Raw genomic sequence first — 121,896 nt, 5'->3', positions numbered from 1 at the left:
GCCCCCTTTTCTTCAGCATTTCCTACTGGCTAATTTAGGCAGCTCTCTGCTCAGTTTGCTGGCTTTTGTGAATCCCATGTTTAGGCACCTAACTCTCTCCCCATGCATTGAATAGGGAGCTTAGGTGCCTACAATTTAGGGCTGTGAATTTCACTAGGTGCCAGGGCACCTAAAAATTAAGTGTAGCAACACTGATAATTGCAGTGCCTAAATCCCCCTTGTGAATCCCACCCCATAAGTATGGCATTTCCTAATTCTTGAGTGCTTCACTCTGCAATCATGTTTTTTGTAGTGTGTGTGTGTGTGTGTGTAATACACCACACATACAGTGCATGTTAAAAGGAGCTTTCCATTATATTCTTGTTTCTCTAAATGAGCGTTCATTCTTCCACCAGCAACTAGTCACCTAGTGGCTAGGAGCCCTAATCTGAGACGGGATCCCCAGTGCTATTATCTCTATTTACCCTGGATAAGTTTTTCCCGCCATTGCTACCCGGGGGGGAGAGCCTATGTAGATGGCCAAGCAGGCGGGAGGAGCGGCCGCCAGCGGGTACCTCAGCGCGCCCAGCCACAGGGCGAGGCAGTGAGCGGCTCTGCAGCGGCAAGCGCAGCCGCGGGGAGGCGGGGCGATGGGAGCAGGGAGGCTCGCACAGGCGGCCCGGAGCTGCTTTACGGCGGGGTTGGGTACGCGTCCTCCCCTCCTCTTCCTGTTGTGAAGCCGGGTCCCATGGCCGCTGCCCGGCCTGCTCCCCGCTGGCTCCCGGCAGTAGCCGCCCTGCTCTGGGCGTGCTGCGGGTCGGCAGCTACTGATGGGATCCAGGTAGGGGAGCTCGGGGGAGCGCGTTGGGCTGCCCAGCACCGCCCCCGGCCCCATTGGGGTGACTCGAGCGCCAGGCCCCTGGGCTGTGTCGATGGCCCTGCCCCTGCATTGACTCCACGCACGGGGGCGGCTGCTGTGCTGGGGAGGGATAAGCCTCTGCAGCCCCCACTGCAGCGTTGGGGGAGAGGCCATAACGCTGCCCACCCCTTCCTCTCCTCCGTGTGTGTAAAGTTCTGCCGAGCCCCATCAGATCTGCTTTCTGTGAGGCTGGAGCTTCTGATTTATTTGAGATTCCCTATTTCTTGCTCTAAAATTCCTCTTAAACCTTGAGTTGCCCTCAACCCCTTCTAGCCCAAACACTGAAGGATAATCCCTGGTTGTCCTTTTTCTCAGTATTTGCTTTCTTCTCCTATACCTGAGCCTGGAAGTCCTCCTGGTTGACCAACTCTCACAGTATGAATACACAGATCATTTATGTAAATGTACACTTTAAGCTTATAAAAGATGGAAATGATAATTGATTCTAAAGAACTAGGAACACCAAATGAAATTAATAGGTTTAAAACAAACAAAAGGAAGTATTTCTTCACACAACGCACAGTCAGCGTGTGGAACTCTGCCAGAGGATGCGGTGAAGGCCAAATCCTATAACAGGGCTCAGAAAGGAACTAGATAAATTCATGGCAGATAGGTCCATCAATGGCTATTAGCCTGAATGGGCAGGGATGGTGTCCTAGCCTCTGCCAGAAGCTGGGAATGAGTGAGAGGGAGTGGATCACTTGATTACCTGTTCTGCTCATTCCTTCTGGGGTAGCCTGGCATTGGCCATTGTCTGAAGAAAGGATACTGGGCTAGATGGACCTTTGGTCTGACCCAGTATGGCTGTTCTTATATGCACCATGTCTTGTTTAAACTGTGTAATAATTATAAACAACTAATTCAGCTGCATCAAAATTAATTTTCAGATTTGTTCGCGTGCACCAGTTCTCTTTGAATAGGGAATATAATATAGGGAGGTGGTGGTATTTTTTTTTTATCCTTTTGAGTCATTTGCCAGTTGGGGTTCTCAGTTTCCAGTAAACTGTTCTTGTTTGGTTAAACAAACAGGAATAATATTGTTCACTTTTGTGATCAATCCAGATATATTATGGTCAATTTGTGTATTTATTGCATGTGAATTTTTCAGACCTTCATGTTTTTATAAACTGAAGGAATTAATCAAATATTTTCCCTTGATCAGGAATCATTACAATTTTGCCTTTTTCATGTTTCAGTAATTATACCTTTTTACATATTGCTCACTGTAAATCCAGATATGATGTTTATAGTCTAATATGAAGGACTCGATGACCTTTCAAGGTCCCTTCCAGTTATAGGAGATAGGATATCTCCATTAATTTATTTATTTATAATTTATTTATTTTGATAAAGCAGAAAACTTCACTGTCAAATGATTTCTATAATGCACAGTTAACAAGATTAATAAAATGTGACAAAATAGTTAATGGAAATAAGATCAAGAATTTTAAATACACAAATTTTAGAACCTAATTAAGTTACCATTCAGAGCTTCAAAGAAGAGCTCTGTGTAGCTCAAAAGTTTCTCATTCAGCTACAGAAGTTCGTTCACCCACCTTGTCACTCTAATATTTTGGGACCAACACAGCTACAACAACACTGCATAAAGCTATTTTCATTGTTTATTAATCATTGTACTTGTGCTTCTACGTTAGAAGGTCCAACATAATCTGATCTTTACTTTAAAGCTTATTTAAATGTGTGGGGTCTTTTATTTTCCTATCTGGTATTCTTTAAGGGAGTGGGGACAGTGAAAGGAAAAACTTATCCAAGGCTGTTCACTTTAAGGAAGGATTGAGGGCTGAAATGCTTTAAGGAAGCATTTCATTTGTTCCTAGGGAGTGTTCTAAAACAGAACAATATGTTTGTGGGGGTATTTTAGAAATTAAATTAATAGAGCTACCACTCTATTCTTCCATTCACTTTAGCACAGGATCGATTTTGAATGCTTAAACCACCTTCCATATTTTTTTTTTAGCCTGGATTCAGATGATTTGTGGAGTCATTGTTTAACACCTGATTAGAGGCTTGTAAATGGAAAGATTCTGGGATTTTAATCTTTCCCAGATATTGCCCTCTTAGACAGAGTGCAATGTTTCTTTTTCATTCCATTTCTCCCTATCCTAGTTTGCTGCCTCTCTCTTTCCATCACCACCACCACTCTGAAGTTCACTGGTTTTGTTTTCATTGCCAGCCAAGTGTTTCCTGATGTGATACCAAGCTTTCACACGGACTTTGTGAGAGAACCAGATTACTTGTCTGATTTTTAAAAAGAAAAGACAGAATAGCCCAAACAGAATATAGAATGCATCCTTTTCTCAGGCATCAGGAGGGGTATTATAAACCAGAAGAAGTCATGTTTTCTATTTAGCTGGTTTAAGGTTTTAATTCCATATGACATTAACATTTTATATTTTGTAGAACCAACCAAAAAAAAGAAAAAAAAAAGAAAAAGTGCTGTATTGTAGGTTTTTTTCCACACAAGTGTTCCAATATTTTTTGTCTCTTGCAGGACCAAGCAGAACAGTTTTTTAGAAGTGGGCATACAAATAACTGGGCAGTTTTGGTAAGCATTTTTATTTGATCTTCTTAAATAAAACAGTGATCCTGCAGTTGTTGCATGCTGGTGCCATGGCAGTCTGCCCATATGCAGCAAGTTGCAAGATCAAGACCTGGAAGTAAGTAGCATGACTTTGAGTTATCCCTGCCAGTTTGCTATACTACATTACCATTATCTCTTCTGCATAACTTAATTACAAGCATCCAGAACATTAATGCACATTTGAAGTATTTATAAAATTAAAGTTCCAATTAGAATGAAAACAAATGATTATGCTGTATATTATTACAGTCATGTTGTTGTTGTTGTTTTTTAAACATTTGCTTGGTTAGAAAGGTACAACATCTTCCTAATTTTTTTGTTTGTTATGAAACTTGCTAACTTCTGACAACAAACTTTCTTCTTCTTTTTTTATTCTAATCTCCTAAAATAATACTTAGGATAAGAACTACTAGTCTTAATTTTTTATCTGGGTAACTTCCGATTGTATTACTCCATCAGTTTTTAATCAGGCTTTCTGAGCATAATGACTAATGATCAGTTCTAAAATATTATGTGAGCAGTCAGACATGACACAGTGTTTTTTCTAAGTTTTAAAATTTAGCAAAATGAAAGAATTCAAGAAAAGACAAATAGATCATTAATTGAAATAATAGTAATCATTCTCTTATTCCCTAATGCACAAATTTAAAATTATTAACATTAAATACCTGTTTCTATTTCAATGTTAAAAGCAAGCAGAGAGTTAAAATACAATTTTATTTGGTCAGAGCAATACAGATACAAACTGGTAATAATAAGGGAAGTAGAAAGTTCTTGGTGCTGAAGGTAAAAAGAGACCTGCTTTCTATCCTGGTCTTTGCCACCAGGGCCGGCTCTAGGATTTTTGCTGCCCAAAGCAAAAACAATTTTGGCCCCCCCTGTTTTTTAATTACCCCCACCCCTGGCCCCGCCTCAACTCCGCCCCTTCCCCAAATCCCCAGCCCTGCCTCCTCCCCCCAGGCTCTCAGGCCTGGGAGGGAGGGGGAGCAGCGGTGCGCGAGCGGCAGTGGAGGTGAGCTAGGGCAGCCGGGGCACATTTTTAGGGGCGGCATTCTGGCGCCGGCCATGCCGCCCCTAAAAATGTGCCGCCCCAAGCACCAGCTTGTTTTGCTGGTGCCTAGAGCCGGCCCTGTTTGCCACTGATTTCCTGTGTGACCCTGAGGAAGTTACTTGTGGCCAGACTGTATTCCTTGCTCTCCCAAATTGCCCAGAAATTTAGGCTCTGGCCTCATGCCATCTATGCCTCATTTTCTCCATTTATAAAATAGGGGTGATAATGCCACTTGTGAGGTATAAAATAAATGAATTAAAGTACTTGGAGGTTCACAAAAGAAAAATGCCATAGAAGTCGAGACTATTATTACTATTTTGTTATTATCTAAGTCTTTGTACTGTGCTTGTCACTGATAGCTATATAAACAAAACTCAAGAGCTTGATATTCAAAAGCCTATTTAACAGTCTGCTCTCGCTCTCTCTATTTTGCCTAAGTAGAAAAGCAACTTAAAATCATCTCTTCAAAAGCTGCTCCTTTAATTGATCATCTCCTATCTCAAGTACTTCTTTTTAAAGATTTTTTTAAGCTAAACATCTTGCCTCCTGGCTAGTGTATTTTGTTAATCTGTACTTATTGCAGAATCTTATTCAATTGAGGCTGGGCAGTTTTTTCTATCTGATCATAGAATATTTTGAATATTAGGGTTGGAAGAGACCTCAGGAGGTCATCTAGTCCAATCCCCTTCTCAAAGCAGGACCAACACCAACTAAATCATTCCAGCCAAGGCTTTCTGAGAGCTGTTCTAGTAGCTTTAACCTAACAAATGTCTCTTGTGTTGGTCAGCCTTCCAAGGACACTTACTGCTGTGCTAAATAGCAGCTACTCTTGAGCCTGGTTAGAAGCTACAGCCTTAGTTCATAGTTCAGAAAGGGCCTGGGGTCATAATTCAACAAAGCAGCTAAATGTGCTTAACTTTAAGTACGTTTGGTAAAATGTTGCATGACCTGGTCCTCTCTTGTGGGTTGGCACAAGCAGGCAAAGTCCTGAAACGGTGACACAGGCATGAGCTAGGTAGATAACAGAACATGTGTTTTATTACTGGAACAGGTTACAGAAGCAGCTCTCCTTCTGCTGGTGATGGTGCTGATACCCAAAACCCTGCGCCTTTCCTCAGGCAGGAAGGTCACCTTCCCCTCCCCTTCTTCTCAGTATTATGTCCTGAGGTTCTCCTCTGGGAGGAGCCACACCCTTTTGGGGCTGTTGTCGGATGTGTAATGCACACAGACCCAGCCAGCATAGTAACTCTATTATAACACTAAAAGCTTTTAAGTGACTTAGGAGCCTAACTCGCAGTCAAGGGAAGTTGTCTGCCTAACTCTATTAGGCCCCTTTAAAAAGCCTCGCTTTAAAAACCAGGTAGGCAGGACAGGAATCTCCGAGGAAGCTGAGGAAGGCAAGAGGTAGGGGTCTTATGATTCTCACTGAAAATTAAGTTGTTTAATTTTTCATGAGCCAGGTTCAGAGTAAAAAGGATACAAAGCAAAACTTTTAAACTGGTGTCTACATCTAGTCAACTTTTAAAAACGAATCGTAGGTACTATACCTGCCCCCAGATCCTCCCTGCTCCTTCTGTGTGGCTGTACAGTCCTGTTTTCTTCTATTTTAAAATGTCTTATCTTTCCTCTCCTGATCAAAAGAGCCAACAAAAAACAAAACAAACCTGGCTATAAAGGCAACGAGGAGTCTGGTGGCATGGCTCCATGCATCTGAAGAAGTGGGTTTTTACCCACGAAAGCTTATGCTCAAATAAATCTGTTAGTCTTTAAGGTGCCACCAGACTCCTTGTTGTTTTTGTGGATACAGATTAACATGGCTATCCCTCTGATACTTGGCTATAAAGGGAAAACTGCTAGTGACTGTACAGAAAATGCTATGTGATGCACAGAGGAAGTATAGATTTTTTTTTTCTAATCTGAGTTGTGTTAAATTTAGGTGTAAATTGTAAAAATGGTAAGTGAAATATCTTCTGACAGAAATGATTTTTTTAAAGTTTTAAGTCTGTGATTTATGATTTTTGTTTTAGTTCTCATGCCTCATACAGAGGATTGCAGGAAACATGTTTGATTTACTAAGCTCACTTACAGGTTTTAATATTGCTCCATACATCTGAAAGATTCTTTCCATTTATCATAGTATCTAGGCCTCGAGTATTCATATTTAGTCATTGTCTGTTTGAAGGCTCTGTAATGTATAATACAATTATTGCTTCTTAATCAGTTTCTGAAAATTATTTCTGACACTCTTCTTGTAGTTACTTGCTTACTTCTATTTAAACAAACGGACACATTGGTTGGAAATGGGCCCCCGTACTGTAATCTGAACATTCCTACATTGTTTGAGAGCTTGTAGTCAAACTCTATGGGTGGGGCCCAACTCTAATGTTGTTATAGTTGACTCCCTAAAAACCAGACATCCCCAGCAAAAGTTCCCTTCTCTCTACATGTGGACCTTGTATTCATTTGCTTACACTTTATCGCATCAGGGCAATCATAGAAATTTGAAATGGATAAAACATTAAATAATCTAGCTAATCCACTTGTCAGTGCTGGATTATTCCCTACAGTACTTTTTTTTTAGTACTTTATCCAGTTTTAAATGAAAGTTTTGTCCATGGCTCAATACGGTAACATTTATTTTCAAAGTATGAAAAAGCTTTCTCTGCAGAGAAGGTGTGTATTACTTATGGCATTGATTTCTTGCAGTTGCTATGCACTGATTGCTGGGTGACAAGTTTTTTGGCATCTCAGCAATCAATATCCATTGATGCATATACTAATTCAGAATGCATTTCTTACATCTTCTAATATTCATTTATTTCTTTTTAACTCTTAAAGGTGTGTACATCTCGCTTCTGGTTTAACTACCGTCATGTGGCAAATACGCTTTCAGTTTACAGAAGCGTCAAGAGACTAGGCATTCCTGATAGGTAAGAGAATCTTGAAGAGCACAATTGTTTAAACTTGGATATTAAAGTAAAAGTTCAGTCTCATCTTCTGAAACAGGACTAAAATGCTGGTCTCTTCCTTTCATAAGCAAGTAAAAGGGAGAGAGCACAGACTTAATTACATTAATTTACTGAAAATTGGAATGATATTATTGGAAAGGAAAATGAAAAAAATATGTACCATGATGCTTCCAAACAGAAATGGATATTTAGATGAAATGATGTGACACTCACCAATCACTAAATTGCACCGCTAATTAGTTTGGTGAATGCACAATGTGAGAAAATTGGTAAAATGTATTCAGAATTGATAGTGCAACTCTTGAACATGTACCTGTTACTGTATTGCAACTTCATGTCTAACATAACTAATGTCTTAACATGCCTTTTGATCAGAGAACACTTCATTTAATGAGCAAGACTAAATACAGTACGAGTACAGTGCTTCAGCTAAATCAAGGGCGCACAATTAGAATAAGGACCTCTAAATAACTGGTGTCTAACAAAGAAGCTCCTGCATGTCACAAGCTATATTAAAAAAAAGACATTTTGACTGGGAGTTTCAAAGGAGCCAGGAGCCTTTTCTGCATGCACAAATTGTGCTGCTTTAATTACACCAGGATAGTGAAAAATGGCACAAACTGCATGGTGTGGATGCAATTATATCAGTATGAAGGTGTCGTATGGGAAGGGGAATAAATAATAAGGCATCTTTATTCTGTTATAACTGTATCCACACCAAGCTTGTACTGGTATAACTGTTTTGGTAAATAGTTACCTTTGTACAAAAACTGTGCAGACCCATCCTAAGAGTGAGGTGCCCAAATACCGTTGGATGTCAGTAGGAACTAGGTACCTAACTCCTTTGGCAATTCCAGTCTCATTTTTATGTTATGTCAGAATGAAAAAACTAGGAGGATCTTTACCATGGCAGATGCTGAAAAGGAAGCAGTTGTTTCATCATGAAAAAGCCAATATCACATTAAGTTAATATCTCCCTATCTCATTAAAGTAATACCATGGTGAGACTATAATGCTGAGATCTATATTCCCTTTATAACGCCGACAACTGTAGTGTTCTCTAAGAGCTCAGCCCTGGGTATCACGGGAATTGCTAATATGTGAGGTGTGGAGGGATGTCTTCAGTGGGTATTCAATAATGCCTTCTCATGCTTTTCGGCCTTGTTTTTGTTTTGAATTTTAACCTGCTGATTGCTCTGTGATCTGTGGGCTACTGTTAAAATGCTGAAAGCTTAATCTTTCATTTGTGAGCATTCTTTTTTCACTCGACTTTCCAAATAGCAGCTCTCTGTTTAAAAATTGTGTTATGTTTTTATTTGCGTTGTCTTCTGTCCAAACTGTGTTTGTGTTAATAAGCTCAAATTAGCCAAGGCCCACAGCATTGATGAGATCTATTGGGGACTTGACAATACACACTTCTTTGAGGTAGATAGGGAGCATTGAAAGACTGAGCAAAGCAGTCTTTCCTGTTTTGATTGGATTTACATGCAAGGGTCTTAGATTGTTTTGTTTTAAAAAGCTCTTACTTTATATTGGCTCCTACCAGAACTTTTGTTCCCAAAGGACAGTGAGGACCAGATCCCCAACTGGTGTAAGGTGCTGTAGCTCCAGATTTGACCCTATCTTATTAAACTACACAATCTGGATAAAATAACATGCATGCAATAACTGTGCTGGATGTGGTAGAATCAGGGCACTGACAAAAAAAATTGTGTTAGAAATGACAAGATAACTAACAGGCATTAGCTGTCCTGCTGTAAAAACTTAATGAAAACAGAACACTGTATTTTCACGGGGGGGTTGAGGTGGTGGGGTATAGCGCGGACCTTGCCTGGCAACCTCATGGTAAAAATGGCTTGTCTTGTCTTTGCTTAGGATTTTACAGTGATATAACTATTGCGTGTTAGTAATCTCACTTTAAAAACAGCTTTGTGTCAGTAAAGACACAGCCTAAGTTTGGAGTTTTATTTGTGGTGTTGGGAAGAAGGTGCTATTGAACTGGGACCTTGCTCGAGTGGTGATATGTTGTCATTTGCCTCAAGTGTCCGTAATAAAAAGTCTGCTCAAGCTCTGTCCTGTCCCTGCGTGACTGTGCACAGTATGGGTTGGTGTGTAAATTAGGGGTAAATCCATGCTCTTTATGCACTATTTCCAGGACTCAATCTTTCATGCCCTGCCTATTCACTATGTGTAATTTTCCCCAGCTTATGGGTAGGATCCTGCTGTCACTTGAGTCAGTGACAAAATGCTCATTGACTTCTGTGGGTACAGGACTGATCACTAGACACACAACCTCATTGAAAGGAAAATAAGTTTCTGCTTGTCAAAACTATGGCAAGGGAGCTTGGGATTAATTGCTTTGCTGTTTCTGTTTGGCAAGATGAAGGTCAAGACTACACTACAGACATCTGCCAGCACAGCTGACGTCAGGGGTGTGAAGAGGTCTGATCCTTAATCAACATAGCTGTAACATCAGAAGACTCTAGCATAGATGCAGCTAGACCAACAGAGCTCAGCATTTTTAACAGCATAGCTTGTTTTGCTCCCTGGAGTATTTTAACTGCATTGATATAGCTGAGTTGACACTAGGAACACACTGGTGTATAGTACACTGGTATTCCTATACTGGTAAAGTGCTCTTAGTGTAGCCATAGACAAGAGCTAACCTGGCTTGAGTGAACAAGTATTTTCAGTATATCAGAGGAAGCCAACATTCTTAGTCATAGTTGAAAGTCACAGTTGGGAAAGGAAGAAAGAATCCCAGGTGTGTGACTGCCCACAGCCTGACTGTTTGAGAAACTTTTTTATACAGGCTGTCTGTTTGAGTATGTCTGATGCTGGATAGAGCTGTCTAGGTGCCCTTAACTTCTTGCCATGTGCATGTCTGGTATTCAGTCTCACCTGTGCCTGTTTTAGTTTAAGTGCTGCATAGAACCTGACAGTGTTCTGACACTTGGAGTCAGGACCGGCTCCAGGCACCAGCCTAGCAAGCAGGTGCCTGGGGCGGCCAATGAAGAGGGGGGCGGCACGTCCGGCGGTTCGGCGGCGGGGCTGTCACTCCCTCTCGGAGCGAAGGACTGCTGCCAAATTTGCTGCCGTAGAATGAAGCGGCGGTAGAGCTGCCGCCGCTTGAGATTGCAGCTTTTTTTTTTTCTGCTTGGGGCGGCAAAAACGCTAGAGCCGGCCCTGCTTGGAGTCAGTGCTCTAAGCTTGCAATGTTTATATATTTGGTTCCCAACAGAATGATGGATAAGGTATTCTCCTTTTTGAGTGAGTGCTGAGGGGTGTTTAAGCTGCTGACTGAACTGACCTTGGAGGCATGGATTTCTCTCTCCTTGTGTTCCTTACTTCTCTTGTTTAATTTTTTTGTTTTTTGTTCGTTTTTTAATGTAGGTTTCTGTTTTCCCTTCAGGCTGCAACAGACCAGTGGACTGTTTAGTTTAAAAAAATTATTCCTTTTTTTAGTTTCAAATAATATTCAGAGAATTCCATACTTCATTTTGTGTAGGAGTGCGGATGTGTGTTCTCCTTGTGGAACATCTGAGGCCCTAAGTGAATTTCAGACATTATTATTGGTACAGACCGTGAGTGAATTTGCAATCCTGCATTGTGCTTTTCTACAATGTCATTGCACCCACAGCCTCCATTAAAACTCCGGTCTGTGGAAAGCAGCAGATCTCTTCCCTTTTTATTGTCTCACTTTGCAAAAGCTTTGTGATGGGAGAATAATTCTTGTTTTACTGTTGCCTTGTCCTCTCGTCTTCCTGTTGTTTCACCCAGTTGTCTTCTCATAAACCTAAAATGTCAGCTGTCTAGGTCAGGTTCTCTGTAGTTCTTGTTTGCCCAATGCCTACTACAATGGAGACCATGGTTGATCCCAGACACTACTGTAATACATATAACACGGCAAAGGAGTACTGATTTGTTAAGCCCCTCTGAGAAGTAGAGGGGAAGAAACTGAAGTGAAATGGGATGAAAAAGCCCCAAAGGCAACAAGGGGCAAAGTGTGGAACCAAGCAGCTTTATGCAGAATGCTCTTCTTAGAAGCAGGAGAAAACACCATAAGTAAAAACAATGGAAACAATGCTCCTTTTAGCATTAACTCCTACTGCATGTTTTCCCTTCCCAACAGAGGTACAGGTGGGAATGGTTGTTGGGAAGCTGTTCAGTCAGGTGAAAGGATGGCTCCCGAGATGAGCATGGAGGTTCAGTCTCTGCGGGACTGGAGCTTGTCTTTCCCATGAACACTGTAGGGTTTGGAAGCTGCCGCGTCAGCAGCCCCTCAGATCTCTCCTTTCTCTGTGCCCATAGGAAGTTTCCTAGGCCTGCTGTCCCACTTGTGTAGACTTTGCTGTAGGACGACATGTTAAGCCCCAGACTGTTTTATTTGGGTAGAATAGCTTTGTTTTATCCTGAGTTGAGTTGTATTACTATTTAATCAAGTCTAATAATAATAAGGGAAAATGTTCACCAGGGCAATATTAGTGCTAGTAGGAGGAAAGCTTCTTTATGGAGTAATACTACCTCCTGGAAGACTTGTCCTCATTTTTCATTATTCTTCAGATTCTGAGGAGAAATTGCTGTGGCCAAGGGATTGTGCATGAAGAGAGAGAGAGAAAAAAAAAGTCATCTGCTGCTGCTCAGAACAATCCTTAGATGTTAATAACAGTGAGTGTATTAACAGCCTCATAGGGCTTAACAGTTGGGTCTTGAGTACTTGGAAATAGACACTGAGGACTGCCCCCACGCCCCAAGAGCTTTCCAGTTGATAGGGCACTGAGCTGGGAGTCAGGAGACCTGGGCTCTGTTTTTGAGCTCTGCTGGGTGACCTCACACAAGTTACTTTGCTTCCTTGGTCTTCAGTTTCCCCATCTCTAAAATGGGGATAATGTGATTTCCTTTCAGATAGCTCTCATATAGCTTTTCATCTATCTAAGTGTTATTAGTACACTCTCTCTTTCACAAATGTTCAACATGAGCGAATTTCATTCCTGCCAATGTATAGCTGAAGCAATTGGGATTTGTGTGGGGAACTAAGTAGTGGTTTTACGGTCCACTCTCTCAACCTGTAGCATGCCATAGGAGATACACTGCTGTGCCTCTGCAGCTATTGCACCCTTTTACTGGAATAGTGTTTGATTCTCCTCCCTGCCTCTGGGGAAGTTCCTGGCCAATGTTCTCACTCTGGTTGCAATGAGTCTGTCACTTAGGAGCTTCCTCTCTGTTTTATGTCACCTACTCCATGTTCTATAGCAGGTGCCACAGAAATTGTATTCAAAATGTATCAAAACGCAGGGTTTTAAGAATTATTTTTAGAAATAGAGTGACGAACAGCAATGCTGTATCTTAAAATCAAATTTATTAGGATCCTCCCTTGGTTTTTAAAAAATGATTATTGCCATCTGAAACCCAGCTGTGAATAATTTCAGTCTAGGGGGTTTAAATAGCCAGATTTGTCATCCAACAATAGAAGATGTTAAGAAAATCCTGTTTGACTTCCTAGATCTTTAGATACTCCTGTTTCTTGACATGTAGCACAGCACTCCTATTTGTAGAAAGAAAATTTTTACAAAACATAAGAGCGGCTGTACTGGGTCAGACCAAAGATCCATCTAGCCCAGTATCCTGTATTCTGACAGTGGCCAGTGCCAGGTGCCCCAGAGGGAATGAACAGAACAGGTAATCATCAAGTGATCCATCCAGAATAAAACGAAGATTGCCTAAAAGATTGATTCTAATGATTGTTCTAATCCAGGGGTCGGCAACCTTTCAGAAGTGGTGTGCTGAGTCTTCATTTATTCATTCTAATTTAAGGTTTCGCGTGCCAGTAATACATTTTAACGTTTTCAGAAGGCATCTTTCTATAAGTGTATAATATATAACTAAACTATTGTTGTATGTAAAGTAAATAAGGTTTTTAAAATGTTTAAAAAGCTTCATTTAAAATTAAATTAAAATGCAGAGCCCCCCGGACCAGTGGCCAGAACCCAGGTAGTGTGAGTGCCACTGAAAATCAGCTCGTGTGCCATAAGTTGCCTACCCCGTCTAATCAGTTTAGTGGCTGCACTATGAAAAAGTTATTGTGATGGCAATAATCTAATTGGTTAAGTCATTTTCTGTTTACCAATTAAATTCCCAAACACTCTAAAATTACCACAGTGAGTGCACAGATGCCAACATGGATACTAACGGATGACAGTGGTAGCAATTCCACTAACATTAATATGTAGTGGCACATTGTTTTTGTGTGTGTACGTGTTTCACATGTATTTTAAAATCACACACAGTGCATTAAATGTGCATGGTAACTTGATGTGCTTGTATATTTGAAATTGGTTTAATTTCTCTGGGGTGCTGCCCCCTGGCAGTACGCCCCCCAGTCTTGGGGTCTCCCCACCCAGGGGAACCCCCACCCCCTATACCCACCTTGCCTCAGTGTAAGGCTACCGCCAGTCACCAACTAGCCCCTGTTCCCTGGGGCAGACTGCAGTGTATGCCACTCATCACTGGCAAGGGGGGTTTGGACCTGCTGCCTTCCTCTACCATCCAGTACCTTTTTAGGCCTTAAACCAGGGCTTGCAGCCTGGGGAGTTGCCAGCCAGGAGCTCCCCTGCTCCTCTGGCTTTCCCCAGCCCTGCTTCACTCCTAGTACCCTTTCTGCTAGGCAGCCAGGCCCTGCTCCCTCTCAGACCAGAGAGAGCCTCTGAACTCCTGGCTGCCCTGACCTTTATAGGGCCAGCTGGGTCTGTTTGGGGCGTGGCCACAGCTGAGGCTGTTTCCCCAATCAGCCCAGCTTTTCTCCTCCCACAGCCCTCCTCCAGGGCTGTTTTAAACCCCTCAGGGCAGGAGCGGGTGTCCACCCTGCTACAGTATGTAATTATTCATTTTTGTCTGTCTTGGTGATGGAGCATCATGCTGTCTTCAAGAACATTGCACAACGTGGTGGAGCTAACGGGTTCATAACAGCCTCAACTCAGAATTCCCTTGCTCTTGAGGCTGAGGCCTTGTGTACTTGCAGTTTTGTGCACTGATTTGTAACTAAATCTGTCATGTGCAAGGCCCACACTCTCTTTATACCAGTTCTGTTTAAAACCCAATTCTTCAAGGCCTGCGCGAATGGGGGATGGAATGGGGATGGAAAAAACACCAGTGAGCCATCTTCATCTTTTTTCCAATGTGACCCACCTTCTGTTTGACTTTGAGTTTTTAAGCTCTTTGAGGCAGCAGCCATCCATTTTTGTGAAGTACTGTATAACGTTGAGCATGTTGTTAGTGCTAAAGAAATAATACCGTTACTGTAACAAACAAAAAGCTTTATGTGGTAGTGTTGTGATGGTGACAGTTCCCTGGGGAAATAAGGTATTACCAAAGTAACTCTTACTTATACTCCAGGAAATTTTCTAAATGCTACAGACTCTTGTTTTAATAATGAGTAGAGCGCTGCGTGGATACAAAATTTGTATCTTCAGCCGATCTGCGATCAGCAAGCATAGTCCGCGGATATAAAGCGGATATCTGCAGATTTGCAGGGCTCTCATAATGGGTCATGTTTGTTGGCTCCATTATTTGCAACTTTCCTTTTGTTTATTGTATTAAAATAGAATACATGAAATTGTGTTATTTTGTTTTTCCCAGTCACATTGTCCTGATGCTGGCAGATGATATGGCATGTAATCCCAGGAATCCCAAGCCAGCAACTGTGTTTAGTCACAAAAACATGGAGTTAAATGTTTACGGAGATGATGTGGAAGTGGACTATAGAAGCTATGAGGTAACAATGCTTTGTTTATCTAACCAGATTTTCCTGTAGTGTCGTTTTAAAGCCTGATCCAAAGTCCATTGAAGTCAGTGGTAGCCTTTCCGTACTCTTCACTGGATTATGGATCAGGCCCTTATTCTCAATTGATATATATAATAAAAAGAACATTCTTACTGAATTTCAGAACTTGTTACAACTTTATACGTCTTTCTAACTAATTAGAATTTATTATTATACATTGTTATTGGCTATTGTAAAGAAAACATTCATTCCCATGACTGTTGTTGCTGCTGCTGTTATTATGAGTTGTGGTTAGGAGATTGTGAGGATCTCCGACTATATTAACAATATAAAAATGTTACTGGGTTTTCCATTTTGTTGAAGTAGTATAGATTGTATGATTGGTTAAACTGCTAACACTTTCATAAGCTTTGACGTTAAGCAGGTGTGTGTTTGCACATTGCAGGTTCAACATCTTTTCTTAAATATTTGTTTTTATTTTTTCCAAATAAAACATGTCTTTTCTGTAAGTAACCCATTTCTAACCACTTTATAACAGCTAGTAAAAGGAAATATCTGCAGCACTTTACCACGTTCTTGTTTTCAGAAAACACTTCTTGATGCAAATTCTAAGTCTTTACTGGACTGACTTTAATTAGACTTCAATTACAGAATTTTAATTAGTACCACATAGTAAAATGATTTATAAAGCAAATACGTATATTTTACAGGAACAAATTAAACCCTGTACTGTATTAGAGTATACAGAAAATGTCATGCTCTCTGATTTTTAATGTCCTGAGGACATAAAGTGCATGTTGAAAGATTATAGTAACAAAAAAAACCCTAGCTGTCATGAGTCTGAATTTTGTTGGTAACAGTTTTGAGTGTTGTAAATCTGCATTCAGAACAAGTAGTTCTAATGTTTAATCAAATCTTTTATGGTTGCTGTCCAGATGGACTACATCTGATCTTTTAGATGTTCGTGCCACAGGAATCTTTTCCTTGCCTGAGTTGCACAGAGAATTTAAGCCTTAGAGTATTTATTAACATTTTTCCATGGTAACACATACTAATGTTGCAGCATTTTGTGAATGCATAAGTAGCATTAACGGAGTAAAGATATACACTACAGTGTGACAGGTGTTCAAATCAATGAAGACGTATTAAAAGACTATAATGGTCATAGACGTGTGTTTGATGAAATAGTTTTCAAATATAGTAAAGCAACAGGTTGATTTTAATGGGGCGATAAAAAACTGTGATTGTTGAGCAGTAGCACAGTAAAACCTTGAATAGAAGAAATCTGGTAATGCAATTTATACCATCTATTGGTGGACCTATTTATATATAGTGCATAGTTTGTGTCGTCATTTTGTGGAACCCCGTCTAGTAGTGGTCAATAGATATCCCTTATGATAGTTAGAAATTACTTCGTTTCCATGTTTGTAGGTTACTGTGGAGAATTTCTTGCGTGTATTAACAGGAAGAATCCCACCAAGCACACCTCGATCCAAGCGCCTACTTTCTGACGACAGAAGCAATATTCTAATATATATGACAGGTAATTACAGGAATTTATTGGTTTTGTTGCACAGTAGCAGAGTGAAATCTCATGAGGATGCCAAATAACACTAAAAATTAGTAAAACAAATACACAGTAATCATGGATTCACTTTAGTTTGAGCAAAACATCCATTATTATTAGCATTAAAAACAATCCATGCAAAAAATTCTGATAACTAAGATTGCTACACCACTTAAAAATCTGAAGCATCTTTAAAGCAGTGTCTATTAATTTATGAATGAATAGATGTATTCCAGGTTAAACCATACACGTATACACTTACGCAAGGCGTTCCGGAATGCTTGCATAAGTTGGGGAGCGTCTGTACTGTCCTCGTTACCCTGATATCGTGTCTTGTCGTCCCACACCAAAGAGGGGGAGAGATTGCATTTAAGCTGTTTCTGTTGGTTTTTTGGCAACCATATTTTGTATATATTGTACTTCTATCTTTAACGTACATGCTTATTTACCTTGTGAATTTTTCTACAAGGTCATGGTGGAAATGGTTTCTTGAAGTTTCAGGATTCTGAAGAAATCACTAATGTAGAACTTGCTGATGCCTTTGAACAAATGTGGCAGAAAAGAAGGTAAAAAATTATTACTTAGCTATTAAATACAGTATGTCGCCAACAAGTGTAAAACTTGGATTGTAGCCTTTCATTCCTCCATTTAATTCTTGTCAAAACAGCACACTCTTCTAGTGAAGGGTGGCGAAATTAATTATTTTTATTCTGAATGTGGTTTAAAAATGGAAAAAATTACCGTTACCGCAGCAGTGATATTAAATAGCTGTTGTCCTTGAGGTTGCGTGAAGCTCTCCTTTCCGGAGGAGAAGGAAATCTGTTATAATCTTCAGCCATTCAAATGAGTTACCTTGGCTCAACAGCTGTATGTGCTTCTTATTAATTACAAGGTGTGTGAAATATTCAGCCAGTTGGAGCTCTATTAAATATCTTGGTAACTATGCAGTGAAATGAATGAATGAAGACATAGTCTACAGAATGTGAAAGCTGTTTTATTTCTTTCAGATACAACGAATTGCTGTTTATTATTGATACCTGTCAAGGAGCATCCATGTATGAACGATTTTATTCTCCAAATATAATGGCCTTGGCTAGTAGCCAAGTAGGAGAAGATTCACTTTCAGTAAGTATGAGTTTGGTTGGGTACTTGGAGTTAAGGTTAGGGTTCCTATGGGGAGGGTATTTGGAGGTAGGGTTTGGATTCCTATGGATAGAGCTCTCCACCTTTGAGTCAGGGTTTCTATGGGTAGGGTACTTGGAGCTAGGGTTAGGATTCCTATGGGTAGGGCTCCCTGCCCTAAGGGTTAGGGTTTTCTATAGGTACAGCTCCCCACCATAGGCTTAGGGTTCCTATGGGTAGGGTAGTTGGAGGTAGGGCAAAGGGGGTATTTTCAAAAGTGCCCAAAGGATTTGGATCGCAAGTCCCATTAACTTTCAGTGGCACTTGTGCTGCTACATTTTTTTGGTACTTCTGAAAATCTCCCCCTTAACTGCTTAACAACATAAAGGGTGTTTAGCCTCTAAAGCAGGGCGGGCAAACTTTTTGGCCTGAGGGTCACATCGGGTTTCCGAAATTGTATGGAGGGCCGGTTAGGGGAGGCTGTGCCTCCCCAAGCAGCCAGGCGTGGCTCGGCCCCCGCCTCCTATTCGACCACCCCCACTTCTCGCCCCCTGACGGCCCCTCCCCTGGGACTCCTGCCCCATCCACCACCCCCGCTCCCTGTCCCCTGACCGCCCCCAGAACCCCCACCCCTGACTGCCCCCCGCCACCCCATCCAACCCCTCCTCTCATTCCTGACTGCCCCTCCGGGACCCCTGCCCCCATTCAACCACCCTGTTCCCGCCCTCTGACTGCCCCGACCCCTATCCACAACCCCACCCCCTGACCACCATCCTCAACTCCCCTGCCCTCTATCCAACCTCCCCTGTTCCCTGCCCCCTTACCGTGCTGCCTGGAGCACTGGTGGCTGGCGGCGCTACAGCCGCACCGCTCAGAGCACCAGGACAGGCAGCCCAGCCGCCCGGCTGGAGCCAGCCATGCCACCGCACAGCGCAGAGCACCGGGTCAGGCTGCGGCTCTGCAGCCCCGCCGCCCAGAGCATTGCACCGGCGGCGCAGTGAGCTGAAGCTGTGGGGGAGGGGGAACAGCAGGGGAGGGGCTTGGGGGCTAGCCCCCCAGGCCAGGAGCTCAGGGGCCGGGCAGGAGGGTCCTGCGGACCAGATGTGGCCTGTGAGCCGTAGTTTGTCCACCTCTGCTCTAAAGCATCACTCATATAATGTTTGATGTACTTTTCACATTGTTCTGTCGTGCTGTCCGAAAGTGTGGGGATGTCAATTGCCCACTAGGCTAATGTACACCCCTAATTTGATTTTCAGTAAGTCTTACAATTCAAACATAAAATAATGAATTAAAAAAATGTAATGATAAATACCTTTTTTCTGCAATGTAGCAATAGAGATAGAAAATGTGATTTATAGTACAATGGGTAGCACACTTGAAGAGGGGGACATTAGTCATCTTCTCCCTACGCCTGCAAGTGGCTTAAGCTTCATCTTTCTGACTTTAGGCTATGGCCTCATATGACAGCCATGGTTTGTGAAACCATCCTATTCTGTAGTTGTTTGATTTTTAAAGGTAGTGAGCACCATAGCCCCAGTAGGTGTTCAACATCTCTGAAAATCAGGCTCTACTCATGTGCTTACTGAAACTGGTCATGACCTCCTGGAGCCACACAGGACTATCTCCCCCCACGCTCCTTCTCGTGCTCAAGAGGCCATAGTGGGAGGATCCTACCGGAGTTCTGCACAGGTGTATAATGGAGAAAGAGGCTCCCTGCAACCAGGCAAAGACAGGGCTAGTCAGAAATTAGTCTAAAAAGATGAAGATGATAACATGCAATATACAGATTCATTTACACAGTCTATTGGTGTTTTTGATGGTTAGTAATCTTTTTTTGCATACTTCTGATAATTTGACTAATAGTAAAAATAATTCATAGGTTTGACACTTGCATGGTCCTATTTTGCTCTGTTCCCATCAGGTTTTTGCTATGGAACACTCTAAGTATGTATATTTTGTTTTTAAGCATCAGCCTGATCTTGGGATTGGAGTTCACCTTATGGATAGATACACATTTTATGTCTTGGAGTTCTTGGAAGAAATTCACCCAGCCAGCCAGACCAATATGAATGACCTAGTAAGTAGTATACTGTATTCATTAGTTTGCTAACTACTCCTGTATTCTCACAACTGGTCCATTTTGGCAGTGGGAACCTCACAACATTTTTTGTTCTCCTGCATATCAAGAGGATATTTTTAAAAATGTTTTTGTTGTTCTTATTTAGTAAAATCATTATATATTGACATTTTGGAGACTTGAGTCCACAGTTTAAAATTGTTTCTTTGCTTGATTAGGAAAAAATTAAATTAAAACAACCTGGTTGTTTTACAGAAAAATGTCACTTATGTGTGTTATCTCTGCATCCCGTGGAACTGATCCACTTGCATGGTACCTAGAATCATGGACTGCAGTCACTTTGCACATATGGAAAGGCAGTCATCAGCATTTGCTTTGCAAAGGAAATTTGTATGTTGGAATCCTGATCCTGCACTCAGAAACACATGAGCAGAGCCCCATTGACTGCAGTGCTTCGCCACATAGGTGCAGGGGTCAGCCTGTGTAAATCCAGTTACAAGTCTGGGGCTTTATTTGTTCTCGGGCAAATATTATAATTGCCACATATGATCCAACAAAAAATGTCTTGGTGAAGTTTAATGACACTGGCTTTTGAACATATGTTCCATCTTGGATACCATAAATTGAAAAAGCAACTACATTTCAGTAGCATTCTTAGCCCATTGGCCTTGAACAGGTCAAACGTTCCTTTTTTTAATCGCAATGCATTATGCTTTTGTGGCTTGTTGCCATAAATTCTGTCATGCTGTTGTCAGAGACTTAAGAGCCACCATTGACCACACACATTAAATCTCCATTTCAATAAAAGGAGCAGCTGTTCAAACATTTTATGTCAATGTCTGTGGAGGCTGGTGTCAGTCTTGCTGCTAGCTGAGGTGTAGTAGATTTCACACAAAGCAGCCCACACTGACAGATTTTGTGTTGACATAGAATTGATTCAGTGACTAATATGCCGACATTTTACTACCAAGAGTATGAAAATCCATTTCATTACATCATATTCTAATTTATGATGGGATGTGGAGAATTTTAGAACAAAACTTATGTCACAAGGATTAAGTAGCTTTTCTATTGATTATGTACATATTTTAAAAAAACATTATTTGAGTGAATTTGGCTGAAACACTCAATCTGTAATCAAGGGAATTAATTGTTTTATAAAAAGAAACAGTACCAGAAATTCAGCAGCAGTTTAAAGTGTATAAATAGCCATCTGGAAAATGGTGTGAACTGGTTCAGTTAGTTAGAAATGTTAATGCAGATCTTGTTGATGACATAGCAAATCTGTAAATCCTTTCTATCGCTTTAATGACTTGTAAAAATGTTGACAACCACAAAATAACAGAAAAGTCCTGTGTATTCTTTATTTTTAATTATAATTGTATTGGTCTTTCAGTGGCCAAATTCAAAGTATTCAGCAATACATTGAAGTAGTACAGCAAACCCTGTAGTAGCATACTATACCCAGATACTATTTGAGGGATAAGGAGACTTGCATCACTGTCAAAAAATAAAAATAAAAATTGGGAAAACACAAATGTATGTCACGATTTGCAATCGGAATACACTGTATTATCTTGAGACATAATGTGAATGAACTTCAGGGAATGAACTTCCAGTTGCAGAAGTCAAATTCCACCATGCCTTCATCCTGAGGGATCCCTAAGAGCCATAACTCTAAACCCTGATAAAATAATCAGCTCGTGTCTTGTGAGAAATTAAAGGGAATACTTTGGTCAGTGACTGAATTGCACTGCTGGGTACCTGCTTAAAGAAGAACAAATTCCTTGTCCAGGCCTGATTTTAAGAATTGGCACTATATAAATTCAGTGTAGCACATATTAAATAGATTAAAAACTGGTTAACAGACAGATCTCTGTAAGTCAAAAGTAATTGTAGATGGGGAATCATCAGCCAAATGGTGTGGTGTTAGTGAGGTCCCCAGGAATCTATTCTTGGCCCAATGTAATTCAGTATTTTTGTCTAATCTGGAAGAAAACATAAAATCATTGCTAGTAAAGTTTAGATGATGATCAAATTGCTGGAGTGACAAATGACGACAGGTTCATTTTACCAGATCAGTATGTATCTAAGTGATTTGTGTTTAAATATGTGTTTTTAATATAAGGTCATACACCTAGAAACAAGACATTTAGGTCACTTACAGGATGGGGGACTGTATCCTGGAAAGTTGGTGACTCTGCAAAAGGCTTGGGGTCATGATGGTTAATCAACTGAATGTGAGCGCCCAATGCAATGCTGTGATTAAGAGGGCTAATATGATTTTTGGCTATATAATCAAGAAACTATCCAGTAGAAATAGTGAGGCAGCATAGGTGAGACAATTACTAGAATAATGTGTCTAGGTCTGGTCTCACACTTCTAAAAGGATGCTGAAAAATTGAAAAGGGTCAGAAAAGAGCTTTACAAGGATGATAATGTGAGGTCTGGAAAACTTGCTTGCAGTGGCTCAATCTGTTTATCTTATTAGGTTCAGAGGTGACTTGATCACAGTCCATAAGTACCTAAGTGGTGAGAAGATTTCTGATGGTAAAGGACTTTAATCTATATAGGAGCAGACCGTGGCAGCATATAACCAGGGCTTGCCTCCCAGAGATGGTTTCAGTCTGTAACCTTACTCTTAAGCCTCAAGTCCACCCCCACAACATCAGTGTGGGCCTGCTTCACCTTCTGGGCCATATGGCTTAATGCACATATGGAGCTCTGCATGCCAGACTTCACCTTTGCTCTCTGCAGGTCTGGCTCCAATAGGTATATTGTCCTCCCAGGCACCTTCTGGACAGACATACGGATTTGTGTAGCTGCATAAGTGCTTTGGTCTCTTGATTGGCAGTTGGATCCCAACAACGTGTGCAAAGGAGTTCTGTTTTTATCCCCAGAACTGATTGACTCTGGTAACAGATGCATCTATTAAAGTTTGGTCAACTCCAGAGGCAAGCTCTTTAGTCATCTCAGGAAATTTCATTCCAGATAAATGTGTTTGTGCTCCAGACTATTCTTTGAGCCTGTGAGATATTTGTCCACCATCAAGAATCAAGTGATAGCAATTCTTACAGACAAAGCCACTGCCATGTTATATCTGAACAAGCACTTCATCAGCCTTTCTGAGCAATGTTCCAGTAGCTGGTATCTGTAAGGCAGCAACATGGTCATCTGCATATACTCTGTCCTCTTATTATGCCATTACTGAAGTCTCTTGTAATGATGCCGACTTTTGCAAGCTGGAGTTATAGCCTCTATTCAGTTTATCTGAAGTCCCTCTGCTTGTAAGGGAACTGCTGATGAGTTACTTGGAGTGGAATATATACATGCACAGTCACTCGAAGGAGAAAAAACGGTTACTTACCTGTAGAATACCTATTGTTCTTTGAGATGTGTTGTGGACATACACATTCCACAACTCTCCCAACTTCCCTGCTACTTTAGAAATTATATACAGCAGTGTTAAGGAACAGAGGGGAAGATGGTGGCACAAGGCGAGTGAGGCGCATGTGCTGCCTAGTGGTACTGGTAACAAAAGTCTCTGACTCGAGTACATTGTGTGCACAGGTACCTGCAGCAGAATGTATATGTGGACAGCACATCTCAGAGAACAATGGTTATACTACAAGTAAGTAATCTTTTTCCCCCCTCCCTTCAAGTCCTCTGGTTTCAGTAACCTCCTAGGCAGACCATCAAAATGAACTCCTTGCCTTGACAGGGTGGATGTGCTCCAACCTCAAAGTGCAAAAGGCAATGGTCGTCATTTTATGCTTTATGTAGCAAGTAGTTTAAATGGGATCAAGTGTATCCAAGTTTTCCTTTTAGTTTCTATTACCTTTATAAAGATAATCATTGGAGAGGTGTATACAGTACTTAATTTTATGATAGGACAAATATGCGTTACATACGATAGGTGAGCATATTAGTAGTTTGTCAAATAGAGGTTCCTGTCTCCTCCAATAAGATATTTTTTTTAAATTAGCTATACAAACAATCTACATAGAAGAGAAAGCTAAAAGCTCTCCATTTTAAAGTATCGGATATTCTGGTGTGTATCATTGCTTAATAGTGTAATTGTTTTCTTTCTGAAATTGAATATTCTAGGTTTTAAAGGATTTTTATCATGCTTCCTCTCAGAAGGATTAAATCCTATTAGTTTTTGTTCTGAAAAAGGCCAAAATTGCTTGCTGAAAGCCATATACTATACATAATGGATCTGAACTGTCAAACAGATACTTGGCTTCTATTAACAAATCCAAGGAATCTGATATATGTACAATCCATCATAAGTAGTAACTCACTTCTACAGCATCTGCAGATAGTTGCTCCTTAATCATTTTCCTCGTAGTAATAAATGTTGCTGTTGTGATAGTAAAGGTCTTTTTAAAACCTTTAACTGATGATAACATCTTTCTCTACAAAGGCTGAATATAAAATGGGAAAGAGGAAAAACTAGGTCATATGTCTGTATTTAATTTCACTCTTAGTCTCTGAAGTCTTCTTATTTAGAAGAAAAAAAATCCAAATTAAATGGCATTTATTCAAGAGCATTTATGTTGGTTACAATTTTTAAGGAATATGTGACTCTATCAGTTTGAACTCAGGAGGAAAACACAGTGGCAGCAATCTGTTGGAAAAGCTTTCTGCTTGTACCAGAAGAACTTCAGGTTATAAGTACTTTGTTTATAGCATAGTTCTGTGTGTTTATGGAAAATCTAAAATTTATTAGGCAGGATCATTTCAAAATAGTGACTAAACAAACAGTCTCCTGGTTTTGGGTATGGGTATGGGTATTTGGATGGAGATATTCTTGCCTTGGGAAGACTCCAGTTTTGATTGTCAGATTAATTGCTGTTGTGTTGGCCTGTCTGATCTGAGCTGGTAGACTGTTGGTGGCTCTGACTTCCATGTGCTGTTTTTCAAAGGAATTGTATCCTGTTATTCCTAATGTGTAATCTTTTAGGAAGCAGCATAGCAACTTCAAGGTGTTCCTATACCCTATGATATTCAGAGCAACCATTTTTCTTAAAACACCTCCCCCTCAGACCCACCTGAGCTCTTGGCACCATAATGTTGCAGAGAATAAGGTCTTCCTGCTTGCTGTGCTCTACTCCACCCATTTCCCAACCCTCCTGCCCACCCGCGTGGCTTGGGGATGTAGTGGCTCTGCAGATTCTGTCCTCTGACACTGCTACCCATGCTGCATGTTACTGGAGCAGAAAAGGGAACCTTGTGGCCTTTTATGTCCCAGTGCCACTCTGTAGCCCAGGCAACAGTTCAGTCCGTAATCTACTCTTGGGGGTATTTCAGTTTACACTATTTATGGTATAGTTATGCTTATTCTTCCTTTTCTTTTTTCTTTCTTAACTATTTGTTTATTTAGGAAGTTTTAACAGGATTACAAATCCTTACCATGTAAATATCAGAGACAAAACAATAATCATTATAGCAGTGAGATTTGGTTAGAGAAACATACAGTAATATAGTCATTGTATCTCTCTCTACTTAACAGGATGTTACCATATTACAGAGTGAAGCATCTTTACTCTGTCCATGATATGCTGCTTCTGGTGATTTTTATTAAATTGAGTGAAATCTCAGGTTACGCATGTCTATCAAATGTTACCACATTTTTCTCTTGCAAATTTTTAAAAGTAATTTTATCTTCTATTACTTTGCTTATTTATCTCCCTAGTGCTATCTCCTGTCAATTTCAAATAATTTTTTGATTAGGAAAATTTTTTGATTTGCCCCTACTGCCATCCATACTCTGTATTAAACTGTAAATAATTTATTCTCCCTGACCCCCTTTTTTTAGTGTTTAGTAAAGTTCATGTATTAATAGATACTGTAAAAACAATTGTACTCTTGAGAGAGATTTTTTTTAACTAAGTAATTGTTATTGGCATACTCTGATGTTTTAAATTCTTAAATACTTAGTATCTAGTCTTAATTATTATTCTTAGCCAAGAAGCACGTATTTGCTTATAGCGTGACTTTATTTTGTGCAAAAGTGGCTGTTTGCAGTCTTGGAGAATGTAAAGACTTATGAATATAAACTAATTCTGGGCTGCATTTGGCTGTGTTGCCTCTTAAGTGCCTACAGCAGGAGCACTTTATGGAATGACTGACATACCACAAGGTGCCAGATGACTGAGGAGCATCTCCCCAGGTAGTGTTCAATCCATACAGCCTAGAGCTGCAATAGACAGCATTTATTGTGGGTAAAGATTAAGCCCATTGCTAACCCACAAAAGGGAGTGGGACATTTTTCTGGTTTTAATCTCTGACCTAGTTGAGTAAATTTTATAAACTAAACTCATCTCCTCTAGGTTAGAGGAAAAATCTGCATCCATTTCTGTACCTTGTCATCCAAAAGAAAATCTGCTGGGTAGAAGTGTGTCCAGGGGAAAGCCCTGGGAAGGCAGTGCTCAGTTTAAGGAGCATAGAACTCCTCAGGGGTCGAGAGTAGGGATGAAGAGAAAAGTCCAAAAGCGACGGAAGACTCATTTGTGTGGATGTTTCAGTTGGACTTTTGTTATCCCGACTGAACTGAAAGGTGACCTGGCCGGAGGGCTAGGTCATGGAAGGTATAGACAGAAACAAGCCATCACATAGCCAAAAAAGAGGTCAACAGAGGATGCTAGAGATGAAGACCTTCTGCAATGCCACATTGTTACATCAGGGAGTGCTGCAGGGTGAGTTGTACCATTGGAAAGGAAGAACCTGGGGCTGAAGCTGAGCAAGAGTCAGTCTAGCTGCCTCCATTAGGGGTTGCTGCAAAAGACAGAGGGCGGAATTGGGAGCACTTGAATTTTTTTGGCATCTGGCTTGTGTTTTGCCTTTCTTCTCTAGATTAAAGAGTGCCTGACATTTTCTTCACATGAATGTACTTATATGCTGCAATCATTTCATCTCTTGATCTAATTTTTGATAAACAAAACAGATTGAGCTCCTGAAGTCTCTCACTGTAACACATTTTTTTTCTAGCCCTCTAATCTTTTTTTGTGCCTCTTCTTTGCAACATGTCCAGTTTTTCAACATCCTATTTAAAATGTGGACTCCGGAGCTTAATACAGTATTGGTGAGACCAATACTGTGTACAGTGGTAAAATAACCTCCTTACTTCTACTTACCACTCCTTCTTTGTACATCCAAAGATCACATAAGTCCCTTTTGCCACCCCCACCCCTGGTTAGCTGAACTAATTAATAAGATCACTTTGAAATGTAATTTAAAGTTGATGGCATGATTTTTAGCATGATGAAGTATAACAGGATTAGGCTGAAGTGAAATACTTCAGAGTTCTGACTTTCTGAATACTCCCAACATTCATTTTTAATAGTTATTTACATGTATGAGCTTTTGCCTGGCAGCTAATGAGTATGGCAAAGCGAGCTATTCATACACCTAACACTTTATTATTATTATTATTATTTGTATTTTGCAACCAGATTATTTCTTTTAGCACTCCTGACACTTCCAACTTGATATTCGACTGATATCAAGCCTAAAAAGGCAGAGTGGTTTTGCTATCTATGCGTAGCAGAGCAAAACTCTTCTCATGGATTCAAAACTGAACTTTATTGTAGCAGATAGAGGTGAATGTTGGTACAATGGATTGAAATAAAATCTGTACTTCTGGAAGCAAAATATGCTCTTCAGATGAGCAGATCAATGAAATAATTGAATTAGTAATTACTTATCCTCTGCAGTTACCTTAACTTTCCAGGGCAAACTGGTTATTTTCTGTTAGATGATGTATAGTTCTCATGGTTTTATTTTTATTGGTGCCTCAGGTAGTTTAGCATGATGGAGGAAGGTACACTGAGCTAGGCAGAGAAGGGATGCGCTCAGAGTTGCAGACTGCTTCCTGAGAAATTCCTGGGGCAGCACAGCTAACACAACTCCCTTTCTTCTAGGCTTGTGATAAAAGCACAATTGACCCCAAAGGAGTATGGTCTTGGATTTTTAAAGATGTGTTTTTAAATCCCTTTCATATACAGTTTATCACAGATTTCTTTCACTCTTAGAATGTACCTGTTGAAAGAGAGGGAGGATTTTTTAAATTGGCAGTTTTATAGGAATAAAATGGAAGAATTTGTCACGACTATTTCACCAATAAGAGAGCAGATCAATGGGCTTTCAGATAAAAGAACTGTTGTCGTCGTGTGCCTTCACTAGTTAACATAAAGAAGAATTAGTAAGCAGCTTTTGCTCTGAGGTCTTTGAAGCTATTTGCAACAGAGTCAACTTCAATCAAAAACCTTTGGTGCTAGGTTTGAAATTCTGTTGGGAACTGATAGATAAAAGTTATGGGTGATGTGCTTTGAAAAGTCATTCATAGTTTGTTGAATCATTTATACACCTCCATTCATGGTGGTGTTGACATTACAGAAATATAAAATTGTTACGGTTACTCAATGTTTTATAACATTCCTAGCCAGTGCAGTGGCTTGATGGCATAGCTGCAGTGTAGAAGACTTATGTCTTCAGTAATTTGTGAATTAAAAATACAAATATTATGGATATTCATGGGCTTTAAAGATTTAGATTTTTAAGGTTGTGCTCTTTGAGGAGCTAAGAGCGAAGGGAAATGACTGATCTTTCTCTTTAAGAAGTTGTGATTTGCAAGATGGCCAGAGAGGAAGTCTCTTGTCTACTCACTTATCTGAAGACGTACAGCCAAACTCATCCATGTGCCCAGCTCTTGGGCCAGTGTGTGTCTCTCCCATTCCAGAGCTGCTAATGCTGGTTAAGAACAACCATAGAAAACTAGACTTCTCTCTTGCTTCTGATCACTTTCCTGTGCCAGTATACAATGAAGTTGGAACAGTAAACTAAGGGGTTGCCTGCAAGAGAAGGCAAAATGCTTTGAAGAATGGGTAGGGCATGGGTGGGATCCAGAGCTAACAAAGAGCTGGAGAGCTAACAAAGAGCTGGAGAGTAGCACAGTTCAATGTAAGTGCCATGACTAAGAACACAGATGTAATCCTCCAAGATGACACTAGCTGTGCAACGAGTGTGCACCCCAAGTGTAAATGGGATGGAACAAACATGGGTATGGGCAGCTATGTGGAAGTGAAGGTTCTGTTTTCTCTGATATCTTTCATGAATAGGTCTCATCAAATGGACCACTCTGATTTTATTGCTACCTAAGACTATTTTTTATACTACAACATCATGCTGTATAAGCTGTGTTTCGGTGAGCCCCAGGAGATCTGGCTGGTGACATAGTTGTCTGGTTTCTTGCATATTTTCTACCAGGTACATAGGAAATACTATTGAGATGTTCCTCCTATTTTTTTTTTAAAAGCAGATATTTGGCAACACATTTTGGTTCAAACACTCAGTTTTTTTCAATGGTAATAAAAGCACCTGATAATAGCTAGCACCATCTACACCTCTACCTCGATATAACGCTGTCCTCGGGAGCCAAAAAATCTTACCGCGTTATAGGTGAAACCGCGTTATATCGAACTTGCTTTGATCCGGAGTATGCAGCCCCGCCCCCCCGGAGCACTGCTTTACCGTGTTATATCAGAATTCGTGTTATATCGGGTCGCGTTATATCGGGGTAGAGGTGTAGTTACTAGTCTAGTACATCATGTGTTCCAATGGGAAGAGAAAATACTAGTCTAGCTGCCTGGTAGTTTCTTGCCATCCTTAAACGAGGGCCAGTAGTTGGAGGAATCTTTGCTCTTTCTCTTAGACTCATAGACTTTAAGGTCAGAAGGGACCATTATGATCATCTAGTCTGACCTCCCGCATGATGCAGGCCACAAAAGCTGACCCACCCACTCCTGGAATAATTCTCTCCCTTGACTCAGCTGTTGAAGTCCCCAAATCATGATTTAAAGACTTCAAGTCGCAGAGAATCCTCCAGCCAGCGACCCCTGCCCCATGCTGCGGAGGAAGGCGAAAAACCTCCAGGGCCTCTGCCAATCTACCCTGGAGGAAAATTCCTTCCCGACCCCAAATATGGCGATCAGCTGAACCCCGAGCATGCGGGCAAGATTCTCCAGCCAGACCCTCCGGAAAATGTTCTCTGTAGTAACTTTTAATATCCCATCATTGACCATTGTTACTAATTACCAGCGATGGCACGTTATTGACCTATTGACTAAAATCACGTTATCCCATCAAACCATCCCCTCCATAAACTTATCAAGCTTAATCTTAAAGCCAGAGAGGTCTTTCGCCCCCACTGTTTCCCTCAGAAGGCTGTTCCAAAACTTCACCCCTTTGATGGTTAGAAACCTTCGTCTAATTTCAAGCCTAAACTTCCCGACGGCCAGTTTATATCCATTTATTCTCGTGTCTACACTAGTACTGAGCTGAAATAATTCCTCTCCCTCCCTGGTATTTATCCCTCTGATATATTTAAAGAGAGCAATCATATCCCCCCCTCAGCCTTCTTTTGGTTAGGGTAAACAAACCGAGCTCCTCGAGTCTCCTTTCATACGACAGGTTTTCCATTCCTCAGATCATCCTAGTGGCCCTTCTCTGTACCTGTTCCAGTTTGAGTTCATCCTTTTTAAACATGGGAGACCAGAACTGCACACAGTACTTCAAATGAGGTCTCACCAGTGCCTTGTATAACGGAACCAGCACCTCCTTATTCCTACTAGAAATACCTCGCCTAATGCATCCCAAGACCGCATTAGCTTTTTTCACGGCCACGTCACATTGCCGACTCATAGTCATCCTGTGATCAACCAGGACTCCGAGGTCCTTCTCCTCTTCCGTTACTTCCAACCGATGCGTCCCCAGTTTATAACTAAAATTCTTGTTAGTCATCCCTAAATGGATAACCTTACACTTCTCACTATTAAATTTCATCCTATTACTATTACTCCAGTTTACAAGGTCATCCAAATCTCCCTGCAGGATATCCCGCTCCTTCTCCGAATTGGCAATACCTCCCAACTTTGTGTCATCCGCAAACTTTATCAGCCCACTCCTACATTTGGTTCCGAGGTCAGTAATAAATAGATTAAATAAAATCGGACCCAAAACCGAACCTTGAGGAACTCCTCTGGTAACCTCCCTCCAACCTGACAGTTCACTAAAGAACTATTCCCACATTCCAATCCTCCATTTGGTTTTGTATTTCCTATATCCTATCAGAGGCAGCAATATCTACCAGGGAGCTGAAGACTGAGAATCAGGAGACTGGGGTCATATTCACAAATCTGCTACTGACTCGCTGTGTGGTCATGAACAAATAATTTCTCTTTTCTCAGTGTTTTCATTTTATAGTTGGGAGAATAATGATACTTAATCTTGAGGTCCTTGGATAGAAGGTGCTATATAAATCAAAGTCTTATTCCAAAACTGCTCCACGCTATATCCAGGGGTTGGAGTCCACAGTGGTTGTAAACTTGCTGTAAAGACTACTAGTGTTCATTTTAGATTGTAGATGTGTGCTTTCCCTAAGCGATGGCAGGGAAATGATCTTGGATTGCTTTTGTTGGGTTTTGGAGGATTGTACTTTGGATACCTGGTCCTAGCAGTAAGAATTATAGCCAGAGTCCTCCCCAGCCTTAATAATGTTGTCTGTTTAATTTATGGTCAAGTGGCTTCTCATGGACTGGCAGTAACCCACCATCCCTTGCCAGTAGAGGTTAGAAAGATGGGGTGTTCCCAAATACTTAAGTGAGATTTGGAAATACCCTAGTGCAATATTTTGAATGGGAATACAGACCTGGTTAGACCATGGGTTTAGGAGGGTTTGTTATGGTTTTGGAAAGAAGGTACATGTCTAGATCTGAAAAGCCATGTTTACAGAATTACAGAAATGGGAGGGTTGGGGGGAGAGGAGGATGGACAGCAATGATGCATAGAGCAATGATGCTATCATCCCCTTTTGTGCTCCTGATTTCAGAAGTTGCTAGAACTATATGTCTTGTTGTATTACTTATTTAATAAACTTTTACTGCCACTTGAAATACTAAGTTGAGTTTGTCTCCACTGATGCCTACATAGTCTCAGTAAAGTCTTTGCTATCTCGAATTTCTTGGGATCTAAGGAAAACCTGGATAAGTTTGTTACTGCCTCCTTCTCTTGATGGCTGTGCCTTTACAGGAGTGTCAGTGCTGCATTTTGGAATTCAGCATAGCAGTGGAACTGATTTGTAGATAATATGCCGCGTGAGCTGCAGACATATCTACACTAACTTAAAATAAGTCTAAATTATTTTTAATATATGATGATTCTAATTCATAGTTAATTTACAGGCTGTAGAAGGGTAACAACTATTGGGATTTTGACTCCTCTGGACCTATGTCAAGAATCCAAATTCTTGCTTCATTTTTGCAACCTTTTTAAGCTACTGAGTAGACTTTCCAAGGCTGTGTGAGCACTTATCCAGCCTCACTTGCCTCCCTTTGATCAACCTATAGGATTCCCACCTAGTTTAATTTTTCAGAAGTTGCCACATGTACATTGAAAAACAGCTTGTTCTGATGAACGGCTTGTTTTCTCCCAGAAGAGTTGCATATAACTCCTCTTTAATATTAATTTGCTATTAGAGTTAATAGGAGTTACGTGCATATCAGGAGCGAAAGAGGTTTCTAAATGCATAATCATGACAAAAGAGCACTTCTTAGTTCTTTAGTTAAATCGCCTTTTCTAAGTGTGGAAAACCATTGCATGTGTTATTGATACCAGTGAAATCAATGCTGATTTTGTTTAGTGGTTGTCTCTCGTTTCCCAACAATATTCTGACAGACACCAACAGAGACTAATTTAAAGAGTAAATGTGAGAGGGAAAATGTAACTATCCTTTTTATGTTCAGTTTCAGGTGTGCCCTAGAAGTTTGTGTGTTTCTACACCTGGACACCGGACTGATCTTTTTCATAGAGATCCTCAGAATGTTCTGATAACGGACTTTTTTGGCAGTGTACGAAAGGTGGAAATTACAACACAGACCGTTGATCTGGATCCTAACTTAGTTGGCTTGGAAACCAGGTATATATATATTTTTTCAGTTTTGGTTCATCTACTTTCATGTAGTATAAATAGAGAACATATACTGTAGCTGTACCCACCTGTTTTATACTCGATATGAAGTCTGTGAACATGCAGTATATTTTAATGAGTAAGGCTTTGATTCTCCACTCCATCTGACATGGGGGGCTGCAGCGCCCTGATTCAGGGCAGCCCAGCTCCAGCGCAAGTTCGGGGTGTATAGGAGCACTTCTAACTTGCATCATTGGAGGGTAATGCAGGGTGAAGCTCTGCTCTGCCATATTCCCCTTCCTGTACCACTCCAACACATCCTCCTCCTTCCCCTTATGCAATGGGGAGGGCAGCACTGGGTCCAGTAGGCAGCTGAGCTTCATTCTTCCATCCAGCCACTGGTGGAGAGAACACCTGGGCAAGAGGAATTCTCCCCATGGCTGGCTGAGTGGTTTAGGGCTACATAGCACAAAGTGGTTTTAGACTATAGAATCCAGCCATAAGGAATTTTATAGCTGATATAATGCTGCTGCATTTTGGCATCCAACAGCAGCTGTTCAGTGTGCAAGCCCCGTCTGCACCGTCCATGTTTATTTTTAGAAAATTGTGGTGGATTTAGGATTCTCATGAAAGGTGCAAAATCCTCTCCATACCAGCCTGCACCAAAAATATCTCAGCCCCTCCTCTGGGGGAATGGGATTGTCCCTTTTATTTTTAGATTAATTTTCCATTGAAAATCCAGAGGATTGCCTTCTGTGTCTTCTAATATGATATTTTATTTGAAAATAAAGCTTTTAATCTTGAGAAGTAGCCAGAGAGAAATGTTCCTCAGAGAAGCAACTCTGCAATAATGCTTGGGATTTTGAGCTCCATGTAGTATGTAGCCATGATGTTATTCAAGATTGAGTGAGGGGATACAGGGAGTGTCAGCCAATTGACGAAGTGAATTCTCTCTTTAGTACTGTACGATAAAAACAGGACTTCTAGTTTTCAGTTTAAATTGATACTTTGAGATAAATATTTCTAAAATCTAAGGCTCTAGAGAATTCTTACAGTTGTGTCTAAACTCAATCACTGTACTTTCAGACATCACTTTGGCCTAATTCCTAGCCAGTTTCACACAGCAAAATGATGTATGGCTGATAATTCTGTCTGAAGTAAGCTGAAAAGTGCCTAGAAAATGGGAATTTGGGGGCTAAATACTTATTCGTTGAAAAATTCTCCCTTCTCTAAACTATGTTGCAAAAATATAGTCAAAGATCAAGATATGGCCACCAACAAAAGCTTTTTTAACAAACCAGTTTTTACTTTCCTTATTAGAAGCTCTTGTTAAGTAGGCCACAAAGATTTCTTTACTTCATATCACTGCTAGTAAACTATATACATCTTCATCTTTCCTCTGAGATGGTCCATCAGGTAGCTTGCTATACACACACAAAAAAACTCTGCCAGGTTTCTTAATAGATGCTTTGATCCTGCATAAACACTTGTGCCCTTGGGTAGATTAGTTGGGATACTTGTGGGAATAGTTCCATGGGCTTAAGTGAGGCTACTCATGTGAGTGAAGTTAGTTAGGCATAAGCATTTGTTTGATTGGGCCCACTGATAACCATTTGATGGCTTCTTGTTTCAATAATAGTTAAGCAAGGCCTTAGGTTCATTGTATTTCTAGTACTCTGTTGCCATCTATTGGGAGCATGTACAAGATGACTGATTTGTATTATTGAGCTTCTTTCATGTTGTATTTGCCTTTCTGTTACAGCCCTTTGTAAAATGACCTGAGAAAATTGTGTTGCCATCTGCCAGGAAGAAATATGAATCCAGTTATACACTGTTTTTATGTATATGGATAGATATAGATATGGATATACATATTTTGTGATTCATCATTTTTCTTAGAACACTGTACAGAATTGCTCGTGGTGTGAAAGGGATAATGGATAGCCGTTTTTGAGAGTTTGAGGGAAAGTTAGTGCAACATTGGTGTATTTTTTGGGGGAGAGGGGAAATGAAATCTTACTTAGTTCAAACCTTAGTGTAATTTGTATTAATATAGTTGCATTTTGTTTTCATGCTGCATTTGGCCTCCACATTTTGCATTGAAATACAGATCAAAGCCTAAACTAATCCTGAAACTTCCTTAGTGCCTCTTCTAACTCATATTCTTAAGGTAAAGGTAGTTTTTACCTTTTATGAATGGAAGCAACATTAGGAAATTAATAGAAGTTTTGGAGCTTGATAGGATGTAAAACAACTGCGTGGGTTACCAATTTCTGCATAATGGTAGAGGCAGGTTCTGCGACCTCTTTGCCAGTCAGGTACAGTAAATCTTTAATTTTTAGTCCTGAAGTAGTACTGGCATGTGTATGGAACTATTATGATGCCAGGCACACATGCTTGTACTGGCTTGGTGTGTGTGACTAGACACTTCTTAATATTATTACTTACACACGCAAAGGAAGGATACCTGGATGAAATTATGTGGCCTGTATTACAGAGGAGGTTAGATTAGATGACTACAGTGTTTCCTTCTGGCCTGAAAAATCTGATTTTTGGTGTTGGCTTGTAGGTAAGTTAAGGGACAAACTACTAGTAGTAACAGGGAGGTGAGTTCTTTAGCATAAGTGGGAGACACCTGCTTCTAGTCTAGTATGTTAGATTTATAGCATAATTATCTGGTGTATGCAGCATATGGATCTACTGTGTGCTGGTCTTTTGTAAAATAATATTAGGTGTTCTACAATATTCAAATGTTTTTTTCAAGCAACAATGTATTTTATAGTGCTTCAGGTCTCAGTTTTCAGTAGCTCTGTTGGTATGGTTTAAAACAACTTTTTTTTTTTTTTTTTTTTTTTAAATAGAAAAAGCCTTTTGGAGCAGTGTAGAAAGTTCTGTGGCTTTCTGGAATTACCTTCAAAGACAGCTGTGCAGAATGTTTAATAAATTCCTCAAACGAATTAGCTCTCAGTATGGCAGAGTCTTCAAAGCTATGTTTCGCTACAGTGAACAGCGAGGAAATGTAACTTTAAGTGCAGAAAAACTTAGGAATATGTTTATCTGCCAGTTACCATTTCCCAGTATTGTCCTCTTTAAATGTCTGGCAGATCATCCTCCTTCTCAACACACCCTTGTCACAACCCTCAGCAGCTGGCTTGGATGGGGACTGAGATGTGAGGCAAAGATGAGGAGGTGCTAGACACGTAAAAGGACAATAGCATGAAATGGTAATTAGTAGAGATTAGAGTTTGTCAAACGGTAGACTACTGTGCTACACAGATCACTTGGTGGTTGGCCCGGGATAGGTTAGCTGGTCTTATACTGGCTCTTCTTTCCAGTTTCTATATCACATTAAACTATGACTGAAATTCAGTAAGTGCCATCCTAACCATACTTTTGGATGTAAGTGATTGTTGTAGTTGCAATTGAACATTAGGCAGTAAGACCAGAAAAAAAGGTGGGGAAGGCAGTTCATGTGGTATACAGTGGGACGGGTGGCTGTCTGCACCTTTTGTATTCATGAGTGGGCTGTACTGTAATTGAGTTGGAGAGGTTTTTTTTAAAAAGCAATGCTGTACCGAAATACAACTTTGCAGGGCCTGCTATACTAAAAAAGCTTAGTATGTGGGATTTTGTCTGAGGAATCTATTAAACTTTCTGTACAGCTGTTCATGAAGGTGATGTTAGAAAGCCACAGCGCTTTTCTAGGACATTAACTTGTAATGGGACACTTTGAACATTTACACTCCAGATTAACTATTTAATTTTCCCTAGCGGAACATGAACATAATTTCTGAATTTAAAAATATGGGTCAATGATCTTCCCAGTGCTAATCCTACAAACTTTCTGCATATTGAAAATGGGACTTAAGATACTAAATCACTTAAGTACTCATGAATATTTGACCACTGTTTAATCTATTAAAATTAATGTGATTGCTGTGCCTGGATAATAAACACATACCTTCAATAAACTTCATTAAGTAATATAGCTATAGTATGACAGAGTATCACCCTTTCCCATGATTGCACCAATATACAGGAGACACTTCTGAAAAATTGGTGTGATGGAAACTTTTGAAATCTTTTAATGTAAGGATTTTAGGTATTCCAAGGTCTCTAGAATTGGAAGAGCTGTTTCGTAGATAATTCCTCTGTCTTGAATTACCTTTCTGAGTTGGGGCCCTCACTTTATATTCTGAAGATAATGTGCATATTTTTAAAATCTCCTATTTAATATTTGTCTCCTTATCTCTATCCTCTAGACTGGCTGCAGTAGATTTGGCTGTGCTGTTTTATAGGGATTGTATCATGGGCAAACTTTGAGCCTAAAGGGTATTTCTAAATAAGAATATTTTTCCTGGTATGTGGATATGAGATTTTGAGAAGAAAATCATTGGCATATACCCTTTATATATGTCTTCCAACTTTCAGCCCTCTGTGTTTACTTTCAGTGAAACTGACAGTAAAGTCTAAAAAATACACATTTTTTTTCAAATATGATGCCAAAGTCATCTTACTAACACCATTTAGGCAGAAAGGAAGCTTATTTAAAGTACATTTGGCCCTTCATGAGGTTATTTTGGCTAATGCTGTGGTTATTCAGTGGTCAAAAAAAAAATTGTTTTAATGGTAAATTAAGTTGTTGAACTCATTACTTTATATACCACAACATTCACTCTGAGCCTTTCAAATGTTTACTTGGGCTGCTAAGGGTTCTCTCTTGATATTTTTCCCTATTGCTTCTGTCGTGTGTTAATAGCTTTTTAGGAATAGGATTTGTTTTAGTATCTTAAAAATTCTGTAATGAAAAGATTTTCATTTTCCTTTAATTGTGTAACAAATAAAGTTATTCAAAAGTTTTTTTTAAAAAGAACTGAAGAAGGACTGAAATTTTATTAAGCAAGCATAATATTTTCCTCAATATTAAAGAGGAAAAAGCTTTGCAAAGAAAATATAAGAAAGTAACTCAGTATTGAGTTAGTGCTCCCTGTAGTGTTTATATATAGATGTTTATAAATGTGTAATACATATTTTTATATAACTATAAAATATTTTAATCTGTACACATTTATACATTTGATTACTGGGTATAATACATATTTTAAAATCTTAACTGAAAATTAAAGATTGAGTCAAGTTGCAAATTTGCTCACATCTCCTTAATGGATATTTAGATCTAGATATTTTGTTTCAGGCCCATAGTCACTAAAACTCACATTTTCATCCTATACTACTTTCCCTCTCTCTCTCTCTTTTTTTTTTTTTTTTTTTTATAAAGGTGGCCTAAAAAATGTTTTTTAATCGGGTTTATGCCTTTTTTTGGTTTTGCTTTTCCTTTTTCAAAATCACTCCCTCTTGTTTCAGGTGGGGTTTGTTTTGCTAGTTCTCTGGTCACCACGGAGATTTCTGCCTAGGTCAAATCTGAATTTTTAATATGAAATACAAAATAAATAAAAATTAAAAATTGTAGGATGAGGAGAGAAGGGGACACATCTTTAGGCACCATACAATAACATAATTAAAAAATAATAATGAAGCAAAAAAGGAACTCAAGGCCCCTTCTGTGGTTTCTCTCATTTCTGGGTCACTATAATGGTGTCAGTACATGCCTCTCACAAGCACTCCTCTCTGGCCAATACGTGTCTGCGATCTCTCTACTTTGGAATGTGGCGGCACTCACCTCTCACAAGCGTTCCCTTCTAGTCAGGTGTGAGCCTGCTTTTCTTTCAGTTCTGAATGGGGTAGCACCCATCTTTTGCAGGCACTCTCCCTGGCTGATGATTCTTTCGGCAAGTCTTCAGTGACTCAGCCCTCTGGCCGAGTCTCTCACACTGTCCCCCCTTCTGGGTATACAGTCTCTAGTTTTTGCTCACAGCCCTGGTATGGGGCTGTAGCACCAAGGCTCCCTCCTGGAGACACTGTCTTCTTTACCAGCCCAACAGGGGCCCATTTTGGTACCCTCAGTTGGTGTCCTTTTGGCAGCCCTCCCTAGGCTCAGTCTTCAACCAGACCATCAGGGCCCATCACGGGACCCTCGCCCATTCTGCTAGGTTCTGGGCTCAATCCCCTGGGCTCAGCCTGCCTGCACTGAGCTGTCCATGGTCCTGCTGCGGTTCCAGCCAGCCAGGCACCCAGTCTTTGGCAGCCTTTCCTGGGCTCAGTGTTGTCTGCAGTGAGCTGTCTGCGGTCCTGTTCCTCTTCTAGCCAGCCAGGTACCCAGGGTGCCTTCCTTGAGTTCCGGGCAGCAACTAACTGCTCTGCCTCTGCTGCTTCCTTTTATATGGCCCTTCTGACCCCTGATTGGTCACTCCTGCAGCACCTCTGATTGGCTGCTCCCCTGCAGCCACTCTAGACTGCTTGGAGTACTTCTCCTCTGTTCTTTTCTGGGGCGGAGTGAGGCAGGGCCCTGAGGCCTCTAGCATGGGGCCTCCGGACCTAGTCACCTTTAACTTTCAGCAGCATTATTTAACTCTGTAAACATTTTCTGGCTTACAGTGTTTTGCTCTACCAAAGAGAGAGAGAGAAAAAATTGTGGGAAAACCTGTCTCCTCTTCTGTGCATATGGGGGGAAGACATTAGAGGACTAATAGCACTCATGTGATTTAGCCTGTCTCCTCACTACAAAGTTGGAGGGTTATGAGTCCAAATAAAAACAGAACCCATGCTCTAACCCACACCCTCAGTTGTGCCAGCTAGCCTGGGTTGAAAGCACCACTTAACTCAGATGGGAGGTATGTACTGGAGGGGGGTTGGGATGACACTTGAGTGAGAGCCTGGGCTAACTCTGCAGCAAAGATATACTCATAGGTTATGTCATTTCATTCAAAGTTAGCATGATGTTATCAGAATCCCTGATGCAATGTGTCTCCCCTTCTGGCTCACAGATGTCCATAGGTAGTGAAAATCCCACTTATATAGAATCACATTTCTGGCATACCTGCTGAGCACTGGACAAACGAAAAAGTCTACTGGATTCTCCATCCCTTACTCAACTTAGCTTCTACCTCTGCAATTAATATTGGACTAAAGTTACCCCAGATAGCATAGAGGGGTCAAACTGTGCAGGTGGAAGCAGTTATCACCCTAGTGGGTTTCATCCTCAGGAGTACAAGCTGTGTTTATGATGCTGCCTTCCCAAGGGGTTCTGCCAGGCAAGGGCAGCTTTAATTTGTAGCTGGGATGCCATAGGAATCAGCACACCCTCACCACCTAGGCCAGAAGCTGTCTGTAGGCCCCTCTTGTGCATTTGCCCAAGCTGTCTGTTTATCCTACTGGCGGTGTCTTCCTCCAAAGCTCGTTCCATTTTCTCAGCCTTTAGCATTGTTCAGGAAATGGAGGCCCTTGAGGAAGATGTGACTCCAATTCAGTCTTTAAAAAGGGCTCTTGCTTGCATTTAAACTTGCTAGAGTCTAATGCACATAATTAATTCAAACAGATAAGGACTGTTTTTTTTAAATGCTGGTTACTCCTGACAGGTAATAAATAATAAAAATGCAGCCCTGTATTACAAGGAAATTCAATTTTTGGATCATACAGATGGCAAACCACTCAAGGTTCCTTCTCTCTCTCTGCTTTGACTTTGCCAGAACTCTTCAATGAAACTTTGTCCTTGTTTTACATGATTGCTTAGCTGTTACTCTTATTACACAGTCACACAACAGCTCGTTAACTATAGCTGTGCTACTAGATTACAGCTGGCAATTTCACCTTGAGCATCAGCTGTGATGTCTGTTGTGTATAACCTTTGAAGTTTCACTTGGTTTGGGTTGAGACTTCTGTGAGTGAAACCAGCAATTACCCCCCAAAAAAAAGCTTTCTTTCTACCCGCATCCAAGTAGAGAAATATTTGTGAGTAGAATAAAAGTTTCATTAAAAAAAATACTAGTTTCTTTCTTCAGAGCACTTTCAATCTGAGCTATTGTAACTTCACAGGCTTCACTTTACAAACACCTCAGCACTGACTGAACCTAGAGCTGCTAGTTTCAGCACAGAAATGGAAGGTCTTGGGATCCTGAGTTCTCAGTTGCTTTTTTTTAAATCCCTTTTTAAGCGAACTAAAATGATCTAATGGAAACAGTAAGGGATGGAAGAAATCCTGTATTTTAGAGAAGTGAGATTTGCAGAGTTTAAGATGTTTACCAAGTTTTGAGCCTTCAGTCTGTCAGACTCAGGTAGGAGCTCTCACTAGCCAGGTTGATCACTTCCTCCTTTTCAGCTCTTGTCATGAGGAGGAGATCCCTAACCATGGAGTTGACAGTACAGATTAGGGATGTCCTTTTCACATGCGAGTGATAGTGTAAAGTGAATTCAAGATAAAGTAAGGTCATTTTTAGCTTTGTTATCCTTGATAATTAAGCTTCATTGTTTAATACTTTCCTAAAACAAATGGTGGAAGTTCATATTGATAATTGGGCTAAATCCCTGGAAGTTAAGGTTCAGACACATCTAATGGAATGGGCAATATCTGTAAAAGATATTCCTTAGCTGGAAATAACCCTTTCTACTTTTCACACAATAAGTGTAGGCTTGGTGTTTTTATTTATATTTTTATGATTTTGATGGATAATATGTTTATTTTTAAGCATTTTTTTTAGCATTTTTCACCTGTTTACATATTCATAGTTTCAGGAAATTGTGTGTGTGTGTTGAACAGTGTAATTATTTAATGACAGACAATGAGAGTCAAAGAGTTAAAGCTTTATAACTGTTAAAACACAAATTGGCAGCGCATCCCATGTCAAAATATACAAAGTAAATATTCTTAAATCAAACTCTAAGTTCTCTGGCAGAATTTTCCTTCCTTTGCCTATCTAAAAATATTTTTTGTCTTGTATGTGTATGGTGAAGTCGAACCTTACCAATAAAAATCTAATCCTTCCAATCCTAAATAAAGAGAACTCATTTAGGTAACTGAAGGTCCATTCTTACTATATGTCAGTGGCTAATATTCCTCTTACTCTTTTCAGTGTTTCCTTGCCTATCCTTTCTTTTTCTTCTTCTTTCTACATATCCAACTTTATACAGTATACTGAATAGGCAGAGGTGCCATTGTGTAATCCTTCCTCTAAAGCGATCATGCTTTGGTGGGTAGTTAAACTGACCGGTGACTGGCAGAGATGTACCTTTCTAAAAATAAGAGAACATGATTAGCTGGTTTGAAGATCACCAGGGTGGTCTGTGCCCAGAAGTTGGAGGGTTTATATTTATTCAAAACTTTTTTTTATCCTTACTTCTGTAGTTCTGCATGTAGTTCTCAGTAGAAATGCCCAATTATTTTTTGAACTCTATGATGCTCTTAGCATCAGTAATTGCTTTATCATTGCCACAAGATACATCAGTATTTGTAGTATTCTCTGGCTTCCTTTATACTAGGGCAATTAAAAGCTTTTAAGAAATCCTCTGTCATTTGCCTATCATTTGGTAGCATTGCCTGTGCTCCATTTAGACTAACTACCTCAAATATTTTCTTATTGTATAATGTATTCCACAGACTTCTTAGACCAAATTTTTTTTACAGTAGAAACCAATAACACTTAAAATATTGAAAGTTTATTTTTGTAGGGGAAATCCGATTTGGGGTATTCTGTCTCTCCAGTAGGATAAATTGAAATGGTTTATGTAACTTTATTAGCTCCAGTAGTAATAGTGTGTTAGAACTGGGTGGTATTTTGAACCAGAAGATGGCAGTACTGTTAAGCATGAAACTGTGTCATCACTGTTTTATTTCGAAAACTAGCTTAGAAACAATGCAGGTTATTAGGTAGTGCCCTGAGGTAATATGCAGGATTAACTCAATGCTACTGAATGTGGAAACAGCTTTTGTATTATCCATTTGTGATTTCTTTAGGTCAGGAGAAGGAAAGGAGGACTTGGGTTTTTATTACATCTGTCGATTAATCGCAGTTCACTCACACAATGAACTCAAAAAAATTAACTGCATTTAAAACAATTAATCACGATTAATCGCACTGTTAAACATAGAATACCAATTGAAATTTATTAAATATTTTTGGATGTTTTTCTACATTTTCAAATATATTGATTTCTATTCCAACACAGAATACAAAGTGTACAGTGCTCACTTTATATTATTATTTTTTATTACAAATATTTGTACTGTAAAAATGATAATAAAAAGAAATAGTATTTTTCAATTCACCTCATACAAGTACTGTAGTGCAATCTCTTTATCGTGAAAGTGTAACTTACGAATGTAGATTTTTGTTGTTGTTGTTACATAACAGCACTCAAAAACAAAACAATGTAAAACTTTAGAGCCTGCAAGTCTACTCAGTCCTACTTCTTGTTCAGCCAATTGCTAAGACAAACAAGTTTGTTTACATTTACAGGAGATTCTGCTGACTGCTTCTTACTTACAATGTCACCTGAAAGTGAGAGCAGGTGTTCTCATGGCACTTTTGTAGCCGGCGTTACAAAGTATTTACATGCCAGATATGCTAAACATTCATATGCTCCTTCATGCTTCGACCACCATTCCAGAAGATGCTCGTTAAAAAAATAATGCGTTAATTAAACTTGTGACTGAACTCCTTGGGGGAGAATTGTATGTCTCCTGTTCTGTTTTACCACATTCTGCCATATATTATTTCATGTTATAGCAGTCTCGGATGATGACCCAGCACATGTTCATTTTAAGAACACTTTCACGGCAGATTTGACAAAACTCAAAGACGGTACCAATGTGAAATTCTAAGGATAGATACAGCACTGGACCCAAGGTTTAAGAATCTGAAGTGCCGTCCAAAATCTGAAAGGGACAAGGTTTGGAGAATGCTTTCAGATGTCTTAAAAGAGCAACACTCCGATGCGGAAACTACAGAACCCGAACCACCAAAAAAGAAAATCAACCTTCTGCTGGTGGCATCTGACTCAGATGATGAAAATGAACATGCGTTGGTCCGCTCTGCTTTGGATTGTTATCGAGCAGAACCCGTCATCAGTATGGACGCATGTATTCTGGAATGGTGGTTGAAGCATGAAGGGACATATGAATCTTGAGCGCATCTGGCACATAAATATCTTGTGATGCTGGCTACAACAGTGCCATGCGAACGCCTGTTCTCACTTTCAGGTGACATTGTAAACAAGACGCGGGCAGCATTATTTCCTGCAAATTGTAACCAAACTTGTTTGTCTGAGCGATTGGCTGAAGTAGGAGTGAGTGGACTTGTAGGTTCTAAAGTTTTACATTGTTTTTTTTTTTGAATGCAGTTATTTTTTGTACATAATTCTACATTTGTAAATTCAACTATCATGATAAAGAGATTGCACTACAGTACTTATATTAGGTAAATTTAAATATACTATTTCTTTTGTTTTTTACAGTGCAAATACTTGTAATCAAAAATAAATATAAAGTGAGCACTGTACACTTTGTATTCTGTGTTGTAATTCAAATCAATATATTTGAAAATGTAGAAAACATCAAAAATATCTAAATAAATGGTATTCTATTATTGTTTAATAGTGCAATTAATCGCGTGATTAATTTTTTTAATCACTTGACAGCCCTAGTTTTTATATAAAATATCTTTATTTAAGTAAAATTTATAATTAAAAATAATGTATCCATATAAGTTAGCAAATTCCTGTTCTGAAATGGGATCAGTACTTCATCTATGGGGTTGTGAATCTATCTGTAGGAGTGCTGTAAATTGCCAAGCAATTCTGTTTATCTGAAACCTTTTAGGATAAGTTCCACATACTGTTTATGAAACAAACTGGTACTTATATATCTACCGCATTTGTGTTTAACATCTTCAAGTTGTTGCCATGCAAAAATGTAATTGTTGTTTTACCAGATGTTTTGTTGATGTTCATGAAGAGATTTTAAAAGCTTAATACATGAAGTGCTATTGGTACTATTGCTAAATTTCCTCTAGTTGTAAATATATTTGTCTTTTCTATTTGCCTCTGTGGCATTAATTGACCCTATAAAATTATATATATGTGGCTATATTTATTAGTGGAAAATAAAGAGAAATTCACATGGGAAGAGTGGACCTCTATCAATAGAACAAATACAGTGGCAGAATTAATACAGTAGAGTAGAATTTACATAGTGAAAAGTCAAGGGAAAATAAATAAGAATGACAGGATCATTGGGCGCTCTAACAGGCATAAAAGGAGATGACTAGATTTAAAATACATTACGATAGAAAATGATGCTGTAGATAATCGTATTCCCCATTTAGTAATGGATAAAAAATTTCATTAGAATAGTGTTTTTTAAAAAAAAGGAAAAGAGCAATATTAGAGTTGTCTAACTGCAAGTAATAAGTCATGTAAAAATGTTTAAACCTTTCTCTATAGGTTTCTTCACTTAACAGCTCACACCTTCACTCCTTCCTTATGTCAGTATATCCTTTCCCCCCCCCACAGAAGAGTAATTCCTCCTAATGCTCTACCTTCCAAAATTGTAATGAATTCCCCATACCTCCTTGCTTCCATTGACACCCCATACTCCTTCTCATGCTTCAAATCATGTTCTCCCATTGGTCTTAATCAGTAGTTCACGTCATAGTTTCATAGATTTTTAAGGCCAGAATGGACTATTAGATCATCTAGCTCCGGGGTTCTCAAACTGGGGGTCACGAGGTTATTACACGGGGGGGTCGCGTGCTGTCAGCCTCCACCCCAAGCCCCGCTTTGCATCCAGCATTTATAATAGTGTTAAATATATTAAAAAGTGTTTTTAATTTATAAGGGGGGGCTGCACTCAGAGGCTTGCTATGTGAAAGGGGTCACCAGTACAAAAGTTTGAGAACCACTGATGTAGCTTGACCTCCATTAAATTTCACCGAGATACCCCCATCATTGGGCTCAATACTTCATTTAGATGAAAGCATTTCAGTCCTCAGAAGATTTAACTGTTTTTCATAGGCAGAGAACAGGAAAGACTGAGGCACCACCAATACTAAGGTCCCTGCAGTGTCAAGGAATTGATTAGGTGAGATATCAGTAGATGATCCTAGCAGATAATTCATGCCCCACATCTGCCTTTCTGCAATATCAGATCCAAGTTCTTCTCTCATGCTTATCCCCTAACCTTCCCAAATGTTCTCTTTTATTGTAAAGGAGTGTCTCTAGGCATAGGTGCTGGAATGCCCTGGCTTGAAGTGGATTCCATTATATTCAGGGTTTATAGTTTGATTCAATGTCTCTCAGTACCTCCACTATATAAATTGTTCCAGCACCACTGTGTCTAGTGGGCTAATGGGCTTTGTAGGGAGTGAACTCCCTGATTTCCCTGTATAGCTAGCTACTCTTTCTATGCTGTGCTACTCAGTGGCTTCCCTCTGTTTTCAGAAGAAGCAGCACTTCTGTCTAGGACGGGAGGGAGTCTGTCCTTTAGAAAGCCCAAGAGCTATTCTCCCCTTTTCTTATCACTACCTGAGACTGGCTGTGGGATGGGTCTGGTCTCCTTAGAGGTGGGAGAAAATTTGTTCATCTTAGCCTCTAAGGATAGAACAAGAAGCAATGGGCTTAAACTGCAGCAAGGGAGGTTTACATTGGATATTAAGAAAAAGTTCCTAACTGTCAGGGTGGTTAAACATTGGAATAAACTGCCTAGGGAGGTTGTGGAATCTCCATCTCTGGAGATATTTAAGAGTAGGTTAGATAAATGTCTATCAGGGATGGTCTAGACAGTATTTGGTCCTGCCATGAGGGCAGGGGACTGGACTCGATGACCTTTCGAGGTCCCTTCCAGTCCTAGAGTCTATGAATAAGAAAGTAATTCCCCTAGGGGAGTGAGCTGGTGCAGGGTTGAAGGCTCCCTGCTCACTCCATGTGGAGTTGCTGAAGGAAGTGTAGTTCCAGATCTCCACGTGGGGGATCAGTAGGTGGGTGAAGAGCTGCAGAGGGGACTCTGAGTGGCGGGCTAGGCTGAAAATTATGTATTTCCTACAACTGTGCACAGGACTCAATGCCCTGCACACAGACTCCAGTTCTTTCAATGGGGATTACAAAACAGCTGCTGGATCAGTCCCTCAAAACAATAATTATGTCAGAGTCCAAAAATGTGTGCGCGCCACATCATGTAAGTATATTGAGTGCAGTGACTTTTGTGTCAACAGTAACGCTCGGTGTGTTGCGTGGGGAAACATGCACCTGCAGCCTCCTCCACTAAGAGCCCTCTCTGCACTCTGGCACGTAATGAAGCATATCATTATAGTTTCAAAATGTCACACACTGCTCTTTCTAGGTTAACTCCATTTTATTTCTCTGAGTGAGATTTCTCAGAGATCAGGCAAATAAGTTCCAGTTCCTGCTGGTGTGCTGGGTTCGTGTGTGCTGTGGGGTTGTTGGAGTATCAAAGAGGAATGTTGCTAGAGATGGGGAATTCCTATTAGACTAGCCAGTGCATCTCCCAGACAAGCAGGCTGCAGCTCCCCTTTTGCTTTCCCTAGAAGAGGGCATGTCATATTAAGTGATTTGATGCAGCCCAAAAGGCCACTGGCATTTTATAAGCCGAATTGCAGTTTGTGGTTACTACACTAATGCTATCAACTTTTCAGTTTTAAACCCACTTTTTACATTAGAGGTTTTCCATAGAAAATATATATATTTACAAGATTGTAGCTGTTGATTCAGATTCCTTTTTCAGCTAGATTTTTGCAGAAATGTTGTTAGGGTTTGTCTGGCTTTGAGGATTCCTGCTGCTACATGTTTTTTATTTTTGGTAAAAGAAATGATACCACTGATACCATGTATGTTTTCAGTATACATTACTTTGCTGTACATATGAATGTAGCTTTTGACATCAGAGAAAACTGTTAGTGTGTGATGGGCAATGCATATTGGGAGTAATGCAAAAAACTCAATTAAAAATCTGACCCAAAGCCCACTGAAGTTAATTTTTATAGGCTTTGTATCAGGCCCTAAGTCAGCGTGCATTCTCTGTTAGCACTTCTATCTGCTCATTGACATGTACATCATAATGGCAATAGATCTAGTTAACACAAATGGATAACGTCGAAGTTAGTTAATTGCCAGGTTTGGAAAGGGCTTGTGTCAGGGAGTGTGGGGGGACACCAGGCCCTGCACCCCCGGCTTCCTGCGATTCACCATGACTCTCAGCCATGCAGGAAAGCAGAAGGTTTATTCAGACGACAGGAATACAGTCCAAGACAGGTCTTGCAGGCACAGAAAACAGGACCCCCCCCCAATTAGGTGCATCTTGGGGTCCCAGGGCACCACAGCCCCCTTGGGAGGTCAGAGCCCCGTCTGCCTCCCAGCCAATCCTCCAGCCAGCTCCCCAACGTCTCCTCCCCCAGCCTTTGTTCAGTTTCCCGGGCAAAGGTGTCACCTGGCCTCTAACCCCTTCCTGGGTTCTCATGTTACATGCTCAGGTATCCTCCCTCAAGGCCAGTCTCCCATCCCCCAGTGCAGACCATCCTAGCCACACTCCTCTGCCTTCCCAGCCAACACTCCCCACTCAGCATTCAAAGACCACATACCACATTAAGAACAGTCCCAGTTCGTCACATCACATCATAATGGCAATAGATCTAGTTAACACAAATGGAAACATCAAAGATAGTTAATTGCCAGGTTTGGAAAGGGCTTGTAAGTAAATTTTACAGCAGATTTTGATAGTTCTTAAAATGTGAGAATATCTAGGAATTTTCTTGATGGGCAGACAAATGACAACTTGCTCAATCTTTATTCGTCTTTGTCCCTCACCCGCCCACTCTTACTTAAAAACTCTCTCTTCTCCCTTCCTTTGTAGCATTTTTCTCTCTCCTCTTCTGTCTCACCATGCCTCCTGTACCTTTTCCGTGTGATCTTGCACTCAAGTGGTCTGGTCTAAAATTCTGGTCTCTGATGTACTCTGTACAGACACCTCAGATAGCATGATTTTGGTACATTTTTCTTTCCTGCCAGCATGCTAAAACATAAATCCAGTTTTCTTTTCAGGGTGCACCTCTGCAGTTATGCTCAGTTTGCTGCCACTCAAGTAAAATGTATTAAATCCTGATGTTTAACATTTTCCGACCGGGATGTTGATGCCATATGGTTTTATGGGTTTCTTTAGTCCTTTGGGACAGCATGATGTACTATCCCAATAAGGATTAGTAGTAGTGATGCTTGTTAAATGTTTTCAATTGGAAGCACTAAATGGCTGCTAATGGTTAGAATTCCTCTTTGGTGTTTGTGGCTTCGAGGATGAGGGCAATAATAAGATGATGGGAATTTTAAGGGGGTAGAGCTGAGAGAAGAGCCAGCAAGTTGAAATACTAATTACTGGGCTATTAGATCTCCGGCTTTTTGGTAAGCAGTTTATTTTGCCATCCCTTTATGCCCTTGAAAATGGACTTGAAAACATAACTATAAATTCTAGAGGGCTCCAGGGCTCAAGCAACCTTAATATTTTTGTTTTTGGCATTAAACCACATACAAGCGGTCTCAGTCCTTGCCCGCCTCAATATCATCATAAAGTTTACACTAGTTTTTTCAGTGCCTGAGAGATTATCTTCCAGATGGTCAGAAATCTCTGCCACTGAAAATTCATATCTTGTCCAAAGCTTGGAGCAGGGTGCGGGGAGGAAGAGGCATTTTGCCTCTCCTGTTCACATATTGAAGTGACAGCTAAAAGACTATAAGATGGTCTTTTTCTCTCTCCTCCCTCTCCCCCAACTTTAATTCTTCCTTTGTGTTTCATATACTAAGAGACCAGACTTGTTGTGATGACCAAGACTGTTACTTAAATTCCAGTGATTGCACTTCATGCCCTGTGGGAATCTTTGTATTGATTTAGTGGGAGTCTGTTCAGGTCTTATGCTGGAGGAGGATCTAGAAGGTGGAACCAGTATATTTTTCCTTTATTGTGCATTTCTGAAGTCTTCCTTATCCTCAGATGAGAGAGAGGGAGTGATGCTCCATGGTGAGGGGGAAAAACTGAAAGAAAAGGAGAAAAGAAAAGCTGAGCACTAAATGAAAAAGGTAAAATTATCAGTGGCAGAGTGGAGGGAAACACCGTTTGGGTTCAGGTGGACATCTTGAGAGATTGCTTGAAATGCGGAAGCACTGGGGCAACCATGGTCAACCAGGAACGCAAAGCAAGCCAGTGGTGACTGCTAAGAGGGCTTCTAATCTGGTAAAAGAAATAGTTTTCCAGTCTTTGTCATTCTTGTTTTGCAGAACAATGTGAATGTAATGCAGTAAATGAGACCATTTTCTGCGCCTGGTCAAGTATATCAAAGCTGTAGAAATTACAGTTAATATTGAAATTGATGTAAGGGAATCCAATGTGCGAATATATCTACAAATATGCACAGTATCAGGGGAGCTTTCAGGCAATATGCCAGTGTTAGGTTAAATTTGTTGGTGGGGTGAAATATGTGGAAAAACTAATCTTTCAGAAATAATGGGTTGATATTTATGAAGACTTGGTATGGCTGATTTCCAGAAGGCTTTTGACAATGTATACAAAGTCTTTGGAAAATTATGGCATACTATGGAATACTAGCAAAAATAATTAGAATAGTCAAGGATCTGTATGATGCTGCTGAATGTGCATTCAGAGATCATATCAGTCAGTTGCAGTGATAACTGGAGTAAGGCAAGGATGTGTTATGTCTCCGCAATTGTTTGCACGAGTCACTATTTCATGGGGGGAGTAACTGCAGAAGGGCAACCAAGGAATTTTATGGACCAATGATAGAGCACAATTGTATGGCCTTCTTGCTGATGATATTGTCCTGCTTAGTTCAAAACGTTGCTTAATGGAAGAAGAGACCCAGTTATTGGCAGATACAGAAAAACAAGTTGGTTTGTTTGTCAATAAAGGGAAGACAAAATATACAGTTATCTGTGTCCCAAAAGTAACTATTTTAATGGATGAAGAAACACTAGAAGAATTCAGTCATTTTACCTATCCAGAGAGTGAGATGTGCAATGGTAATGAAACCATGGCAGATGTTAAGCAACGGATATCAAAATCAGCAATCAGCTTTCATAAACTTGAAAAGATTTGGAAAAGTAGCATGATTGACACTGACAAAAAATATGAATTTTTAACACCGGCATCATGTCTGTACTCCTTTGTGGAGCACAGTGATAGAAATCTGCAACAGAAATTGATAAGAAGATCACCTCATTCCAAACTAAATGACTGAGAAAGATCTTCAGAATCCATTGGGAAGATTTTCTTGGATCATCAGCAATTCTAAATCGAGCAAATCAATGTAAAGCGTCAAATATAGTAAGAAGATGATGCACATATTTGGGACACTGCTTTAAGATGCCACCAACATGGCTGGCTTTCATGGCAAGTGTTAATATGGACACCACCTAGAAAGAGGAGAAGAGGGTGACCTGGAGAAACATTATGCAGAACAATAGATGAAGAAGCCAGATCCATCAGCATGACACTCATCAGAAACCTGAGCAGGCTGTACAAGACTGAAATAAAAGGTGGAAACTGGTGGATGTCCTCTGCACTTGACCAAGGAGGTGGATGAAGAAAACAAATACAGTGTAGTGAAATGCGATGTGTTAAGCATGATTGCACCAAAGACTGGTACTAGTAAGTACCTGAACAAAAATGAAGGCCAACCAGGCATAGTAAGGAAGAGTTTGCATTCCGGACAGCAGGACCAAAACGAGAGGATAGAAGAAATGTCCTTGCATATACTTCCTTCATCAGACAATTGGATGTGTGTCCGCTTTGGGTACAGAACCCGCAGTATCATTTGTATCATAACAAACTTAGTTGTCATCTACAATCTGCCAAGGCTATGATATGGACATTCCTAGGGCAATCAGTGACCATGATGAGGACTATGGAAGTGCAGTTTGAACTTCATAGATCAGCAGCTAGATTGCCAACATTCATGCTAAATGCTGGCTATCCATCTCTTCTGGGGCAAGCAGAGCTTGAAAAAATATGGCAAAATTGGCCACAAATTTACATAATGGGGAGAGCGAACTGAGTTACATGCAAAAACCTTTAAAGCTAACCATTAAACTAGTCCAGCAGAGAGGGATAGTACCACACACCAACAGCCCAAAGCTCAAATAGGGTGACCAGACGTCCCGATTTTATCGGGACTGTCCCAATATTTGCTTGTTTGTCCCGCGTCCCGACCGATGTTAGGTCGGGACACTGGACAAACAAGCAAATGCTCCGGAGCCCGGAAGTGCTCGCGCTCCCCCCGCCCCTGCCCCGACTCCGCCCCCTCCTTCCCCCATTGGCTCCCTCCCCAAATCCCCGCCTCTTCCCCAGGTTCACCATTCCTCCTTCCTCCACAAGCTCTGGAGGGAGGCCCCGGAGACGCAGGGGAAGCGCGGGGCCGGGGTGAGTGAGAGTCCGGCCTGGCCCCGAGCGCAGGCAGGACTCAGTCGGGCGGTAGGGAGAGTAGGGGGGCGGGCGCGGCTGTTAGACTCATAGACTCATAGACTTTAAGGTCAGAAGGGACCATTATGTTCTCCCCCCCCTGGGCAGTGGGACTCGGGAGCAGCCGCTGCTGCAGCTCCCACTGCCGCGGGGGGAGGAAGCGGCCGATGGCCAAGCTCGGCGGCTGCGGCTCTGGCACCCGGGCCCGAACCCCCTGAGCCAGGGCCTGTTGCGGGGACCCAGCAGCGCGCACGCTGCGCCCAGCCCCTGGCCAGTCGCGTCTGGGCTGGCTGCCCAGCTGGTGCAATCTTGCGGCGGCCCCGGGGCAGAGGCATCGGCAGCCCAGCCCCGTTCGTTCCCCTGTGGGACCCGAGCAGGACGGGGGGGCTGGGGCCTGCTGCCCCCACTCCGGGGCCGCCACGGGATTGCACCAGCTGGGCAGCAGCCCAGACGCGACTGGCCAGGGGCTGGGTGCAGCATGCGCGCTGGGTCGCCACAGCAGGCCCTGGCTCGGGGGGTTCGGGCCCGGGTGCCAGAGCCGCAGCCGCCGAGTTTGGCCATCGGCCGTTTCCTCCCCCCGCGGCAGTGGGAGCTGCAGCAGCGGCTGCTCCCGAGTCCCGCTGCCCACGGGGGGAGAACAGCCGCGCCCGCCCCCCTACTCTCCCTACCGCCCGACTGAGTCCTGCTTGCTCGGGGCCAGGCCGGACTCTGACTCACAGCACCACGCTCCCCCTGCTTCTCCGGGGCCTCCCTCCAGCACTTGTGGAGGACGGTTTTTTTTGCTCTGCCACTTTCCCCCCCCCCCCCCATGCCTCCCCCCCCCCCCCCCCCCGCCCCGCGTCCCGATATTTGACCTGGGTGATCTGGTCACCCTAAGCTCAAATCCTTTTTGGAACACAAAGACAGGAGTTCTTCCACCTGTTGCATATAGTGAATGAGCAATGCCTGTTGTGTGTAGACACATTCATATTTTAAAATTCACCATTGTAATTTGTGGTGGTTTTCAGTGGTAATAAGTTCAGTGGCCTGAGCAGAAAAATACCCACATCCACTGATTGAAGACCTCTGCAAGCCTAGCAAAACTGAGCTTTTCCAAACTTGCTTACGTATACAAGAGGAGGAAGAATCACTGGAATTGTTAACAATAGTGATGTGTAAGGGATTGTATTGCTACCATCATTTATTTTGGGGATTAGGTTGGCCCAAGTCTTGACAGATATTGGAGTGGATTGACAGGAGTACAGCACTGCTTGGATGACCTTGTAGTAACTGGTAAGAATGAAATTGAGCAACCTAGAGAATCTAGATACAGCCTTGGAGTATGATAGTCTGTCTGTAAGGTCAAATTTTCCAGTAAGTTTTCCAGTACTCCCTAGCATATTTGGACTATGTGATTGATTCCAGTGGCCTTCACAGGGAACCAATAGAAGTCAAGACCATAGAGGTCACCCTAGTTCCTGAAAATGGGATTTACCTTTGTTTATGGGTGCATCACTCTTTGTCTGACTTTTCCAGTGCTTAACAGAACATCCTTGTTAGAGGAGGAATATAATATGAGTTCGTATTCTGTGTTGTTTTGGAATAAATACCTTAATAGTATGGGATGCCAGCAGTCATTTAGGGTTTTGTCTCTTTGTAGGAAAACAAAACAAACAAGCAGCTTGTTTTTGAACTCTAGCCACTGTCCCTTACTTGAGCCTGTTCCAAGATTAAAGGGACAGACAACTAGTAATCTAGTCAATTTAAAAAAAATGACTTTCAGATGTTTTACCTTCTCCTGATTCCCAGTGCCAGGTTTTTGGTTTTTACAATTCTATTTTTTTAAAATGTTTTCTCTCCCTATGGCTGTGGGCAGGGATGGGCGGAGGCAGTGCAACTGATTACACACAGTGTTGTCAAATACACAAACTGAAAAAATAGAGGAACACCTTTTTCTCTAATCTTTCAGTTACAATATTATTCATAATAGCAGCAGGTGGTAAATTTTCTGACAGGGATGTGATTTTTCAAATTGAGTGTCCCGTTAACTTTTCTGATTACTCCTGTCTCTGTGGTGGCTTGTTTGTTTACCCATGGCAGACTCAGGATGCATCATAACATCAAGAGAATGTAGTATATTTGAAGGTATTTTGATTGCCAAAATTGGTTAACTTGGACCTTGATCCCAGTACAAGCACTTAAATTCAGGCTTAACTTTAAGCATCCATGTAGTCATAGTTAAGTATGAATTTGAGTGGTTGTGCTGGATCGGGGCCATGAAGTCACACATGCTGTGAAGTAGAAAAGCCAAATTAGCTAGCAAGATGAGCCATTCTAATAAAATGCATAATTTCTGTGGGCCAGCTGGTACAGAGTAGTTCATTAGGCAGTGTAACTTACACTAGCAAAACCTGCTGTCCTCACAGGGAAGGGATTCACTGCTGGAGGAGAGCAGATGGTCTTTCCACTCCCATCCTTGGAGGTTACACTCAGGATAGGGCAGCCTTAATTTGTGACTGGGACTCGGTAGCTTTGCTGGCAGATGCTGCTGAGGGCAGGCACTGAATGTTCCCTGGTGGCCATCACTTCAGCTTTTCAGGTTGTGCTGGCCCCATAAGGACCCTCAGAAGGACCAAAGGGTTATGGCTGCTTTGTGCCAACCTATTTTATTTTCCCCATGACTGACTTTCTGCTGCTGAGGACCTAGTGCCCTGGCTTATGCTGGCAAACCTAGCTAGTAATTTATACCTGTGAGTTTCTTCATCAATAGCAGAATGCTATGAAAAAAATGAAAGCGGTCATTTGCTATGTGCTAAGAAAGAGAACAGCTAAATATAAACCGCATGAAAGGGGGAAAAGTATGAGTTTCAGTAATTCCACAGTATATTTCTACTCCATCAGTCAATTTAATCTAAGTTAATAAAAATAACTGTATATTAACAACCTGAGTGGAAGATAGAAAAGATCGAGATAGGGTTGCCAGGTATTGTCAGCTGATTTCCTTGTCCTGCATTGCTCACAAATGGGTTGTAGCGCCATTGACATATTTCAACTCTTTTTATATTTTAGTGATTTTCCATTTGAAGTTGTTGGAGGAATGTGTTATCTTCACATACCTAGCAATTTATGGATAGTTTTAGTTTGTGGGAATTCAGTAATAATCCATTATAGTTACTATAGGTGGCTCTCTCAGTTTAACTGTAACACAATATTTAAGCTTCATAGCTCCCAACTGAGTTTTTCTGTTGGTTACTTAAGAAACTAAACCATGACTACCCCACTAGAATAGAATAGGAATGAAGACCACTTGCTGTAGGTCAACATTTTATCTGGGGAATTGGAGCAGAACAGCCACTAACTGAAACTGCTTTGAATCTCAGCCATAAAGGACATAACCTCTGTTTCTTCCTTAGCTGTCAGATAGTGCTCTGGTTCCTTTTTCCTTTGTATGTATTTCCCTCTGTTAGAGCTTTCACTAATAGATAATTTATTATGAAATATTCTGAACTGCCTTCTTTCTTATTAATGCATAAAAGCTTTATAAATGTCCCTATAAAAATATATGATGCACCTGTATGATGGATAAAACTGCTATATATTGTTGTGTTCTAGAAATGAAAATGCATGCCTGTGCGCAGCAAAAAACACCCCCACCAACCTCTGAGAGGCTAGACAGAACAGTTTCAGTTAAACAGTGCTTTTGCATAATTGCTTATGAATCCATTGTTATGAATACATTAACAAATATTGGCACTGTCCGGCCCTACTGTATGCAAGTCTGAAAAGTAGTTTAGCAAGGAGATGTGTGGGGGACATTGCCTTGACTGTATGCGGTAAGCTTTTTCAGATCACTGATTGAAATGTGGTTCAGCTCAAGAGTGGCCCCAAGTGTGTTCTCATAATGCTTTCTCAGTGGCCTACAGTATGTGAAAAGTGTTGGTGGTCTCAGTCCAGTTGCTAGTGGACAGATAGGTGGGCCATATCATAAAAACAGTACCCACGGTTTGTTGTTCTTGCTGATGCTTTCGGCAGAGTAGCCAAGAACTGAATGTGCATGGAGACTGGAACTACACTTTCAACCTTAGAGGTCTTCCTTCCAGAATGATGGAACATGTTTGCGAGACATTGTAGAGAAACTTGTACTGATGCTCTGTGTGCTCGGTAGATAGACTAATATAACCGGAAACTGAAGTTGTCTATCACCTTTCAGTATTAAATTTATATATACATGCTGTATTGACAACAGCTGCTTAACATGTAACAGTTGACTTTTTCAAAGCAGTATACTGATTTGAACTCTGGAAAGCTGTCAGCAAAAGGCCAGATAGTCCCCCTGCTGCCATGAGCAGAAGAGGTGAAGTCTGGAGTAGACTGAAGTGGGGAGTAGATCTTCTATGTGGGCCAAGATCTGTTTGTAGGGAGGGACTGTCAGCCTGTCACATCAGAATTGCAGTCATGCCCCCTATTTTTTACACGCACTCTTTGGAAAATCCCCATTTAAGATAATGCTGCCAATGGATGGGTGTGATGGCAGCAAATCCCACCAAATGCTGTTACTACTCAGTAAGGCATTGTGAGAGACAACCCAGAATAGTGAGTAGAGGGGGCACAGCAGTCCCACAGCCCCAGGTTGCACCCCAGGGATCCCGTCCCAGTGGGTTTAGGAATGTTGCTATAGAAATGGGATTGTGTTGACAACGGATCTCTGTGAGGTTCCTCTCCCCCTTCCATGCCACTTCCTGTCCCTTTCTCAGATAATTTTTGTTAGAGGAGAATCTGATTCAAAGTTAGTGCATCTTCCATTGAATGTGTTTGTAGTGCCTGACATCCGTGAAAGCAAACCACAACCAGCATTGTGGCAATGATTATCAAAGCTCAGCTTAGATGGACAGATCATGTTATCAGACTGGGTGCTGATAGACTCCTGCAAAAAGTCCTCTATGGTGAGTTGAAACTCAGAAAGGGTAGTCAGCATACATGCTCCAGAGATGCGCGTATGCAGAATCTCAACTCATGCAGCTTAATATTGATAACTCCAAAGACACAACCAAAGACAGACTTGAACGGAGAGCAACTATCAGTAAATATTGTAAGCACTTAGAAAAAGGCAGATGTGAAAAACTGATTGGAAAAGAGGGCCAAACATCTTGCCAAATCTTCAGTGGGAGTTCATTCCTGTGTGACATCATTGTTAGATACAAAGGACAGCCCTATCATCTGTATTCTAAGAAATGAGGTGTACGGTGTCCTTAAACTAGAGGTCATCTGCAGTAGCTTTTCCATAAACTGATTATGCGTGCTTAAGTAAGGGTGTTATTCATAACCTCTTTTCCACTGACCATTCAGACACAGACTTAACAGTTGTAGGCTGGTTGTTTGCTATAGCATCCTTTTAAATCTTGTCTTAAACTATGATTGGCTGTCTTTTACAATCTGTTTGTACAGCGCCTAGCACCATGGGGCCTTTACCTTGTTGGGACTTCTAAGTGCTACTCTAATACAAATACATAATACATTGTGGGCATTAAGAAGTATGTTCAATAGTGCTTTTGATGCTTTTTGATTCTCAGCAGTGACCCCTGTATAGCTGGTTAAATATCATGTTATCTGGCTCATAAGGGAAGTATAGCTAAGTTTGCATCAGCCAGAAAGATGGCAGTTACATTGTGGAGTCATGAGGATGGGGAAAGGGTGGATGTCTTCACAGGACTGACTGTGTGAAGGATGTGTATGACTCTCCTCACCCCCAAACTAAATTTAAAAATAATTTTTCACTGCAGACCTGAACTGCACCAGAGAACAATTTATTCTTGATTAACAGTGTGACAGAATCTGCGTTATGTATTGAAAAAAATGATTAATGTGGTGGTGTTGCTGTCAAGTTATGACTATCTTTACATTTGTTATGAGATGAAATTAATAGTGTGCTTTTAAAAATGATTATCGTTAACGCTGTATTGAACTTTGTGTAGATGTACAATGGTTTTATTGCTCATAATAAATGCAAGGGATCTGTTAAAGTAATATTGATTTATAAAGTGGTGTGGCTTGGAATTTATGTATGGAAATTCATCTCTGTTGATGTACTTAGTTCTGTGTTTATATACAGTATGCAATTTTTGGGAGGTGTGGGGAGAAGATACTGTGGTTCTTCTGCTGAGGATGCAGAATGAGGCCTAGTTTAAAATAGAATTCCTTCACAAGACAGATCAATTAAACAAAAATCAAACAAAACAAAAAAAGCAAACTATAAGTCATTAATTATAAATAAACCTGTCATAGTATAGACTTTAAAAAAATGCAACTGGTGACTGAGAATTAGTGTCAGGAAACTGGGCATTATGCTGTTGTTTCTGTAGGCAGAAAGCAGATTGTTTTAGTGCTTTGTTTACAGTAAGTAAACATCATATATGATGAAACTGTATACTTGTCATGTACATTGTATGTATCCCATTTTTAATCTGAAATCACAACAAAGCTAACATAATTGAACTTGAGACAGTGGTTAATTAGTATATTAATGCACTTCTATAGCATTTTTCTAAAGGGGCATCTAAATTTGCTACCACAGTCTGTGTTTGCAAATCAAGTAGCTTCCCTGCTCATTTTGTACTGGTACAAATGCATGTTTTTCATGCACAGAAACTGCAAGAATAGTTTTAGAGATGAATTTATGACTACATTGCAGAGTTGGTTCTCCAATTCAATGCTGTGAAAATGCTTTGTACCTACTGTGTGTTCTCCCACTCTATTTATTTTGCTAAATATAATCAGAATTGTGGAAAAGGATAATTATATAGTAAGTCAACATCACCAGAAATATCAAGAGAAAATAAAACTGAAATCAAGTGAAGCAGATTTTATGGCATTTCTTTAAATTCACCCTAATTGTCTTTTTAAAGAGAGAATATAGTTTTAAGGTGCACGTCCACTCAAGCTAACTTGGATAATACAAAAACGAAAGTGAAGAGGAGGAAAATTTGCACGTCTGTATAATATTTGAAAAAGATGAGCCATCATTATCAAGCTAAATAGAAATTAAATGCAAAAGAAGTGCTAATGCAGATGGCAAAATCAAATCCTCAGAAGTCAGGAGACTCCAAAAGTTAAGGTTTACTCTCCCAACGTAGCACTTTATGTTGTGTGCCCTTTACTGTGGAACATAAAATAAATAAAAACGAGGAGTCCTTGTGGCACCTTAGAGACTAACAAATTTATTTGGGCATAAGCTTTTGTGGGCTAGAACCCACTTCATCAGATGCACAGAATGGAAAATACAGGAGCAGGTATAAATACATGAAAGGATGGTAGTTGCCTTACCAAGTGTGAGGTCAGTCTAACGAGACAGACTCTCTCCTCAGGCCCTACGATACCAGCACTCCCAGCTATCTTCGAGACACCACTGACTTCCTGAGGAAAATACAATCCTTTAGTGATCTTCCAGAAAACACCATCCTAGCCACTATGGATGTAGAAGCTCTCTACAGGAACATTCCACACAAAGATGGACTACAAGCCATCAGGAATAGCATCCCCGATACCATCACAGCAAACTTGGTGGCTGAACTTTTTGTGACTTTGTCCTCACCCACAACTATTTCAGATTTGGGGACAATTTATACCTTCAAGCCAGCGGGACTGCTATGGGTATCCGCATGGTCCCACAGTATGCCAACATTTTTATGGCTGATTTAGAACAACGCTTCCTCAGCTCTCATCCCCTAACACCCCTACTCTACTTGCGCTACATTGATGACATCTTCATCATCTGGACCCCTGGGAAGGAGGCCCTTGAGGAATTCCACCATGATTTCAACAATTTCCACCCCACCATCAACCTCAGCCTGGACCAGTCCACACAAGAGGTCCAGTTCCTAGACACTACAGTTCTAATAAGCGATGGTCACATAAACACCACCCTATACCGTAAACCTACTGACCGCTATACTTACCTACATGCCTCCAACTTTCATCCAGACCACATCACATGATCCATTGTCTACAGCCAAGCTCTAAGATACAACCGCATTTGCTCCGATCCCTCAGACAGAGACAAACACCTACAGGATCTCTATCAAGCGTTCTTAAAACTACAATACCCACCTGCTGAAGTGAAGAAACAGATTGACCGAGCCAGAAGGGTACCCAGAAGTCACCTGCTAGAAGACAGGCCCAACAAAGAAAGTAACAGAATGCCCCTAGTCGTCACCTACAGCCCCCAACTAAAACCTCTCCAGCACATCATCAAGGATCTACAACCTATCCTGAAGGAGGATCCCTCACTCTCACAGACCTTGGGAGACAGGCCAGTCCTCGCTTACAGACAGTCCCCCAACCTAAAGCAAATACTCACCAGCAACTACACACCACACAACAAAAACATCAACCCAGGAACCAAACCCTGCAACGAACCCCGTTGCCAACTCTGTCCACATATCTATTCAAGGGACACCATCATAGGACCTAACCACATCAGCCACACCATCAGGGGCTCGTTCACCTGCACATCTACTAATGTGATATATGCCAGCAATGCCCCTCTGCCATGTCCATTGGCCAAACCGGACAGTCTCTACGCAAAAGAATAAATGGACACAAATCTGACATCAGGAATCCTAACATTTAAAAACCAGTAGGAGAACACTTCAGTTTGTCTGGTCACTCAATAACAGACCTAAAAGTGGCAATTCTGCAACAAAAAAACTTCAAAAACAGACTGCAACGTGAAACTGCAGAACTGGAATTAATTTGCAAACTGGACACCATCAGATTAGGCCTGAATAAAGACTGGGAGTGGTTGGGTCATTACAAAACCTAAACCTAAGTTCCCCAATACTAATGTCCCCCTACTGTTACTCACACCTTCTTGTCAACTGTCTGAAATGGGCCACTCTCATTACCACTTCAAAAGTTATTTTTCCTCCCTTGGTATCCTGCTGTTAATTGAATTGTCTCGTTAGACTGACCTCACACATGGTAAGGCAATTCCCATCCTTTCATGTATTTATACCTGCTCCTGTATTTTTCACTCCTTGCATCTGATGAAGTGGGTTCTAGCCCACAAAAGCTTATGCCCAAATAAATCTGTTAGTCTCTAAGGTGCCACAAGGACTGCTCGTTATTTTTGCTGATACAGACTAACATGGCTACCACTCTGAAATAAAATAAATAATGTCTGTTGCTCCTTTGCCGAAGAGTTAGGTGATCAGGGTGCCTTTAGGTCAGTTTCCCATTGAAGGAGAAATCAGTGACACACCATCTGGGTACTGTCTTAATGTAACTGTTCACACTATGTACTCCAGACTTGAACTGAGATGTACACAAGTGGGATACACGCAATCTCCTTTTTCGGAAATCTCAGGCTAAGGCAGAGAAGATACTTTCTTATTGTTTACAACAGACCTACCAATAAGAATCCGCATCACAAAACTAACAGTACAGCATTTCCTCACAGCCTATCCACTGCTCACATGCTAAGAGAAAAAACTCGTCCTTCCAGGGCCCTGGATCCTGTAACCTGAGAGTAGGGGAGCAGGCAAGGATCGAAGATGCCCTCCCTCAGCATCATGGGCTGAGACAGAGCAGTAGTTTGCAGTGGCAGGACCTGCCTTCATGGGAGGCAGCAGGATTTCTGACGCATCATCAGAGTCCCAGGGCCCTATTGACATCACAGCCTACTCTGCACGATTGTACTTTGGACGTTTTCCTCCACGTATCATCCTGACTAGGGAGAGGTAGCTGGAGCTGCTGTGATTAGGGGCCTGGGTAGGAGGGACCCCATGTGGACAGTGTGACCTCCACAGACTTTGGAGCCTGGACAGCTGTTGAGGTGTTCTGATGACTTCAGTTCTCTTTCTTTCTCTCTCAGTTCAAGGTACAAATTAGGGGCAAGAGAGCAGGTGGGACTGGGAAGGCAAGGGACAAGAAATGCTGAAGCATCCTGATTTAGTTACTGAGATCAGGCTGACTGGGGACAAAAGGGGAGTTTTAGAATGGCAGACTAGTATTGGTTATGGATTTTTAAAACAGAAAAGTATGAATCAAGTTACATAAGGAGGGTGCAGCTAGGGAGAATTTTATATTTTTCAAAATACCTATAGAGACCCCAATATGTGAAGTGGTGTGGTGTGTTCCTTACCCTCACTCTTCATCTTTTTTTTTTTGTCTTCAGCTTGCAAGCCCTTTGCAGGCAGGGACCATGTTTTCCTATGAGTTTGTACAGCATCTAGCAAAATTGGGCCCTGATTGGAGTGGGTCCTCTGCGTGCTGCAGTAATACAAATAATAAGTGGTGAATGTAAGTTCCTTGATCCATAGCTCTGTGATTTACGCAGTTTATAAGCACTGCAGCCTTCACCGGTTGAGTTTGAAAAGTTCCTTGCTTTGGAAAGCATAAGCTAGTGCTGCTGGAAAGACACTATACACTTCTTTGTTAAGGGACTGACTGCACACGTTTGCCGCTTTCCAGTTAAAACTTTTGAAGGCCCAGTTGTCTTCACAGCTCTGTGTTTGGGGGTAGTTTTTAGAGCTGCAATAGCTAAGCATGGAGCATATGTGCTGTGCTATTTTCCCCCCCTCCCCCCCCAGCTTCACTTGTTGATCTTGCAAATTCATCTAACCAAATAATTGGACATTAACTAATTGCATGAGGCTTATATCCATGGTTAAGGCTAGATTCTGATCCCCTTACTCATGTTGGGTAGTTCCTTGAGTGAGATACCCTTGTTCATGTTGGGCTATGAATAATCCTCCTGGACTCACTGGGACTGCTTTGTGGAATAAGGCACTACTTGATCTGAGTAAGGGTATTGGAATCTGCTCCTAAGAGTGCAGATAATAGCTTTGTGTGGATTTGTGTTCCTCATGCTCAGTCCCACCATTTTAGATGCTTCATATTTAATCTTAAATAAGTTTTTATCCAGCTTAGAGTTTCAGTGGTGACCCATGTTTGTGTAACTCTCCCCCGCTCAAAAAAAAAAAAAAAGTGATCAATTTTTGCTGAGGGTGGATTCCTTTGGAGGTGAGAGAAGGAGCGTTGACCTCTTGTAATGCTAAAAGAGCAGAAAGGATTTTCTTAATTTTTTTTAGTTTAAAAAAAAAATTAAAAAATACCTCCAGGAAAAAACCCATCATGAAGTATTTTAATCTAAAAGCTAAGTATTCTGGGAAATTGAGGTGAGAAACCTGGATTATAGTGGAAGGCAGTTGCAGTTGACTCAATTATTATGGGACACCAGCTGTCATATAATGAATAAATTATAGTCATGTATGCCTCACTGACCTTTTTTTTTTCTTTTTGGTAGAATGCAGCCCAGTACTGTGCTCTATATTCTAATCCTTATGAAATATTTTATAAGGCTGAACAAGGATATTTCCCCCAAAATAGGGAAGCCATGAACATAAGGTATGATCTGCAATTATACCTGAAGGATTAAAAATTTACTTTTATCAGTTACAATAAAGCAGTTAATTCTCACTGCACTAGTTCCCTTGCATGTTTGTGATCCACACAAAACCAGGGTAGCAAGGTTTGTTTTTCTCTCTACAAAACTGCCATAGTAAGATGCTATAGGAAGGTCTCTTATTACTAAGCATCATCACTTGTACAAATCTTACCATCATATGTTTACTACTGTTACGAATTATGGGCATATTTTTAGTGAGCAGTGGTCAAATAAATGAACAAAGTACATATTGTCAGACACTACCCTTGGCTTTTTAAAATTTTTACGTGCTAATTCACAACATTCAGTGATTGTTGATTTTACTCCCAATCAGTAGTGTTTATTTAGTAAAGGTCTGCTGTAGTGCAATGTATTCACCTTTCTCAAGGAACTATTGTTCTGGAGCAGATCACATTGCGGATACAGACTAACACGGCTGCTACTCTGAAACCTTAAAAAAAATAGTTATTGGGTTTGATGAAAACCTGTATGAACAGTGGAAAAAGAGAGCCAAAGTTACCATAGCAACTACTAGTACAGAAGACAGAAGCTAGGTAAAAAGGTTTGAAAGCAGGAGAAATGTAACTAGAAAATATAAGTGAACACATTGATATATTATTAAAAAACCCCAAATCCAAAACGAACTTTAAACATCTTCATGTAGGGTTAATATTCACCCTTTATCAATTAGAAATCCTTTAAAGTGCTGTTTTCCTCCAAAATTAAAAAAGAGGGGAGAGAGTTGCTTAAATTATATACGTAATTTCACCAATAGCGGTCAAATAAGCCCTTTATTAAAGGAAATGCTTTTTATAATATGGTGAAAATTGTTCTTAAAGTGGCTTGATATCTCTTGTTCTAATGTACGTGCTTCAGTGTAGTTTCAAGTATTGTTGTGATTTGATCCAATATAGTAGAACAGACCCTGTAAAGGTCTTACATAATACATAGTGCGTAGACCAACTAATTAAAGCTTTAATAACCAAAGTAGCCCCATAGTGTGGTGTGCAATAGTTCTGAATGTGATTATTTATTATGTGTCATTACTGCCCATAAAACTACCCTTGGATACCAGAGAGAGGAAGGTGGCTTTGTAGCTTCGTTGAAAGCATTTCATTCCAAGAAAAAGCCACATTGCTGAGTTCCACTCCACCTCAGCGAAAAGGGAACTGAAAGATGATATCTAGTCAATAGTGTGTGCGCACAGGGTCAGTTGTGTGTGTCTTTTTGTTCTCAAGTTCTAATCACACCACCGTCTTTAATTTAAAGGCTGTATTTTGATTTTTTCTTTTGTGTACACACCAGTGTCCCACAATGATTTGCTGTTAGGTATTAACTTTGACTCGGGTTTTGCCCTTCTATTGCTTTGACATTTATAATTATGCACTGGCCTCTTGGAGGCAGTTTAAGATTTTATCTATGTGAACACTAAATTCATATGTAGTCATAAAGCAAACACATCTTTCCATACATTTTTCTTGTACAACTACCAGATCCAGATTTGATCTCAGTCCACATTGGTGAAAATGGTCCCTTGGCCTTAAAAAAAAATATCTGTGAAAATAAGAAATGCACAGGAGTTTTCGTTCTTAAGGGACTTCTGTATTTGAATATTGAAGATAAGATTTCAGATCTCTGTCTGAGTTATAGGAATAGACCCCCCCGGCCTGGAAAAAATTGCCCAATAATTACTGACTTTCTGTCCACATGGCAAACAACTGTCAGAGTACTTGGTTGCAACACACATACCCCTGACAGTATTAAAATATGATTCTATCTTGAAGTCGAGATGGTACATAACCACCATAGATTATACCAGCGCCTGAGGCTTTTCGTAGACATCAGTGCAGTTCTAGTGCTGTTGTCTGTTTCTTCAATTTTGCTGAAGAAAACATTGCATATGAAGAATCAGGGACTAATTTATGTTTTATATAGAAGTATGAAATAAATACTTCTCTCTCAAAATTATGTGGAAGAGAAAAGTTTTGCATTTTTTTTCTTAGTGCGCCTAGGTGCATCCCAAACTCAATACTCTTGCTCAGTCTTTTGTCAGAAAGATGATGTAGTAACCTTTCCTCTCTAGTGTTCAATACACATGGAAAAAATGCATTAGCTTGAGACTCAGTGTATTTTAGGTGAGACTATTACTATGATACTGGATTACAGTCTTCAGAATGCATAATTTCTGTAAATTATTTAGGGCCCCCTTTTTGCAACCTTACATGTGTAAATCTCCTATAGATTTCAATAGGAGTTAGAACAAGGGCTGCAGGAATGGGCTCTTTAGTCATTTTAGTCGTTTAGTCGTTTTAAGTGTAGAGCCAGAGCCTATTAGAAAATGCCCATCTCTCTATAGCATGCATTATGCATCAGAGAAAATGCACATATTTTACCTTTTCACCCATTTTCTTAATCCCTGAATGCAAAATTAAGACACCACTATGGTGTCCACAGTGTGATCCTTTATATACAGAAAAACTATGTATACACAAGTCATTATAATGTGGATATTTTCTGGATTCCTTTCTTTATCAACCTGTTAACATTAGGCACCATATCAAACAGGATGTAGTGTAGTAGCGCTTTAAACTCAGAAATCTACATTGTGTAATAGCTTTTTCCACAACATTTTTACTCTGATGCTATCACTTTTGTACGCTGCTAAAATTGGAATTGTTTCTTACGATTTTACTTTATATTGATGACGTGCCTCTTTTCATAGAGGCAACAAAACTTTTGTTTGTAGACTATACAGATTGCATCATGCAACCTTCATTAAGAGATTCTGTACTGGGCACGCTGCAAGAAAATATGATGTGACAAAACAGGAACGTCAGACTATTTCTACAGTTAGAGTTAACATCCAGTAGGTGGCAGAAACAAATAAATCACAGTGCAACATGTATCTTTCTAGACTATTTCTTTTATTGAATTAAAACATCATTTATGGATTTTCTTCAGACTGTGGATGGTGTATCTAAAGAAATGAATTACTGCATTTTGTGTTTGGTCATGTGCTTTAGGTCACCCTCCTCACATGCTGCAAAAGAATGTATCCTGTACTTTGTATCGTCTTAGATAGCTACTCCTTCAAATGCTTAAGATGGTGTAATGTGATCATATACATCAGATGAAGAGGAAGCAGCAGAAAGCTGCCACTGTGCTTCATTGTGGCACCACAAGTGGCTACTATTAAAATCCACATATAGTTCCGAAGGGCTCAAGAAGTCATTTTCAGACTTTGCTTCCACATGGAGAATTATCTCCATCTCTGGAGATATTTAAGAGTAGGTTAGATAAATGTCTATCAGGGATGGTCTAGACAGTATTTGGTCCTGCCATGCGGGCAGGGGACTGGACTCGATGACCTCTCGAGGTCCCTTCCAGTCCTAGAATCTATGAATCTATGAATCTTTCAGGAGCCATGCTGTCATGTTTTGTCACTGCCTCTTTTTATTTTAGGCTTGCTTTACTGTACTGAAGTATGGTGTATGTACAATCAACTTTGTGTGGTTGTAAATTTGCGACCCAGAGAGCTTTCAAACAATTAATTGCAATATTCCACAATATGTCTATTGTCCTGATGGAGGGAGAGTGATGAAACAAGGTGCCCAGGTGCTGCAGTGGATTTCTTTTTAAACTCTGCTGTATAAAATTTGATGTATAATTATGGTATGTTTAATGTAAGATAGGTATAACAGATCAATTATTCTATAGGGTTTTAGTGGAAAAATGTGGAAACACTTAATTCCTGGGTTTGACAGTATCCCAGGATTGCCTGTTTCCGCTGCAGAGGCTATGCTGTAATGATTTCTTCTGGGATTTGGTCAGATTATTAGTGTTCCACTGGCAGGTGTTCTCACCTTTTAATAGTGATTATTTTTTCTAAAGAGCCTTTGAAGGAAAGCCATGATTTTATTAAAGATGCTCAGGTCTGTAGTTGCTGTGTGCGCTCAGCTTCTTTTTGGTCACAAAAGTATATCAGCGAAAACATTTAAAAGAAGAAAAGTCCCTTCTCTAGTAAGTAGAAGCCACACATGATGAAATTCCCATGGTCTCAGTGTACTCCTCTGATAAGGAGCCACCATCACTGTCTGCTACCTCTCATGAATCATGTTCTACCAGATAAACACAGAGTATCTGCTTTCCCTAATGGCCCCCATCACATCAGTTCTCCCAAGGATGATGGGAGCATACCACTGCCATAATAGGAAGATGGCCCCAGCTTGTTATGAAGGGTGAGAGCTGTAGTAGGAATGTTGTAGGCTTCTTGGCATTACAGCCAGAGTCGGCAGGTGCCCCAGTTGCTGTTTTCGCTATATCTTTTTTTTCCCCAGGCTTTTTCTCCCAGGGAATATGATTCATCAATAAATACCACGTTTATCAGGGTTCAGTCCAGCTTTCTGTAACAAGACAATAACCGCAGTCACTAAGCAACCCTCTAGTAAAAGTTCAGTACTTTACAATGCGGCATATTTACCTAAATGGAAATTTTTCATTTCAAAGTGACCGGTCATATATTTATTGGTGAGGATGAGTGTCTTTACTGCACTCATCCTTGTCTCGGTAAATGCAGCAGCAGCAGTGTTCTTAGGAACATAGGGCAGAGGACATTACGGTATGAAAAGTAAACCCAATGGTAGTTAACATAAAAAACTCTGTCTATACTTATGAAATCTCATTTGACCAACAAAAGTAAAAAAATAAAATAAAAAATAAGCACTAATCACAGATAGACAATGAATATTCAGCTTGTTATTATTTGATTTGGAAGAATACGTAGTCCCTGATACACAGGAAAGGCAGTGACAAACTGCTGCAGAAGTACTGTATTTATAATGCAGGAGGAACACATTTTCATTAATTTTTCTGGTATGGGACCCATATAGTCTAGTGCTGCTGAGCAATACTGCATGCGAGAATAGGACTAGAAGCCAGTACTCCGGAAGTACACCTCTACCTCGATATAATGCTGTCCTTGGGAGCCAAAAAATCTTACCGCGTTATAGGAGAAACCGTGGTATTAAATAAATAATTTTTTTAAAAAATTTTTTAAACTTGCTTTGATCCACCGGAGTACGCAGCTCCCCCCCCCCGGAACACTGCTTTACCGCGTTATATCCGAATTCGTGTTATATCGGATCGCGTTATATCGAGCTAGAAGTGTATATATTTTGTAGTATATACATAAAAGCAACTTGGTAGTACCATTGATGATGAAAATGGTGCTTATGTCCATTATTTATTTGTATTACCATAGTGCCCAAGAGCTCTAGTCATGTACCAGGGACCCAGCTCTAGTCATGTATACTGTCCCTGGTACTCTAGTCATTAGACATGCAAAGGTAGATGAGAGAGAGATTTCTAATTCAGAAATCATGGCCATTTTGTAACATAACAAAAAAAATGCCAATAGGGATGTGAATTTTCTACTTAGCTCCATAAATGCTAAGTTAAACCCTGCAAAAAAAAAAATAAAAAAAAAAATCAATTTTTAGACATTGTTTCCTTTTTTGTGTCTGGTCACTTTGGATTTTTTCTTGAACATATGTGCTGGGTGATTCCAATTGTTCCGTTATTTGTGTATGAGTTAGTTCTGCCATATGCAGCTGAGAGCAAGAAATCTGTACTCATTATCTGACTGAAATTATTGTTTCCAGACTGAGGAAGATATCATTGCATCAGATCCACACCCATAGACTTCAAACATAATGATAAAATGAGTGCTCTGATTTTGGAGCATCCAATACTTACGTATTTATATTTTATATATGTCAATAAACATTGAAATACAGGAAGAAACAGTTATACCTAACTGTTAATAAATAAAAATAAATACACTAATTATTTTACCCAGATTTGGTTAAAATATAAACACCAAATTTCATATCTCAAAATTCAGTAAATAATTTTCTAGAGGAAAAAGGTACTTAGTAAAACAAATGTCTCTTAAAAGAGTCTATGAGTATAAATATTTTTAAATGGACTCAGATTTGTTTGAAAATTCACAGGCTATTCATTCCATATAAAAAGAGTAAGAGCAAAAGCTGTATATTTGGGAAAGCATTTTGTACGGTCTTCACACAACTCAAAGCTTTAAGTGTAAATCTCAGTGTTACTTTAATTATGGAACCATTGTAGCATCCCTACTAGGGAGAGGCAAAAACAGATCATGTAACTGATCTGTCAGTTAGATGGTGGAATGCTGGATCTTTATGATGGTGAAGAAAATCAAAAGACACTAACCATTTCTGTCGTAGAAATTTTTTTGGCAAAGAGTATGTGATCATGTAATACACTAAAACAAGGAGACTGGTGGCACCTTAAAGACTAACAGATTTATTTGGGCATAAGCTTTCGAGGGTAAAAACCTCACTTCTTCAGATGCATGAAGACCAGGTGCCACCAGACTCCTTGTTGTTTTTGTAGATACAGACTAACACGGCTACAGGGCCGGCTCTGGCTTTTTTGCCGCCCTAGGCAAAAAAGCCATTGGCCGCCCCCCCCCACCCCCCCATTGCGGCAGGGGAGGGCGCCGAGCCCGGCCACGGGCCCGCAGTCCCCGACCAGCCGGAGCGCCGGGGGGAGGGCGGAGAGCGGACGGCCCGGCCGGGGCTCTCCGCTTTCCCCAGCGGCCAGAGCGCCGGGGGGAGGGCGGAGAGCCCCCGGCGGCCGGAGCGCCGGGGGGAGGGCGGCGAGCCCGGCCGGGGACCCGCTCTCCCCGACCGGCCGGAGCGCCGGGGGGAGGGCGGCGAGCCCGGCCGGGGCCCCGCTCTCCCCGACCGGCCGGAGCGCCGGGGGGAGGGCGGCGAGCCCGGCCGGGGCCCCGCTCTCCCCGGCGACCGGAGCGCCACGGGGAGGGCGGCGAGCCCAGTCGCGGCCCCGCTCTCGGGCCGGAGTGCCCTGCCGCGCCGCCCCCCTCCAGGCGCCGCCCCAAGCACACGCTTGGTGGGCTGGTGCCTGGAGCCGGCCCTGCACGGCTACCCCCTGATACTTGACACCATGTAATACACTAGAAACTGTTGCTGGTATAGTAATGTCGCTTGGGAGGGGGAATTTTTTACGACATTTCTATTCCAGCAAAAGCCCTAGAGTAGACTCAGTTATACGAGCAAAAGTGTTCTTTTGTTGGGATACTTTATTTCATTCGGGGAACTGGTATAAGGCAAAAGCACTCTTTTTTGCCCCTGTAAACCGCATCTCCACTAGGAGGCTTTGCTGGGATGACTATACTGGCAATTCCTTTCCCATGTTGACACGGGCTAAGGCATTTAGGTGCTTCGAAAACTTTTACCTTTAATCTTGCAAAAACATAACATTGCAGAAAAGTGGCTTTTTGCATTTATTAATTTATAATGAAAATCACAAGAGTTTTAAAAATTGCTTCGTATTTAAAATGTTAATGATTAAGATGTTGCCACGTTTCAGGATTTGAACATAATGGACTTTGTACTAATTTAGGGCTGGAAATAAACAGAGATTTAAAAAAAATCTCCTTAGCATTAAGTGTTTTAATCTCTTTACTTTTACAGTGAGCCATATAAAATGCTGCATAGAATTGGAGCTAACTGTGAATAACCATGTGAATGAGTAGGCATATCTGCTTAGGGAGTTCGAGGAGGTGGATTCCGTTATCCTCAGAAAGAAAAAATCTTGGCTGTGGGGGAATCCATTCAGTATGTCATGGGGAACTTGTATACCGATCATTTTATATTCCGTTTCAGTTCATATTACCTTAAGCAGAGAGCAGTAGAATTGCAATGAAACTGACTCATCATTGTAATTCATATTTTGAAATACTGAATAAATAAAGATAGCAAAGCAAACTGTAAAATGGCAATATTGAGAGGAAGGCTGACTGTTCTTTAGGATCACATATTAATTAATCCATGGTCCAGTAGCCTGAAGTCTCTTGGCTTGAGTGAATATATTATAACAATGAGTTTGGATTTTTCAGTGTGGTCTGTTATTAAAAATACGAACAAAAACCAAGCAAATAAATACAGAACTCCTCCATAAATTACTGAAAATCACAGTCTGGGAGGTAAGATTGACAGAACCTTAAAAAGATAGATGCACTTCCTGTGCAGCGGGGGGACCAAAAAAATAAAAATAAAAAATGCCCCTCCTAACATTCTCAGCAGTATAGCACTGAACATTGAGGTGCATTGGGGTAAGTCACTTAGGCCTTTTGAAGCATTCCATATTGGCCATTGGTGGAGACAGGATACTGTCCTAAATTCTTTCTGGCATGGCAGTATGTGGTGTACTTAGGGTAGTTCATAGAAAAGAACCATTATAAACAAAATCCTCTTTAAAAAGGAAAAACATGGTTAGCTAAATTCTATAGTATACTGCCTCTGAACCCTCTGTGTCTGTGTTCTTTTCTCTGTATATATACCACTGATAGTGTTTTATCCAAGAGGATCAAATGCTGCATTTATTTTTCAGGGCAGACCTACCTGTACACTTACAATACAGGAAGCCACATTTTAGAATACAGCTGTTCATTTTCAAAATGCCCAAAATACTCGGGGGTATTTTGGACTTACTGGCTTACCCATTATTTGTACTGGAATGAAGTCCTGTGAATATTTATAGGAATGTAAAAGTATATTTGACAATGCTAACCTTTTTCTCTCATTCCTGTAGTTTAACACTGCTGATCAGAGAGGTTTTTTCTCCCACTGTTTGGTAAACAAAAAAGTATTTGTATGCTAAATTTCAACCTTGACTACAATTCTATAGCCAACTTATATACCCTAGAAAAATGAGATAGATAGCAGAAATGCTGACAAACTAATATTGTGTCAGCACTACAACAGAGTTGCTATTGTCAGTAAAAGCACAGAGACCAATGGTCTACATTTACAATGTTTTTCTCACAGGGCCATAAGTAGTAGGAAGTCTAAAATCCCAAAGGGAGACGTAAAACTGGATCTGATGAAGTTGCCACCACTACTTGAGACCGAAGTAGCGAGCTGACTCTTGTGATGGAGCCAACAGTCCCGTGAGAAATTAGAGCTGAGCTGGTACATTGCATGATTCATGAACTGGGAAAATAGAACTATATACTGTAGGTGAAGAAAATGTGAGAACTTAAGATCTGTTGTGAAAAACTTACTCTGTAAATCTAAGCAAAATGAGAATCTAATTTAAAAAAATTAAAAATGCTTCTGGTTGCAAAGTAAGCCTTGACAGTATAAACTAATGCACAACAGTTCTCTTGAATCTGAAGCAAGCCAGGCAGAAACAATGGGATGAAAGGATGATCTTAATGGGTTGATAAGTGTAAGTCCTAGTTATAACCACTTAATGGTCAGTATTCATATCCTGGCACAACCTGCTGTTAGTTTTTAAGAGCAGCTCGCTGTTGATTTTTGGTGACTCTCCATGTTCTGATAGATTATGGTGTTTGGTCCCATGTAATTATTAGCCACTGCACTGCTGATAATTGTTCCCAAAACTTTTAGCTAACAGGCTTATCTAGGTGCAGCAGGGTGTACCATCTTGTTTATAGCACTATTGTTATCTAAATAGTATTAGAGCCTTCTGACTGATAGTTGTGACTCTCTGGGTTTTTTTGTTTTGTTTTGGGTTTTTTCTTATTTTTGTTTTGTTAAGCTTTCATTGAAATTCAGTCAGAGGTTTCTGGGCGGTGTTGACTTTTGTTTTCATCACTTTTTTGCTTTTGCTACAAGGAGCAAAGGTGAAGAATGGATTGTTGTGAGTATTGTCATGAGTGGAAGATGCAAAGCTCAGGATGTATCCCAACTATAATGGGATCATATATAGATGCAATGAGCAGTCAAACAGTGAAGTGCCCCAGGGATGGGTAGATAGACTTCCATCTTTATGCTATTAAAAAGAAGCAGTGTTTCAAACTCAGAACATGCTAATATTTTTCTCAGTAGAAATAGTTTCCTCCAGTGTTCTCATTTCCTAGACCTGTTCTGTATCTTGCTTCGATTCATTAAAAAAGAGATTGTGAATTAAATAGTGATTATTTCCAAAACAATTTGTGACCTTAAGTATTAGTTTAAATCTCAGATTATTCTTAACTATAAAGTGATACCAAATTTAAAGTAAAGCTGTAACTGGTTGTGGATTTATTTTCACCTGGGATTATTTGTTTTGCTAGTGGGAGTAGAAGCACCAAGGAGCTCTGCAATTTTTTCCTCCTCCACACAACTAAACAGAAAGGCTGTTCTGTGCTGCATCCGGAGTCTGTCAGCAGCATTACTGAGTTTGCTGGAGAATTTGGCAGAGAGTGAGTGTGATTTAGGGCATTCCTTGCCTTCTGTTTCTCCCAAACCCTGCTGGTTTAGTAATAAAGGAACCTAACCCGAGTATTAAACAGAGACCACTGGTTTGTTAGCTGAGGCACCAACTAACTATTATCTTACATTAGAGAGACAAGGTGAGTGAGGCATTTTATCTTTTTATTGGACCAACTTGTGTTGGTGAGAGAGAGAGAGAGATAAGCTTTCAAGCTTACACAGAGCTCTTCTTCAGGTCATGGAAATGCACTCAGAGTGACACAGAATACAAAGTGGAACAGATTGTTTAGCATAAGTAGTTAACACCCATTTCAGGGGATGATTCAAGGTGAAGTGGCCCATAACACCTCTCCAATCATTGGGGGATTAGGGGAGAGGGAAGCTAAAGGGAGGGGTAAGTGAGTTATAAATTGTTGTAATAAGTGTCTCTGTTCAGTCCATGATTTTTAGTATCTAACAAAGTTATGAATTTACACTCCCAGGCTCGTCTTTTGAAGGTGTTGTGCAGGTTTCCTTTGAATAGGAGGACTGAGGCCAGATATACAGTGATCGCTTTGTGAAAAGTGTTCACTCACAAGTGATGTGGCGTATTTGTCTTTTATCATTTTTCTGTGGGAGTTCATTTGAGAGCATTGTCTGGTTTCACCCACATAGAATCATACAATTGTAGGACTGGAAGGGACCTTGAGAGGTCATCTAGTCCAGTCCCCTGCACTCATGGCAGGACTAAGTATTATCTAGACCATCCCTGTGTTTGTCTAACCTGCTTTTAAAAAATCTCCAACGATGGAGATTCCATAACCTCCCTAGGCAATTTATTCCAGTGCTTAACCACCCTGATAGAAAGTTTTTCCTAATGTCCAACCTAAACTGCCCTTGCTGCAGTATAAGCCCATTGCTTCTTGTCCTATCCTCAGAGGTTAAGGAAAACAAGGTTGGAGAGGGTCTTATTTCTATATTGAAGCAGGTTTTCTCAGGGTATTTGGGTGGCCTGTTTCATGATGTGATCTGTTTCTCTGATGGAATGTCCTTGCTTAACAAAGGCAGTTTAAGTGTGTGAAGATGTATATTTCGAACTTTCTCCTCAGAGCAGTGGTTCTCAACCTATTTACCATTGTGGGCTGCATCCAATAATACCTGTATGGCCCTGAGGATGTCACATTGGCCACAGGTTGAGAACCACTGCCTCAGAGCATATTTTGTGGTATCTGAGTCCCTGGCTGTAGATAAACAGATTTCTTGATGTGTTGAGGATGGTTACTGGGTTTATGAAGATAAGTGTGGTGACCCATGGGTTTCTTGTAAATAGTGTCTGTAGGGTTCCATTATTGAAGCTGATTGGGGTGTCCAGGAAGTCGATGCTAGTGTGGGAGTGTTCTAGAGAGAGTTTAATGGAGGGTGGTGGTGGTTGAAGTTGTGGTGGAAATCTGTGAGGGAATTTAGGTTGGCTGTGTAGAACAGTGGTCTCCAAAGTGGGGTGCGCAAGAGGATCCTTGGGGGTGCGCGGCAGGAGGAGCGGTTTTATTTTTATTTATTTATTTATTTATTTGCTTCGGCACTTCGGGCGGGAGACTGAGCGGCTTTTTTGTTTGTTTGTTTGTTTGTTTTGGCGTGGCAGGGCGTGCGTGCTCAAAATTTTTTTTACTGAACAATCAAAAAAGTTTGGAGACCACTGGTGTAGAAGATAAAAATATCATTGAGGTATCTCAGGTATATCATTGATTTTGTGGTGCATTTGTCCAGAAAGTCTTCTTCAGGGTGGTCCATGAAGAGGTTGACACATTGGGGAGGCATCCGATCCCCGTAGCTGTTCCCAAACACTTGGACAAAGTGTGTGTTGTTAAATGTGAAATTGTTATGGGTGAGGATTAAACGGATGATTTTGGTGATGTGTTTGGGGTGGATATCTGAATGTTGTCCATTATCTTGTAAAAATTTGAGGCAGGCAGAATGCCATCGTTGTGAGGGATATTGGTGTATAGGGAGGTGACACCCCTCTGATTACCTGTGCAGCATTCAGAGTAATTTTTTTCATGATTTCAAAGATCATTTCTGCCTCAGGTATACATTTTCATTATTGTCTAGATAAGATGCATGTATTGTTTACATATTGCTTTACAGATTATCTTCTTTTTAAAACATCTTTAATGCCATGCCACTACTGGAGGAGGTCCTATAAGCATCATGGAGCAAATTCCCCTATTAATAGATGTTGGCATGCCTGGCAGTATTCATGAATCATGAGATGTCTGCATTGTAGCCATAGCTCCCTCCTCACCTCATCCTTGAATATGCACTAATCGCTTGCCCGTTAGAAGATGTGACTTTGAGGGCTCCACAGTAATGATCTGCAAAACATACACGTTAGCGTTCTGCTAGACAGTCATGCAAGGTCACCCAAGGTAAGCTGCCAGCTGTCCAGTTTACCAAGGTACAATGAAATGGAAGTGAGTGAAATTGTGTTGAGTACTAGGTGCACCACATAGTTAAAACTGAAGCATTTAGTGCACTGGATGAGGTACACCACATGTTCTGATTGGCATGTGTATATGATATTTGCACTACCTAAGACAAAATATGTCAGCACAAAGTGTTTTGTGCTGAAATATATTCTTAAATCACCTAAATATTCATCTATCTAACTGAGAAAATGGATAAGGGTAAAGGAGAAGTTCTGTAAGAAATCTCTTTGAAACACTTACTTTACTTTTTAATATTTCCCCATTTTAGTCAAATAATATAGTTGAGCATATCTGTAGGGGAAACGTTCACCTCCTGGAAAGGTAAGAAGAGTTTGATTAGCACCCATTGTGGAGTTTAATTGTACTACCTCCAGGGAGGAGTAATGCTTTCCATGGTTTGGTGCTTTGCATGATGGTTGGTGCTGAGTGATACTCTTACCATCTAAACCTGTTCTGTTTAAGAACATGTAAAGCTAGGACTTAACAGGTGGAGCAGGTAGATGGCATTAAACTAAGGTTTAATTCTTAATCTTCTCTAGTCTCGATATAGTACATAAATTTCTCAATGGTCAATTTTAAAAACTATTCACTCAAACCAGATATAGCCCATTTCAGTCTCTTTAATGGGGAACCTAATAACTTTCTCTGATGTGGTGCATAAAGTACTGTTATTTTGTGTTGTTTTTATTGCCAGATGCAAACTTGTTCATGTATTTATAGACAGTAAAGCTATTGATGCCAGACAAGATTTTAAATTAATATTTTCACCCCCACTGTTTTCTCTTTCGCTCTAGATATCTGTCTCAGGCCATTGCTACACTCTTTGCATCCTGCTACCACATAGTGACTTTGTTGTCATTTGCAGCATTTCTTCTGTCGTGCTGCTCTTATGCCTGGAACAGCTACTCAGTCAGTGTAGACCAACAAAGCTGGTGACTCTAGGCAAAGGAACAAATGTCTACCCTTGCTAGCCCACAATCGCCTAGACAACTATTCAGTGTTTTGCAGTCTCAAAGCAACCACATATTCTGGCGTGTCCTGTTTACCAAGTCCCATCCTTTCCAACTCTTAAAAATTTCCTGGAAGCCCTCCTTTTCTGGGGTGAATCATATGAGCTGTAGTGACTACATGTTGTTCTCAGTGTTATACCAGAATCTAGCCATACTCATGAGTATTAAAATGTGCCTGTCCCATATTGTAATATGCCATCTCTTGGTGATAGGGATTTAGTTCTTTCTTTAGCACTTGCTGCCTATTGCAAAACAGCATGTGCCCACACGACATTATATAAATAACAAATCTGCTTCCTCACTAAATATCTTGACACATTTTACTAGAATTACCTTCACTTTCTGTGGCTTCTGCTCCCTTCCCCTTGTCTAAGAGCAGTCACAGCAGCAATACAGAAATTGCTTTCAAATTGAATTTTTTCAAGATATTCTTTTGATATCTCTTGCTGTTTCCTAATTCTCCTCTGATTTCATGTCTCTCTCCCCTCTCCTTTGTGAGAATCAAAATCTCCTTATGCTCTTCATTACCAGATGTCGGGCATACTGGAATACTGTTTTATACGCTAGTGTGCTAGCTTGTATTGACACTGTTGGCAGTAGTCTGCTGTCATGCTCAATTGGGACAGAAAGGCCTATTGCTGGTTGGAAAATTAATTAATTCAAAGTGTCTGTGTGTTTATAATAGAATTATTTTAAAAGCACAAAGAAGCTTGCATTAAAGTAAATTAGCGTTTAATTTTATAAAGATCCAAGTGTGAAATATAAATGAACTAAATGGTGAAACTAGTGGATTTTGTGAAATTATAGTCCAAAAAATACATCATCTGTGATCAAGCACACTTCCATCAACTGACAAATCCCTGAGGGGCTCAATAAGATAAGTAGTTTTTCACAGCAGAGTCCAGTTATTTTTTTCCTGATTCCATCTTCTCTCAGAATAGATGTATACCTCCAGGCTCTGCTTTAGGGGGTTCTTCTGAGGAGGTACTAGTGCTACCTTCCTTTGATCTCGCTGTGAAGAGGACAAGCGGAGTCAGGATGACCTTGGTGGGAGGTGCCATTTCTTCTAACCTGGTCTTTTCTTCCACTCTGAAATGGAGAAGAGGAAGCAGGGCAGCCCTTGACCTTTCTCCCCTCTCCAGTGAAGAAAAGCAGAAAAGAGCCAGCCTCTCCTATCGTGCTTCTCCCATCGTCTGTGCCCCCCCTCAGAAAAGGAAAACCCTGCGGCTCAAAAGTGAAATAAGCTCTAATAGTGTAAGGTACATTTACAGTGGTATAACTCTGTCTGCACTAGGACTTATACTCTTATAACTGTATAAGTAAAAAATGACTCCCCCCAACTGACATAGTTATAGTGGTACAACTTTTCTAGTGTACATCAGCTCATAGGTCTTTGAAACCTGTTCTGAATTGAACCTGGATAAAGACATGGTATGAATGTTAAGTGAAGACACTAAATAAGGAAATACTTTCCTGTGATGATGGTGGTTCTTATTAATTATTTTACTATTTATATGTATTACCATAATGCCTAGGAGCTTGTCGGAAGGTTGCACACTTTTTGAGTTAAGGGGAATGACACCCATAATAGACACGCTTAATATCACAACATATACACAGCTCTCAACTGAGACCGTAACAGTAGCTCTATTTTGGCTCCCTCAGAGCAGAGCCAAGGATGCAGGTGTTCTAATAAATGCGTCAGAATGCCATTAGAAAAATAGGACTGTTCTGTAACAAACTATTTATCAAGTTGAACAGCTCTAAGGTCGATCAGAAGGGAAGGGAACTGGGAGCAAAATGTCTAGAGAGGCTTTTGTAAAACATACATACAACCCTCCCCTCCCCCCCCCCCCGCAGACAAAAAGTGAGAGAGAAATCCATCCATCCATGGGCCCATAACTTAGTTACTTCACTAACCTGCATGTTCCATAATTCACAGAGTTTATAAAAACAAGCCCCCCACCCCTCTCCGTTCTTGTCAGGAAAGATCTGTGAGTATGGAGCCATAAGGAGCTCTCGTCCTAGTAAGACCTCATGCATTTTACAAAATATTATACAGTAGGTTTACTGGTACAGTGTAGTATCATAAATAATGAAAATTGGACTGCACATGCCAAATGAGCAAAGTAAATTTGTTATGAACTATCCTTTCTAAATTGTTTTATTCACTAACTTGCTAATTCTCAAAATTTGTTGATTCACAGGTGTTATTCACAGATCAGTTATTAGCACAAGTTAGTGAAGTTCTGCTTTACTAAAATGTGTCTTTGGAGATTTTTTCAAACAGGAGTATCAACATTTTGGTTGCTGCAACTTCCTTCAAGATCAGAGAACCTTTACTTTTATCCAGTTTGTTTAAAAGCATGCAAACAACAGAGGCTCGCATGATTAAGAAGTCTGATCTCTAGGAGAGAAATAGCAAAGTTCTTGTGTAGTCCTGATGGCTAGGTATAGCATGGTATGGCATATGCGTGTACTAGAAAGCCCAAAGAGGGGCACACATAACTAAGAACCTGATTTGGTTTCCTGAGGACTGCACTTAGGCCTGTCTCGTCAGACAAATCAATTTTCCACCACAGCATACCCCTCTCTTGCCCTGTGGACGTGAGAGAGTAAGGGATTGGATGCACAAGTAGTTTGAGATTTTCACTTTGTGGATTTGGTTCTCCATGCCATAGAGGACCCTTGGCTATATGCCCACTCATAGTCTCTACTGAGACTTGATCTGGACTATGACAGCATCTCACTTCCTGCTGCACACCTTGCAAGGATCAAAGCCATAGTTGGTGTAAGTGAACCCCATCCCCATTGAGGTATAAAGAACATCAGTGGCATAAAGTATATCCACAGTTGTCCGAGGGTATGAAAAGCAAGGATTCCAGGGCAGTTTCCTTAGTTTGTAGCAGAGATACTAACAGTTTCTGTGCAGTTCCAATCAAATGGTATTGTCTCAACCAGGCAGAGTGCATGAATGCTGTAACAGCTGCTGATGGATAACTAGAGGGTTTTTTCTCAGTTGTGCAATTCTCTGCACTCTGGTTGTGGATATCAGATTTGCATAATCACTGTATGGTTATTTCTTAATAACTATACCGGATGCAGATCCTTATGTCCTAGTGGGCTAATAATGACAGCTAGCCAATCAGAGTACAGGGATTTGCATAATCAGCGGAGTTATTTCTCAAAAATCACACAGTGATTATGCATATTACTCTGACTACTCTAATTCTTCTGCCCTGATTGGCTTTTGTACTAAGAATTTGTTGCAGCAAACAGCCCCCAAAAGAGACGACCTCAGTCTTTCCCTCCAGCTGAAACAGGAAAATTCCAAAATGTACATTGGGGCAAAAAGAAGAAGGGGGCTGGGCAGTGGGTGGGGGCAGAAAAGGATCGGGTGGGTGCACACTGCTGGATAGAGAGATGTTCAAAAAACACCTTTAAAAATTGTTTCCCTTTTCTTATCCCTTTTTGTCCTCATCCTTCCCTGCCTACAGGTTAACTTGTCTCCAGAATAATAATTGTCATAATTATGTTTACATAGGGCCATGGAAGAACAAGGCCATATTTTTCGTACTAATGTTTAATACAATGATATAGTGATACTCCTCTTCTACAAGCATACCTAACTCAATCTTAAACTGAGTGTTCTGTTCAAAGGGAAGGTTAAAACGAGGTACAGTTCTGTATTGAACCGTGGGGTGAGCTGTTCATTGTGGCTCCCAAAAGACAACCAGCACCTTGAGTTTTGCTGGTAGCCATAGGCGCCGACTCCGTGGGTGCTCCGGGGCTGGAGCACCCATGGGGAAAAATTAGTGGGTGCTCTGCATCCCCTGGCCGCCAAGCTCCCCTCACCCCCCACCCCATCTCCTCCTCCCGTGGGCGCACCGCGTCCCCGCTCCTCCGCCTACCTCCCAGCGCTTCCCGTCCGGCTGCCGCCAAACAGCCATTTGGCAGCTTTAGCACGCTCCGGGAGGGAGGGGGAGGAGCGGGAATGTGGCGCGCTTAGTGGAGGAGATGGGAAGAGGTGGGGCCGGGGTGGGGATTTGGGGAAGGAATTGGAATAGGGGCAGGGAGGGGGCAGAGTTGGGGCGGGGACTTTGTGGAAGGGTTGGAATGGGGGTGCCCAGGGGCGGGGCCTTGTGGAAGGGGTGGCGTGGGGGCGGGGCCGGAGGCAGAGTGGGGGTCGAGCACCCATGGGAAACAGGGGAAGTCGGCGTCTATACTGGTAGACAGCCAGTAATATGCTTTCACAATTCTTCTCTACTGAGAGGGGTAGGCAGCTGCATTCTGCACTAGATGAAGAGACCGAGCAGCCTAGATGGTTAGTCCCAGACACACCATGTTTCCAACCAAAGAAGTAACCAAAGCATTGGTGACCAGAAGCAGGTGCTGTACAGGAGAGGAAAGAGCTCAATTTTCTGGTCAGCTGAAGAAGAGAGATAGAGAGTATTTCTGGCCGTTGTCGGTAGTTGGGGATCCAGGAGCAGAGAGCTGTCTAGTGAGGCTCCAAGATTGAAATCCACTTTGAAAGTGTACATGAGTGTACACATTGGAGAAGGTTTAGACTCAATGAGTTCCTGAGAATGGTTTTCCCTACTAATCAGCTTCCCCTTTTTCTTTCCTAGAGAGATATTATGCTAACTGGATTTCTTTCTGGGCCTCTCTCGCTCTCTCTCTGTCACTATGAGAGCAAGGAAACTGCTCTATTTGGGTTTAATGACAAGGAAACCTAGTGTACAGTTTCAGCAGCATATCAGCGGGGTAGCCAGCTGGAGGTCTTACTCCAGTTCAAAGTGGACAAGTGGTTGCGTTGTTAAACTCGCCACCGCAGCTGGCACTGATTGGCATTTTTGGCAAAGAAGGGAAGGAGAATGATTTATCCTCTTGCTTGTGGTGGTGTCACATTTGAGTTACCTTAGTGGGACCATATGGAGAAGCTTGCACTGTCATTGCCAGTGCTGCACCTGTTCTGTAAACAAACAACTTCATTCTCCAGGGAGATCAGGCAAGCATCTTTCACCAGCTGAATTCACTTAAAACAAAATTAAAAGGTTTTCTCAGGTTTCCGCCTGCTGATTTTAAACTTCCTACATATTTGAATTATTCCAGTGAAAAACAGCAGCCATGAGTAACACACAAGTTTTATTTACACTAACTTGTCTTATTATTTTCTCTTGCTTTTAAAAACTATTTTAAGGTGGGGATTTACTTTTCTGATTATAATGAAGCAAAACATTGTTCCCTCTAGATCAGTGGTTCTCAAACTAGGGCCGCCGCTTGTTCAGGGAAAGCCCCTGGCGGGCTGGGCCGGTTTGTTTACCTGCCGCGTCCGCAGGTTTGGCCGATTGCGGTGCCCACTGGCCGCAGTTCGCTGCTCCAGGCCAATGAGGGCTGCAGGAAGCGGCGCGGGCCAAGGGAAGTGTGGCCAGCACGTCCCTCAGCCCGCGCCGCTTCCTGCAGTCCTCATTGGCCTGGAGCAGCGAACTGCGGCCAGTGGGCACTGCGATCGGCCGAACCTGCGGACGCGGCAGGTAAACGAACCGGCCCGGCCTGCCAAGGGTTTTCCCTGAACAAGTGGTGGCCCTAGTTTGTGGACCACTGCTCTAGATGTAACATTTCAAACGGTATTTGGTAGTAATGTAGTTTTTTTGTTTTTAATTCCAGGAGTTTGTTTTTTGTAATAATTGTAAGAACATTTAGTAATATGAACTTCATTTATTTTCAGGGTTCCAAATGATGAGATGGCAACAGAACCACTAAAATATGCTGAACAGCTTCCTGTAGCTCAGATAATACACCAGGTATGCCTTTCCATTACAAGTATTTGCTTTCAGAATAGGCAAGATTCATAATCTTTAAAATGTAATACTTTTGTTAGGTTTTACAGAATCAATGTGCTTATGTAGAGGCACTCACAAACTTTAGATGACAGCTATTAAATCATGAAAGTTTTATTCAAAGCACAGCAATGAAAGGATATTTGCAGGATGACACAAGAATTCTGACTTCACTGATGGCACAAGGTGCAGTTAAAATTTTTGTATTTTTTTTCCCTAAAAAACAGATCTAGATTTCTTCCAACTTGCATCTTGACCCGAATCACAACATGCCTGCTGTCTTTGAAAAAGCAGCTAAATTACAATACCATTATCACAGTGTATTTGTAATGAAGAGTTGAACAGGGAAAACAATTTCCCTTCCCAATATAATTCTGAATGAGGTCTGAGTAACATTTCCATTTCCAACTACAGTAGTGCCATCATACTTTCTGTTCCTTGTGCAGCATAGCCGGTATCACAACAAAAAGCACTGTTGGTAGAGTTTTGCCTTAGGTATTTCATTCTAATTGTGGCTGTAATTAACTGCTGGCCCACTGAGCCAGATGTTAATATTGTCTAGATGGCAGATTATCTACAGTTCTGGCCTTCAGACACAATTGACTTTGAACCATGATAGATCAACAGGAGAAAATGGAAATCCACCAAATGTCAAAGTTGCTGAGAATATCCTATGAGTATTTATTAATTGTTGTTGTAGATCTTTCCAAATATCTTTGTCAATCAGAGTGTTTCTTTGCAGTTGAATTGCTTGCTGCAGGCAATGCCAATTTTAGCTTAAAGGAAACATGGGCTTTATTTTAAAACTTTCAAGTGTACAGGCCTTTTCTGCAAGATGTGAACACAAGGGATTTTAATTTTTTTTTTTTTTTTTTGGCTGAAATCTGCACCTCTGGGAAGAATATCTGATGTGTTCAGAACATTGGAGATTGGAAATCAGGACCAGTTTGTATGTCAGGAATTCCCTGGTGTTGTCAGAGCTTCAGATGACCCAACAGCCTGCAAATGTCACATTTAAAATTCTGTCTTCATGCCTGACTCTCAGCATAAATGAATTAAACAACAGAGCAGGCAGCAAGTCAATATGTTCTTAACAGCGAGAGTGAGCACTGAAACAGTTTGTGGGTTGTTTGGAATAGGTAAATAGGAACTGCACAGATTGGTTCACCTAGAGGAAAATCTGAAACGGGAAAGAGAATTAACCTTTAAGATGGCTGGCCAGATTAAATGTCACAGTAATATTTTTACAGCATAAAGAAATTAATAACCATGGATGGTTCATTTGGTTATTGTGTGATGTCTTGCAATGGACTACTGCATTGTGGGAATGCAGAAATATGATTTTCATATACTTTATCTCGTTGCTATAACAGAAGCTTACCAATAGTATAGGACCAGATCCTCCCTGTCATCTGGTGCAAAGCAGCTAGACAGACCCAGTTACCTAGGGATTTCCTTGGCATAGGATGTTGTAAAGCTCTATGCCACCCCCTTGGAGGCCCTTATCTAGGGAGTATGTGAGGGGCCAGAATGCCCTGGCAATCCCTGCTCCTGAAGTAGCCCCTTGGGGCGGGGGGGTCATTGCCAAAGGTGGAATTTAGAGCAACCCTGAAACTGCTCTACATTACACTGGATGTCCATGTCTTACAAAGTAGCTGCTTTCACATTCTTGTCAGTTTCTTCATAAATGTAACTTTGTCACACAAAGCACTCTTTTTGAAGAAAAGGACAAGCAGCATATTCCCTATGGTAATGATTGGGGATGTTTCACATTTACTTTCTTTTGCCTGATAATGTGATGACCTGTATCTTAATTACTTGGAATAGCCTAATAGATAACTGGCAACTCTATTCAAATGGTACCATAAGTTTGTTGGTATTCTGGGTATCACCAAATGTCCATCACTGTTTCTTGAGGTCCTTAAACATTATCTCTAATATTTTCTCCAGTTTTTAAACCACTGTAATATGGTAGCCATTAAAAGCCTTCTCTTTGATTTCTCGTTTGTTTGCTCACTGAGAAAAATTCAGGTACAGTACATCTTGAATTGCTTATTACATATGAATTGCATCAAAAGGAAACACTGCACCCAATTTTGACTTCAACACAGCACTTCTCTTGTATTAGTAGTAATGTTACCATATTAGTATAAAAATAGGACAACAACAGCATAGAGTTTAGCCATTCTAAATTGAATAATTATATCAAACTCAATACATTAGCGCACAATTAATTTAAATATACAGACACACAAGAAATGAAAGGATAAAAACCAAAGGGAGTATTAATATTAAAACGTAAACCACCAATTTTCTGAATATAGAGCAAATCAGACATACACAAAAAAGGAAGATAATTGCTTTACCAGTCTAAAACAAAAAGCACAAACATTAGATTTAAAAACATTTTAAGTAATTGGAAAAGGAAGAGCCTGGACAGCCATTAATGTAAAATGTAAATCAGCTATAAAACAAGCATTCATTTTGGTTTTAAAATATTACATTACTAGGTAGAAGGAGCTGTGGCAGCCAACTGGTTGACAGCCTGTACAGAATGAATTGCCAAGACATTAGAAATCAACATGACGGCTCTTTGATTCTTAAAATATCCTGTAAGTAGCATGAAGTAATCACGTATTCTTGAACAAAAATATTTAAATTAAGTTTTAAAATAGCTTAGTCAAGCTTAACGAGAATACTACAGAAGACATCCTAAAAATTTATGAGGTTTTTTTGGTACGCTAATATATGCAGACAAATTTGGATTGAGTTTGTGTATAAAGCAAAAAAGTTAGGAGGTATTTCAGTTCTGTTCTTTTGTTTGTTTGTTTTTAATTCTGCTTTTATTTTGTTCTAGTGAGAGGGTAGAGAAAAATGTTAAGTCAAATTTGGAAGAAAAATAAGTTTTATGTTGGGAGATTCTGTTTTTGTTCATCATATACAAAACATTCATTAGTAGGGCCTCAGTTCAGCAAGGTATTTAAACATGTGCCTAACTTCAGTGGAGCTTCTCATGCACTTAAATTTAGGCACATGCTTATACACCTTGCTTAAATCGGGGCTTGACATTTGAACTATCCTCATATGATGTAGCCCAGTAACATTACAGATATTTTATTGATGAAAGGGATGTTTCAATGATAAGTGTCCAATCTCTTAATTTTGTTATAATTGAAAGCTTAAATGGCAACTTGAGGCCAGAATCAAATTGGATGCTTATTTCTTCCAGTCCTTTGTTAAATACTGATCATATTAAGCGAAAACACTTTAGCATTATGGAACAGTACAATAGTTTAGATTTTTGTTTGTAATAGTAACTTTAAGGTTCAGTACAGCTTGTCAGTCTGCTCTAAGGCGGGGGTGGGAGGCCCACACTAGGGGTGCGACCTAGAATGCTCTGCATTTACTTCTGAAGGGTTGAGCATTCCTATATGTACTCTACTTGTCTGGTGAAAACAGACATTGCTATAGAAACTAGTAAATGAATATCCTAATGTATCTAGTATCCCTTTGTTGCTTTTTTTAGTACTTAAACTTAGCAAATAAATTACTGATTCATTTCCCCAGAGAACTATTTGATCCTAATTTGAGAACAGAAACCTTCAAAATTAGCAACTAAAAAAATGGCTTTTCTAGAAATAACTGTTAAGGGGAAAGAATTATGACTGTAACCCCAAGGGATTACTATATTAAATTAATCCTGTAGGGTAAGTGTACCTTTGCATTGCTCAACAAGAACTTGCTTTTGCCACTGAGGTTCCAGTTCAGCAAAGCTCTTAAGCACTTGATTCATTTTAAGCATGTGAGTAGTTGGGACTACTTATATTAGTTAAATGTTTTGTGGTATTAGGGTCTTAATGCACAGTTTTGACTGTCTCATCCAATCCATAGCTGGAAGGATGAGGACTGCAACATGGGAAATCAAATGAAAAATTAAAGGAAGAAAATGGATAAGGGGTCTTCAGAGCTGTAGAAGGGGAGCAGAGAGACCAAGGTTGTGGTTGGAGCAGTTAGTGATTGTCAAAGGTAATTACGGAACTGCTCAGCACAGTAGTTCCACAGTTAACCTTGCAACCAAGGTTTCATTTTCATCTCTGGTTTCAGCCCTTATCTCACTTTGGCCCCAAAACTCCCCCCATCTCTTGTTTGTTTATTCTCGGGACCTGATTCCGATCTCTCTGGTTTTACAGTGCTATGTAAATTCATTCATTTTCAGGGAAGTTATTCCTGTTCTTTGTTGATTTAGCTGGGAGAAGAGTCATGCCCACAAGTATAGAGGAGAAAGGTTTTTTGCAAAATTTGAAGGAAAACACTGAAACCGTGTTCGTATGTCAAGAAAGTAAAATGTACAGTGTTCAGGTTTCTAAAATGCTTTGTTTTTGCTGTTCTTTGTGAGGGCCTATAACACAGAAATACTTAATAAAAACAACAACAATCCAATGCACAGAAGCCAGTACTGATCCTGGTAAGGGCTTTCAAAATGTAGTCCAGTAACTATAATGAAAGCTGACCATGAGGATGGTTCCTTGCACCTCCAGTGCATACTGCTTTGGCAGAGCTCCAACAATGAGAGCCTGTTCCTGACAGCAGGGATCTTCACTCTCACCTGTCTTGGCTCAGAATGGAATCTTTTCCCTCTGCACCTACCCGAAGACATTTCCTTCTTGAATCTAGTATTTTACAAACAGCACTTCTGGGAGAATCTGTCAGCACCCAAGGATTTAAACTGTTGTCTCTCCTGGCTTCCTCCATGAGGAAGGGATGCATGTCTCCTGTAGGCATCCCTAGAACGAGGATCTACGGAGATATTCCTTCCCTGCTTTTTTCACCCAGATGAGAGGTTGGGGAAGTGGCTATCACCATGCCTGTGGGTTCAAGGCAGCGAGTACAAGCTGCCACTTCCATATGAAACAATCTTGGTGTGGCCCCCTTACCGACATATGGAGCTGATATTCATGTTCCGCTTCACTGGTGAAATCTTCACACCAACCCAGCCCATAGGCAGAATATTGTTACACACACACACACACACACACACACACACACACAATATCTCACTTGCAAGGGAGACAGGTGGTGACATTTCTCCTTAAGACGATGGCATGTCAGCTCCAAGGAGCACCAGAACTACACATTGAGCTGTCATCTCTAGCATATTTATAATACAATCTTTTTTCATTAGTTGCTTTTAATAACTGCTTTAAAACTGTCCTTTGCTGAGAAACACCTGATTTCATTGCTCTTTGGATTGGTTAACTCCTAGGGAAGTAGTGGATGATGGGAGTCATCTTTGGATGAATGAACTAATACTTTCCACTATAACCTTATTAAAATTTGCTGAACTTATCTGTTGGGAAACCTGTGCGAGCAATGCAATCCAGTGAAGGGATACCCCCTTGGAGGAATAATGCAGAAGAAACAGATGATTTCCAATATAATTGCATTTTACAGTTACTTAACAGACATTAATTTGCAATTAAACTACTCAGTTTTTCTTTCATAGACTAAATTTGAAATTAAGATTTTAAGTTTAACTTAAAAAAAATGGTACTTTCTATGGAAAATACTTCCTGCTTTGTTAAACAGTGACAAACAGATGGGTCAGAATTCATTTGTTTACATGTTATTAGGTTCATTTCACTTTAATTGGTTGAAAATAAAATGGCGATTATCACTGAGTACATTTTATTACTCTTTTATAAAATGAGTTAAGGGTTTTTAAAATTTTCATCAGGCACATAAAATGCTTAGTAAGAGAACAAAGGCAATACAGGTTTTAGTTTAGATGCAGACACTGATATTCTTGGATTAGAACAATTTATCTGGAGATAAAAATACATTGATGAATGAAACTCATATTGAAGATTTTACTTCATTTTCAAATGTATAGGACACAATTTTCAAAAGCAACCAATGATTTTTTGAGTGCTCAACTTGACACGTAAAAGCGTTTTTAGGAATTGCTACACAACTCCTCTCTGAAAATCAAGCCCCTTTAAGGTGGGTATCCTAAATTACTGTGTGTTTGTATACAAGATACACATATTCTATGTATAGAATGTATTCCCTCTGCCTAGTGATGCCATGAGTCAGAATCACCAAGCAAGTGGTCAAGAAGAAAAGTCCTGCATTTCTCCATCTCTCACTATGGGTATGTCTTCACTACCGGCTGGATCGGCGGGCAGCGATCGATCCAGTGGGGACCGATTTATCGTGTCTAGTCTAGACACGATAAATCGATTCCCGAACGCTCTCCTGTCGACTCCTGTACTCCAGCTCGGCAAGAGGCACAGGTAGAGTCAACGGGGGAGCGGCAACAGTCGACTCACTACAGCGAAGACACCACGGTAAGTCGATCTAAGTACGTCGACTTCAGCTACGTTATTCACGTAGCTGAAGTTGCGTAACTTAGATCGATTCCTCCCGCAGTGTAGACCAGGCCACAGTGGAGCTCCTCCTCCCCTTCTGCAGGTTTGATCAACAGCAGCTGTGTGTTTGTTCAGCTGTCTCCTTTAGTGCTGCCATCTCCTGTGACTGCAAGAGAGTAGATGGAAGGCAATCAGTGGCCATGTCAGTGCTTCTGTGCACCTTGGACTAGATGTGGAAAACCACGATGCTTGGTGATGGTAATCAAAATGTGTGGGTTCCCTCTCCTCCAGTGATTGAATTTAAGCCAACATTCTCAAGGTTAGGGATGCTGGTTACTGTTGTATGCTGTGGTAAAATGCAATATATTGCACTCATTGTTCTACCTTTTCAGTCTCTAGGATTTGCGGGGTCTGTTAATGCTGAAGAAAGTTAGAAATGGACACACTGAGTGTCATTTTCATTGTGTGTGTGTGCGCGCACACCCACATGCTGGGTTCCATCTCCTTTTCACTTTGTAAGTACAAATACTTATAATTGAGCACAGTTTAAACTTGTGTTTTGTTTGCCTGTACTTGTAAACTGGACAAAAGGAGGCAAATGGAATCCTGTATGGATGTTACCCAGTAAACAACAGCTCTGAGTCCCCTTCCTAAGATCTAGCTGCTGTGCTGTGAATCTAGTTTCTTTCACTACTAGGCTTCTGTGGGAATTGTTGGGCTTTCTATAGCTTCTGCTTTTCATGCCTTGCAACCTCACAATACCCCAAGGGCAAGGATAGCTACTTCTGTACCCAAGAGAAGTAAAACAAACATTCTGTCAATAGGACCAAATGCCGGTGTAGGTTATTGCCAACTTCCACAATGTGAATGGACATAGAGCACTGAAGAGAGATGCTGCCAAAATTGTATGCATGCAAGAGCAAGTTCCTGGCTGCTATTTGCTCATCTGGCCACTCCGAAAGAAATGTGGATGAACTCCAAGGTTAAGGATGATCAAAAAATTATGATGGGAATCTTACTGCCCCAAAACTGAAAGATGTTCACATGCTCATGCTTCCTTTATAAAGTCAAGCGAATGATTGATTGCCATGATAACTTCCACTAAGTTATACAAAGCTAGCTGAGACAAACAGTGCCATCATCTATTTCTCTGGCTTTCACTTCAAGAAGTCATTTAAAAAAACAACAACCCCAAATGCTGATTTGCTTTTAGTTGAATTACAGAACCTATAATGCCGGACGTAACATTTCAAATTAATTTTCATCTTTTCAATTACCATGGAATCTCACTGGCTTGCACTTTTCTAATATGTAAAAATGAGGTTGGCCCTTGCCATTTCTCATGCAAAGGCTAAATAGCAGAATGCTCTAACAAGGCCGCATACTAATCAAAGTTGTTACATTAATGTACTACAGTATTTCCCAAAATGCTGTGAAGTATTATCATAAAGAATTAAAATTAAACCACATTTGTCTAATAAACGAAGTACACTGTTTTGATGTGTTTATCCTTTTCGGATACTCACTAATTCACAACATTGTGTGTGTATTAGTGATGTTCTACTCTGTTATAGTGCATAGCTGACTTTTTCAAAATGATCTTTCTATCTAAGGAATAAATGAAACTACAGAAACCTTTGGATAATATAGAATATCAGGGTTGGAAGGGACTCAGGAGGTCATCTAGTCCAACCCCCTGCTCAAAGCAGGACCAATCCCCAGACAGATTTTTGCCCCCGATCCCTAAGTGGCCCCCTCAAGGATTGAACTCACAACCCTGGGTTTAGCAGGCCAATGTTCAAACCACTGAGCTATCCCTCCCCCCAGTACTTTATAATTTTTACCCATCTCATACATTCAGAAGAAATTTAAGACACAAAATAAGTGCATCACTTCCATAACAGTTATCTAGTAGACTTTTGGCGACAGCCAGCAGTGTGGTGGAACTGCTTTGCATTGTACTGCTGGTGGATTCTGCCTGTAAAGTTGGCATAAATGGGCATGAGGGGATTATGCCAGTATAAGGGGAATCCTCCAGTGGCACAGAACAGGTATAGTGGTTCCTATACCACTCCCTTCCTTTCTTCTTTAGCAAAGGAGGTGTTAGGGGGAGTTTTAGCCATGACCTCCCCCTCCCCCCCCAGGATCTGTGCTGTGTGATCCTCAACCACAGTCAAGGATCTACAAAAACAACAAGGAGTCTGGTGGCACCTGGATGCATCCGAAGAAGTGAGGTTTTTACCCACGAAAGCTTATGCCCAAATAAATCTGTTAGTCTTTAAGGTGCCACCAGACTCCTTGTTGTTTTTGTAGATACAGACTAACACGGCTACCCCCTGATACTAGTCAAGGATCTAGTTCTTCATGTCTATTTCATCAAGTCAAAATACCATGGAGAATTTCTGTTCCTAATCTTCAAGATGTAGGATAAGTAGACATCTGGAATCTTCATTTGCATAAGTTTTTTCTCTTTAAACACTGCTTCCTGAATCCTAGAAATTTAGCAGTCATTATGGGGAACTTTATTTTTAGGGCATAGATTACCAACGTATTCATGCTATGGAAATTCCTTCTGTCTGTACATCCCACATTCTCTGCTAGAGCCACAAAGCCAGCATTAGCACTTTTTGTTAATCTCTGAACATCAGGAAGACACTGAATGTAATATTACAAGCCTTGTAGTGTGGTAGAATGTACCGAATAACTAAATGCATTGCAGGGCAGCTTGCATAAGGCACCCAAGCAGTCATTATTTTTCAGTTTCCCTGCTTGAGGTTCTGTTTTTGGTACCAAGAAAATGCCTCGGTCACTGGTCTTCAAGTCTTGTTTTTTTACCCAAGCCGATGCCTGTGAGCGACCTGCACTCCAGCTGTTTAAAGTCCCTGGGTGAATCTCACATATCAAATTTGTAAGGACTTCAAGCCTAGGACCAAAAAAAGAGAGACCAGGCTGAAGTTTCTTTTAACGGAAGCTGTGCTGAGACCACTAACGGAGCCTTTCCACACAGAGAGAACAACCACTTCATCGACAGTGAGAAGTGCTCTGCCAACCTTGGTGGAGGCGGCAACTCCTCACAATCTCCGGTGCAGAGGAAGAAGCATAAGGCTTCTAAGGAAAAGACCGGAAGAGGAAGATCTCTAGGTCCTAAACCACACCAGGAAGGGGGATAGAGAATTGATCACTGGAATGAAATCAGAGTATCGACAGTGCCTATCACTCCAAACATTATGCGCCTGTGCTTGAACAACCTCCTCCGTCACATTAATGGTGAGTAGTACTATTAAACCATTGTTTAAGTTGATCAAACGTAAGCGTACATTAAAACTAAAACCTAAAATTATATGTATGATCATTATAGTTTTATATATTATGTGTTAATGTATATTATAATTTGAACAACTTAAACAATGGTTTAATAGTACTACTCACCATTAATGTGACGGAGGAGGTTGTTCGAGCACAGGCACATAATGTTTGGAGTGATAGGTGATCGTTTGAGTTGTAAGTTGTTTTCGACACAAAGGCACTGTCGATACTCTGATTTCATTCCAGTGAGTAATGAAAATCCACTTTCAAACAGGTAAGTTGTAACAAATGGCAACAAAACCTTGACAGCCCTGTCTGACAATTCGGGGAACTCTGCTTGCATTTCCAAAACTCAGCCAATGGCTTTTGTTGGAACTCAGTCTTGAGTCCATTATCAGCTGAGATGTCCAGGAGATTCTCTTGTTCTTTTATTGACAAGTCTTGCGGCATGGGCAATGCAGAAAAATTTGTGAAAGGGTAGTGGACCCATCTGTTTGCATTGAGGGAAAGTACTCACGTAATTGCCTCACCAGTTCAGTGAGATGTTGCTTGATGTCACCTTTAACAGTGTCCTGCAACTGTAGTTCCTTCTTTGTCAGGAATTCATGCATGTTTGGGAAAATTTCAGTGTTGTTTTCCTCCACATAGGGAGTCCTTTTTATCATTGACTCAATTTTGTCCTGGACATTGAAGATGGTTATATTCAGTCCATGAAGTCCGAGACTTAGCTCATTCAGGCGAGAGAATATATCTGACAAGTAGCCCAAACTGTGTCCTGCAGACAGTGAGAGAGTGGGAATGGGTAGTCTGTAAAGAATACCTTGACCTCGGAGTGAAGTTCAAAGAAACGTGCCAAGAGCTAGTCCCTTGATAGCCATTGAACATCTGTGTGGAGCAATAGATTGACATACTCGCTTCCCATCTCATTACATAGAGCGGAAAAGATTTTGAGATTCAAGGGTTGAGCTTTTATAAAGTCCAGCACCTTCTTCAAGGTGCTAGGCATAATTTTGGCAGCAAATACTTCCCTATGTATACTGCAGTGCACCCACATCGCATTGGGAGTGACCTCTGTGATACGTGTCACTACTCCACTATGCCTACCAGTCATTGGCTTTGCTCCACTGGTGCAGATACCAATACATTGTGACCAGATGATATCATATTGGTTTTATGAAGCTGTCAAGCAACAGGAAAATCTCCTTAGCTGCTGTTCTGGTAGGCAGTGACTGGCAAAACAAAATGTCCTCCTGCTTTGCACCTTCGTAAATGTACTGCACAGACACCAGAAGGTGAGCCAAGCCTGCCATGTGTGTGGATTCGTCCAGTTGCAGAGCAAAGTACTGGCTGCTAATGACATGGTTCACTAATTGAGTTAGGATATCATTGTCCATATCATCTGTGACGGGTTGGATCACAGAAACCCCCTTGGGAGCTGCCACCCAGTGTACCAAGACTACTTCTGTTCCTGTTTTCCCTGACAGCTCAGGACTCCAGTACCCCGTCTTGCTGAGCCAGACACTCCCGTCTGCTCCAACACAGACCCAGGGTCTGAATCACTTGCCCCAAAGCTGTAAGTTTACCTGAAAAGAGCTCACAGAAGTTTGCTTGTCTTTAGCACTCAGATGCCCAACTCCCAATGGGGTCTAAACCCAAATAAATCCGTTTTACCCTGCATAAAGCTTATGCAGGGCAAACTCATAAATTGTTCGCCCTCTATAACACTGATAGAGAGATATGCACAGTTGTTTGCTCCCCCAGCTATTAATACATACTCTGAGTAAATTACTAAATAAAAAGTGATTTTATTAAATACAGAAAGTAGGATTTAAGTGGTTCCAAGTAATAACAGACAGAACAAAGTAAGTCACCAGCAAAATAAAATAAAATGCTCAAATCTATGCCTAATCAAACTGAATACAGATAATCTCACCCTCAAAGATGCTTCAGTAAGTTTTTTCTCAGACTGGACACCTTCCAGGCCTGGGCACAATTCCTTCCCCTGATACAGCTCTTGTTCCAGCTTAGGTGATAGCTAGGGGATTCTTCATGATGGCTCCTCTCCCCTTTGTTCTCTTCCACCCCTTTATATATCTTTTGCATAAGGCAGGAACCCTTTGTCCCTCTGGGTTTCCACCCCCCCTCACTGGAAAAGCACCAGGTTAAAGATGGATTCCAGTTCAGGTGACATGATCACATGTCACTGCAAGACTTCATTGCCCACTTGCCAGCACACACATATACAGGAAGACTAACAGGTAAACACAGCCATCCGCAGACAATGGTCCTTGTTAATGGGAGTCATCAAGATTCCAAACCATCATTAATGGCCCACACTTTACATAATTACAATAGGCCCTCAGAGTTATGTTTTATATTTCTAGTTTTAGATACAAGAGTGGTACATTTCTACAAATAGGATGATCACACTCAGTAGATTGGTTTCAGAGTAGCAGCCGTGTTAGTCTGTATCCGCAAAGAGAACAGGAGTACTTGTGGCACCTTAGAGACTAACAAATTTATTAGAGCATAAGCTTTCATGGGCTACAGCCCACTGTTTCGGATGCATATAGAATGGAACATATATTGAGGAGATATATATACACACATACAGAGAGCATGAACAGGTGGGAGTTGTCTTACCAACTCTGAGAGGCCAATTAAGTAAGTGAAAAAAAACTTTTGAAGTGATAATCAAGATAGCCCAGTACAGACAGTTTGATAAGAAGTGTGAGAATACTTACAAGGGGAGATAGATTCAATGTTTGTAATGGCTCAGCCATTCCCAGTCCTTATTCAATCCTAAATTGATTGTATCTAGTTTGCATATCAATTCCAGCTCAGCAGTCTCTCGTTGGAGTCTGTTTTTGAAGTAAATACTCACCAGCAACCACACATCACTGAACAAAAACACTGACCCAGGAACCTATCCTTGTAACAAAGCCCGATGCCAACTCTGTCCACATATCTATTCAAGTGACATCATCATAGGACCTAATCACATCAGCCATACCATCAGGGGCTCGTTCACCTGCACATCTACCAATGTGATATATGCCATCATGTGCCAGCAATGCCCCTCTGCCATGTACATTGGCCAAACCGGACAGTCTCTACGCAAAAGAATTAATGGACACAAATCTGACATCAGGAATCATAATACTCAAAAACCAATGGGAGAACACTTTAACCTGTCTGGTCATTCAATGACAGACCTGCGGGTGGCTATCTTACAACAGAAAAACTTCAAAAACAGACTCCAACGAGAGACTGCTGAGCTGGAAGTGATATGCAAACTAGATACAATCAACTTAGGATTGAATGAGGACTGGGAATGGCTGAGCCATTACAAAAATTGAGTCTATCTCCCCTTGTAAGTATTCTCACACTTCTTATCATACTGTCTGTACTGGGCTCTCTTGATTATCACTTCAAACGTTTTTTTTCACTTACTTAATTGGCCTCTCAGAGTTGGTAAGACAACTCCCACCTGTTCATGCTCTCTGTATGTGTGTATATATATCTCCTCAATATATGTTCCATTCTATATGCATCCGAAGAAGTGGGCTGTAGCCCACGAAAGCTTATGCTCTAATAAATTTGTTAGTCTCTAAGGTGCCACAAGTACTCAGTAGATTATGAGCTTTGTAATGATACCTTACAAGAGACCTTTTGCACGAAGCATATCCCAGTTGCATTATATTCACTTATCATCAAATCTTTATAAAACTATCCCAGTTACATTATATTCACTTATTATCATGTTTTTATAAAACCATATAGACTGCACAACGTCACATCATCTATTCAATGTGACACTGTGTTGTTTGACAATGGCACTAACTGAATTAATTTTTGGGCCTTCTCTCCAAGCATAGTGCTTACCATGTCTGCAGCCACAGGTAGTGTTACTCAGTTGTGGTGTAAGGTTTTCCTGACTTCGGAACTCTGTAACTCATTAAGTATGATGCTTCAAGGGCCTTAATATTTTCATCGGCGGCAGCAGAGTACAAAACTTCCTTGCTCGCCATTAGCTCTGCCCACGTCCAATGAAAAATTCTGATGGTTTGTCCTAGTTTGTGTTTTGTTTACAACTGTCTGCGTAGACAGGGTGTTATTTGACAGGACTTCACCACATAACACACACTGTGGCTGAGGGTATTCACTGACTGTAGTCCAAGTAAATCCCATGTTGAAGTACTTTTCCTCATATTTATGTCTCTTTGATATAGATCCTGTTTCGTCCCTGGAGTCCGTGTTTCTCTTCACAGGCTGAGATCCGCATGTTGAGTCAGTAGTCGTCTCCCCAGCAGTTTCAGCATGCGTCTCATGTTCTGCTTTAGCCGTGTCTTTAGCCATCTTTCCATATTTCACTCCTATGTACAGATATAGTTATAGTGCGACATATACAACCGGAACCTTTCCCCCCCCCGCCCCCCTCCCGCTCAGTTAGACTGAACAGTTGCTGAACCTGCGCTGTACAGCGTCTCTTTGTATCTGTGTTCTCATTGTACATCTTGAAGTAAATTAACTATCATATTTTATATAACGAATTCCCCTAGAGTTTTAAAGCTTTGTCTGAGTAGCCTATTATGAAAATGCAAAAAATTAAATAATAAAATCCACCATTACACAATTTCTCTCACGTACCTCCCAGAGATGTCTAGCATGCTCCCGGGGTACACACATCACAGTTTGGGAACCCCTGTCCTAGTGGATTGTGCTCCATTTCTTTCCCAGGTTCTAGGCTGTGATGTTACAGTGCACAGATTTCTATATATGTTATGTTCTGAAGGGTCTATGCCAAGGGACCAGTCTTTGTTGTAATCTCATTGTTACAAATTTCAATTTGATATTCTCAAGGGTTTTAACCAAACACAATCCCTATTGTGCTCTATAAGGGTCTTCAAATGCTGGTGATATATGAAGCGTTGCAGTGTCTAGACCGAGTGATATGCAGCTAATGGCTGTCTGAATTCCTTTGCCTCTATCAACTGATGTCAGAAGAACCTTTTCTCTACTTAGAGGTGCAAATGAGGGCAGGTTGTGTCTAATACTGTGTTCCCTCAGCAGTGCAGTTCAGCATCTTCTTTGCCCTCATCCTGACAGCAGCACATTTTACTGAGGCTTGAGGCTTTTTGGTGCAATAACTCACAGATTTCTTTCTTCTCTGTGCGATAGCCCTTTTCCATTAAGCATATAATTTATTTTTTTCATTATTCTTTGCTCCTGTGGGATTCATTATGCTGCATTTGTCTGCATTCATCTGCATTTGTCATTTATTAGCCCAGGTTCTTATTTAAATGTTCTAAATCTTTGTGCCTATGTCTGCATCATTCTTCGTTTATTTGCTGTTCCTTCAGATTTTGAGTCAGAAGAGTGAATACTATTTAGGTCACTCTGGTGAGTTGTCTGCTGTGGGAATAACTGAATAGGCTTCCAGTGCATAATGATATGCAAATAATGTACTTTTATCTTGCATGGGAATAGACTAAATATATATGCAAGCTCTGTATGACTTTAATAGGGTTGGCAGCATCATAATATACTATGTGCTGTTGTTGTATGGTATCTGATATATGTGTACACGTGTGTGTGTGTGTGTGTGTGTGCGCTCACTGTAGCTGAGGGCACAGGAATCTATTTAAAATGTTTCTCTGTGAGAATTTAATATGTGAGCAACATACTGTACTCTGTATGGGAAGTGTTAAAGCCAGTGGTAGGTCTGATTTACTTTGCTTGCATAAGCCACAGGAATTACATTAAGCACCAAAAATAAAACTGAAGATGCCTATCACGTTATCACTCTAGTTGATTTCACTAGTAGAGCTTCTCCATGTGTGGAGAAGAAGAATAAACTGAAAAAAAGATGCAAGTTCAGAAGCTTCTTTTTAAAATTACTTGTTCCACTAGATCTTGCCAGCTGTGTGTGTGTGTGTGTGTGTGTGTGTTAGGCTTGTGAGGAAAAGTACTTTTTAAAATGAAACTTCTTTTTAGCTGCCTTTATACTAGTTTCTAGAGCATTTCACAAAACAGGTGCTTTCTTTAAAAAGCCTTGCTTTAGTGAGCCTTTCTGTGTAAGAGAGTGCATTCTTCCTAAAACTTCATTTCACTGAAATTAACTTATATTTCCACTGAGAATGGCTTATATAAGCACAAAGGGAGGCTTAGTGGTTTAGACGTCCATCAAATAAACTGCATAACTAAAGAGAGAAGATGCCAAGCCTCACGCTCTGGTACTTGAAAGTATTGTGTTCCCTCTCATGGGAACTCAAGATTAGAGAAATTATAAAGGCTTTGCACAAAAACAGAGAGTTAGAATTAATTTTTGCCTAAGCAGGGAAGTGTCAAAAGCCTATTATGGTAATTTTTCAATTTTGTCTTAACTATTCACACATTTTAAAATAGTTGTACAATTGAGAACAGGCATAATTGATGTGGGTTTTCTTTTTCCAGTCCAGCATAAAATGTAGTTTAGATGCACTTGGGGGTTTCAGGCAAAGTAGGTGTGCTAATTAAGTAGTTGACATTTTTCATATCATAGTGAGAAAATTTGCCTAATGGGTTGAAAATCATATTCCATAAAACAGTTTTCCCTATTGTTAATTACATCTTATGTACAGACATCACTCGGAAGTGGAGACAAATTAAATACCAAAACACTAGTCAAAACAAAAGTGTATTTCATAGTGCTGGAATTTTCAGCTGCAGAACCTGAGTTATCGTTGTTGTTATCTCTTAACTAAACAACAATGTTGAAAGTCAACATGGAAACAAAACTTTTTTAATCTAGCAATTTTTCTACTAGTAAATGTTGACTTTTAGAAGTTGAAAACATCAAGGAGTGAAGAGGTTCTAACAGATTTTCTAATAAATGATTTTACCCATTAATGGCCTAATACAATTAAAAATTTTAAAAGTGTGTCTACATCTCAGCAACCCACAAAATGCTGGGGAAGAGTTAATGTAGTTAAAAAAAACAAAACTTGATCCAAGCAAAAGTTGGAGGGATTTTTCTAAGGGTATGTCTACACTACGAAATTAGGTCGAATTAATAGAAGCCGGTTTTATAGAAATCGGTTGTATACAGCCGATTGTGTGTGTCCCCACATAAAATGCTCTAAGTGCTCTAGTCGGCGGACCGCATCCACAGTACCGAGGCTAGCGTCGACTTCCGGAGCATTGCACTATGGGTAGCTATCCCAGAGTTCCTGCAGTCTCCGCCGCCCATTGGAATTCTGGTTTGAGATCCCAATGCCCGAATGATGCAAAACAGTGTCGCGGGGGGTTCTGGGTACATGTCGTCAGGCCCCTCCCCCTCCGTCAGAGCAACGGCAGACAATAGATTCGCGCCTTTTTACCTGGGTTACCTGTGCAGACAACATACCACGGCAAGCATGGAGCCCGCTCAGCTCAGCTCACAGTCACCATATGTCATCTGGGTGCCGGCAGACATGGGACTGCATTGCTACACAGCAGCAGCAGCTAACTGCCTTTTGGCGGTAGACGATGCAGCATGACTGGTAGCCTTCATCGGCAATCTGGGTGCTGGCAGCCGTGGGGCTGGCAGCCGTAGGGCTGCATTGCACCAGCCCTTGCCTTTTGCCTTTTGGCAGTAGATGGTTTATTACGACTGGTAACCGTCATCGTCGTACAGCAGTGGCTGGAACTCCGTATGTCCCCCAGTCCCCCATCCCCCCAGTCATATTCTGCTGCCTTCACAATGACAATGATGGCTATCAGTCGTAGTATGCCATTTTCTGCCAAGCGCCCTGTTGGATCATTGCACGTTAGCAGAGTCTTCCCTGAGCAGCAGATCGTGCAATAGGCCTGAAGGCCATCGTCATCATACAGGAAAAATGTGGCTATAACTGCCAAGCGCCCAGTATTTGCTGCCAAGCACCCAGAAGATGCCGAGGGCTATCAGTCATGCTGCACCGTCGTCTTAAGATGTAAAAAATAGATTTGTTCTGTATTCATTTGCTTCCCCCCTCCCTCCGTCAAATCAACGGCCTGCTAAACCCAGGCTTTTGAGTTCAATCTTTGGGGGGAGCCATTCTGTGTGACAGTTGTTTGTGTTTCTCCCTGATGCACAGCCACCTTTGTTGATTTTAATTCCCTGTACCTGTACGCCATGTCGTCACTCGCCTCTCCCTCCCTCCCTCCCTCCCTCCTTCCCCTGGTCCGTCAGATACTACTTTCGCGCCTTTTTTCAGACTAGACGCCATAGCTAGCCCGCTCATGGAGCCCGCTCAGATCACCGCGGCAATTATGAGCACTATGAACAGCACGCGCATTGTCCTGGAGTATATGCAGAGCCAGGACATGCCAAAGCAAAACCAGGACCAGCCGAGGAGGCGATTGCAGCGCGGCCACGAGAGTGATGAGGAAATTGACATGGACATAGACCTCTCACAAAGCACAGGCCCCAGCAATGTGGAAATCATGGTGTTCCTGGGGCAGGTTCATGCCGTGGAACGCCGATTCTGGGCCCGGGAAACAAGCACAGACTGGTGGGACCGCATCGTGCTGCAGGTGTGGGACGATTCCCAGTGGCTGCGAAACTTTCGCATGCGTAAGGGCACTTTCATGGAACTTTGTGACTTGCTTTCCCCTGCCCTGAAGCGCCAGAATACAAGGATGAGAGCAGCCCTAACAGTTGAGAAGCGAGTGGCGATAGCCCTGTGGAAACTTGCAACGCCAGACAGCTACCGGTCAGTCGGGAATCAATTTGGAGTGGGCAAATCTACTGTGGGGCTGCTGTGATCCAAGTTGCCAGGGCAATGAAAGACCTGGTGATATCAAGGGTAGTGACTCTGGGAAACGTGCAGGCCATAGTGGATGGCTTTGCTGCAATGGGATTCCCAAACTGTGGTGGGGTGATAGACGGAACCCATATCCCTATCTTGTCACCGGAGCACCAAGCCACCGAGTACGTAAACCGCAAGGGGTACTTTTCAATGCTGCTGCAAGCCCTGGTGGATCACAAGGGGCGTTTCACCAACATCAACGTGGGATGGCCGGGAAAGGTACATGATGCTCGCGTCTTCAGGCACTCTGCTCTGTTTCGAAAGCTGGAGGAAGGGACTTTCTTCCCGGACCAGAAAATAACCGTTGGGGATGTTGAAATGCCTATCGTGATTATTGGGGACCCAGCCTACCCCTTAATGCCATGGCTCATGAAGCCGTACACAGGCAGCCTGGACAGGAGTCAGGACCTGTTCAACTATAGGCTGAGCAAGTGCCGAATGGTGGTGGAATGTGCATTTGGACGTTTAAAAGCGCGCTGGCGCAGCTTACTGACTCGCTCAGACCTTAGCGAAAAGAATATCCCCATTGTTATTGCTGCTTGCTGTGCGCTCCACAATATCTGTGAGAGTAAGGGGGAGACATTTATGGCGGAGTGGGAGGTTGAGGCAAATCGCCTGGCCGCTGATTACGTGCAGCCAGACACCAGGGCGGTTAGAGGAGCACAGCAGGGTGCGGTGCGCATCAGAGAAGCTTTGAAAACGAGTTTTGTGACTGGCCAGGCTACGGTGTGAAACTTCTGTTTGTTTCTCCTTGATGAACCCTCCGCCCCCCCCCCCACCCGGTTAACTCTACTTCCCTGTAAACCAACCACCCCACCCTCCCCTACCCTCCCCCCTTCGAGCACCACTTGCAGAGGCAATAAAGTCATTGTTACTTCACATTCATGCATTCTTTATTAATTCATCACACAACTAGGGGGATAATTGCAAAGGTAGCCCGGGATGGGTGGGGGAGGAGGGAAGGAAAAGGACACACTGCAGTTTAAAACTTTAACTCTTATTGAAGGCCAGCCTTCTGATGCTAGGGCAATCATCTGGGGTGGAGTGACTGGGTGGCCGGAGTCCCCCCCACCGTGTTCTTGGGCGTCTGGGTGAGGAGGCTATGGAACTTGGGGAGGAGGGCTGTTGGCTACACAGGGGCTGTAGCGGCGGTCTCTGCTCCTGCTGCCTTTCCTGCAGCTCAACCATACGCTGGAGCATATCAGTTTGATGCTCCAGCAGCCGGAGCATCGACTCTTGCCTTCTGTGTGTAAGCTGACGCCACCTATCATCTTCAGCCCGCAACTTGCTCTGTTCATCCCGCGATTCAGCACGCCACCTCTCCTCTCGTTCATATTGTGCTTTTCTGAAATCAGTCATTGACTGCCTCCACGCATTCTGCTGTGCTCTGTCAGCGTGGGACGACATCTGTAGTTCTGTAAACATGTCATCACGCGTCCTACGCTTTCTCTTTCTAATCTTCACTAGCCTCTGTGAAGGAGAAACATTTGCAGCTGGTGGAGGAGAAGGGAGAGGTGGTTAAAAAAGACACATTTTAGAGAACAATGGGTACACTCTTTCACGTTAAATTTTGCTGTTCACATTACACAGCACATGTGCTTTCGTTACAAGGTCGCATTTTTCCTCTTATATTGAGGGCCTGCCGGTTTGGTGTGAGAGATCACTCACGCAGTGCCAGGCCACAGATTTCAGCTTGCAGGCAGCCATGGTAACACACAGTCTTTTGGCTTTTTTAACCTTCTTAACATGTGGAATGGTTTCAAACAGTAGTGCTCTCATTTCCCATACCAAGCACCCGTTGGGTTGGCCATTTAAAATGGGTTTGCAATGTAAAAGGAGGGGCTGCGGTTTCAGTGTTAACATGCAGCACAAACACAACTAACTCCCCTCCCCCACACACCCAATTCTCCGGGATGATCACTTCACCCCTCCCCCCCACCGCATGGCTAACAGCGGGGAATATTTCTGTTCAGCAGAGCAGGAACGGGCACCTCTGAATGTCCCTTCCCCTTAATAAAATTGCCCCATTTCAACCAGGTGACCGTGAATGATATCACTCTCCTGAGGATAACAAAGAGCTATAAGGAATGGATGTTGTCTGCATGCCAGCAAACACCGGGACCATACGCTGCCATGCTTTGTTATGCAATGATTCCAGACTACGTGCTACTGGCCTGGCGTTGTAAAGTGTCCTACCATGGCGGACGGGATAAGGCAGCCCTCCCCAGAAACCTTTTGCAAAGGCTTTGGGAGTACATGAAGGAGAGCTTTCTGGAGATGTCCCTGGAGGATTTCCGCTCCATCCCCATACACGTTAACAGACTTTTCCAGTAGCTGTACTGGCCGCGATTGCCAGGGCAAATTAATGATTAATCATTAAACATGCTTGCTTTTAAACCATGTGTAATATTCACAAAGGTACACTCACCAGAGGTCCCCTGTGTGCCCTCAGGGTCTTCGGTGAGTTCGGGGGTTACTGGTTCCAGGTCCAGGGTGACAAACATATCCTGGCTGTTGGGGAAACCTTGCGGCTTCCTTGCGGCTGTGAGCTATCTACATTTTCTCCATCCTCCTCTTCCGAACCCTCTTCCCTGTGTGTTTCTCCAGTGAAGGAGTCATAGCACATGGTTGGGGTAGTGGTGGCTGCACCCCCTAGAATGGCATGCAGCTCCGCGTAGAAGCGGCATGTTTGCGGCTCAGTCCCGGACCATGCGGCTCATGCCGTAGAAGCGGCATGTTTGCTTCTCTGGCTTTCTGGTAGGCTTGCCTTAGCTCCTTAATTTTCACGCGGCACTGCTGTGCATCCCTGTTATGGCCTCTGTCCTTCATGGCCTTGGAGACCTTCTCTAATATTTTGCCATTTCGTTTACTGCTTCGGAGTTCAGCCAGCACTGATTCATCTCCCCATATGGCGAGCAGATCCCGTACCTCCCGTTCTGTCCATGCTGGAGCTCTTTTGCGATCCTGGGACTCCATCACGGTTACCTGTGCTGATGAGCTCTGCGTGGTCACCTGTGCTGTCCATGCTGAGCAAACAGGAAATGAAATTCAAACGTTCGCGGGGCTTTTCCTGTCTACCTGGCCAGTGCATCTGAGTTGAGAGTGCTGTCCAGAGCGGTCACAATGAAGCACTGTGGGATAGCTCCCGGAGGCCAATAACGTCGAATTCCGTCCACACTACCCCAATTCCAACCCCCTAAGGCCGATTTTATCGCTAATCCCCTCGTCGGAGGTGGAGTAAAGAAACCGGTTTAAAGGGCCCTTTAAGTCGAAAGAAAGGGCTTCGTCGTGTGGACGTGTCCAGGCTTAATTCAATTTAACACGGCTAAAGTCGACCTAAACTTGTAGTGTAGACCAGGCCTAAGTAAGGGAAAACCTTCTGATTTATCAAAACTTCTAAATTATGTAATGGAATTGGCTTTTTATTTTGGTGAACAGGGTATTTAGCAATAGAAAAGGTGAAATATACTTATTCCTTCAAAGTTACTCTTATCCTGTGATCCGTTTAACTGTGCTGGATCAAACTCTTTCCCATGACTTTCAATGGGACAAACATGTGACTTTGAATGCTGTTTGTAGTATTAAATACTAAAATGTACAATGTTTTAAATTATTTTTATTGGCAGACAGGATTTGGGAATTGTATATACATATAAACTGCAACCTTTCCCTCCCTGGGAGCCAGAAGGCCAGATTTTAGCTGTAAGTCACTGCTTGGAGCAAGGTGAGACGTGGCCAAGCAACAGTGTGGGAATGGCTGGCTAAGCCAGAGTTCCTCTGTGGTCTTATTTACACTTGGAAATTATATTGTTTGAAGGGCAAAGATCTGTTGCAGTGGTGTACACAAACTGTAACCTGTAAAAGTGGCAGAGCTCCCATTCCAGCATGCACTGCTGGGGCTTTTATGACATTTGTGGCAAGCCACGGCCCAGAACTGCTTTTACTCTCTCCCCATTATGCACCTGAGGAGAGCTGGCCATGTTCTTGTCACTGCACCCTTTCTTTTCCCAAATAGCTGTGGATGGGAGTTGCCCAGCTATTCACCATGCGTTTTCTGGGAGGAGTGGGGTGAAGGGTCATATTTGGTGTTGACCTCTTCACCATAGGCTTAGTTCTCTTATTAGCAGTGGTATGGGATGTCACATTTATTTAAATGTATCCGCAGCATTAAAAAAATGAGCAGCTTTGTGAAGTACTTGAAATCCTCAGATGAAGGGTGATGTATATGCACAGAACATCAGTAGTCTTTATTACTAACTTTATTGCATAAATACTACTACTCACATGGGGCCTTAGGACCCAGTCCTGCAAGCTTATGCACCGGCTTACCTTCAGACATGTGATTGGCCCCACTGATTTCAGTGAGGACCCACTTGTGTGACTAAAGTTACACACATGCAGGAGTGGGGCCTTTGTTAATAAAACATGATTATTCAAGCAATGTGCAGAAGACTGTCCAAGAAATAAGATGTAATTTCAGTTTCTGACTATAATTTAGTATTCTTGCACATTTTCATTACTTTATGTAATAAATAACTTTGGCATTTATTAAACATGCATTTGACTTTATTCTAATTGTTTCCTTCTGTATGGCAGCTTCTGTGATAGGCAATATTTACTTAAATAGGATTTCAGTGAACAGTAAAATTAACAATTCTGGCTTTGCTAATTTAAGGTGCTATGCACAGCATTTCTTCTTCTGAGTACGAACAGAAACAACAGAAATTGTTACCTGTAAGCCCACATTGATAAAGTAATGCTGCTGTTACTGTTACCATGTTTTGATGTAAGTCTCATCAATTTAATCTTGGTATATTTAGCACTGTTGTGATGGCAATTATCTTTTTTGACACTCTCAGGTGTAGACACTCCTAGCTCCAAATATATTTACATATTCATCTCACTTAATTGTCGTGTAATTTTAATGAGAGTTATATTGGTGGGTTTTGTGTTAAGTTAATTATATTTTGTTTACCCTTCAGTAGCACCTTGTGAGGATTGTGGCAGTGTAATGCACAAGCCCATCTTGACAGAACTGATGAATAGCTAGAGATAGAGGTATTGGCAGGCTGCTCACCAGTGCCATGTCTAGAATTTGTTTTCCTTAATAATTCAGAAAGGCTGGAATTCGATAAAATCATTTCCATTTTCAGAGTGAACGGAAAGGGTAAATGAATAAAGACTCCAGTAATGGAACCATTGTGTTTGTGTTGTCGAACAGGCAGGGCAGCGTCACATTTTATTGTTCCCTGTGAAAATTATTTGTGCATGTGGTTTCTTTGTGGAATCAGTTTCTGCTCTGTTGGCTAGATTTCTCTTTGCTGGGTGTCACTTTTACCTAGCCCAACCCTACTGGTGGTTGTGGGGTTGGCCCTTTCCACCTCAGTAATTGTAATCCACAGCTTGTAATCCTTGAGGGGGCCACTTAGGGATTTGGGGCAAAATCAGTACTTGGTCCTGCTAGTGAAGGCAGGGGGCTGGACTCGATGACCTTTCGGGGTCCCTTCCAGTTCTATGAGATAGGTGTATCTCCATATATATAATGGCCATACTTTAACATGCTCAGATAAATGAGGCAGATCCTTCTCACCTGCTTTCCTCTCCCCCCTGAGGTGTGTGCTCACTTCTCTCCTCAGCGTAATGCAGTTTGAGAAATGCAAGCTAATCCTGATGCTAGAACAGTGAGCCCATCTGTTTACATGCATAATGTAATGCACAACACAGGGCAGAGGAGGACTTCTCTAATTCTAGCTGTAGAGATTCTGGGGACATTTTTAAAAACATCTCATCCCAGCAGTGAAGTTTCCAAGAAGAGGGAATATTTATTTGGATTCTAATGCCTTCAAATGTAGCCACTGAGATGTTTGATTAGATCTTGTACTCAGTATAGCATGTTGAGGAGAAAATCTAATGTTGTCTAACATCTGCTGTTAATACAGCCTGCCACCTGGAAATAAATGGATACTCATGGGATATCCAGGGGAAAATAACGGTAGAAACGTCCCTAATCATTTATGAATATCACTGTTTCTCCATGTAAATAAACACATCTTTATTTGTTTTAGAGTGAATACGTTTACATTTGGTAGTGGATGTTTTGGGACATACAATTAGTTTTTATAAGATTAAAGAAAAAAATATGCCTTAAAGAATCTCAGTTTAAAAATAACTGCATGGGCTGGCCCAGTGATTCGAAGTGGCTCTATATTGTACTGTCATATATGGTGGATCAGAGGTGGGCTTCTGAGCAGGAAGAGTTCTGCCTCTTAAAATGATGATGTGGCTGGTACCTGGTGTAGCCTTGACAAGCTGATATGGAAGATGTAATATACTAGCCAAGTGTGTGTGGTCATGGCTGTCTGTAATTGCTGTCACCCACAGAAGGTAGCATACTACTAATATAGTTACTCCTTCAGCTCACGTGGCTTGAACAGTTTGTTTCTGGAGTCTATCCCCACTGGCAACCAGTTGTTATAAAGCAGTGGCCTTTATAAGAGTACGCTCCTCTGTATGTCAGACCATTGGGATGAGATATAGAGATTGGAGCAGAGCCAGAAGTCACGGAGTTTGGGGAAAGGTAAAGACTAGGGCTGGAGTGGGAGCAGGCGCAGATTGGAGCAAGGATTTGTACAGGAGGCAGGTCTGGTGCAGCTGTAGGCAAAGAACTCATTGAGCAGCTGCTGTTGCTACAAGGCTTAAATGATGATCTGCTAGCTCTTCTATATAAGAACTACCATACTGGCTCAGACCAATGGTATGTCTAGCCTGGTATCCTATCTTCCAACAGTGCCCAATGACTAGAACAGGGCAACCATCAAGTGATCCATCCCCTGTCATGCCATCCCACCATCTGACAGTCAGAGGGCTAGGACACCCAAGTATGGGGTTGCATCCCTGACCATCATGGCTAATAGCCATCGATTGACCTATCCCCCATGAACTTATCTAATTCCAGTTATAGTTTGGGCCTTCACAACATCCCCTGGCAGAGAGTTCTACAGGTTGGCTGTGGGTTGTGTGAAGTAGTACTTTTTTTGTTTGTTTTAAAGCGGCTGCCTATTAATTTCATTGGGTGACTCTAGTTTCTTGTGTTATGTGAAGGAGTAAATAACACTTCCTTATTCACATTCTCCACATCATTGATGATTTTATAGACCGCTATCATATCCCCCCTTAATCATCTCTTTTCCAAGATGAATAGTCCCAGTCTTTTTAATCTCTCTTCATATGGAAGCTGTTCCTTACCCCTAATCATTTTTGTTGCCTTACTTTTTCCAATTCTAATATATGTTTTTTGAGATGGGGTGACCAGAACTGCACACAGTATTTGAGGTATGAGCATACTGTGGATTTATACAGTGGCATTATGATATTTTCGGTCTTACTATCTATCCCTATCCTAATGGTTCCTAACATTCTGTTAGCTTTTTTGACTGCTGCTGCATATTGAGTGGATGTTTTCGGAGAACTATCCACAGTGACTCCAAGATCTCTCTCTTGAGTGGTAGACCCCATGATTTTGAATATATAGTTGTGATTGTGTTTTTCAATGTGCATTTATCAACACTGAATTTCATCTGCCATTTTGTTGTCCGGTCATCCAGTTTTGTGAGATCACTTTGTAAATATCTTGAGTAGTTTTGTATGATCTGTAAACTTTGCCACTTCCCTGTTCACCCCCTTTTCTAGATCATTTATGACTATGTTGAACAGCACTGGTCCCAGAACAGATCCCTCTCTGTTTACCTCTCTCCATGCTGAAAACTAAGCATGTATTCCTACCCTTTTTTTCGTATCTTTTAACCAGTGACTGATCCACGAGAGAATCTTCCCTCTTATTCCATGACTGCTTAGTTTGCTTAAGAGCCTTAGTGAATGGACCTTGTTAAAGGCTTTCTGAAATTCCAAGTACATTATATCTATTAGATCACCCTTGTCCATATGTTTGTTTGACATCCTCACAGAATTGTAATAGATTGGTGAGGCATGATTTCGCTTTACAAAAGCCATGTTGACTCTTCCCCAACAAATTGTGTTAATCTATGTGTCTGATAATTCTGTTCTTTATTATAGTTTCAACCAATTTGTCTGGTACTGAAGTTAGGCTTATTGGCCTGTAATTGCCAGAATCACCTCTGGAGCCATTTAAAAAAAATTGGCATTACATTAGCTATCCTCCAGTCATCTGGTTCAGAAGCTGATTTAAGTGAGATGTTACAAACCACATTGCTACAGCTGTGCCACTGTAAGCTCGCTAGTGTAGACGTGGCCGTAGTCCTTTAGCTCAAGTGACAGAGGCCTGTACTCTTGCTGCCTAAGGTCCTTGGTTTTATCCCTGGTGTGGATTCTCTTTTGATTCGTTAGAATTACAGTGGGGAGAAGACGTTAAGATTTGTCTCAACCAAAATAACTATGAGCAAGATGTTCAAATATAAGCATTTTAATAAGCTGTTCAAATCCCCCATTTAACTGGACACTTAGAATAGATATATATGCATATAAGTGAGAATCATGTATCAGAATATGGGCATTTTTCAATCACCCATGTCTGTGACCATGGTGTGATGAAAAACATGGTGTATTTGATTAAAATACAGAAAATTAGCTCTGTGGGTCTTGAATAAATTGGGGGAATTTATTGAATAATAGGTGCATTCTACAGAAGACTTCCGTTCTTTTGTCTCCTAAACATACACACAATTTTTTAGCGTCACTTTTCTGTATCATGGGGGTGAAGATTAATGCTTACTTGTAAAGCATTTTAAAATCCTTACAAGATACCATAGAATTTTGGAGAAATACCTGATTAATAAATTGGGTAAAAGTAAAGAATGAAATTGTCACCAGTGTATTGAACAATCTTTTTGGAACAGAAATTAATTTCATAAAACGGCTTATTGAATGAAAAATTTAGACACAGGAAATGACAAGCAAAGCCATCATGGCGTAATTATCATGTTTCTATAGTGATCTTTCAAATTTGAAAGCAAATACATTTGTTTAAGATGCAGTTGTTGGCGTTAACATATTTGTTAAGTGTAGCTAGCATTCTCTCCAGTATGTTGTCTGAGTTTTTTGTTGTTCTTTCATAATTATTTTACTCAAAATGTGGGGTGTCAGTAATCATTACTGTTAATAAGTAAAAACTGGGGGATAAGATGAAAATGCTCTAAATTGTTTTACAGATTAACAGGAATCGTTTATGTTGGAATTCCGTTATGACTTTAATCTTACTGTGGGCACCAAAGAGGATTAAGTTATTACTAGATGGCTGGAATTATTATTTTCCTTAGCCCCCAAAATCAAGACTATAACTGACAAATAAGAAGTTCATACTTTCATTAGATGCACTGGGCATATATATTATGATTATATATTATATGTATATTTCATTTTGAGAGTGAATTCTGTGCTTTCTTTTCAGAATTATAATGATTACCTGATTTGCAATGTAAAATTGCAACTAAATCTGAATTGCTATTAGAATGTCCTTAAAAATATGTGATATGCATGCTGCTTACATGGAGTTCTGTGTAGTGAATTCTGATTGGCCTTTGCAATGCGAGTGTTTAATTTCTTGTTCCTCCTGTTGAATGGTGTCTTTTTTTTCTGAGGGCATGGGACATTTCGTTTTCACTCTCTGATCTGAGGAAGCCTTCCATTTTAAAGATCTCTTTTGAAACGTGGACCTGTTTTGTTTCTGACTTGAGAATGAAATTTGAAATGTCAGCTCTTTAGTGCCGATTACAAAATATAAGAATGGCAAAGAAGAAAAGGTGCCTTTCGTCCATCAGTGGAGGAGAGGAGAAGAAGACAAAGAGGAAAATTTCAGAAAGGAAAATTACTGGGAAGAAAATAAATAAATGCACCCAAAATATTACATAAAACCCATCCTAGTGATGTACTAACACAGTTCTACAGTACCGAACAGGAAGCTTGCTTCAATTCTCTCATCTGATTGCTGACCCCCTAAGCTATCAGAGGCTGGGAATTCCACTGAGGCGGCACGTCCATCATGTAATGGACCCCTTGGAACACAATGCTATTTTGTTTCTGTAATAGTAGATATGGATATTCAGCCCTTAGGTTTTGTGACATAAGCAAAGACCATGGGCTAGATTCACAAAGGGACTTAAATACCTAACTGCCACTTCAGATGACAAGTTCAACATTGAGGCACCATTGCTCAGTTCCCACTTAACCCTGTAGATGCCTAAATTTCGGCAACTGGGCCATGTACACAGTCTCCTCAGTCCAGACACCACCCAGCAGCTCAGTGGCTGAATCATGCCTGTGCCCCAGTAGAATTCTCAAACTAGACATTCCCCTACCTATCTTGCCTTTGGAGCTTGATCTGGTAGGTGGGAGGATGGGGAAGTGGTGGTGCCCCCTCCTGCCCCCTTAACCCAGTGGTAGGGCACACAGCTGGGATGTGGGAGTCCTAGGTGCCATTCCCCCCCATCCCGATCTGGAGCAGAGATTTGAAGTTGGGTCTTCCACCTCCCAGGCGAGTGCCCTAGCGAGTGAGCTGTGGGGTATTCTGGGGCAGGTTTCCCTCAGTCTCTGCTGTTGAAGCTGTTCCTACCGGCCTTTGAAGGGTGGGTCACAGGCCATGACCCTCTCCTCAGCATTTCCTACTTCCTAACTTAGGCAGTTCCCTGGGTGGCTTTTGTGAATCCTATTCTAAGGCATCTAACTCTCCCCATGCATTAGGGAGCCTACAAGCCTAATTCAGGGTTATGAATTCCACTAGGTGGCAGGGCACCTAGGAGTTAGTTATTGAAACGCCTAAATCCCCTTTGTGAATCTAGTCCATCTGGCTAGGACTGGGAAGAAACTTTCTCTGTAAGCATGTTATTGCATAAGTGAGGTCACTTTTGAGGTTTGCTCCTTTTCTTCGACGCGTATGCCACAAGTCACTGTTGGGAATAGGCTACTGTTCTGATCCAGTATGGGAATCCTTGAGTTCCTGACCAAATACTGCTGTAGTTACATTCTGTGAATTGCAGTGCCTACAATCGCCATCAAAATGTGGACACACCAGTTTAAGCCAGTCTTCTGGCCAAATAGTTGTTCTTTTTCATGCAACCTCCACGTTGAAATCAGTGGGAAGTTTTGCCTGGGTAAAGACTAAAGGATTGAGACCTTAGTGACACCTTAAAATAATTTTTTCTTTGCATGTGAAATATAGATGCATACTTTTAAATTTGAACTTTTATTCTGAAACCATTTTCTAACCTAATTGCTTCTGTAGCTTTAGTCCATTTTCTTTATCATTCTTTTCCATAAAATGCATTTTAACGGCAATAACATGTACTGTATGTTTTATGAAAAGTCCTCATTGAAAATCTTGGATGCTTTCCATTAGGATCCCTACAGACCCATCCAATTTGAAAATACACTGTTTTATTCTCTCCTTAATTACAATACTTGGAGCAGCTCTCTGTTAACTGTTTTGAAGTTCCATAGAATAATGATTCTATCAGAACTATAAAGAGTATGACAGAAAATATTCACAGTAGGAAGCTCAGTGTTGCTTAGCTACCTACCTTTTTAATTCGGACTCTCTAGCAATTTGATAATGACTCGCCCTTAAGCTACTAAATGTATTTGTTCATGACACATTGTGCCATTTTATGTGTGCATTTCACCTTTGTGTTACAGCTATTATTGTAGGAATAAAGAGGGCGTTTATAATGGGGTTATATGTAGTGTAAATCAAAAATCTTAAGTACATCAATTATAAAAGCCACTCTTAGTAAAGTTCTCATCTGGGTACTACTCAGGTGAAATTGCTAGATAGAGAAACAGTCTGAACTAAAAGAATTATGGGCCTGATCCTCCAAATATTTACCACTACTGTGAATAGTCCCACTGAAAGCGATAAAACTACCCTTATTAGGGAAAATATATGCAGGGTCAGGCTCCGAATCTTTAAGTGCATGCGTGCATGTGCGCGCGCGCGCACACACACACACACCCGTCAACATAATTTATAATATTTAATTAATTGCAAGTGAAGAGATCACAGCATCCTAATATTTTGTCCATCCAGACTTTTACAAGGAGCATGGCATGGTTGGGTTTAGAAGGAGCTTTGCTTGAATAAGGACTGCAAGTTAGGATCCATGTCAATCAGTGTGCAACTGTGCATAAATGCAAAATACTGGATTTTTAAAGAATTCAGGAGGGAAGATTTGTGTGTTGGCAATTACTTTCTGATCAGCCCTCTTACTAATATCTATACAGGGCCAGATTTGTCAGAGAGATCTCTTAACGTGTTTCCACAAAATTTGTGTATGCACTTGTGTACTCAAAAAAGGTACATTCACACATAAGTACTGGTATTGCACAAACACATGCCCCCATTATGTGGGTACAAATAGGTATATGAAATTTTTGCTCCTGAAGCAATCCCTTTGATTTAATATATTCTTAAGGCCAGAAAGGACCATTACAATATTCTAGCCTGACCATAGAATTTCACCCAATAATCCTTGCAGCAAGCTCAGAAACACTGGTTGAGTTAGAACGTAAATCCAGTTTTGATTTCAAGATTTAAAATTTGGCCCTCAGCGGTGGGGCACTTTATAATTGCCCCCTTCTCTCTCTGCACCTATTTGCATTCTGAAAACATCTTCTAACACCTCCTTCCCACTTCACTGAAAAAACAGCAGCGTTTGTGACTGAAAAGAAACAGAAATGCTTAGACCAAAATGTTAGTTACTGTAAAATTCAAATAATTATTCTAATCACTGACATCTGAAAATTGTTTTGCTTATCTACACCTCTGAAATTCTTAATGTTCTGTGTTTAAAAAAACAAACCAACCCTCTTGTCTATAAGCTATACCCTGTTAGTCTTTGTCTTAGTACTTTCAGTACATATGAAGATTACTTATAAGATTGTTTAGGCAATTTTTAGCCATCTTATTGTGTGTTTTTACATAGACTGGGAAATATGGCTCCATGTAAATACATCAAGTTGAGGAGCATGCTCACTTTCTCTGAATAATAATGTGTTTTGTTTCATGAATAAGCATTAGTGGATAAAGCTTATAACAGAATCTGATTTGACTAACATTTGCCTATGTGTTTTTTTTTCATTGTTTCTATTTGAAATTTGTGTGTGTTGTGGTGGTGTTTTTTTCTTTCTTTCTTGTGGTTGCCTTTTTAACTTTTAAAACTTTAGTACAAAAAAATAATGTTAAAGTCAAAGTGATTTAAAACACACACCTGATAATGTTTGGGCAGTGGAAATCAAGCAATAGAAGAGGTTTTAAATAAATCATTTTTACTGTATTTAAAAGGCTAAAACATCATCTAAGTACCTGATTACATTAAACCAAAATTTAAATTATTTAAAAATCCATCCCAGTATTGTTTCCTTGTACTCCTCCATCTGTCTGTCTGTATCCATCTGTTGTCTCTTGTCTTACACTTGGATTGTAAGCTCCTTGGGGCAGGGACTGTCTTTTTGTTCTGTTTGTACAGCACCTAGCACAATGGGATCCTGCTCCATGACTAGCTTTCTTAGGTTCTTGGGTAACTCGATTAGTTAATAATAATAAACCTCATTCCTTCTCTTATGTCTCCGGTATTTGTCTTATCTCACTCTCTGGCATAGAAAGGAAGGGTGAACTCCTGACCTGGTTAAAATTAATGGCACAACTCCCATTGACTTCAATACCGGCAAGTCTGTAATTCATTATTTCTCAGGATCTTAGGGAGGTAAATGTGTTAAAGTAGAGCACTAATTATATTGTTTTAAGACAGTCATAAACTCTTTTGGGAATCTTACATACAAGTTTTGAGAGTTTCAGGTCATCTCACCCATTTATTTCTGTGCTCTCATTTTATGTGTTGAGTAGTTGTGGGATGTCTATGTGACACCATAGTTGAAAATGTTGGTACATTTAAATATAATTATGTACTCAGCAGCATTATTGACAGTTTTAGGCATGCAACAGAGGCACCTCTTGGACTTGAACATAGCAGTGGTTTAATATTCACATACAGTTTTCAGTTTCTAAATCTGTAATCCTGTTTCTCAAGATATATTTATGTTTAAGATAACTGAGCATGCAGCTTCACTACTCCCAACTATTTTCCTTTATGTTGCTTTAGTCTTTCTATCAATAATATATCCAGTACATTTTAAAGTTGTGCTGCCTGGCTTTGAACAGATTATTTTGTGTCCTTGAATTCAAATGTAAAAGCATTACTGTACCAGACTCCATTTTCTCTTGGAATTTCATGGGGAAAGCTTCAGTACATGGCATGACAAAACGTAAAACCATACTCCTAGGTCACCTTATAAATATTTATACATATAAATTCTTTAAAGAAATTAAATTATGTGTTCTGTACAAAATAGAAGAGAGGCTTTTAGTGTCACTGACTGCAAATGGAAGTCATTTGTCTAGAAGGGTCAGGTGCCACTTTGTGGTAAGGATTTGTCTCAGCTCCAAGAAGAGAAAGATTGATAGTACAAAGAGATTGATGAAATGAGCAATGCAATATGCATACGAAGTTGTGGGTTAATTAGAAGAATTTAAACAAGAAAGTTCCTTTGTATGGAGAAGTGTTTGGGAGCTGTTACTCTCAGAACTGAGGTACATTGGCAGCTTGCACATTTAGACTTGATTTTCCTGAGATATTTACATGGAGCTGTGTGGTTGCGAATACCAATGAAGGGGTATCAACAGCAGATACGTTTTATAGTTAACGATAGTTCTTTAGCAAATGTAAGGATGTATATATTTACTTTCTTTTAAATCTTCTGCTTTGTTGTTATTAATGTAAATTATAATCTGAGTTTCTTGGTTCTTTCAGCAGGGAAAATAAATTCAATAACATTTCATGGGCCTGTTTTTCTGGTTTGTGTCTCAAGCCCTCCTGTTTCCATTTGTTTTGTTTATGCATAACAAATATTATACGTAAAGAGAAATTTTCTCTTGATTTAGAAAAAAAAAAAAAAAAACTATCCAGATCTATCCAGCTTTAGAAAATGGAGGCAGAGAAATCCAAAGGCTTTTGTTGTTGATTGAAAAGCTGTTTTGAAAGAACAGACGCTGCAAACTGCACCTATGGCTTTAAAGTTCCCAGCCACCTGGTGCATTTAGTGGGAAACAGCAAGCTTCCTATAACCAGTTTCATGCAGAAATTGGAACTGTAGAGTATTTTGTATTTGTAATAATTTACCTGAGTGAAATATGACTGTTTTAATTTGACTTCATGCTACAAAAGCAGAACACCTTTGAATGCTCATGGTATAGAAGGAGAATATGGTTCAAGCTTTAGGTAGAAAATGTATATATTCTATGCATGACTGATGGCTTTTCTAATAACAAGAAGCCAAATCACGCCTCAGAAAATGAACAAAAACTAAGCAAGAACTTCAGTACAGTATTTGTGCTATTTAGATGTGGCCTATTTCTTTAGCAATTCTATTTTAGCCGCATGTGTTTATTTTTCTTTGAGCAACTCCACCCTTTGCATACACCTAGGATTCTGCATTACTGTTTATGGTGTTAGATTGTGTGCAGGAGGTGTTGAGTTATGCTTCTCATAAGAATTGCAACTCTGATATCTCTGATTTCAGCATGTTTAAATTCTCAGCCAAAATGTTGCATGTACGTAGCATGAATTACACAGATCTTAGACAGATTTTGGGCACTCTAGGTCTCTACCTGGCAGAGTTCATTTCCCACCACAGACCATACAAGATCTGAAATTTTCATGGTGCTGAGGAGAGAGCAGAAGTGATACGAATCTTACCATTCAGTTTGTATCAGAAGGGGCGTAGCTGTCCTGGATATAGTTCACTTGTCTGCAGATAAGAGGATTGTTCAAGGGAGGAGTACTGATTGAGGACCAGGCAAGCACAGGCTCTTGGGCTTCCTGAGGTGCAAATCCTAGGGGAAACTACTGCGTTCAAATCAATCATACTGTGTATTATAGTAATTTAACTATTAATAATTATTTATATATTTAAATAACTATTAATTCATTAAATAACTCAGCACAGAAGGAACATCTGACCATTTCTTAGATGATGAAAAACCACACTTTCACACTTAAGAATGTGTATTTTTAATACCCAACAAAGTTTTACCAAATTCTCCCATAAAATTTCACAGTTCGCCTGAGCCCAAGCATGAGAGATTTCACTCCAAACAAATGTGTGAAGGATTTTTCTTCTGGAAAGTTATGTGCACCTGCAATTAGTGTACAACGAAAGTGGTGTCTCACTCATAGCTATAGCGTCACTCCCAAGATGCAGGTATAACAGGCTGTCAACTCACTTCACGCCAGTTACTTTTAACTTCATTAAAAGGACAGATGTTTGGCGCTGGATATCAGCTTTGTAAAGGATGTGCATATTGTCAATATTTTGCTCAAGTGAAAAGATTTTTTTTCCAGTTGATAAATCCAATAAGTATTTAGCATGAAGAACTAACAGTGATACCGTTTTTATTTTACAGAAACCAAAACAGAAAGACTGGCATCCTCCAGGAGGTTTTATTCTAGGACTCTGGGCATTGATTATCATGGTTTTCTTTAAAACATATGGAATCAAGCACATGAAATACATCTTCTAGGTTTTCTGAGCAACCAAGATGATTGCACTGACTGCAACATGGGATGAAAATTGGTGTTATCAAAGGTTCTTTATTTGTGTATTATGTCTGTTTGTAGTGACAAATAATGCTGAAACCTCACATCTAGATGCTCTTTTGATGTTGTGTCATCTGTCCTCCTTTCTGTAAAAAGCCTAACTAATGGTTATACTATTAGATAAAATGTATTTAAATGAGAAAGTATAAAATTAATGTTGTTTCTGAGCAATTTTTCATCCTGTGTTTTCGGAGAGAGCAGGAAAACTGAAGATCTCAGCTGAATCTTTAAAATGTTAAGGCTGTTTATGAATTGTAAAAAGGGAGAATTCTTTCCCCTCCACCTTTAAGTAAATCTTTTTTAAAAGTTATCCCATCACTGGAACAAAGGTCTAGACAGTACGCAGAACCTTATTTAAGTAAGATGTAATTTTATCAATAAAAACTTAAGTCACTCTACAGACTTCAGGCATGACATATTGAAAACTTGCTCAACAGAAACAAAAATATTGTAGAAAATATTGATTATTTTTTTTTTGGTGTTAAATACAATCCTTTAGATCAGTACTTTTACCTAGGGCAATTTTGGGTTTAGGATTCTATGAGCCATTAGAATTGAAAACAAAAATATGGCCAAACAATGACCTAATTGAAGCTACTTGAATAAAAAGCTGCCAAAATGTGTGAAAACATTATTTCATCTTGTCCATTAGAAATCAGTAAATATCTAATAAGAACAAACCAATAGATATGTCAAAACAGAATTTACAAGACTTAAAACAATGCAGCTCAGAAACTCTTGAGTACAATAGTACAATTTTACAACTATTTTAAATCCCTGATACCAGAGTCAATTTTCCTCTCTGCAAAGAAGATCCAATGTATCTAACGCATTGGAAACCCCTCTAATCCAGATTGCATAGCCTTAAAAAGACAGTGTTGCAAGGTCTATGAATGGTTCTATGAATGAATGGTTAATGTATGCTTAATTGGGCTTTGTTCTTAGATTTTACCAATATTAGGTGACAGGAGGACCAAATCTGTTCATATACAGGAACAACAAATGCCAGAAGAGAGATTTCTGAAAAAATTTTTCCTGAATGCCTAAGGGTTCTGCTCTGTATGCCAAATATAAAGATTAGATATACAGGAAGGGAATAGTCTATCCGGCATAAATCTCTAAAAATCATTAGCTACTGTTTGTATTTGTATTACTAATGTATAGATACCTGGATCATTTTGTTGGAGAGAATACAGCATTAAACATTGCCACATTGCATAGAACATGTACATTAGATGTTTTTATCATTGTTATTTTTAGGCTTGATTGTAGCATCTTGCTACAGCCTCATGTTAGGGGTGGTGTTGAGGTGCGCTGTCCTACAGGCACAATCCCACCCCCAGCTCTGGTGAGCACAAACTTAGTGCTGCTTCTGAAAAGGGTCTGGTGTCTGCCCAGGTACTTCTAATGCAGGGGTGGGGAAGCTTTTTTCTATCAAGGGCCATTGACCCACAGAAAAAATCAGTCGAGGGTCACACACACGTAAAAAGCAAGGGTCTGATCCAAAGCCCATGCTGTTGACTACCCCGGTCTTTGGATCAGATGCTGTGATGAGGTTCCCGCCGTAAATCAGCCCTGCCATCCCCTGGTGGTGGTGTGTGGGCAATGATGCGGGGGGGGGGGGGGGGTGGGAGCAGGAGAAATTGGGGCCATTTCCCCCCCCCCCAGCCTTGTAGGGGCGATGGACACTCTAGCCAGGGGTTGCCTGGGGCCCCGAGTTCACATCCAGCTCCGAGAGGAGATGCTGCTCTCCAGCAGCAACAGCTCCTGTCCCACCTCCCCACACCGGGCCTGGCTCCTGAAGCAGCAGGCCTTTCTTTTTTGAGTATTCCTCTGCCGCCCCTGGGCTGCCCGCTTGCTCGCCTGCCGCCCTCCTCCCAGTGCCGGATTAGCCACTGGGCCAAGGGGGCGTGTCCAGGAACCCCAGCCAATTGGGGGGCCCCAGAAAAATGGGAGCCCACCTGCTCCGACCCGGCGCTCCAGCCGGGGAGCGGGGTCGGGGCATGGGGGGTTGCTGGAGCGCCGGGCGGTGCAGGGTGAGCCCCGGACCCGGTGGAATGGGGTCAGCCCCCAACCCCGTTCCGTGGCCCGGATGAAATTAAGCAATGGGCCGGGCCGTAGGTTCCCCACCTCTGTTCCACTGGCTGGTGCTAGAGACTAGTAGCATCTGCACTACTCCCACAGAGTCGTCCTGCTCCATAAGCACAATGTTGTGCTCAGCACCTGTGATGGGCACAATGTCGGGGTAGGGAGCTGTAGACTTTTTCTTGCATATTTGCACACGCATCTCCATCTTGGCACTGCCATGAATGAGAGAAATGGGCAAATAGAGGCAGACTGTACCTTTGTATTCCTTTAAAAAAAATAAGAGATTTTTAAGGGAAAGTGGATGGCCTGAGGGGTTACTACTGGGATATAGAATCTTTCACCTCTAGAACCCTAATTCAAATCTAGCTGTGGGTCATAGCACTTGAAACTTTCTTTTTCTGAGCACCGGTGATGTGGTTTGATGTTAAGTTGGAAACAAAGAGATTCCCTGCACGAAGCACCTTACTGGCTAACAACAGGGTAGACTGTGAGAAATAAGATTAAGATTGGAACTTGCTCTCGTTACATCATCCAAACGCCCCACACACATGCCACCAAGTGGATGAGATGCCAGTGAATGATTGAGCTTGGAAAACACTGTCCTCTCTTTGCTAGAGGAGGCCTCTTCAAGTCAGAGTGGGACACAGTGGCAGGACAGCAGTAAGAAGCTAGCACTCCATGCTGTACCTGTTCTGTGGCCAAAGAGAAGGTGCATTTCTCCCTGGCGTTCAGTCCAGCACCTTTCACAAGCAGTAGATTCACTCACAATAATTATAACACCTGTAAGGAATAGGATTTTTTGTTCTAAAAATGAAATGGCATAAGACTGACAAGAATTTAAAATGAAAAGTGCAATCTATCTCTGCTATTTCTAATGCACCTATCAATATAGTATCTATTGTAGACATCCATTAGAAAATTGAGTCAATTAAATTTGTCCTTAAAGGACCTCTGTGTACCTATTGTTCCTCAATTCAGCTGCTGATACATTTTTTTTCTTTTTTCTCTCAAATAATTATTTTTATCAAATGATAAATCGGCTTTACAGGCAGATTTGGTCACATTTTAAAAGACAGCTGAAGTGACATTAATAGAGCTTTCAGACCCTGTTTCAACTGCAATTAAATTTTCTTATTCAGATTCCTTAGGCCTTATTCATTTCCCCCCACCCTTTTACTGTCTTCGTCTGAGTGAAATGATAGGCAGGAGAATCAACAGAGCTGGGCTGAATTTTG

General features: G+C 40.9%; 1 protein-coding gene across 2 annotated transcripts; it reads left to right on the top strand.

Annotated features, from left to right (window-relative positions):
• The first annotated feature begins 707 nt into the window (after window positions 1-707).
• Window positions 708-119,783, top strand: PIGK (phosphatidylinositol glycan anchor biosynthesis class K). 2 transcript variants are annotated; one of them, XM_065409406.1, is made up of 11 exons: window positions 708-820; window positions 3,411-3,464; window positions 7,390-7,481; window positions 15,156-15,291; window positions 16,732-16,843; window positions 17,337-17,433; window positions 17,875-17,992; window positions 19,956-20,066; window positions 32,870-33,042; window positions 83,299-83,374; window positions 118,381-119,783. In XM_065409406.1, the coding sequence occupies exons 1-11, from the start codon at window positions 728-730 to the stop codon at window positions 118,495-118,497; spliced, it is 1,179 nt and encodes a 392-aa protein (XP_065265478.1). In that variant the 5' UTR covers window positions 708-727; the 3' UTR covers window positions 118,498-119,783. The 2 variants fall into 2 exon arrangements, with proteins under 2 accessions (XP_065265478.1, XP_065265479.1); XM_065409407.1 differs by lacking the exon at window positions 118,381-119,783 and adding an exon at window positions 85,921-85,998.
• Window positions 119,784-121,896: the final 2,113 nt, after the last annotated feature.

The sequence above is a fragment of the Emys orbicularis genome, chromosome 8 (genome assembly GCF_028017835.1).
Source record: "Emys orbicularis isolate rEmyOrb1 chromosome 8, rEmyOrb1.hap1, whole genome shotgun sequence".
Classification (NCBI taxonomy): Eukaryota; Metazoa; Chordata; order Testudines; family Emydidae; genus Emys; species Emys orbicularis.
The sequence above is the reverse complement of the archived record's forward strand: the minus strand, read 5'-3'. Positions and strand labels throughout refer to the sequence as shown.

What these genes read in the sequence shown, in the direction of transcription:
- PIGK (XM_065409406.1), top strand. Translation starts at nt 728, where the DNA reads ATGGCCGCTGCCCGGCCTGCTCCCCGCTGGCTCCCGGCAGTAGCCGCC. An exon ending in TGGACTATAGAAGCTATGAG is followed by an intron (nt 15,292 to 16,731) that starts GTAACAATGCTT and finishes CCATGTTTGTAG; the next exon opens with GTTACTGTGGAGAATTTCTT. An exon ending in TAGCTCAGATAATACACCAG is followed by an intron (nt 83,375 to 118,380) that starts GTATGCCTTTCC and finishes TTTATTTTACAG; the next exon opens with AAACCAAAACAGAAAGACTG.